General features: G+C 42.9%; 1 protein-coding gene across 1 annotated transcript; it reads right to left on the bottom strand.

The window, feature by feature from the left end:
* Positions 1–38,512: 38,512 nt before the first annotated feature.
* Positions 38,513–97,178, bottom strand: FAR2 (fatty acyl-CoA reductase 2; the record flags this gene model as incomplete). Its single annotated transcript, XM_082280959.1, has 11 exons — positions 38,513–38,756; positions 39,741–39,868; positions 40,725–40,854; positions 44,688–44,859; positions 48,149–48,216; positions 49,278–49,396; positions 54,119–54,163; positions 55,287–55,464; positions 60,080–60,259; positions 63,116–63,291; positions 96,990–97,178. 11 exons carry the CDS (start codon positions 97,176–97,178, stop codon positions 38,594–38,596), a joined length of 1,548 nt encoding a protein of 515 aa, XP_082137085.1. The 3' UTR covers positions 38,513–38,593.
* Positions 97,179–115,454: the final 18,276 nt, after the last annotated feature.

Genomic DNA, 115,454 nt, shown 5'->3' with positions numbered 1-115,454 from the left:
GGTAAAAAACATGAGCTTGAATTAAAAGGGCTTTTTTTCCAAAATATATAGTGCAGGAAAAGGATGGTTTATGACCAAGAACATTAAGGAGGGTATTTTTTGGTACTTTACACTGAATGTCAGCAGTGTCTTTTACTGAATAAAATTATTGCAGTAATTTCTGGCCTGGAGTCCACACACATCAGGAGGTCCATGGGCTACCTGAGGAAGATCCACAAGAGATACCAGGGAAATACAAGGCAATATCTGTGAACAAGGATCCAGAAATAAAAGCAGGTTGAAAACCCTCAGTGTTTCATACTATTAAGATGCCTCCAAAAGGACAGAAAGAAATTATGGAGAGAAAAAGCGTCTACTGGGGGAATGAGTAGTCAGATAAAAGAGGAAGATAGGAAAGTTTTTAGTGGGTTTTGCCTCTTCTCCATCATCCATAATTTTAATTTTCGGTAATCCAGGATCACAACATTGATATATCCAAAAATACCACACACAAATTTTGGAAAATATTAATGAGAACTGGTTATGCAAACGTTTCCAGACAGCTGTTCTTTTACAGCAGTCCATATAGGCAATTCCAAGCTCAGGTACAATTTTAAGGAAGTCTTTGGGCTTATCCTTTTTCCATTCTGAGATGCTCCATGCAAAAGATACCCCAAGTTGTTTGTTCCTGGCAGGTGCCTCTCCCAGACTGAAATCCCCAGTTGCAGCTGGGAGGCAGCTCTTGGTTTCCTGTGGCGTTTTCCATTTCCATGTTGTGTAATTCTGAACTCTGCAAAAAGCTGGATTTTTCCCCAAATCCTTCTGTGATCCTTCTCTTGCAGCTAAATCCTTTTGCAAATCTGAAGCAGAGCCCTCATACTGCAGGAAATTGTTTCCCAGCCCACGCCACCTTTCACATCCACGTGCAGGTAATTGCTGGATTGGAGTCTCAGCCTTGCCCTTTACCTGCACCTCACACACTGATGTTTCCCCTCCTTCCTTAGGTGTGAGAAAAAGCCTAAAGGGAGAGGATCCAGGATAATGAGCATTTTCTCCTTTTCCCCTTTGAGAAGTCCAGGAGAAAGTTACTGGGACTCTTAAAATACTTCCACTCCATTTGGAAATACTAAAGCAAGAGCTTCATCAGAGTCTTCCTCTGTACTTTCCTCATATATGTGGGTGTTGGTGGCAATACCTTACGTTGGGGGGGGGGGGGGGGTGACACTAAAGGCTTCTGTAGAAATGATTCTGAACAAACCAATCAGTTCACTACCAGAACATCTAGAACATCTCATTCTGCCTTTCTGTTTCCTTCAGATTCAGGTAGGCCACTTAACCTGTGGTCATTTCTTCAGGCTTTCTGCTCCAGCTGTGAGCTCTAGAAATAAATTACTATAAGGGAAAGGTGGAATATGGACAAAGTCACACCACTGCAGGTACTCTTATTCTAGTTCAGAGCTAGAAATAGTTGAGACCGCTACAAAACTGAGCATGGAGAGCAGAAATGAAAGCAGCATGCTGCCTTCAAGGGGCTTGCCAAATATTCCTCTGGTTCCAGCTGAAAGGGAGGATGTGGCTGTTCAAGAGCTGCACGTGTGCAGGTTTTTCCTCATGCAGGCAGCTGCAGCACCTGAGTGTGTGCAGCCAGGTGGGAGGATGACACTCAGCAGCTTTTCCCCATGCTCAGAACAGCTGCCTCTGCCCCAACCCCATCCTGCCCATCCCTCCACACTCGGAAACCACTGTGCCAGGAAGTTGCTTCTTCCTAGCTGAGATCCTCATATGATAACGTCCATATAAGTGTTGTTGCTTGTGGTGTAGGTCAGTAGTAATGACTCAGACCAGCCCTTCACTTTCCTTCCTCTTGCTGGCTAGACACAAAATCCAGCCCACAAATTAATCTGTCCCATTCACCAATAAAGAGGATCCCCTGTTCGTTAAAAAATTGCTCACAGAAGTCCTTAGTTTGTATTTAGACCCTCTTGAATAGCTGTGAAATCAAGCACTTAGAAGTTCAGAAGTCCCAAATTCTCCCTGCATTCCAGATACAGTGTTTGGGATTTTGTTTTGGTCCTCTTGGTGGACGGAATTACACATAATAGTGTAGCTTTTAACCAGATAAACACATTAATTTTTCATCATCTTAGTTTTTGCAGAGGAGGATAAACAAAGCTGAAATGTGCTGCCCTCTCTGTTCAGTGTCTTTGCACAAGTCCTGAAGGTGGAGATCTACAAGCCTGGATATCTGATAGTGTAGTGCCCCCTCATGGGAAGCTGTTCCTGACTCTGATTCCTGGCTGCATCCAAGTGAGAGAACATGAGCCCAAACACCATTCTGTTTGCTGTACCTGCTCCGTGTTGGTTGTTGTCACACCAGCAGGTTGAAAGAGCAACTTCCCTTTTCCTCCCTCAGGTAGTTTTTGTTAGCACTGGATTACTGTTCAGGCTTTCTGTAAGTGTTCAAGAAACATCCTCCATTTTATTGTAGTTTCAGCTTTTTAAAAAATAAAATCTCTGTGATTTTAGCCACCCATGGTGGCTTTCCTGGAAGCCCTAAACTTACGTTGTTTACAGGACATGAGTCCTGTAATAGATAACCAATCTCATAATAGAAAAATGAGCACATATTCCTGAATCACCTCCATAATGTTGGCCTGTTGTATACTTAGAGAGGATTCCCTGTGCCCCTCACTCCCCTCAGTTCTGGAAAAAGCAACCTTTCCCATAGGATGGACTGTAAAGATGGATGTGAGCTTGCAGAGAAATACAGTCATGCACCCAGGGTGGGGAAGTATTGTTTTTTTGGAGCTCTGATGCTGTTGCTGGAAGGGCAGACTGAAGCAGGATTGTTTCCTATGAGCAAAGGCACATTTTTCATGAATTGAGCTTTTGTCCTTAACACACAAAAAGGGCCTTTTTTGTGATTCACAATGTGTGATATTTTTAGTTTTCTTTGCATTTAGTTAAGAACAGCACAAAAATAATCCTGGAAATAAAACATAAAAGCAGAATGACCCTATAAAAAGAGTGGGGTTTCTGCCTCAGAAAAAACCTTGCTGCATTACTGTAGAGGCTCAGGGTGTAAAGTGGCTGTGGTAGGGGCCACATCCTTGTCCTGTGGTCAACATGAATTTGTCACAGACTCTTCTCTCTCTTCTGACATTTTTACACCTCCTGAGACACATGAGTTGCAGTCCCCAAGGAATCAGAGAATAAAGAAACAAAGACCAGAAGGCTGTTTAGGAGTTGCCGTGTCAGAACTGTAAGTAGATGTTTGATGTTCCATTCCTGGGACCTCCCCCTCCCTTGTTAGTGATTCTCAGAAAACCCACATGGCCTCCCAAGGCCCATCACCTTAGCAGGGTACTCACATCCAACCCCCTGCTACCCCTGTGCCCTGGAGCATTGTCAGATTGTTCTCTGTAATTTTGGGGGTTGTGCCTCATATTCCCTGCAGGACTCCCAGCAGTGGCTTGGATATCTTTGCCTGTATCCCACCTCTGGTGCTGGAATGCCTTCCTGGCAGGACTCACAGTGAGCACATTCCATTCAGGAGCTGATCTCCTGCTGAGGTGCTTTCACTGATACTGCGTAAGGAAGGGGTGAATCCTGGCTCCAGCTCTTCTCACAAGGACCAAACAGATCAGGCTTTTCTTTGGTGTCAACCAGCTGATCCTGAGTCTAGTCAGAACTCCCACCAAAACCCTTTCCACATATATGCCCTATGGGAATATGCCTAGATTGTTTCAGCTTAGATACCCATTCAACAACTCAAAAAGCCCCTAACTCTATGTCCTTTAGGTACTCCATTACAATAAGATGTCCTGGTGGCTTTAATTACTCCTGGTGGACTGGAAAGGTCGGAATGCTTCTCTGTCTTGGGAGCATTCTCTGCAGTGGATCCCAAAAGAACCATATGGCCCAGGGGTTTTTTCCAGTGCCTGAGGTATCTTATCATCAGATGGTGGAGAGATGACTCTACAATCTTGCTATGAGACTGGCCCAGCCCACAAGCATTTCAACTGGAATAAAAGTGCCCCAAAGAATATAAAGTGGCTGCTGCTTCTCTACGTGGGAGCAGGAGATAACGGAGGAGAAAGGTTGGTTGCAGGAAGGAGGTGCCATGTGACAGAAATAGCACTAAAGGCCTTGCCAGCATTTACCTGCTCAACAAGTGCAAGGCAGTTTCTTTGAAAGGAAGGATCAAAGTTTTCTATCCAAATAAAATTTTGAATTTAAATGCCTGCATTGAAATCAGATTTTGTAAATCTATAGTAGCTTTGTTATCCAAATGTAAACTTTTTATTCATCACCCGTATGTTTAATGATCCATGTGACATGCATGGATGGTTTTTAGTTTATATTTGAGAAGAGTAGATGGATTTTTGCTTTCCAAAGGCTGAGGGATAGCTTGGCAGTCCATCCTCTACTGAGAGCACAGTGATGTCTGGTTAACTTCTGGTGCAGGGGGTTTCACAACCTCCCAGATAATCTTCTCCAGCTCTGGCTTACGCAGAGAAAGTTTTTGCAACATCTAGTCTTTTTCTTTTCCCCTGTCTTCTTTTCTTTCCTGGATATTAAGTTGGTTAGATCTTATCTCTTATCCAGCAGTGTAATCACTGCCGCTCTTAATAGCAACCTCTCATGTACTGCAACTGCACTATCGTGTCCTGCCCTATTTCCAGCCTTCTCCTCTAGACTCAATAAACCCAGTTCCCTGGTTTCTTCCCAGAGGTTATTTTGCAAACCTCTTATCGCTGCAGATGTGCTCCCACACCCAGCCTGGACCAGCCTGGCTGTTTGCTGTTCCCTGTCCCGTGCCAGTGATTGCTTCTTGCTTTTCCCCAGCCATGTGCTGCTACACCCCCTTCCCTGTTCCCGGTGGCTTCCCGCAGTGGGGTTGGCCGGGATTCCTGCGTGGGCGTGGGGGGCCCTGCCGGGCCAGGTGCTGGGAGCAGGTGCCAGGCCCCCAGGCCCTGCCGAGCGCAGGAACCGGCATGTGCAGCTCACTCCTCCTGCATCCCAGCCCTGCCAGGAAACCAGAGTCCCAGTGGGACTCCAGGGCTTTGTCCTCAATTCCCAGGTTCAGGAAACCCACCAGCTCTCTCCTCGGGGGGCTCCCAGATCACAGAATCAAAGAATGGTTTGGGTTGGAAGGGACCTTAAAGCTCATCTCATTCTTACCCCCTGCCATGGGCAGGGACGCCTTCCACCAGACCAGGTTGCTCAGAGCCCCATCTAACCTGGCCTTGGACACTTCCAGGGATGGGGCAGCCACAGTTTCTGTGCCAGGGCCTCACCACCCTCACAATAAAGAATTTCTTCCTGATACCTAATCTAAATCTACCCTCTGTCAGTTTGAAGCCACTCCCCCTCATCCTGGCCCTCCAGGCCCTTGTAAATTGTCTCCATGTTTCTTGTAAGACCCCTCTGCATTTTGAAAGGCCACACAAGGTCTCCCCGGAGCCTTCTCCAGGCTGAACAAACCCAACTCTCTAGGCCTGTCCTCATAGGAGAAGTTAATTAATTTCTGACTGATTTCTGGTAATCTGCTTTGGGGATTGTCTTAGGGGGAAGAGGTTCCCATCTTCTAAGGAGTGTGAGCAGTTCAGGAACTCCTAAGGAGGAAGGGCTGCCAAAGAACAGGTGTAAGTCCTCTCCTTCATTTTAGGAGCACCAGCTTCCAGGATCAGTTGGAGTCATGTAACCTCCTTGTATCAGCTACTTCAGTGAAAATCATGGGCGTGTGCAGTGTTACAAACCAAATCCTTCCAGTCTAAAGAGCCCAAACAGTTATCTAGAGACTTCATTATTACCAATATTCTGATGAATACTTTTTTATAAAATTGGCACATTCTGCTGCCATTTATTTCACTCTCTTCCCAATACCCCTCTCCCCCAAAACATCCTTGTATCATTCCCATGTTTCCAACAGACTCAGTGACCCCAAACCAAGTCTTTTATCCTACTGTCTGGACAAGATACTGCATAAAATGCCTAAGAGCATGGACAAGGCAGTCTCCCTGCTGATCCTGCCATGGGGATGCCAGTAAGAGCTCTCTGCTGCACGTGGCCACTGATCCCTGGCTGTAGGAGCATTGACCCCTGGATATAGGAACCTGCTCATCTGATTCCTCTACATGCTTGTATTTGATTGAAGTGAGACAGTTGGTTCCTAATGGGGGCTGACAGTGGGATAAAAAAGCTGTATTTCCTTCAGAAACTAGAAGAAAAAACCTCCCTAAGCCTATCAAAAGTACACCATGAAAATAATCTCCAAATCTGAAAATATGTATTAATAAAATCAAAGAGAGCTTCTGAACTGTCTTTGATTTTGAAACTTCTGGGGAGAAATGGACACTGTTAGGTGGTGATTCATCTGACCAGTTTTAGGTGTCTACCTTAGGAATAGCTGAATCATGCCCTAGAAATGCTGCTTCAATATTTGAAAAAGGGGCTTTTCTTATTTTGTTTGATGACCTGTTCTCAGTCTGTTATTATTTACAATGCTTTAACATTATTTTAAATTTTAATACAGAGTTAATCTTTGCTCAGGACGAGGATGGGCTGATAATACATCTTTCTCTGAGAACTGTGGTTTCAAAAAATCAGCAGTTTCACTCCTGTAATTTTGCAGTTTGTCTTCTGAAGGGATGTGTGGAATAGAAACAGTGAAGTAGTAAGACCAAAGAAGACAGAAGCCCAGAGGGGAAAAAGGTGAGCAAGTCAGAATCTGAAACAACACAGGAAACACAGATGATGTGGTTTCTCTAAAAAGCTTGTTTGCTCAGTTAGAGGGAAAGAGTATTTGTGTATGCATAGCTGTATTACTAACTGTATATAAAAAAGGCAGATTAATTTATTGCACACACTATCCAATATCATTATATTAGCTATTATATAATGCCAGGATATACTGTTATAGATTTTATATGTGTGCGTGTGTACTGTTGTGGACTCCAAATTTATGTGCAGAGCAGCTTGACAGAAAAGGGCATGTGTAGGAAAGTGGTGGAATAAATAATTTTTTCTTATGTCCAGCAATCCAGTTTTTAAAGTTGCATCTCTAACCCTTCAGTATAGCTAAGGAACACTTAGGGATGGTCCCCTAATTCCCCTAATGTACAGATTAACTTAGTGGGACGTAGACCTGAGCTTTAAGTCATGGTCCTGTGGTTGTCTCCCACGCCTAGGCCAAGTTTAGAAGTTCTTCATCACACACATTTTATTCTCTCAGTTGTGTTTGCTTTTCCGTCCCACTGAGCCTTTGTCGAGAGCAACTAATGATCTGCATTCAGTGTCCTTTTCCATGGGTAGGCTCTTATGAAAGCTGTATTTAAAAGTAGAAACGTGTTCATAAACTTTACTTATGAAAAAGGTGATAGACTGAGGTATTAAAGTAATTTAGTTGGGCAGAAGAGAGAACTTCATTTACAGTAGATGAACACACTGTTATGCAAGTAAGCAGCATCCAAGCTATTCATGGAATGGCATTTGTCTTCAATAAATATTTTACATAATACATGCAGGTTATTCATGGAATGGCATTCATTTTTCATAGAAGTTTTATGTAATGCTGACCACTTGGGACTCCCAGGAATTAAAGATTTGATAACAACGTGGTCTCTCATTTTATTTTCTGTGATTTTGGTCTCATAGCTACAAAAGTGGCTTTAATGTGAGAAGGTATTTTTCAGTTCCAGACCCCCTGAACACTTCCAGTCAACTGCTGTACATGCAGGCCTACTAATAAACCTTTGCTTTCCTTTGTGACCTCTCACAGATCACTCAGTACTTGTCTTAATGCCCTCCCCAAAAAAGTCAGCGGCTTGTAAATTGGGAATTTGCATTTTATCTGTGCTGACTTCAGTTTTGGGAGGTATGGGATGCTATTTTAAAGCCTAACATAATTGTGGGGGCTTTCTTTGTTGCAGGTACTGATGACAAATTCCCCTGGAAGCTCAGACATTAATCATTGGGAAAAGTGAGTGTCAGAAGCCTGGTTATGGAGCCATGGGGCCATTTATGGACAGCCTTTCCTGGAGTTGGGTGTGGGGCACAGCAAACTTCAGCCAGGAGGAGCAGAAGATACTTTGCCTACTGAGTCATGGCACTAAATGTGCTTTTTACAATTATTTAAGGTGAAATTCGGTGGAAGAATGAATCAGGTCATTGGTATTTAATCTGAACCAGAGTTGTGAAACTTCAAGTGACTGTGCAGGAGGGAGGTTGCCATGATGATGTGTGTCATCTTGGGAAAACATGTCCTTGTGCTTACCCCTTTCCTTGTGTTTCTTCTTGCTCATGTAGAAAACCTGTAGGTGTAATAACCTGAAAGATTGACAGGCCTTTAAAAATTTCTTAAATGAAACTGCTGCTTGTCATCCTTAGATACAATTCTGAGATTAAAAAAAAAAAAGCCAGTATTTGCACAGCTTTGTAATTTCCTGGGACAACCCCAAAATAAGCCATGTCTTTGTCCATGTTTTCAGAGTGCTGCTGCAGTCACAATTATCATAAAGAAAGGAAAACACACAAATGAACCATGCAAAGTAAGATGGTTTGTGGTTGGACTTGATGACCTTAAAGGTCCTTTCCAACCTAAAAGATTCTGAGTAGTTTTATTTGACCTCATTCTAGCCTTCCAGTCCCTGAAGGGAGCCCACAGGAAAGATGGAGAGAGACTCTTGACAAGGGCCTGGAGTGACAGGACAAGGGGCAATGGCTTCACACTGACAGAGAGGAGGGTTAGATTGGATATTGGGAAGGAATTCTTCCCTGTGAGGGTGCTGAGGCCCTGGCACAGGTTGCCCAGAGAAGCTGTGGCTGCCCCATCCCTGGAAGTGTTCCAGGCCAGGCTGGATGGGGCTCTGGACAACATGGTCGAGTGGAAGGTGTTCCTGTCTACAGTAGGGAGCTTGGAAGCAGATGACCATTAAAGGTTCCTTCCAACCCAAACCATTCTATGATTCTATAAATCTATAAATCCCTTCTGTACTTCTGCCTTTGGATAGAGCAAAGTTTTCATGGAAAATATCCCCACTATTCCCTGCCCACAGTGGCAGTTGGTCAGGCACCCCAGAGAAGGAGCATGTCATATGCCTCAGTAAGTTATTTTAATTGACTAAATAGATTTTTTTTTGCTTCTGAATAAACGTCTACATTTTTAATTATACTTTCAATCTTTAAATTACGTGTCAGAATCACTGTCTTTTGGTAGTGGCCAGTATTTAGCATGTGTCTCAGGAATGGTTTTTGACCACTATAAACACTTTTTGCACACTTTTGGGTAGCTGCTCATGGCTGGTGTCCTGGCAAATTTTGGTCTCTGCATGACTTGACCTTTAAATGTACAGGCTGGCCAAACTACAACAGGTCAGGAAGCTGTGAGGAATCCTGGCTCCTTTCCCTGACAGCAGACTGGTTCAGGCTCCCTGCATTCAGCTTGCCTTGATTCATGCAGAAAGATGCAACTAAACCAGACACAGTGCCAATTCCTTTCTGTGGCACAGACTTGGGAAGTTCCCTAGGCTCTGTTTCTTACGTAAGAAGTAAGACAGGGAGCTGTGGAGAAGTTTAAATAACTGCTGCCAGGCATTTAGAGCAATCATTCATGACTGTGGTTTCCCATTTGGTACCAGTGATGATTAAACTTAGCTAAGCCTCTCCTTTGCTTCCCTCAAACAGTTTCCTCCTGTCACACTGACACAGCTGTTTGTGTGTCTGTACAGTGGATTGGATCAGGAACTGATCCAGCTAAAAATAACCAAGGGTAGAGTGGGAAACTCTTACTTTTCAGCCACTGAAATTTCAATCTGCATCATGCTGCAGCTGCACACAGAGCTGCACTGGCACCACAAGCAGAGCTCAGGAGGAAGTGACCACAAGGACACGCAGAAGAGATGAGGCTTTTGGAAGAAAAGGAGGTGGAACCAGAGCTCCAATGGGATGAGCAGAGTAGTACAAACCTGGCAGCTCCACTCCTCAGAGGTACTTAGCAAGAGATGAGCACCGATTCCAGCTGTGTGACGTCCGCTTGGAAAAGATTCCCAAACTGAACCTCCTCTGCAGATAGTCCTCGTGTGCAAAAAAGGGGCACATTTCTGCTTAATGCCTTTGTTCTGCTTTCTCTTAACTCCCTGCTGCTCCCCCCAGGTTCCACATGGCATGGATGGCATGGTGGCAATACCAACTTAAGGAACCGTGGGAGCCCTAAGGATGTTTGTTACCACTTGCCCCAGACTGCAATTTTCCCTGACTTGTGCCAGGCCTGCTGTTTGTGGAGCTGTGTGGAGCACTGATCAGGGAAGCAATCCAAATTAAAAATAACCCAGCGGGGTGGCTGGGGGTGGCAAGAGCTTTAGCAATCCAGGATAAGCTGCAGTCACAAATCGGCGAGAGCTGTTTGCCATTGCAGGATGTCACGAAAGCCCAGCCTCGGAGATACCTATTTAATACAAGGAATATGAATCTTTCAGCCAGTGAAGGAGCCTTGGGAATGAGGAGGCAGGAATCCTTTGCCTATGTTCATAAGGGACATGAGAGCAAACCTCACTGTGCTCAGGTGGCAGCACAAAACACCTTCACACAGGCTTTGCTTTACCAGTCCTCCACATGATGCTTTTGGAACAAAGGTTAGTGGTAGTGTGTGCTGTTCCACTGATGGATGTTCTTTATTCTGTGGATTAGGGAGAAAGCTACCAGGATTTTTAAAGGCTGGAAGGGTACTGCAGATATGGGGGCAAGAAAGGGAATAAAAGAGCCTTCTTGACAGACATAGCTTCATGGTGCAGAGTGAAGTAATAATTTGTGGATGCATTCCAGAAGAGGATGTATTCCTCTTCTTTGCTCTAGAGAGACAATGCCACTGTGATGCACCAGCACTAACCTACATGATCACAGCAGCAGTGACATCACTTTCACCTTGGAGGAAGCATCTGTAATTAGTCATTCTCTCTTGTATTCCAAGCCCTGTCTGGTTTTCTTCTGGCATCTCTCTTCAGTTCATGGTTCATCCCTCCTGGGCTGAGTATTTTTAAGTACCAGTCATTTCCTTTTTCTCTCCCTCCTGCTTCTGACTTGGCACTTCACTGCTTCTCTCCCCAGGAATGCTGCTGCTGGGAGGTGACTGACTTGAGCACTGATGGCAAAGGTGGTGAATCCAGAGACTCAGAGCCTGAGGAGTTTCAGGATCTTCTCAGGTTACATTTCTAGAGAAAGGAATTTACTTTCTCGCCACATGCATTAGTGGCTCTGGTCACAGCGAGGTAGAAGATGCAGGTGAAAACACTGGCAGCTACATACCAAATTAACCAAAGGTCTAAGTGCCTGAAGCTTAGGGCAGGATGTGGCTGCCCTGAGGTAAACCCTGAGTGCTTTCACACCAACCCCTGTCCTCAGGACAGCCCTGACAAGTAACATGAGTGCTGACTGTGCCAGGGAACATGGATTCAAGGGTCCAGACCAAATACCATCATGTTTTGTCATCTTCTTTCACCTCTCTAAGAATATGAGGAGTTGTGTTCGTTGATCTTAATTCTTCCTTCTCTCAACACAGGAAAAATGTTCTCTTTCATCCCCTTGCTCCCTGCATTCCCATTGCTGCTTCCCTTCTCCCAATAATTGTTAAAATTATTTTTTTTTTCAATAAAGCATCTTGTGGTTCCTGTTTCACCGTACGTTCACATAAAGGCTTGATCATAGGTCCAAAGAATGGGGAAGATGCCTGAAATCCTTCTAATGCATACTGTATGTAAACTCTGTTGTTCCTGTTTTGCTTGGTATTTCTGCCTGAAGGCATCAGGAGAAATCCAAAGGTCATCTGTTAAAGAAATCAGGCAAGAAAAGAAAGCAATTGACCAGCAAAGAGGCACCTTCTTAAGCACAACAGCCAGGTGCAGAGCTGTGGGAAGAAACTTCCCAGTCCCTGTACTTGAAAAGATCTGCTAAGGCTGGAAAAAGGGAAATGGAAGGACACACACAGGCCTGTCAAAAGCTCTGCCATTTGTAAAGGCAGGGGCACATTCTGTGTGCTTGGAGGTGCTCTGGGGTAAGCAAGGCGAGGCTTCCCTTTTGTGAGGGGAAACGCCGACAGAACAGGGCCTGACACAGAGGACTCTCCTCTGTGGTTCCATGCTTGGAGATGGGAAAGCACAAACACCTCAGCCACAGTCAGGCAGAGCTCAGCAGGGTTGTGGGGAAGGTCAGCTGGAGGAAGAGACAGCAGAAAATGGCCCAAGGCAACACATGAGCATCAGGGCAACTGCAAGAGCTCCGGAAAGAAAAAAAAAAAGCAAGTAGCAAGTCTGGGTATGAGGGATCAGTTACTTGGGGGGTCTGAAGAGTGGTGACCCTTCTCCCATGCAGCTGTTATCGCCCCCAAATCACACCTTCCCAGCAGCTTCACAAAGTCCAACGCCCACCCCCCCTTCCCCCCGAGTCTTCCTTCCTAGCCGTTCATCCCATCCCAATCCGTTCCGCTCTCCCTTCCCCTCATGTGGTGGCCTGGTTCAGCCATTCACCTCTGCAATGGCAAAATGCTGTGAGACACCTTGACTTTGGCTCTGTTGCCTCTTCTGGCCTCCCTTTGCTCAATTTCCTGAAATTTCCTCTATTTCCTTTCATTTTCAGAGATGGAGGCTTCTGCTGTTGTGTCTCTGGCTATTCAGACCAGTGTTGTTGAGGTAAAGAAGAAACAGAGCCTGAAAGAGAAGTCTCCTGTGCATGCAGGGACACTTTTGTTTGCTTGATACATCTCAAAAAATGTTTTAGAGATTACACACACACAAAAAAAATTATTAAGCACACTTCTTCAACAAGATAAAAGAGATCTGTTTTTCCAGTCACAATGAAGCAAAGAGTGTAGAAAGCTCTATTTCAGTCATCACTATTACATATATTTTTTTCCCAGCAGGAGTATGGAAAACTGGATCCAATATAACCCAGGTGGCACTGGGAAAACAATCTCCTCAGAACCAGTAGGATGGTGTGTCACTGCAGAGTCAAAAAGACAAACCATTTTATCTCATAAAGGAATGGTGAGCACCAAGTGCCCTCCTCTGGCTTTTCAGATTCTTGCAGAAATGTGAGAAAATTAAGACCAATTTTAAGAATTTCCCTCAACTCCAGATTCTTGGGCTGAGAAACTGATGGGAAACTCACTCTGGGGAGGAAGAAAGAAAGGGAAGGGAGGGAAGGGAAAGAGAAAAAGAAGAGAAGGGAGAGAGAGAGGGAGAGAGTCGGGATAACAACACCAGGGTGACATTTTATTTCAGAGATGTCATTCATCCATTTGTCTCTCTTAGGTATTTCTGAAGTGCCGCAGTGCTGCAGGATCTGAGCACCGTTAGCACAACAGAAATTTACAGTATTCTACATCCCACAGCTGGCAGGAGCATTTGGGCACCAGCTGGTGACCACAGGTCTGGGATGGAGCGTGCTAGGGATGCTCTGCTGGAATTAGAATAACTAATTTGCTTTTTCCAGTAGCCTCCCACTATGACCCTGAGGGAGGAGCTGGCTGGTAGAGAAGGCAGTGAGGAGGCTGCTGTCAAAGTGAACCTCCTGGTTCTTTTGTTTTTGCACATGTCATCTGAATTTGGCTCGTGAGTTCATGCTGCCCACAAAGTGGTTAAATCCCTGGAAGAAGAGGACCATACCCTGCAACTTCTGCAAAGGAAGGGTTGGTATCCAAATTCTCCTCTCCAGCTACATGACCACAAAAAGTAAAGGGCAAAAAGGCCAGGGGAAGTGACACTGAGCAGGCAAAACTAACAGTGGCTGTGGAAAGGAACTTCAGTTATGTGCTTACACTGGTGAGCAATCCCATCCTAGCTGCTAGGGAACAGCTGGGAACCCTAAGGCCACTTCGACTTGGCATAGTTTAAAATAAATTAATAAAGATCTAAGAAATAAATCCATGTCAATCCTTTATCATTTATAGAACATTTCTAAATATACACAGCACTTCACAAAGCACAGGGAAAGGAAAATGAATGCCCTGACGGTTGCTGTGAAGGGGCAGACACCTCTCATGAGGAAGGATGAGAAAACACGTGCACCGTGGCCATGTGGCAAATGGCATCTGATTGTAGTACCAGGGAAAGAGGATAACGGGGCTTTGGGATGCAGAACTACCCACTGGAGTCCTCTGCACAATTCCAATCCACGCTTGGTGTGTGTTGGGAGGAGATGACTGGAAAGGGCAATGTGGGCCAAAGGCATCACTATGTCCAGCTGTCTGTAATCCAGGGGACCTGGTGTAGTCACACCCTTGTCCACCTCCTTGTACCTCAGGCCTGGAACAGGAGCTGCACCTTGGATCATGCCCAGACCACACTGAGGGACGCTGCCTACCACCAGTGCCCCGCTGGTGTGACATAAGGAGCAGTTGTGACTGAAGCTCTGCCCACAGTGGAAGCACTTGAAAGGTTTCTCCCGAGTGGGTGAGGGCAGAGCTGTCACTGAAGCTGGTCCCACCCTGGGCACGGCTGTGGGTGCGCTGGTGGCCGATCAGGTCGGAGCTGTGGCTGCAGCTCTGCCCGCACTCGATGCAGCCATAGGGCTGCTCCCCCACGAAGGCTCACTGCTGCACTGCAGCATCCCTGCTCCTCCAAAGCCTTCTGGGACCGAGTCTCTGGGAGAAGGGACATGTCCCTGTCACAGTTTGGAGAAGCTGCCCTCAGGAGAAAGTCCCTGTAGAGCTCTGCTGCCCCCGGCCCATCCCGCTGGAGACCAGGCTTTCCTTAAACACCTCCAGGGACAGGGACTCCACCTCCTCCCCGGGCAGCCTGTTCCAGTGTCTAATCACTCTTTCTGTGAAGAAATTCCTCCTGATGTCCAGCTTGAACTTCCCCTGGTGCAGCTTGAGGCTGTTTCCTCCTGTCCTGTCCCTTGTTTCCCAGGAGCAGAGCCTCACCCACCCTGGCTGCCCCCTCCTGTAAGGGAGTTGTGCAGAGCCAGAAGGTTCTCCCTGAGCCTCCTTTTCTCCAGGCTGAGCCCCTTACCCAGCTCCCTCAGCCCCTCCTGCTGCTCCAGCCCCTTCCCCAGCTCAGTTCCCTTCTCTGGACATGCTCAATGCCTATCTTGCAGTGACAGGTCCAGAACTGGACACAGGATTTGAAGTCTGGCCTCACCAGTGCCAAGTACAGGGCTGTCCTGCAGCCTTCACAAATTCCCTAGTTTGCACTGCCACATTTTTCTGTTGTTCTCTTCACCTGACACTCCCCACCATCTCTTTGTATCACAATTGTCTCTGATTCCTCCCTCATATTTCTTCATTCCACCTCCAGAAAAAAAGAGAAGGCGCTGGGGAGACCTTATTGTGGTCTTTCAATATAATTTCCTCTCCATCTTTCTTGTAGGCTCCCTTCAGGTACAGCACAGAGTAAATCTTACCTGCTTTTCAGAATTTGCCAATGTTTTAAGAACCCTCTGTCTTTTCAGGTGGGACATTTTGGACTTATCCCATGGCTTCAGTGTGTTTTATTCTGCCAGCCAGCCCTAGCAAGACTGTGAGGAATGTCTGCCTGCATTTGAGTACCTAGGTGGTGGCAGATTTAGAGTATATTAAATCAGTCCTTTCAATCTGTTTTGCAATGGAACTGAACTGTTCCTACATGGGTTAAAGACGAAATTGTTACTCTTTCATACCTCTGAAGCCATTTAAATGGCTTCCATTAAAAATGGAAAATCTCTGCTTTCAAGTATAATTAGTCCCTGAACTCAAGTTATCTGCAATCTGCTGTTCTTATTCAATTTCTGTTAAATCAAACTTTATTGACTAGACTTGTTGGGGAAAGGCTATTTATGATTTTGTCTGCTTATTTAAACTAATTAAGTGCTATTGATTTAAAGCATCTGTGTGTGGGTTTAATTCCTGTGTCTGCTCTACCATGCAAAAACCCCACAGTATTTATTAATATTTCCATAGACTTTAAGGGGGTGCCAGAGGGAGGGTGGGCACAGAGGATGCCTGTGGTAGTTTGGTTTCTTGTTTTCATACATGCCAAGGAACTTCATGGTTTTAGTTCTTTCTTCAAACCCACCAGCTAATCTGTGACTGCTATACAAATTTTCCTGAATGACAAATACAGGGTGAATATTTTGAGTCTCTTTGGGTTTGTGCAGTGTTCCCTGGATTTTGTGCCTGTGGGCATCCCAGCATCACCACTGGAGCTTATGTTGTGCTAATATTCACTAGGGCTTTTAAAGCCTTTTCCCAAGTCTGTGCTTCCCATGATAGATTGTCCATTCCTGCAAGCATGGTCTACCATCACAGAAAATTAAATCCTCTGCCTTTGAAAAATTTACTTCATTATTCTTCCTTGAAAAACAAGAAAATCCTCAAAACCAGGGGGCCTGCCAAAGTGTAGAATGCATCAACAATATACTACTCAAACCAAAATGCATGGAGTAAAAATAAACATGGTAAATCAAGCTTTAATCCTAGTTTTAGACCCCTTTGATGCTTTTCCAATTGTTTGTTCATCACAATTTTTCAAGTGTTTCCAGGAAGCATTCATTCCAACAGCCACACTGTGTGTAGCTATGTTTTGTGCAATTCCTTTGTTTCCTTGGGAATGTGGTGGGCTCTTTTTTTGTCCTGGAGATTTTGGAAAGCTGAAATTTGGGCCGTATTCAATTACAAAAAGGCAAAACCATGCAATAAATCACACTGCAGTTTATTCTCTATGAAAGTGCTTCCCATTTGAGGGAATTGCATTAATGCTGCTCTAGACTGAAAGTAGTTTGTGGCAGGAAACACCATTTCATTTTGTATTTGTACAATATCAAGTACAGTTGTGTCTCTGCCCAGTTCAAGGTTGAAAGAAGCTACTGTTGTAAAAATAAAACACAGTTGTAGATCCCCATCTGCTGGGTTTTTCATATATTGCTGCCAAAATTAGACAACCCCTGATTTTGAGAGGAAAAATTAATTTTGGCTGTAATTCCTGCTTGTTAAGGAAAAAAAGAACTGCATATAATACTCAAGCTGATAAATTTGTTATCCTCTGGTGACCATGCCACTGAGCTCTTGGGCACCTGCATATTCCAAATAGCTCTGCTGAGATGGAAAAGCAACCAGTTTGGCCTGGGTTGGAAGGGACCTCAAATATCATCTGGATCCTGCCATAGGTAGGAATCCTTCATCAGGGAAGATAATGAGTTGCAACACAGCCTTGTCTCTGTTCTCTATCTAAGCTCTGTGTAAGTGAAGGGCAAATGCACAGGCCTCTCCCTTGCTGCAAGTTTTATGATTTGGCTCTATTTTTCTGCATGAAGGAGAAAATAAAGAGCGAAAAAATAAAAGTAGAAAATACCAAGGATAAATAAGCATATTATCAGGCACTTAACAAGGCTAATGTCAACCATTAAAAATACAAATCCACTAACAACTGCAATTCCAACTTGTGCTAACCATTTCCTCCATCCTGTAAGCCCTAAAGGCTTTAGGAGGGTAGTAACCCATGACCCAGGTTCTAATCCATCAAACCAGGCTCGTGGTTGCATAGACTGAAATAATTCTCTAGCTTGATCACTTATTTCTTTCGTCTTAGCTTGTGCCGCCTCAGTGGAGGATGAGGCACTATGGATGGTAAGGCAACACTCAGTTCCAGATAAATTCAGCATATTCCCAGCTAGATTCCCTTTCCCGTTTAGCCAATTCAGTAGCTGTGTATTGGATATTTTTATGGCAATTTGAGGTTGTCTCATCTTCCAAACCCTCACTCCCCTATTCAGTTCTAACAACAGCTTGTTGTGGAACTGGCACTTTATCCAGCTGGTTACACAGGGATTCTAATTCGGAGAGTGGATATGTTGTTGTTTCTTTAGGTAGCCTTGGTCCTAATTCATCATCCCCTTCTCTTGTTAAGCTCTCTGAAACATTAAGTTGAATGATCACTTTGGGTCCCAACATTTAACCTCATTTGTGTTTTCATCTCACTTTTGGGAGTGTTGAAAACCTAATTCCTTTCCACAGCTGTGGATCGAGGCAAAACTTGCCTTTTTTTTTCTGCAGAGTACCAAAAAACCTCAAAAGTTAACTGATGCAGAGTGGAGGTGTCTTCCCCATTCCCACTAATGAATGATCATTTTCAGCCCTAAAAAATCTTGGGCAAGGCCTCCAAGACCTTTGTAACTTTTAGAATATAATGAAGGAATAATGTCTTCTATGCAACCGCATTACAAAACCCACAATGTAACTTAGCTGAAATGATTATCCTTGTTTCACATGATTAAAAAAATCAGGATCCAATCCAGATTAATAAGGCTAAATACCTTTAAAGACTGCTGGGCCAACATCATCCACATCAATCTTTAAATTCATGGATCCACATTAAGACCTCCTAGATGTCGTCCAGGTCCCCAGGACTAATATTCTATATTGGCTGTCTCTCTTTTTGCAGAGTTAACTTGCCATAATAAATTGTGTGATTAAGGTGTGATATGGGGCTATCTGTTAGTTCTTTTTTTATTATTCTAGTTGTTGACTTCCATTCACAACAGAAACACCTCAATTACCTGCCTGAGTGCATAATTTCTTCAGATGCACTTTAATCAGCAAACTTTTTCCAAGTTCTCTCCTGGTGTCAGCTTAGTAACAACTTCCTGAGTTATTTTATTTTCCTCTGAAGAAAATAAAATGCTTCTGAAGACTGACAGGTTAAATGCAAAATTGGGAAAATTAGTGCCAATTTTACAGATCTGCAATTCCAGCTGCTTCTCAAAAAATTGCCCTCAATTTCCTGCATTTTCAGATCATTATTTCTTATACTTGTACCATTCTGCTGTTATTATTATTATTATTATACAGAGAAAAGAAAATGGAGCTGGCTGAGGGATAAAAAGAAAAGTTAATGGCCAAGTCCCCTGGCCTATTTATGCATGAGCAGGTCCAGAGTCAGTGGAGGTCTCCCCAAACATCCACAGCACACGCAGGCTGTGGGTTTCTGCAGAGAGCAGCTCGTGTGCTGTGGGCAGTGAAAGTGGATCAGCCCATCCTCTTTCTAGCCAGGAGACCTCCAGATTTCTGATCAGCAGAGAAAGGGAAAACCCAGACAAAAGCTGCCAGGACCGACAGCTCTGGGTGGCCTTGGCTCCCAGGGGCCACCTCTATGTAACCCTTTTACAAAGGACAAAAGCTCCCCAAAGATTCATTTCTAACAGAAAGGGAACGTTTTAATAAGGAACATCATAAAAGCAACTGAAATACAAACTTTAACCACTGATTTCATTAGGAGATTCTGCTTTAAGAAGAATGACATCAAACATCAAAAAAAAAAGTTATGAACAGTACCCCTGAGTTTCCATGGAATAGTAGCAACTCTTACTGAAGCTTTGAAGCCTGGAGACAAAGGACTCTGAAATGCTCAACTGATGGAAATTACACCTCAAAGATACCAGTACAAGATCACATTTAAGGGATGTCCTTTAAGACCTCTCAATTTGGCTTAAATAATATCCCAACCAGTTAAGACTAATCCAAAATCCCACATAGTAGGAACGAGTGTGTCATTTTCACAGTCTGTAGTCACACAGCAGATGTGTCATACTTGGTCCCACAGTTTTAGCTTTGGGACAGAATGTGACAGTCTGTCAACAAGAAGAAGGCTTGTTAAGAGAAACAGTGTTTCCCATTCTTAAAATCTAGACTTTATTTTATTAATTACTAAGAGTGCATCCTTTTAACAAGGTAACATTAAAATCACAACTACAAACCAAAAAACCAACCATGCACAAACACAGCACCAGTTCAAGAGAAAAACTTTTTGGCACAAGCCCCAAAGTTTCTTTATCCCAGTTGAAAGGTAAATGAGCTTTTTTGCACTTTTGAAGCTTAAAGGCTCTGATGCTGCCCCAAGCCTGACACTGATGGAAACAATGAGGTAGATCAGACCAACATGTCTTAAAACTCTGCACTCTCCAACCCTGACAGGCCCAATGTCAGAGTCCTACTGGGGAAAAAAAAAAAAAGAAAAGAAAAAAAAATTGTTTCCTCTGCTGTTTTCACAAGATGATGCACCTGAGCCTCTCAGTGCTCCTCCTCAAGCAGTAATTATTTACCCCACTCCTACCCCTAATTAATACCTAACAGCCAAAACCATGTAATAATCCAAATAGGATATGACAGAGTATCTAAACCCAGGCTCAGCTGAGCTCATCCTTGAACAAAAGAACAACTGCCCTATAAACCAGTTTGGCTTTTCCTCATGAACTCTTGGTAAGCAAGGTAGAATTGAAAGGTGGTATTTTGTTGAGGGTTTTTTGGTTTGTATTTTCAGTTGGGTTTTTTGGGGGAAGAGGCGGAGTATGTTTGTTTTAAACAAAAAACAGAAAGTATTTTTTTCTAGTTTGAGCAGTGCTGCTGACCTAAGAATCAGCTAAGTCAAGGACACCTGATTTAAAGACTTCCTAAAGGAAAGAAGCTTTTGAAATGGATGCTGGGAATAGGGGCGCTGTAAACTGAACATCTTTACATAAGCATCTTGCTTCCCTCTATATAAATCAGACTTAACAGGAGATGTGTGAAACGTCCCTGAGGACTTTATCATTAGATTCAGGTCGTTAGGAGAGGTACAATTGCCCAAATCCATGCTGAAAGATGTATCAGGTAAAAAATACACTCAAGTTTGATGCATTATATTGTGAATGAATGTTTCAAGTCACTGCACCCCAGCGATAATGATCTCTTGAGCTGCCTCGACAAAGGTCATTCCTGGCAAAAATCCCTGCAGGCTACAGGGCAGGGATTTGATCAGCTGCTGCTTGCTGATGCATCTGAGCGTACAGTCAGCACCTCCACAGCTACAACAATTGCAACACCACAGCCCAGGGGTCACCTGCCCTGAGTGGCAGAACGGTCCAGAACAGTCACACGCGTTTACAGCACAAAGCTGAGCAGGCTGCAGCAGTCACACAGTCTTGAGAGATTGGGAGCTGAGGTGAAGGCAGAGCTCCAGAGGCAGAGCAAAGGGATAAGGCACTGGCACCTTCATAGGAGAGGAGACTGCTGGGATTAAGAAGGGGGCAAGCAATAGATGCTGCAGCAGCCATCTGCTGTCCTAGCAGGAGTCCTAAGCTATAAACGTTGGAATTCAGGAGAGCATTGCCTGGGAGCAGTGTATTTAATTGCTTCTGAATTTCCTGAAGCACCTGCAGTTGACTTTGCTGATTCAGGAGAAGCATATCCATATTTGCCCTCATTTTCTTCACTGTACAAAGAAAAGGGAATGTTAATGCCTGCTATGTGAAATCACAAGGCAGTTTAGAAGCCTTTTTATACTTACACTCTTCAGAAACAAGATTCCAGTGATCCATCTGGCTTTCCTCTGCACCACACCTTTGCTCTTCCTTCTGCCGAAGAGATGTAAATTCAGGTTGGTTTGCATCTAAAAGGAAGACAATGCAAGTCAAGAGTTGCAAGGTCTGCATTCCAAACATGGCAGCTCAGCAACAACCCTTCCTTCCTCTCACCCAGGCCTTAAAATTCAAACTTCGTTCAAGTCACACAGTGGTCCAAACTAAACCAAAACCAAAGATTAGGCTGATACAGGGGTTTTGGGTTTTTTTTTGAGGGGGCACAGGGAAACGAGAAAGCAAAGCTGGGGCAAGGGATCTGTTGAGGAAAAGGGCAGTTGAGATTAAGTAAAAATGGGTTTGTATTTGCACACTTTCTTTATAAGCAGATATAGTGTTAGACTAATCTGATACTACTTAGTGTCCAACAGAGCAAAAAATGAGACTTTTCTTCAGGAATTATAAACTCTTGTATCCTGCAAAAGCCATGAAGAACAAAACAAGGTTTAGGAGTGTAAGGTTCCATGCTTAGGGCTCACTGGCAGAGTTCCTAGGCCACCTCTCTGTATCTGTGGACTAAGAGGCCTCAAACCCTACATTAAGAACTCAGTTTTGCCATTCCATTACCAACTTGATAATAACTACATCATTATTCCCATTGTTAAGGTGAAAGGCTCTTCTTTTTTTTCCCCCAGAAGAAACAAACAAACACAAGTAAAACAACTACAAACAAACAAACCACAAAAACCAAAGAAAAACTTCACATACAAAACACCTGCTGCTCATGCCAACACCCAGAACAATTCTGTGGGTGTCTAGGCAAGATTCAAGATGAAAACTTAAAACATTTTTGACCAAGGATAAAGGGACTGTCCATGTAAAGGTACAAAAACAGGGAAAAAACCCCACAATGCCAGTTTTTACCCCTGAGTTTCTGGTCATTACTAGAACATGAAATATTGCAAAATCCAGAAAACTGCCTACTTGAAACAATCCCTTTGTCTGACAGATTGTTCTGTGCTAAGACTATTCCAGAGACTTCCCACTGCAGACAACAAGCTAAGATTCAATATCCACATATAACAAAAATTAGCTGCTAGAGATTACCAAGGCAGTGTTTACAGTCAAAATTCCTTTCATCTTCCTAAGCTTATCATTTTGATAGCTGAGCACTTCTGAAGAGCTAAGGCTAGACATCAGGCAACACTACGAAGCAGGAATTAGTAAGATCTTTATTATTAGTGAGGAATCAGTGAGATCTGAGAGCTTTGAGGAGTCTAAGGTGCCAAGCAACCTCCATGGTAACACCTACATTTCAACTTCCGTTTTTTCAAGTAACTTCCTCAAATGGCAGAGATAAATTTATTATATCAGAGATGGGGAAAAAAAAAAAAAGTAACAAAACCAAACCAACCAACCAACCCCCAACACTCATATCCAGAGCAAGGAAGGAGAAGTGTTTAGGAATATTTCATATATCCCCCAAGATTCTGCATAACTTGAAATAAACACAAATCAGTTACCTGCTGTGTGTTCACTGGGCCCGTCTCTCAGCTGTTGGTGTCTGATGGTGTTTGAGCTCACACTGAAGCTATTTCCATGCTCTGAACGCCTATGGGGTTTCTCATCTGCGTGGACTCTCTGATGCTGCAGCAGAGCTGTGTTCCTACTGAAGCTCTTTCTGCACGTGGTGCAGGAGAAGGTTTTCTTTTTTAGATGGGTTTTGTGGTGAGCAAGGAGGGTCGAGGCACGGCTGAAGGTTTTCTCACATTCCTTGCACTTGTAGGGCGTCTCCCCTGTATGAACTCTCTGGTGGACCACCAGGTTGGCCTTCCTGCTGAAGCTCTTCCCACATTCTGCACACACAAACACCTTTTCTCTTGAGTGGATTTGCAGGTGGGTGAGGAGCCTGCAATGGCCCTTGAAGGCCTTCCCGCATTCTGGACACTTGAAGGGTTTCTCTTCCCAGCGCAGTTTCTCGCCATCAGTGCTGAGGACGTGTTTCCTGGAGTCTCTTTTTTTGTGAGGGGAATCATCACAGGCTGCCCCCCTCTCTGGGCTCTGGGCTTCACGTACCTGAGGCAGTTCCTCTTGCTTAAGGTCTTCCGGGAAGCCTTTCTTGTCCTCATTGTCCCCCAAAACGCAGTCCCCTGATGGAGTAAGAGACTCATCTTAACACTTCTCTTTTCCCTGAGGCAGATAAGCTGCTCCTTGTAAAATAACTCAATTTCTTAGGCCTACCTTCAGCTTAAACCAGATTCCCCTTTCCCAAAGAGGAAGGGAAATTCTGAAAATTGAGACAAGAAAGGGGAGAAAAGTGCAAAGAGAAGAGACAGGTAAGAAATGTTCCTCTTCTCTTCCTTCCTCTCCCCATTTCCTTGTATTTCTTCCCTTCAGAGAATGGCAAAACGAAGATTGTCAAGATGAAGGAAGGAAAGGAACATGCTGAAGCATCTCACCCATCCCAAATACCTACTTTTAGCTATTTGTTCCCACAGCCTTATTTCAAAAGTTTTCCAGGCTGTAAATTAGCATTAACACGCTGTTTCAAAGCTGGGCATTTGGGTGGGGATCTTTCAGCACAGAAGAGCCCACTTAGCCTTCCTTAGACAAAACCAGCAGGGAGATTTAGGTTGTTTCTCACTTGTGCTAGTTTGTATTTACCGAAAAAAAGTTAAATTATGTCTTTTGCAGGTTGGCACACCAGGCTTTTTTTCTCTATCACAACAACAAATGTAAGTACCATAAGGACACTGTATATTTGTGCATCAGAAGTAAAAAGGCTCTGTATTGATTAAAAAAATTAACTAATTCCCAATTAACTATTAGAATCTCTTTTCATAGCTAGACCTAACACAACATTTACTTTCCTTGCAACGACAAGCTAAATAAATTGCATTCTGAAGAAACTCACCAGAAACATTCAAACATATCCTTGTCTTTCCTAAAGAATGCAACCTGTTTATTTCACAAGTGAATATGCACCATCACACACCCCACAGTAAGCTCTAGGTATGTTATTCTGATGGCTAGATCTTATATTTACAGCACTTCAGCATTAAAAGAATCATGAGGATCACCTAATGAGCACTTAGACAAGGTTGATTTTTGCAAGCAACTTCAGATGTTTACTATTAATTCAAGCAGAGAATTTAGCAATTAGCATCTCTGATCTAGAACTAAAATAGTACTCACACACTTAACAAAAAAAGTTTGTTTAATCCACTAACAAAACCAAACCAAACCAGGCTTTCTACATTCAAGATAAAACTCTGCAGGGCAATTTCAGTCCTACCTCTATGATACCAAGGAATAAAATTCTTGAGTAACATGTCCTTGAAGAGGTAAAATGCAAAACGCTCTCTGTTTACATGGATGTGGCAACCAACACCTAAGTAGTAGCAATAAAATAAGCAAAGTTGCTGAGAGAGGGCATCCTCTCTCTTACATCAAGGAATTAAACCCAAGAGGGAGCTTTCTCCCAGAGGGACGAGGAAGGCTCTCTGTGGCAGGAGCACTCACTCCTCACGGTACAGCCACGAGGCTGATTGTTCCCCGAGAGCCTTGCAGGTCGCTGACAGGGACATGCAGAACCCTCCATTCCCACCCACAGCCAGAGCCGGCACTCACACACTCTGGATGCAGCTCAGCAACTCCCTCAGACCCTCCTGACCTGTCAGAAATCCTGGAAGTGTGCTGGCTGCCCGTCGCTCCCAATGAACTGGACTGGCTGATTTTAAAAGAGGAGGTGGAAAACCGCAGCAGAGAGAAACCCAGAACACCACCGCAACCTTGCCTCGGCCTGGCATGGCATCCGGCCCCATCCTGGCATCCCGGGGATGGAATGCCGGCACTACGCTTCCCCGCGGGATTGAACTACCAAGAGTTTACATCTCACCTGGATATCCTGCAGGATCACTCCTCCCGGGGCTCTGGAAAATGGAAAATATGGACTCCATTGCTGGCTCCATCTAGAAGAGGAGAGGACACGGAGCGTGAAGCCTTTTCCAGCAGACGGGAGTAGAAGGGGAGGGACAGACGCTGGTACAGCGCACTTTGGCTGTGCCTGGCCTAGAGGGGCAAACCCGGGACAGGAAGGGCAGCCCTCCACAAAGAGTTGGGTGACTCGTGAGCTTCATCCAGAGCCCAGCGTGATAAGAAGCGCCTTTTCCTAAGCTCAGTCTCCCTGGGAAGCACCGACCGGCCCTCAGGCAGCGGGCCCCACTCCCCTCTCACCCTCAACACCTCCCTCCTGCTTTGTGGCACGCTTTAATCCCGGCCCGCGGGCGCTGTGCCCTCCCGCGGGGCCGCTCCGCCCTCTCCGAGCCCCGGGCGGGCTCCGGGCCTCGCTCACGTGCCTCGCTCACGTGCCTGCTCTGCCGGGCCTTGGCTTCGCCCCGGGCCTGCTGCTCCCCAGCGCCGCCGGCTCTTCCCGGCACAGCCCAGCGCTCCTGCCTGGGGGCCAAGACCCGGCCGGGTGGGGGAGGGGGTTCAGTGCCGCTCCCCTCAGCCCGTGGGCGGCGGGAGAACCGGGCGCTCTTCGGGTTCGCCTTTCGGCGTCGACACCCCCTGGAAATCCGGCGGGAGCTCTTCCTTCGCTGTCCCGCGCTGTACTATCCCCGTCCTCCGACCACGCTCGCTCGCTGGATTCCCCCGCACGGAGCGTCCGCGGGGCTCCGTGTCCCCGCTGGGCACGGACAGGGCTGAGCTGGCACGGGGTGCAGCTCGGCCTGGTGAGTCACGGAATGGGTCATCGTCCTACCCGCCGTGCTCAAGCAGTGCCATCCCAGAGCACACGGCACAGGACTGAGTCCGAATGGTTCCGGAATAGTTCCAGTGAGGGGGACTCCACATCCTCTCTGGACAGTCTGTTCCCCTGATTGCCATGGGAAGAAGTTCTGCCTCCTGTCCAGGTGGAACTTCCTGGGCATCAGTCCCTGCCCGTTCCTCTGGTGCCATGGCTGGGCCCCACGGAGCAGAGCCTGGGCCCTGCTCGGAGCCCTCCCTGCACACAGGGACACACAGGGCTGAGGGCCCCTCTCAGCTGGGGCTCCTCTCCAGGCTGGACAGCCCCAGCTCCCTCAGCCTTTCCCTGTCAGGGATACTCCAGATCCTTGACTGGTCTCTGCTAGAACTGCTCCACAAGCTCCTCGTCCCTCTTGTACTGTGGAGCTGAGCCAACTACTGCAATGACAGTAATAAAGTCGTAGTTGGGTAGAAATCCACAGATTTATGCTCTGGTTTTTCCTCTATACACCGCCCTTCCTGATAAGCCCCCAGGGAAGCTGCCAGGACCAGTTCTAGTCTCCCGTTCCCTTCCCCCTGTGGTGTGGCACTGGCACCACAGTCACCACAACCCACCTGACCAGGACAGCCTGGAGCTATGGAGGGCCCAGGCTCTGCTCCGTGGGGCCCAGCAATGGCACCAGGGAATGGGCAGGAACTGATGCCCAGAAGTTTCCCCTGGACAGGAGGCAGAACTTCTTCCCTGGGCAGTGACCGAGCACTGAACAGAGACCAGAGAGGGTGTGGAGTCTCCTCACTGGAGATATTCCTGACCCCTCTGGATACAATCCTGTGCCTTGTGATCTGGGATGGGCCTGCAGGAGCAGATGAGCCACTGTGGTCCCTTTAGCCTGACCCATCCTGTGATTCTGTGCCCCCAGTACAAGTATATTAATACTACTTTTTGGAGTAAAAGGGAGGTTTCCTTGAGAGGTGGTAAGACCTGAAATTGTTGAACTGGGAGAAGGGATACCTTTAGGGAAGGCATAGAAGAGCCCTAATCACAGCCTTATGCTACGGACAGTGCATTGAGAAGACGAAGCAAGGGACAGTGATCATCAGTCAATACAGGGGACATTCCTACCATATGCCATGAAAATAGTATCTCCCCAGTGTGATAAAAAAGCACAGGAGTGCAATGTCCAGAGAGGTAATGAAATCTCCATCCTTTGAAGTTTTTAAGACCTCACTTGATAAAGCTCTGCGCAACCTTGTTTGAATTCCATATTGACCCTGCCTTGAGTAGGAGTTTGAACCAGAAACCTCCTGGGGTGTCCTTTCCCACCTGACTGGTTTTGTGAGTCTGTGAAACAGAATGGGAACTCCTCACCTGATAGCTATGGTATATCCATTATCAAAGTATCTTGGGAACCTCTGCAAAATAAACTTGGAGAAGACACTATGCAAACTCTGAATTCTGTGAGTGGAGAGGAGCTACTGCAGTGATCTACTAAACTAGTGCTGACACAACCTTTCCTGGTGCTGGATCCCTATACCAGAGGATCATTGCCCAGACCTGGAAAGGGATGTAATAAATCAGGGGCTATTGCTGGAAATGCTGTGGGCTACAGAAAATCCTGACTGATCTAGCCACCCCAAAGAGGAGCATAAACCTTCTCTCCTGTGCTGGGGGATGGTGCAGTGCTAACCCAAGAGGCTGAACATCATCAGAGAATTAGAGAATGGCTTGAGTTGGAAGGGACCTTAAAGATACATCATTCCAATCCCCCTGCCATGAACAGGGACACCTTCCACCAGACCAGGTTGCTCAGAGCCCCATCCAGCCTGGCCCTGAACATTTCCAGAGATGGGGCAGCCACAGCTTCTCTGGGCAGCCTGTGCCAGGGCCTCCCCACCCTCACAGGGAACAATTTCTTCCTAATATCCAATCTAAACCTGCTCTCTGTCAGTGTGAAGCCATTGCCCCTTGTCCTGTCACTCCAGGCCCTTGTCAAGAGTCGCTCTCCCATTTTTCCTGTGGGCTCCCTTCAGGTACTGAAGGCCACAATGAGGTCACCCTGAAGCTTCTCTCCTCCAGGCTGAACAATCCCAATTCTCTCAGTGGTTTCTCATAGGAGAGGTGCTTTAAATGTGTTTAGGGAACATTAAATGTCTGGGTAATTAACAGATGCTGGGGACTCTTAGAGGTAAGAAACCGCTAAGGTGTACTGAAATACATTTCAACAAGACCCCTGGGCTGGTGCTGGCTTTCCAGCTGTGTCTTGATGGCTCATTGTATTTGTTAATAAAGGATTGTGGAGAGACTCCATATTTCCCAGTTCCAGAAGCCCTCCTTGGCTGTGCCAGACCTTTTCTGCCCTGTGGGATCATGGCTGCTCCTTGCAGACCTTCTCTCTGTTCATGCACAAACCAGGGACACAGTGCAGCACTGTGACAGTGATACCCTGCAGCTGAGGGCACAGGTTTAAGTCCCATCTGCTTTCAGTAGTAGCCACTCCTTGGTGCTGCTCTAAACTAAGGTGATTATTTTGTTTAACTTCTGTTTTTCAGGGTGTTTTCCCATATTTGTCAGGATTAAGTTTGGTTTGGGAAGAGCTGGACTCCATGATCCTTGCAGGTCCCTCCCAACTCGGGATATTCTGTGATAAATGGTGTGACTTGGTTTTATGGCAGTCTCAGGTGCTGCTCACTGGTTGAGCATTTCCCATTCTGCAGTTGCGTGCTTTGAAGGATCACGGTATCCCATCCACAGTAACAGCCAGTGTTTTGCAATAACAGGATTCTTTTCCTTGGACTTCATAGTCCATGATACAGCTGTTAATGAGCTCATTGCATTAGGTGCTGTTGGTTGTCAGTAGACCTTTATGCAGCATCCTTATAAATCCCATTCTAGCAAGGTCTGTTCTTCCCCTGGAAGGGAAGAAAGGGAAGCCTAGATTAACTAACTTCAACATACTGGAAGTTGGTGAAAGGATTAATATTCATAGTATCTAAATGAATCTGGTCTATAGATATTGAAGTGATGAGTGTCCTAGAAAAATGAATAAAGTAATGAATGGTTTTCCTGGCCTAGCAGAACTTGAACTGTGTAGCATAATAGCTTGTAAGACCACCAGGTAATAGAGCTGCAAAAAAGATTTTGAGGAGTTTTTTCACTCATCTCTCAAGTTCACTAAAGAAAGCAGTGACTCTTCATGCAAAAATAGTGTATAAGTAATAAAAGAGCCTGTCATAATACATCAGTGGGTTAGCAAACATTGCTATGGCTTTTTATCATTTTAAATTCTTGAGTCTGGGAAGGTAAGAATGTTCATTTATATAAAATCCCTCAAGACTGTATTTCAAATTAAACAAGTAAGTCCATATTCGATGTCCGTCCAAGTATTTTTAATTTGAAAGACATCATTTTCACTAGCTTAAGTAGGAGCCTTGGGTTTCAATTTAACAGGAATATTCTGAGTTCTAACTAGCCCTGTCCCCCTGCACTGCTTACAGCCTTCCCCCCTTGAGGTCAAGGTTTTAAAGAGCCTTCCCTGCATCCCAGCATTCAGATCCTTAATGAATCTGTTGAATCCTCTCATCTGGGGTAACACATAATTTCCCAGGTTAGCACTGATTTGCAAATAAGTATTGTGATTTTCTGTCACGTTCTGCACTAATTTTGTAGTATTCTTGCCTCAGCTTATTCATGAGAACGATCACGTGAGATAAAAACCTTTTAGAGCACCGACTGTGTGCCATCTTCAACTCCTCTGCTTTTAACAATGCCTCTCACTCTATTGTAAGAGAAAATTTGATGTGACATAAGTTGGCTTTGGAATTCCACACTATCTATTATTCTTTTCCTTTTTAACTGCTGTGTGGCTGCTAAGTACTGTTCTTGTATTGAAGTCAGGCTCATTGAAAATAGCTCCCAGGTTCTTGTCCTCTCGTATTTCCTCTGTCTTCTCCAATCTTGTCCATCGTTCCTGAGCTCTCCAGGATATCTACCAGCCTACCTCAGTTTACTCCGGCCTACAGGTGACATTAAAAAATCTAAATTAAGTAACCTGTAACCTCTGTAACCTCTGTAACCTCTTCTCTGTCTGCTCTGAGTTCTTACCCTGATACTGTGTTTATTATGTAATTTCTGCTAATCTTTCCAGCAAAGATACAGATTTTGGTGGGTTTTTTTCTGCTGTCTTCCAATCACTAATATTAGAGAATGTTTTTTGACTGTTCTATGTTCTGGTTACTTTGTTGCTTGGCTGTGCTTTCTTTTATTTTTATTTTTTAAAAATTACATTATTTTATGTAATCCAACCAATTTGTCACCTCCTGTGCCATTCCTGTTCATGATTTCAGACCAGTAGGGAAATTTGTGGCTTGTCAGATTTATTAACCTTTTTTTTTTCCTTTCTCTAGTTCAAGACAGTACATTCTTTAGCAGTTTCTTAAAATACATTTAAGTGCACATCTTCCCACTAGCTGTTCTCCAGGGATTTACCTGCCTTGGCATCTTATTGCTGGTTCTCTGAGACTGCAGATACCTAATTTCTGGAAATACAGTCCTTTCCTTCTTGGTGGGTATCCAGTTCTCACCATCTCTTCAGCAGAAGTGAGGATCAGGATTTTGACTTGCTTTTTGTGCCCTGGGGCAGTGGACATTGTCTGAGATCTTTTCTCTCAGTATTTTGTCTCACTTCTGATAAGGCAAAATCCTTGTATTTCACAGTTACCACAGGATCACTGATGTTGGAAAAGACCTCCAAGGAAATAAGCAAAACTTTTCAGTGTTTCAAATCCGTATTTATCACAGGCCATAGCACTGCCAAGTAAAATGCCCAATGCTGTAACAGAGCAAGCTGTGAAGAACAACTTAACAGCTGATAAATTCTTGCTTTGCATACCAAAACATATTTACTACTTTGTATTGCTCATTGACTGATTTTATGCTAAGGCTAAACAGTATCTTAATTAGAAGAAATACTACTAGAAACTAGTTGGAATTTACTGCATATTAAATTCTAGCTAATTCTTGTGCTTGCTTTCACGTTTTATATTGTAATTATGCAAATGAAGCCTAGGAAAAAAACTAATTTTTTTTTTTCCCCTGGAAGTATTAATCTCACCCTAACGCCAAAGATTAAAGAATGGATAAAATAATGTAACTCTTGCTTTTATTATCTCATCACTGAGATTGTCATCTATCAGATGCCTAAACTCACATCCTCTCTTCCAGCTTTTTGCTTCCTTTCATTGTTACTCATTAAAGCTTTTCAAAATCTTGACAAAGGAGGAGCTGCTTGGTCACAATGCAGGAAAATACCACAACTTTCTTAGTTTCATCTTATCTCTCACTTTTTTCCTAAATACATCTTAACTTACAGACCTTTAAGAATTCACTTTCTTATGGTTGAAAGCCTCTGAAAGAGAAATTGTGTCAATTACTGAAGTAAAATAATCCTCTAATATTTCACTTTACCAGGTCTTACATGAGATCCTACATGGCTTCTGAGGATTTCTCCCACCTTCATGAGGACCTGACCTCAGGAATGACCCCCCAAAAAACCACAGGAAGGATTCTCTTCACCAGTCAGCCCGTACCTGGGCCAGCTCTGCCCTGCTCCAGCTCTGGCCTCACCTGGCACATCTTCTCCATGCAGAAAACAGGGAGCACAGCTCTCCCTCCAGCGAGCTTCACAGGCAGGGATTGCTGTACCTACCATGCATGGGTCCAGCATTTCTGACTGCAGAGTGGCAAACTGGAGCCTCACTTGCCTTTTCAAGCTAATTTACCTCATTGGTCTGCTTCACTGATGAATTTGCCCTTGCTAAAGCTTAGTTTTTCTGGCATATCCTCTGTGGAGGCCCTTTATTTATCAATAAAGCTTTCCCAGAGGTGTTAAGTGGTAGCGAACTTTCCAGAGACCTCCATGGGCAGCTGACATTTCTCTTTCCCCAGACCAATTGTCACATCAGCCTCATCTGGGAGGGGAGTAACAAAATGTGCTAAAATGATCAATAATCATGGATTGTGAAGAGAGGACACAATTTCCCCTTAAACTCAGTGTTGCATAAACACAGTCATTGTTGAGCAAGTTAATGCTGTTTACACTTTCAAGTAGCCAGTTTTATTTATTACTCTACAATTACAATTGTGTTTTTACTGTATACAGTTGTAAATTTTTCATTGATTCCTCAAGTTCCATGATGCCTCCATTTTTAAAAGCCTGAGGCAAAGAGAAAGACAAATTTTAATTCACCTGCCTTTTGCTGGAAGATTGTGCCATACTATAAACTTTCTGTTACTTTAGGTCAAAACCTAACTGCCAGAGGCACTGGGGTACTTGTCTGAATTTTGGGGGCTCTTCAGTGTCTTGCACAGCACATACTCAGTGACAGTGGCAGAGGACCTGTGGTATCAGCAGCAAAACTGTGTGTGCCTCAAATCTTGCCTGTTTACTGATCCAAATACAGTTCCAACCTCTTTCTACAAACATTTTTGCTGGCGTTTTCACCAGCCCTGATTTCTCTGGTCAGTTTCTATACATTTAATCCAGTGTTTCATTTCTTGCAGCAGCTTTTCCCAGGTTAACCCAGTGGTTCTCAAGGGTTTGTATACTCTGGAGTGGTTATGAGCCCCAGTTGGAGAGGAGGAGCTTGCAGTGAGAACTGAATCAGAAATGCAGAGGTCAGGGCACAAGCTGAGGTGGGAGTTCCTGTTTGAAAGCCCTCTGCTTACCTTGTTCAGGAAAAACTGGGAAAAGGTGGATCACACTGGCAGCTTCAGAGCTATTGCCTTGATCCCCTCTAGCCTAATATTTATAGAAGATGCATTTCTTCACTCTGTACTTTTGCTGTGGCTTTTACATCTGGGGCTGGGTGTTATGTGCTGCTTCCCCAGGAGGAGCAAGTCACCTCTGCGACTACAGTGAAGGCAGCTGCAGGAATTTGTATCATCGAGGCACTTGTGGCAAGAGTTGAGTGTGTGCCCCTCTCCTGGCTCTGGATGGGCTCTGGGTTAATTCAGCCTCCTTTGCTGTGGTATCCATTCCACAGGTAGGGCCTGAGTCCAGAAATCCAATTTATCACTGTTCCACAGCACATTTCACAGCCAAATAATCCTGGGAGTTATGAAGTAGGACCTGTGGGGTCAGTTCTTAATGAACACCAGTTGTCCTTAGATGAGGGAGATGGGGAAAATTGAAAATTGGCTGGGATGCCTTCCCTTGAGAGCTGGTACTTATTCTGTTGTGTGACCTACGGTCTATCAGCTAAGGACTTGTCCTACATTACATCACTCCCCCCCCCCTCCCTTTTTGCTTCCCTTAAAAAATGAAGATTAATGCATTTTCCCTCATTTATTTAATAGATTATTTGCCTTGATAATACCGTGCAATTAAAATGTCAGAAGAAAAACTTTAAATATTGAAGTCTGCAGGTTGCCCTTTATGTCTGTTCTTTGGAAAGAACTCCAACTTTCTTGCTGATGGCTTTAATTCACTGATGCACCTTAATGGAAAATTGATTTTTTTTTCTCCATAAAGATCACACTTACATATAAAAAAGGGAAAATGATATTTTAAGAAAAGATTTGCTAACAAAATGGAAGTTACATCTTTGATGTATGCCCTGGATTTCAGGATTGGAAATAATTTTCATTAAGGAAAGGGTCATGATAATGCTGTGTCTTTTCCTCTCCTTAAAGTCAGCTATATTGCAAGGAAGTGAGAGATAATTACTAGACATTATCTACTCCTGCTTGACAGGAAACTAACAGAATGAGGTGAGGTCTCTATACTTAAAAACTAAAAATTTGGGGTAACATACTCAGGTACAAATGGGATGTTGTTCAGGGAAGTTGGCTGGGTTACTCCCAATTTTCCTTTGCTGCAGACCTGTCCCTGTCAGCTTCCACAGGACACTCACCACAGCAGGACCTTTCCAGTCTTCTGTATCTGGGTTAAAAAGTCTCATTGTCACAACTTTCAAAACTTGGGTTTCCCTCCTGTAGGTGGGGCTGCCGTTCCACCAACAGCGGTGCTGCAGATGTGGGCAGATGTGCTGGAGAGGCAGCCTCTGCTCAGCTGCGATGGCCAGCAAGTAACCACCTCCTCTAGCAAACCAAGCAATGCAAAGTGACCATAGCTTTAAAATATTTTGTTTTATTAAATGTTTCAAATAACATAAACATCATATTAACAATTTTATGGCTGAGGTTCATGTAATTTGTAGTTTGATAATTTTAACTGATTTGAGAGCTCAAAAGATTATGCCTTAACATTAGAAACTCTGTAATTAAGATTTTTAACAGGAAGTTGTCTCATAGCTAACAAGAGGATAGAAATAGCAGATAGAACCATAGAAACTCTGGACAGTGGAAGAGTACATATTTTACTATAAACTGGGGTCTGCCAAGATCATGTAAGGACAAGAAACCTTTTGTAAGTGGCTTCATGTTCATCTGAAAAAACAATTCATAGTTGGCTTTTATGCAATAGAGAAAAGTGGGACAGTACATCTTTAATTATTCCCCAAATATGCTTTACTTTTTGGATTTTACTGCTCTTAAGTAAATCTGTATCACTTTCATACCAGTATTTAGCACCATGTAATGGGGTGTTCACCACTTACCTTCTGGGGAATGTTATTTGCTCTGTGCTAGAATAAGGGGTCCAATTGTACTAGAATTGTACAGAAAGTTCATCCTTGCTTTCAGCGGTAGAACGTCAACGCTGGAAGAGCAACAGCATGCTTTCAACCATGAAGCTGTAGCTTATTTACAAACAAAAGGATGCCCCCCTCCCTCTTTTCCCAGTTGCTTATTCATGATAATGACTCCATTAACAACTACAGGTTAGGTTCCCTTTACACTGGAAATGAGGGTATGTTTTAATTGCTTTGTTGTGAACTGAAGTGGAACAGGGCACGCCAAACAAGCACAGCCTGGCATTTCAGGATGAGCTCCACTGCTTTTACCCCATCTGTTGTCTGGTGCTGGAAGATGCAGCTGTACACACAGGCAGATGTACTCATGTTTCCTTAGAAAATGTAAAAGAACATTTCTGCAGGAGGTGGGTAATGGGCCAACAACTGTGATTTATCAGTGTGTCTGTTACCCCTCCCTCCCTACTGTGGAAGAATTGTTTCTTAACAAGGAACAGAGGAGGGTGGAGGGGTAAGAAATCTTATTTTGTAAGCAACAGACATGCTGGAGATAAACAGCTTTGGTTGTCACTCAAAAGGCAGCTAAAACATGGATTAATTGTAGGGATTTGCTGTGGTTTGTTTGTTATCGCTGTTAATTAAAAAAAGATACTTGTTAATTGCAAGCTTCTGCCCATTGCTGACAGTGAAATGATACTCAGTGTTCTCTTTCAGATGTTTTCCCCAAGGCTTGGGTTTCTTCAGAGCACAAATAAATCCACTGAGGAGCACAAAGTAAACCATCGAACATCAGCCACTGTTTGAGGTGAGAACAAGTTCTTATGCCCAGCTCCCTGTGCTGACAGTCACAACTGGCACTCAAGGGCGACTGCCACACATCAGCCCCCACACGGAGGCTTTCTGAAATATGTCTGTGCTTCAGACAATCACCTGGAAATATCTCAAGCCACAAGAAAATGGATTAAAGATTCAAGTTCCCCTGCATGTTACGTGTGTGTTAAGTTAACAGCTTGATCTGCCCCAGGCGAGGCCAGAGCTCTGGAGCCAGCTGCTGGCAATGCTGTGTGGGCTATGAAAGGTCTCCAGAAGAGCAGACACCATCTGCAACAGCTCTGTTTTTCCAACCCAAGCAGCTCCTGCTGGTTTTTCAGGACTGAGTAGCCGCTTTTCTGTAGCTGTTTCTTTCAGCAAAATGCTGAAGAGCCTTAAAATGCCACACCACCATTGTTCTGAGTGAAGCACCTGTTTGTGTGTTCAGAAGACCACATCTGGATATGCTCACTGGAGCAAAAAGTACACCTCAGACTTGTTGGGACAATACAGCCTGTGCACACAATTGCGAATGCCTACAGGCATATTGTCAGGAAAGCCTGGCACAAGTAGGGAAGGGGAAGGAAAGGTGGGACACTTTATTCTCAGGAGAGCTGACTGATGTAGGCGTAGCAGCTCTGCACCTTTGACTTTTCTGAGACCCGAACTTTTGTCTGTCACGTGCACAGCCCAAAACTTACGATCCCCTTTACTGTTGCTTCCCTTTATCCATAAGGCAGGCACTTAAAAAGACTTTTCAGGATATGAGTTGAAAGTATTTCCTAATGTTTGAGTGGAAGTTAGCTTCCAAGTGATCTACAGTTTTGGTTTGCTTTTTTTTAGCCTTTCCTATGAGAGGACTGCAAGCTGCCTGATGACCTGATTATGTAACTGAGGGAATGCACTCTTCGTGGAAGAATCCCTGCAGCAACCTGCCTCAGCTCCACCAAGGTAGCAAAGTACAATGCCAAAACCTTCACCACTGGACAGGGAGCGTTGGTTCCCAGCCCCTGAACGGACAGCTCCAGGTTTCCCAGACGGTGACACCTTGCAGAGCACGCCCTGAAGCTGAAAAAGAAACACTTAACGACCAGTTTCACTAAGGAAGCACATTTCCAAGGCAAGAGCTTCAGAAATTTGCATCTTTGTAAACTGGGTGCTTGATCCATTTAAGCACAGATCGAAAGTCAGTCATGTGTGACAAACACAGAGGTCTGTGGCAGGCAGTGCCAGAGCCCTACCATCCTGGATGCCATACTTCTGGTCAGGTTCTGCTGCAGGCATCCTTTAGCAATTGCTTGGAACTAGACCTCTGGGGCATACGGGGGAAGATGAATTCCTTGCACGTTTAAAAAGAATTCTGAACCAGCTTGAAGGCCTCAGATATAAATACACTGTCATAATTTGCTCTTGCCTTCACTGCCAAAACCAAGTATAATTTTTGAGGAATGCCAGGTTTGTAAATATTCTGCTTTTCTCAGCTCACAAAAGAGCAACTGTGTCCCTTTGTTGTGTTTTTTGTGTAGCATTACTTTTTCAGACAGCTGGCATGACACAAGACTAGAAAAACTGGGTGCTGCATTGTTTCAAAATCTAGCTGCTTTGAAGACTGATCATCTTAAAAGTGCTTATTCACTGTTATCTGAATAAAAAATATTTCAGGGTTAGATTTGAAAAAATCTAACAAAAATCTGAAAATCTGACAACACAGTAATTTGTTGCTGTTGTTGCACCAGCTACTTTGAAGAAGTCTCTTTCTCTCTGCCCCCACAGGAATTTATAATTCACTACAAGAAACAAGGATCTCCAACAGCCATGAGCATTGGGAAGGTCCCTGGCTTCCTTTCTAAATCGCAATTTAATTCTAAAATTCTGAAAAATTAAATTCTGAAAATTCTAAATTGCAGAAAAAAGTGTGTTACTTTCATAGTGCATGACTGCTCTGACGGAGAAGTCAAAGAATCACAGAGCTGTTTAGGTCAGAAAAGACCTTTAAGATCATCAACTCCAACATTTAACCTATTCTCAACAAAAACAAGTTTCAGACTTTTTAATGCCTCCTGACAGGAGTGGCAGCAGAACAGGCCAAATGATGTCTCTTCCATGCGTGTCTTTACACTTTCTTTGCCAGTGGAAATGATCAACTGCAAAGTGATTTAGCTGTAATGAAAGCTCAGTATCAGTTTTGAGCTACAGGGAGAGAGATTTCCTGCAGGGGAAAAAAAGACCTATGCCTCAAAAATAATGAAGAGTTTCTGTATTCTTCTTCCAATTTTTAAGAAGTCTTCTCTTCATTCTCAGGGTTAATACAGCATTTTTCAAGATCCCAAAAATGTTCCAAGTAAATGTGATAAATGCAAGACCAGGAATTTTTTAATAGACTGAAACATTAACCACAGGGAGAAAAGAAGACCTCTCTGTAAGAAAGCAGCTTGTGAGTGAGCAGAGTTAACACAGGTGCATGAATTCTATGTGTGTCTTCAGGTATGGCTTGAAAGCATCAATCCTCAGCAGCAATACAAGACAAGATCTGAAAACTGTTCCATGTGTTCACTGGCCTCATGTGACTGATCTTTCCCCCTCCTAAGTTTTGAAAAACTGAGAAGGTGCAATTTGTTTTTTCAGTAAGGTACCATTTCACTGAATGAGAATGAAGGAGCAGCTGCTTTAGGAAGACCACTTACAGGTTAATTTCCTTGGCTGGGTCTTCTCTGGTGGCATCCTTTTCTTTCAAGGTCATGCTTTAAATTTGCCTCTTTTGAGGAAGAAGATGGGATTAAGATAGCCTAAGGAGTAGTACGTGGGAAGACAATGACTTTGGTTAATCCTTACTCCTGCACATCAGACTCTAGATGGGGGGTCCCAGCTTGACCTGTTCCTAAAGCTTCAGTTATGGCTTTAAAAATCGGCCTGGTCCTATGGAAGAAAAGACCACCATGTATTAAAGCATTAGTTAAATTAAAAAGGTGAGCATGTAACAGTGCACAATAAATGACAGCTGCTGTTGGAGGGAGTGGATTTTTCTGCTACTTTCAGACCCCAATGCCCACAGTTGCTGATTAGAGGAGATGGAGGTCCTTCTGAAGAGGCTGGTTGCTGACGGATGGCTTCAGTGCCTGAGGGTGCTGGATGCCCTGAAGTAGGACAGGAACTTGTAGCAGAGGCTGACCACAAAGTACCAGATGTTTCGAGCCATCTGAGACCTCGCGATGAAGATGCGCCAGATGATCACGAGGAGGGTGGTGTTGAACGCGTATCGGATGTTCCTCAGCCTGGGAAAGAGGCATCTTATCAAGAAACACACAAACAACAACCAGCCCCCTCCATTTCCTACAGTGAAATTTGGGAACAAATCCTATACACAAGTGGCCCTTGGGCTTTTTGCCATTCCTGTTTCAGCAGAGACGCTGTGCAGGAGTCCTTGGTCTTGCCAAGGACTGTTCTGAAGCTGGTGCACAGGGAATAGTTCATGAGACAGGTGGAATAGCTGTACTGGAATTCTCTCTTTTTCTGTACACGCAATTTCAAACCAGAGCAAAGTCACGTGGAGAGGTTTTTCTTTAGGACAGTCTGTGTCCAATACTTTCTGCTCTGGTTTCCTATATTGGCTATTTCTCACTTTGCAGGATTTGGGGCAGGCTAGAGACAACTTCACAGGAGTTGATGAGCAAGGTTCTCATATTTGGGTGAAACCTTGTCTTTAGAGCTGTGAAATTGCATAACAATCATAAATGGCCTTCACTGTTGCAACACTGCAGCACTGGCATTTTTTATTTTTTTGGGGGGGGAGTGGGTTAGTTTACAGCATCAATTTCAGTGGTACTACTGAGTTTTTCAGATCCTCATGATCTTATCTTCTTTCTGTAAAGCAAAAGTTTCTGCAGTTCTCTAATTCTCATGTTCCCAGTGCTCGACCAAGGGAAAAAAGACACCTAAAGACCTCAAGATTTGTTTCATTTTTATGAGAGCCCTTTTTATCACTGCACCACAGCACACCGTCTGAGGCAGTTAGTAGTCCATTCCTGAGGTCCTTATAAACCTCCTAAAAATGATCCATGAGTGAGGAACTTGTTTAGGATTCCTTGCTATGGCAAACTATTCCCTTAGTCTACATTTGTAAATACTGACAAACCGCTGCAATAAGAAATAAGTTATTTATCTCCATTTTAACCAATACTAATTTTGCAACATAGCTAGAATTATTTTCCGCCAAAGGTAGCCAGGAGCTCCTAACCTTGTCCCTGGGTGTGACTTACTTCCGTAGATGCTGCTTTGCTGCTGGAATGCCAGCCATGTCCTCATTTAGCAAGTACTTCTTAGCACCTATGCAGTAGCTCTCGATGTACTCTGACCAGTGCAGCTGGCGAACATCGAAGTTGTATAACTGGGATTTAAAGACAAAGAGCAAAAGTTGAACACCAGAGTTCAAAACCAGTTCACTTGAAGCATCAATTCTTCATTGATCTCTGTTCCTGACAAGGCCCTCTCTCTGAGATTCTCAAAGCCACCGAGTTCCCAAGCACTGCCAGACTGTGTTTCACAGCTGCTGGTTAATGTCCCACCCAGCTGGGAATCTGGGCAAAGCAAGCAGAAATGTAGTGGTAGTTGGCAGAAAATAAAGGTGTTTATTTTACAGGTAGCAACTTTTCTATAAACACATGTATTTGCACACACACACACACACACACACGTAGAATCATGGAAGAAAAATGGCATTCCACACAGGCAAACAGATTCAAATTAAAACTTCCACAATTTTAACGTGTCACTAGAATTATGTGTAAATAAATTAACTGGACATTGAGTCAACAGGTGCCTCTTCATTAGTGTTACTCTCAGCTGTGCTGCATTTTCTTTTGGCAGCTAGATCAACAGAAGTCCAGGAAATGGGTCACTTTGGTGTTTGACATAAACACAAACTTGTTGCAGAGCCAACTACCCCAGTTCATTTTAGGTGCTCATACTGGACAAATTGTTAACAAGCTCTCAGGCATCTGTCTGCCTCTTACAGCAAAGAAAGGCTTTGTAGAGAGGAAGAAGTTTTCACAGAGTAGGTTGGGTTGGAAGGGACCTGAAAACATTCTCCTGTAATAAACAGAAAGCTACTGAAATAAATTATTTCAGCTTAAAATCAATTCCAATCATCTAGATATCATTTTAAAGCTCAACAATACCCCAAAAACAATTGCTGCAGATGAACAGAATCTGAGATTAGCAACCCATATTCAAGACATATTTACCTTTTTGTCCTCTGTGTTAAGGTGACTCATTAGCATATTCATATTATCTGAAGACCAGTTCCAGGACTGGGTGGAGAAATACTGCAGGAGTGTCATAGACTTGTGCAGCCGATTGATGATCTTCATCATTCTGAAACAAGGGGGAGCAGCAGAGGTGAGCAGAAGTCTGACCTTATGCAGAAGCTGTTCATTTGCATTTTCACCAGTCCAGGTGAATAAGCACTGCAATTCCTCCTGAGCACTGCCCTGCTGCTCACTCGGCTGAGAACTTGCTCAGCAAGTCTGAACTGCTCCAGCTGAGCTCTCCAGCCTACAGCTACCCAGCTTCTATTGTTGGCTCCAACACGGGTGCAAATTTGTTTGCCACTGATGTCCAACTCAATGGTCTGACCTAAACAAGGGCTGGAAGTTGCATCTACCTCATGTACCACTGTGGAGGGAAGAGCCTGTGTGAGCTAGGATGAAGTCTGCACCACAAAGGTGCAGTGCTTCTGTTCCCAAGGTGGATACTTCTCTTTCAGCCACAGGGATTCTCTTCTGCTCCCAAGCTTGAGCTGTGTACCGAAGCAAGGCTCTGATTTTTGGCATTAGCTCCAGTACAGCAGTGACCACATCCGCAGTATGGACACTGAGGTCAGAAGTCATTTGCTCAACTTTGGTTTTCAGACAGAACCAAAGAATCACAGAATGGTTTGGGTTGGAAGGGATGTTAAAGATAATCTTGTTTCAACCCCTGCCACAGGCAGGGACACCTTCCACTAGCCCAGGTTGCTCAGAGCCCCATCCAACCTGTCCTTGGACACTTCCAGGGATGGGGCAGGCACAGCTTCTCTGGGCAACCTGTGCCAGGGCCTCAGCACCCTCAGAGGGAACAATTTCCTCCTACCTAATCTAAATGTACTTTCTTTCAGTTTGAAACCATTACCCCTCATCCTATGATTATGATCCATTATAGAGTCCCTCCCCTTTTTTCCCACTGGTCTGCTTTCTAAGTACTGAAAAACTGTTGTTAGGTTTCCCTGGTGCCTTCTCTTTCCACGCTCAATGGTCCTGGCTCTCTCAACCTGTCCTCAGAGGAGAGGTGCTCCAGCCCTCTTGACCATCTTTATTAAGGCCCTCCTCTGGACCCGCTCCAACAGCTCCAGGTCTTTGGTGGCTTGCTTCAGGGACATAACTGCTTAAGGACTTGGAAATGTAGGTTCAGGTCCTCTCATGTATCTTGGCCTTTTCTTACTAATTTTTTTATATAAAAGTGGATGACAGTAATGCTATCCTACCCTGCAGGATTGTTTTAGTTGTCCTAGTGGTCATGAGTACAAAAGGCCTCTGGCAGTTGTTTTAAAGTGTGATGTACAGGGCTCAGTCAATTTTAAGAGGACACCACATCCTCTCAGACTGGGTAAGGGCAAGAGAAAGCATTAAAAGGCTGATTTTTGTGGAAAACAGAGCTGTTTTCATGCGAAATTTTGAGCTGTCCAGAGGGTAACACAGTTGCTGTGACAAATAAAAGGCAGCAGTTTGGGGGAGAATGGTGCCAGGCTGGCCTCTCCCCACGCAGACGTGCCTGCCATGGCAATAAGCCCTCAGCAGAGCACAGAAAGACACAATGAGTTCATCACCTCAGAGCAGAACTGTGCAACTCACCCAAAGCAACTGGAAAGAGCACTAAAACCTTAGATAGGCACTCCTTCTTAAAGTGGCTTTCATTTTAGAAGCAAAGCAGACCATCAGATTAAAGGAACCTTCATTCTGAATAATTATGTGCACGTTGACTGAATGCAGTTTATCTGAACTGCTTTAAAATTATTTCAGATTAATCTTCCTGTGTAGGGCAAGCACCATGGGGCAAAGCTTTGTGAATATTTTAATACATTTTAGGAACTTGGGAAAAAAAGTATGCAGCTAGATTGCAAAGATCTGAAGCTGCCCCTCAAGCTGATTCCCAAAAATCTTTAAAGTGTTTAGGACTAATGGAAACTGCCAAAAAAAGAAAGGATAAGAGAATCAACTCTTTAATGTATCTGGAAAAAATTCTTCCCTGTGAGGATGTTGAGGCCCTGGCACAGGTTGCCCAGAGAAGCTGTGGCTGCCCCATCCCTGGAAGTGTTGAAGGCCAGGTTGGATGGGGCTCTGAGCAAGCTGGGATAGTGGAAGGTGTCCCTGCCCAGGGCAGGGGTGGAACTGGATGATCTTTTAAGGTTCATTCCCATCTAAAGCAGTCTGTGATTCTATGATATGAAGAGGTGTGTGTAAAAACAGTGTTTCATGTCAACTGCCTGAGCTCAAATGTTGTGACCGCTTTCCAAACACTGACTAATAATTAGTGCGAAGGAAAGGTCTTCTGAAAAACATCAACTGAGTAGAAACATGGCAAAGATTTCTTACAGAAAGCCTCATCCTCTGCTGTGGAGGAACTGAGAGGAATAAATTTATGAGTATTAGCTCTCACTGTAACCACACTTCAGACGTGCGTTTTGTCTTCCAGAAAACTGTTTACAGCAATGATTTCTGTATTTGCTCCCATACAGAGCCTTGCACAAGCAGATCCTCAGGTGAGACAGGACTGCCCCAGGAGACTACAAAGGACATAAACCACATTATGCTCACAGTCATGGATGGATGTGCAGCACTCACAGAAACCATTTAGGGCAGTTTTGCTTGACATCTGGTGATTTATGTGAAACGAGTTTACACCTAAATAAGTCTCTTTTTTTATTATTTGATGTGGTTTACTGCCCTTGGACCATAAAGGTCTGATAATCAGATAGCTGAGAAAAGAAGAAACAATGAGCTACTACTGTGCTTTCTACCACACTGCCGCAATACCTGGATGAGCTGAAGTGGTGTGTAAAAAGAAAAGGAGAACTACATTAAAAAAAAAACAAACCAAAAACTTGGAAAACTCACAACTTCATTGGTGAATCACCTCTGCTGAGGTTGCAAATCTTAAAAGTTCAGAAGATCATGCTGAGGTCTGTTTGACATTTAACTACAGCATTGCAGGCATTGTCCACTGGTTAATTATGCCAATCAACTTCATGAAAAGAAATGTCAATTTTAATGGCAGTGCCAAGACCTTACTGCTGCCCATTTCAACAAAGACTGGATATTCCAGCTTCATTTTCAGTTTACCTCTGTTAGAAACAGAGGTAATTCTTTCCTCCTGGATAACTGGAAGTCTTTTAATGGACCAATCTGCCTCCGTAGCAGAATGTCAGGGATAAATCAGAGCAATGCCAGGGATTTCCTTGCAAACAGCTGAAACCAGCTTTCTAGCTAGCAGAGGAGCACAAGAGCAGCTGACATCCACACAGTGCTGGCATCCTGTTCTCACATTGCACAATAAATCCTGCTCTGTGGTGGCAGGGAGTAAAGGAGGACAATGTCTGGAGTAATGTTACTTACAAGAGGATTCCTTCTACATGGGACATGGATATTGGTATTCCTCCAAGCCATACCACTGCCAGGGCTCAAATACCCCCTGTAACAGTGAACTGCCCTCCTAAATACAATTAGAATTTAATCATACTCAGAAACAACTGCTTCCTAGATTTCAGGGCTGGAAACAGCTACTTAGGCATCTGATTTATGGGGGAAAAAATATTAACTGGTATGTTCTAAACCTTGCCAGTCTTAAGTCCTTATGCAAGCTCATGCCAAATAGGGGTGATTCCATTGGAAAGCTGAAGTGGTAGAGATCTGGATACAGAGAAGACAGAGGACTACCAGTCCTCCTCTGCCTTGGGAAGCTATGAAGTGTGTAAAACTGAGTTCAAAAGATGTTCTGTTCTCCAGGTGGTGGGAAGGGTGCAAGCCCTAGGCTGTGCTTAGCTACAGCTATGCATTTTCCTCATTTTCCTCAAGACAAGGGAACAGGAAGAAGCTCAAGGATTCCAGTTCTCATTGCTGGTTCAAGCTCTGCTCTCCACAGGAGTGCAGGAGGCTGAGGGCACCATTCCTTACCTGGGCTTTCTCCCCGTGAGCCTCATGTACAGGTCGTAGAGGATGGCAGGTGCCTTGTGGCTGACAGTGATCCAGTACTGGTTTATCAAGTAGCTGGAAGTCATGTGAGCGTTGGGTGTTCGGAAGGCCTGCTCCAGAGGGTTTCTTTTGAACGTGGACATGACGTACTGCCCTGCAAGGGAACAGGCATTTCTCACTGGCAATCACTTCCAGCTGGCCACAACCACGGTGCAGCACAGCCCAAGTTATTGCACTTCACACCTCCAGCCCATAGCTCTCTGAACTGTGTCACCAGAGCTTGGACATGCTTTTATCCCTTCTGCCATGACAATTGATGGCTCCATCTATTGTCTATTTGAAACCCAATCCTGCTCCAGATGTAACAGTGGCAGAGAAAAACCTTGCCAAAGCACCAAAACATAAAGGAGGAAAAGCAGGCAGCTCTAGGAGCTTCAAGGAGCTGCAGTTCTTCTTTCACCTGCAGCAGATATTAAAGAAATTGGTAAGCGCTAACATTTCTTTAGATCACTGAAAGCAAACTTTGATCTGCTAGCATAGAATAAAAATGACATTTCTAATTTTCAATCAGATTTTCCAAAGGGCTGATGTCTGAGTTAGTCTGTGGCTTACACACACAGGGTGATACCTTTAAAAAGACTTCATTACATCCTTTCAGACCACATCTGAACCACCACCAAGTCTCCCTGTTTTCAGAAGACCTCTGGATGCTCTAAGGCAGCAAACTGTCTGGCATTCTTAACTTGAAAACAAACGATAGGGTGGGAATCTCCCATTCCCTTTGCATGTTAAGGCACAAAATATGCTGGGTCTGAGCTCTGCCAATGGCAGAGTGCCACAAATTGGCATCTAGACGTGCATATCTGGGGCATTTGCATATTGCAGAGGCTTAATAGAACTGCAGTAGATGAGTATAAGACTGTCATCCTAGGGACTGATAAACAGATGGTGCTCCTATTCCTGAGCACCAGTGAGCTCAAGAAAGAAGAATATGTGGGCTTTTTTCACTTTTTAAAAAATTGATTTGAGAGTTAACGACGTAAGTCTGTGTTCATATTATAGTTTAGTCTCTAAGCTTATGTTACAAATAGAAAATCAGATGAGAATTTGCAAGCCACAAGAAACATCCAGATCATCCTCAGATAAGCAGATTCCAATCATAACATTCAGACAGGACTCTCCAGTGTCTGTGGTCAGCTCATTACTGCACTTCAGGTAGTGACTTCTTCTAAGAAGCCCAAACCAGAACTTTGTCACCTCTAGAAGCTACTGCAACAACTTAGTGGGTGGGTGGTCTTTCCCCTCCAACCTCAACACAAAAATGCAGCAGCAAATCATCCTACAGCTCAAAGGCAGGTTCTGCAGGGGGAGAATCAGACACAGGTCTCACTCAGGTAGACTATCAAGAATAAATTGAACACCATTTTCCAGCCTGTTTTAGGGTTTCGTTTTGAGGAGAAACTGCAAGAAGTACTTCACAAAGTCAGACTAACCAGATTCACACTGCAGCAAAGCAGAATGTGCTTCTTCAAATTAAAATTTAGTTGTTTGACCACATCTTTGTAACAGCAGGGAAAGTAATAAGAAAGTAAGGAAAAAAAAAAGCCCAAGGCATAGCATTATTTGGAAAAGAAATCAGTCAAGGTTCCTTTTAACACTAGAGTTTTTATTTGTGTCTGGAGAGCTTTAGAAGGAACTGCCTTGCAATGAATGTTTAGGTATAAACTCTCTTCTAGGTATCTTTCTCTTCCCTCCCTCCCTCCAAGCTCATCACCTTGGTACTCAAAGCGTCACCATCTCAGTCACTTCTGTTCCCAACCCTCGGTATCCTCAGCCCAATCCAGCCTCAATTTCTCTGTTTGATCCTTCTCCCAGTGAAAAATCCCTACTCTGTTGTGTCCACCTGTGACTCCTACAGCAGGTCCTGGTGTCACCTGGCCTAACCAGGTAGCCCAGGCACTCCCCTCTGCAAACCCCATGTTTGCTTTGCATTAAAATGCTCAGTCCCGTGGCAGCTGACTCCCATTCCCCTCCCTGGTTTCTCAGCAGCTTCCAGACACGCAGGACCCTCCACCCTGGTGACCAGTCACACACCCTGACTCCTTGAACAGAATTATGTCTATTCCCAAAAAGAAGTTGGTAGGAGACTGAATTGAGGATTCAGACTGGATGACTGCAGTTGTAACATTGTGACGCAGTAAATCTTTCCCAAACTCATTTCTTCAGCCATGTGACATCTCTAAAGGCAGAATTTTTCACTTTAATACTCCCTCCTAATTCTCTGCAGCATGCTGCTCTCAGGAAAACCATGGTTACAACATGTGGTAGAAAGAGCTTCATAGTGTCACCCAAGGAGAAAATTTTGCCTTCAGTCCCATCACACAGCTGAGCTGCTCATGGAAGCTGCTGCTGCTGCACCCAGGTGATTTCATGGCTAAATTCACAGTTATAAGCAGAGGAACAGAATAAAATCAAAGACAATGCACTAATACATTGCTGTTTTCATCAGTAAATTTACACTGAAAAAGGGTTAAGAAAGGCAAACCTCAGAGAGTGGTGCTATGGTGGCTTTTGCTGAAGTAGCAGCTGAAGAGCTTTGCACCCACTCCTGTGAAAAAGCCACAGAAGATTTGTGACTAACCACATTTTATCTCTCATTAAAAAAAAAAAAAAGCCAGGAACTGGGTGTGATGTTCTCAGCACTCAGCCAATTGCTGAAACCTCCTCCCTGCTAGGCCACTTGATCAAATATCATGGTTAAGACAATTATTCTGTAAATTCAATTATGGTCTGATTCTCTGCTGACTTAGTTTGCCATGTAAATAATGCAAGGGGAAAAGCAAAGCCAAGGCTGAGAGATGGAGTATTTAAAGCACAAAGATATGAATGCAGGGGCAACAGAAAGTAAACCAGGCCCTGTACATCTGTCCATGAATGTACTGACTGTACACAGTATTTCACAGTATACAGCTGAAACAAATTCTGCTGCTTGGCTTCAGCATGAGTTTTTCTCTGCAAGGGTGTCAGAATCTGTCTCCCTTTCTTTCACCCCTGCCTCCCTTGAAGAAAAGTCAGCCATGAAAATAATTTGATTTTTTTTCCACTGACAAAACTCACAATCAAAATACAAACTGTTCTTGAAGCCCACGTGTTATCTCAGTGTTTTCCTCCTCAAGTGCACATCTGTTATTTCTGTTCAGAATTTTCTGATGGGCAAGAAAGACCACTTCGCCTCCATAATATCACAGAATCCTAGAGTGGTTTGGTTTGTAAGTGCCCTTTTCCTCACAGGACCCTCATCCACGGCAGCTGGGCCCCCCAAAATGCAGTTTGAATGGCAGACACTGAATGCCACCTAAACAGTGGAAACAATTCTTCAAAGCCTGTTTGATACCTGACAGTGCAAGGAACACTGTGGATGTTCTCCATTTAAATGACCTTACCCATTTCTCCCCAGAAGAAAGGGTTGATTCCCCCTGTTGTGCAGTTGTACACCAACAAGTTTTTTGGTCTGGAAAACAGAAAGAAGTATTATTTTGAGAAGTGAAGAAAAAGTCCATTTCTTAGGGAAGGGATTACGAAATCAATCAATTTCAAGAAAATTCCCAGTTTAATACCCAAACAAAGTCTGGGTTTTGTGGTGTGGAACTAAACATGGATCACACTGGTTTTCTTTCTTTCTTCAACATAAGTCAAGAATTAATCAAACAGTTTTCTTGACCTAAGCCTGCCTTGCCAAGGGTGTCAAGTGATGACATCAATACAGCATTTTTCTTACTGTATACTTGAAAACTGCACAGTTTTAATTTGGTGGTTTTCTTAATAATGCTTTGAGGGGAAAGCTGGTGAGCTGCTTTTCAAGGTCCTTTTAGGATCCTTATTTAGCTTACTGGATGTAGCTCTACTCTCAGCTCAGAGGGCGTACTCTGTCTTTCAAAGTAAAACACTTCTGCCTTTTATTTGCCTGGGTTTGATCTCTCAAGAGTTGCATAAACCTCCAGAATAATGAATGTGGTTTATTCTCTGTACTCCTATCTAATGATTAAAGACCAGGCCAGAGGTTCACAGGACAGGAAAAGAGCCTAAATCCTTAATGTCACTTCTGCATACCCTTCTCAACAATGCAAAGAAGGGATATTTTTTTAGATCATATAACCTGTAAGCCCATAATATATTTATACCGTGCAGTGTTTCCAAAGGAAAACACGCAGAGCTTTTTTACCAAGAAAACTCGTGAAGACTCTTGAAAAGCAACTCAGTGAAAAGGAGGCCCAAAAAACTACTGCTGCAAAGCTCTTGGCCTTCAGAAGAGTGACTTCTGAGAGGCAAGAAACAGGTTCTCACCCATAGCTTTAGAGATTTCCTAACTCCAAACCCTGCCTTTATTGCTTCTTCTACACTTTCAGTCCTTGCCCACCCACAGGGAGGAAATGCCAACCAGAAAATTAATCAACCAGCCTCTTGCATGGGTTTTTAATCAGCTCCTGTTTCCCTTTGAAGTGCTGGTGAAGGGACCAAATATTTGAGGTGTGTGGCCAAACAGGAATGCCACGCAGAGGGATGCCCTCCCACCTGTGCACAGCCGTGTACCACCCGGCTGCCAGCGTCAGGTTGATGGCGACGTCGACGGGAATCATGTCTGCCACTGCTTCGTTGTTGGCAATGACGGTCCTCAGGATCCCCTTGCCTGCCTGTGGGACACAGGGAGACAGGGAAACAGTCACTCACTTCAGGCTGGGCTGTGATTCAACTGGCAGGACTCCAGCAGCGTGCACTGGGGACAGGCCAGCATGGTAGCAGTTTTTTCTGCTGCCGATTATTTGGTTTCTGTGACAACAAAGAAGGATCTCCTGTGGATCCCGCTGTCCTGCACTGTCAGAGGAAGCCTGAAAACATGATGATGCCTGTGCTGTGTACAGTAAGAAAAGCTGGGGCTCTTAATTTAACTCACTATGAAAGAAATACCTTATGAAAGAAACGTATCTGAATTTGCTGATGTGAAATTCCCAGTGATGCCTGCAAGTTACAGGCAGAGGTCTGAGTGTCCCTCAGAGACTGCAGTCACTTTGGAAATGACACCAGTGGGCTTTTTGAAAAGTTGATTACCTTTCCTTTGGATGTATTCACATTCTCCTCTTTTCCATAGCTGTCTCTTAAGCACAAAGATACAGTCAAAGGATGGCCCCTGCCTTGAAGAGCACATCACCCACCAAAAGTCAGTAAAAGGAATCAGTGAAAATACTAACAACCAAAAAGAAGAAATAGGCAAGAACAAAAAATGTTCACCTTGGTTTGGTTGGAAGTGCATTTGTCAGGGGATCAGTCTCCCCAAAATAATATACATTTAACCTGAATGCTTATCAAGGGGTTTCCGTGATGACCACTCAGGCTTTGGAGGTTCCACAGGAGAGACATGGCAACAGCATGGCAGACTGGATCAGAGAGGCCAAGGCAAAATATAGAAATATGGGGGTGAAATGGGGTGAAGGAACTTTACTTGGTGTGTCAGGGATGAGGGCTGAACAGAGCACCTAAGAAACCCCACGTGGCAGAGTCAAGGTTGCAATCAAGTTATTTCTCACGTGGGAAACAATGCAGTGAAGCTGAGGAAAAAGTTTTCCTCTCAGGGAAAAAGCTGAGAGGATAAAAGTGCTGGTGCAGCAAGGAAGGAAAAACACTCCTGTAATTTAGATCTGTGCAAAAGCAGAGGGACAGACTGAGTAAAGGAGCAAAAGAACATCTGCTACAGATCCATCAATATTTAAAAGTTAGGGCAAAGGAAATGTTACAGCTTTTCTTAAATTATTTTCATACAATCTGAAACTCCAATTTCATTTTAAAATAGATTAAGTTTTTCTACAGCAACTAAACAGGAAGTACCTAGTTGTGGAAAACCTCTTGCCTGAAGTCTGAGGAGACAGAAAGTGTCATTAAAAAGCATTTAAGACTTGCTATTAACTTGTAAAGCACATGCCATTGGCTAGTGGTCATTGGTGGATTTTAAGGGACACTGTATCTGCTCTTTGGGAGGTGTTTATCTCTTGGGGTCTTTTTGGTTGGCTGTCCTCCTCATCCTTTCCCCTTCTGCAGTAAGATGCGTTTGCTACACTTCACAGATTACAAGTAAGGGAATACCACTTCTGACTGATTGCATTTTCAGGAACTAAGACTTCTGAGCAGTCCCATCTCATCCTTGGTGCATCTGGCAGAGGGATCACAGACTCTGACACAGACAACAGTGCAAGATTCCCACATGGCTCACTCAATCCCCCTCAAACCTGCATCATGCATTAACTTCTGCTGCCATGGTCAGGCTCAGACATTAAAATTGAACTTGCAACATCACTATGATTTTCTGTGGGTTCTCACTACCAGGCTTCTTCCAAGAGGGGAAAAAGAAAATGTCAGAAAGAAACAAAAGAGGCAACCAAGCTCAGCTCTGAATTTTCCACTGCTGTGAACACATGCCCACTAGAGACCACTGTGTGATCAACTATCACATTTTCACAGGTATACTAAAGACCTTTTGGAGGTCTTCAAAATGAGGATGTTTGATGGATCTGCTGCAAAATGTATTCAGAGCAGCATGTGATGGTCATACACACATGGATGATTTCAAGATTTCCTATGTTTTGTATTTAACAAAGGCTTCAGGTTTAATTTTTTTTAGGTTACTTATTACATTGAAAATGGTTCAGTGGTACTTTCATCAGGTATGGCTTGGTTTCTATCTATAGATGCTGACATTTTTCTCTTTAGTGAAATAGAAGCTACAGCAAAGTGAAGCCTCCAAAATAATTTCCTGCTCAGAGTCTGATGTTTCTGGACAGCCTTTCAGCTGAGGTGCTTTGGGGCCAATCACTTGTCCAGACCACAAAGGAAACCAGTTGTGCCCTACAGCTTCACTGCCTTGCAGGGAGGAAGGTCTTTGCTTGTAATAGGGAACAGTGAGACAAAATGCCTTAATTACACTCCAGCAGAAATGTAATTAATTTCATTTTGTTCCTCAATCAACAAACACAGCTCCCCACAGCAGCTGGAGCAACTGTAGGCGAAAGAAACATAATTAGATTATCAAGAACAACTTGGACTCCCATATTTAATGAATATTTAAAAGAAATGTGTCTATTTATGGAATGAAATGATCAAACACTGTGACTGAGGAAAAAGTCTTTGCAAGGTTTGGAGTCCAAATTCTGCCCAAGTGACATCAAAGATCATCTGAACCAAGTCTGAATCTGGGGGATGTTCTCCCTATAGGATGAGCTTGGTTAGAAGTCCAAAGTGAGTATTTTGGTATGGAGGGACACTTCAAATGCCCAAAACCAAACCACCAAAACCACTTCCCTTTTGCTTTTTCAACACTTAATTAAAGCAAGTAAAGCTACTCATCTAATAATCACAGTTTAAAATACATTTGGCCAGGAGAGCTGGTTGTACTGACACGAAATCAAACTAATGCATCACTCAGACGTTCAAGGGTTCCGTTTCAAACAACTCACCACATTCAAGCACATTAATTCATGTACTTATTAATTCCCCCCCTCCAGAAGAAAAAAGTCTCTTGGATCCCTAATAACAAACACCTTCCCCTTCTGGAAAACATCCCAAACAACTTTGTCTCTACACCCTGCATCCATTGTCATTGTTTTTTGTCTTTTTCTTGGCTAACTCTCAATGTAGTTACAGACCACATTTCATCACCCAAGAGCTCAGTGTAGATGACATGAATACTGAAAAACCTCAGAGCTTCAGTCCTGGACCAAAAAATACCATCTCTTTTTCAAATCTCAGTGCAAGTTTCATCTTTTATATAAAAAGAGAAGCTACTTCCCACAGTGACCCTAGAATCTCCTAATCTTTGCTTTCCATGGACCTAACTTGGATCTAAAGATACAGGCTGCATCTGCATACAAAACCTGGCCCAAGGTTTCTTGCAAACCAGTTCTGGATAAATTTTGTGACAGACATCATCAAAAGTTATGATTAAAAAAAATAAACAACAAAACCAAAACCAAACCAAAACCACAAAAAACCAAACAAACAACAAGCAAACAACAACCAAAAAATTGTGTCATTATAAAAGTTAAAACCTGACACATGAAAATGTAAGGAGTGGAAATGCAAAATTAAGGAAATGCAAAACATTCCTTGATCTTGATACCATCATGAAAGGACCCAGAAACCAGCACAAGATGCTGGGACCAGAGCAGAGAGGCAGTACAAGCTTCTTGAGTCATCACCAAGGAATAGAAGGCTTTTTTTTAAGAAACTGTGACATAATTAGAAGTCAATAATTTGTGAACAAATATTGAATGCCTCTGAAATGTACAGGTGGGGTTCAGATGAAAGCATTATCTGGGATATACACACTACTTGTCCTGTGCATTCCATAACTGTAATGGCTTCTATTTATGCTCTACTTCAGATACAAATAAGCTTTTTTAACAAGACGATATTTGGATTTTATTCTGCTCTCCATGATTGCAGACCACTAATCCTTTTATACACTGCACCAGGCTGATTTCAACGTAGTTTTGACAAAATAATGAAGTTGGCCCACTCATACATGAACATAAATATCTGCCCAGAGCTATACAGCATTATGGATCGACAAAGAGACCTAAGGCAGTGATTTTAGTTCAGAAAAAAAAAATACAAGGCAGGAGAAAAGGTATGCAACTTTATTCTTTTCATGTATTAATTGTAATGATTATTTTTACCTTACAGGAAATATTTTATCAAGTTACTATTTATTATTTACACCAGTGTTAGAAAAAAATATAGTGAATTATCCATGTGACTGGCGGGATCTGAATCAGTCACACACATTATTTAGGTGAAGTCTGTACAGGGAGAAATCCTGTACAAAGCAGTGGCAAGTGGAAGCCAGAATCTTTGGTATTGTGGAGGGATAATAAGTTATAGCAGTGGATTTAGAAACAATAAACACAGAGCCAAATGAAAGGATAAATACTGCTGCCTTGTATTGACAGAGTGGTAACCTGGCCTGGAAAATAAAGTTGTGTTAAAAGATTCAAGCTGTGACACCCATGAATTACCCCCATTTCAAGGATACATCTTTTGCCTTTTCTTTGAAAATTTGGCCAAATGTGTCCAAACCTTTAGTTTGTTTTCCGAGTTTTTAGAAACTGCAATTCACATTTAGTGAACCAGCAACAGGAATACTCTCGCAGTGTCCTTTTCTGAGCTCAGCACAAACCGACCATCCTCTGGATCCTACCAGCTGACAGGTGCGTGGCAAGTGTGTGACATTTTTCTCCCAGACTTAGAAAACTCCTGTGGCCCTTTACTGCACACAGTTTCTAAGGGGGGCTGTTGAGTAACATAAGAATTGCTACTCTAGTAACTCACTCTGCTTTAAGGGGAGCTTAAACAGTAACCAGACCTACCGCAATAAATATTCCGCTGGTCCCATTGAAGTTGTCAATCCAACCCTGTAGAAAAGAAGAATCATTAGTGTTCCCTTCAATGATATGTTGCTTACACAGGCTTTGAAATGATGACAGTGGTGTGGTGTACACAAAGAAGGAAGGAGACACCAGTTTAGATGGATGCCAGCCCATCTGGGACAGCTGCCAGGACACCAGCCAGTACCAGGGGATGCACTGCCTGCAATTTACTCGTCAACAACAGAATCTAAGTTTGTTCTTAGAAACCACTTCTTTCCTATTCCCTGGCCTCAGGAATAAAATCTGGCCTTAAACACCACAGTGCCTCAGTGCTGCCACACTTGCTGAAAACAGCTGGAGCGATATTTACCCTTGACAGACAACATGCAGCTGTCACTGAGAGTGATTTGATCACTCCAACTAATTTCTACAGCAAGAAAGAAAAAAAACCCAAAACCAAACCAAACCACACCACTCCTTTTGAATCCCATCCTACTTCAGGTCAGGGAAGCTGCCACTTGTGGGAGCTGGAGTTCAGAGCAGTGATGAGCTGTTTGACCTGGAACAGGTTGTGACACCAAACAGAGCTCTTTGTCTTTCCAAGATGGGGATCTTGGCTCAGAGCCTTGGCTGTATCTCAGCCATCTCTGGCACACTTCAGGCTGCATGAAAGCCAAAGGTGACTTTGTGTTGCCTTTCCAATTTGGCTGCAATATTAGGGCACATTATTCCTACCAGTATATTTAGCTTAATGAATTATCTCATTGCAAAGTACAGCTGCATTTAATTACTGAGTGCCTGACATTTTTACTTTAACCAGAATGCACCAGAGTATGACTGACCCTCACATCCCATGTTTTGAGCACAGAAACTCCACTGGTGTGCCTGAATGGACAATCAGGTGCAAGCCCAGCATTTTGCACCGTAACCATCCCAACTCTTGTTATTATTGCTTAAATGTGGTCTTTACACAGGAGTTCTTCCTGAAGGTGCTGAAGAAGGCTTTCTGTTCTACTCCAGCACAGGTTCTCCACCTCTTCCACACACTTTCCTATGAACTGGACACCTGTTTCTCAAGACACTGCTACAAGGAGGGACAGGTTCCTGACTACCACAGCTCCAACTGCATCCAAAGGCTCTCAGTAGGGAATTGTGTATTCATGCTTACTGGGAAAGGCTCATGCCAGCTAGCTCCCACGATGGATGGCCTGATGATAGCAATGTTCAAGTTTCCTTTCTCTTGCTGAATCAGGTACTCTGACAAGGCTTTGGTGTAGGTGTAAGTGTTGGGCCACTCCCCAAGCAGCTTGGGTGTGATGTCTTGAATGATGGATTCATCCAACCACCTACAAGAAACAAGGAGAACATCATCATCCACCGTGCAGGGAGAGAAAAAGACTTGGACAAAGCAAACCAGTGAGACAGGAATCCTCACCTGAAACAGAGGATAAGCCAGTCAAAGCTATTTAAGGTTTGGATTTATAACAGCTCTGTGGGAGAAGGTTACTTTTGTCTTCGAGGTGCAAAATAAACCCTGGTGAGCTTCATGCTAAAATGCCTGGCTCCAATTCAGGTACCTCTGCAAACTCACTTTAGAGCAATCTCTTGCATGGTTAATGCTTCACTGCAATCTGTTACATAAATATTGCCATGGTCCAGAGCCTGGAATCCCACTAGGCAGTGCTCATCCTCAGCCAACACAGTCCCTGTATACTCCCAAACATGTTCCTGGATATTCTGGGTAACCTTGAGTTAGCAAGTCATGTAACAATACAAAGGTCTCAAAAGCTGGAACAACATCCTACAGGGATATTATTCTAGCAGTGGATTTCCATCATTTACAGTGTTAGATGTTCCTTCTAGCAGGCTTTCTACAAGTTTGTTCACACAGGAAACTGTTGGTGCTTTAAAAAAACCAACCAAAACCAAACCACCAAAAAACCCCCAAAGAACTCTGCCAAGTTGTTTTTTATTTTTAAGGTATTCAAGTACCTAATCCACCAGAAGCAGTTAAGCAGATAGCTTTCAAAAAGAAGCCCTTACCACCATGGAGCTGCAGGAAGGGCCTAAAGCCCAAAGGCTCTTCCCTGGCACAGCAACAGGACCTCACAGGTCCTGCCAGCAGCTCTGTCTAAAGGACAGGAACTGGCTGTGCTTCCAGAGCCCTCGCACACCACTGCCAGTCCCTGACAGGCTCTCAGCAGCCTGGCGTTACACCACGGAACCGAAGATTAGCTCCTATGATCCAATTTGTAATTAAGTCAACAGACTTACAGCTCAGTCTGAAGGTGGGGATTCTTCCTGGGGGCACTGCAAGGATACTGCTTCCTGCAGATCCTCACTTCACCCCTCCCTGTCTTGCATTTCAGAACAAGGCAGAGGTCAAGGGGAGAGAAATATGATGCTGACTCACACCTGAGGAATTGCTTGATCCTGTCAACCCTGCAAAGACCTGGTGGCTCAGGTGGCACAGCACTTTTCAGATGGCTCTCATTGGGCACAGATGGAAAATTGTGTGAGAAAACACTGATGCACAGGAGAGGGCTGGATGCAGCAAATCTCTCAGTTTTAGAATGCATTAAAAATCTGACAATTTGTAGTATGTAGAATTCTTTTCTTTAAATAAAAAAGCCCTATGGAGGCACAAACACCTTCCTTTGCAAGTCTGGTCCAAAGCTGCAGAAACAAGGCAGAAGAAAACATTTAAACATAAAATATGAACTATGCAGAGGTTTCAAGCAGCACATAATATTGACATAATTTGCAAAGCCTGCTTAGGCAGCCACTGAACCTCAGGGTCTCAGCTAAACTGCTGTTGTTTGAATCTGTAGCTAATTACGAGCCTACCAAAAGGAGAGGGCTATTTCTGCAGAGCCTGGAGGAAGACTAAGTTCATTTGGGAACTTGGGTTAAGCTGTGTGCAAGTTTTTTTCCCCTTCTCTTTTGTTTTTTTTTCTTTTCATAATAGGGAACACAGGTTTGCATTCTCACAAAGCAAAGCCAGGTGTAGAAGTACAGAGGCAATTTCCCCACGCTCTCATCCTTCCAGAGAGGTCTCTGTATTACCTAAGGACCTGTCCCAAGGGTACCAGCCTGCCAGGTGATTTGATTGACCAACATTCCCATCAGGGGAGCTGAGCTGACAGTTCAGCAAGGAGAACTGCTCTGTGACCTACTTGGAAGATTCTGGAATGCTAACTCACTGCTGCAGTTGCCCCTTCCTAGCAAATGATGCAAATTAAACAATTAATAACTTCTCCATTATATGCACCAAATTACTCTGCTACAGGAAAACACAACTTTTTGTGTTAATGGCTTTGCATTAGTAAGAACCTTTCTTGTAAGCAATGATGAATCTCTATTTTCTGCAGCAACTAAACTGCAGCTTCAGCTGAGGCTTCGCCGTGTGCTGTGTTCCTTACCTCAGCACACCCTTCAAAGCTGATTTCCTTCAGCTTCAGATTAAGGCAAACCATGCTTGATGCAGCAGATTATATGTTTCCCCTATTGGCCTGGCAGCACTTAGAAGTGTGACTTTTGGTTTACACAGCTTAAGCCTCAGGGTTTACTTGCAGGTTAAATATCAGAATACTGAAACAGGAAGATGTAACAGGAGGATAAGAACAGAAAAAGAAACAGCTGGGAGTCCTCCTTGAGATTTCAGGTGAATAAGTAATCATAAGCATATATCAAGTGCATGGCCAAAAGCACTGTTAAATGTTATTGTGTCCAGTTGTTCGATTATCCCTCTTAAAGCATTTGCAGAGCAGCACTTTAAGACAAGGGTTGGTTGTGAACGGAATCATCCACAGCTGGCTGATGCAAAACATAACCTGTATTTCTCCCCATTTTTGAAGGCAGTTTGTATTTCCTTGTCTGCTTCCCCTCCCTCCCCTTTGAAGGTAAAATTCTGATACCTGTTACCTGTTACTCCCCTCTCTCTGAAACCTTCTGTACCCTGATATCCACACACTATTTCTTTCACTTAGATGGCAAATATTAAAGGTGCATCTCAAGTATCATCCCCTCTGCTGCATTTTCAAGCTATGATACATAAATTCTTAGTGTTTTATATGAAGCAGCTGAAGTAACAACCCCTGAGGTGGCCAGGCCCTTCTCCACACTTCTGATTAGCAATCTGTGACTGTACAGACTGTGCCGCAGTCTTTTTTTCAATTTGAGCCATCAACACTAATTGTTTTCAGAGTTGCAAGTGATGGTAAGCTTTTTGGGACAGTGAAATGGAGTCTTGACAGTGATGAACTCCAAAGGACATTATAAAACTGAGTCAGTGGGCAAAAAGGTGACAGAGCAGCTTCACTTTTAGGGAAAAGCAGTCTATCAGAACTGGTGTTAGAGTTTGCTCAGCTCAGAACTGGCAACTGTAGCTCAGCAAAAGCTCTTGAATCACAGCTGACAGCTCTGAAATCTCCATGTCAGTGAGTAGCAGCAGACAAAAAAAAAAAAAATCAATGAAATGCTGCACATCATCAGGTACTGAGAAGGAGACCAGCAGTGTAATTTGGAAGCTACTTAAATAGAACTTTGACCACACCTTGAGTACTGCATGAAGTTCTGTCTGACCCCCACATCTCAGGGAGGGAGTAGAGTTAAAGAACAGGTAGAGAGGAAGGACAACTAAAATCACCACAAAGACACATCCATCAGCACATGAGGAAACAGTAAAAAGGCTGAGACTCTTCAGGTTTCTGTGAGGGGAACAGAAAAGAGTATCCAGGCTGGTGCAGTTACCTTAAATAGCATCTCCCAGTGACACTCTTGAGGGCAAGATATTGGGCGAGGCAGCCCGTTGCTCTAATGCACTAAGACATTTCTCAAGTTTTTATCATGCTCCACTTACTGAATAAATGATAAATGATTGATGACTACTAGCTGGAAGTAAACATATCCAAGAATATGAGCTACTAGAGAAATTCAAACAGAAAATACCAGTTTGTACTAACTTTTCTGGAGTAGTGTTTAGACAGTTAAATTGTTTCTTGAGACAAACTTTTTTTTTTTTTTAAATAAAAAATCAGCAGTTCTCTAAGTGGGCATTAATTGCTTTCATCTTCCATTACCCTAAATCAAGAAGGTGAAAGATTTTATACCAGCTCTTTGTGTTAATAGTTCACAGATCAGTTGCTTATATTAACCACTAGCAAATGAATAAAAACACATTAACAGTTGTAGGAAAATTCTCCTAACGAGAATGTTACCTGGGGCCTTTATCAGCTGATTTTGTTATTCTTTCTAATTACTCTTTGTTTTAGTAAATTCAGTTAACCAAGCTTTCTTTGTTGTTTCATCAAAGCCCTGTATTCCTGTCTGCGTTGAGAGGACATAGCCTCATTCTGTGCCAGGAGAGGTTCAGGTGGAAATCAGAAAGATTTTCTTCACTGAAAAGGTGGTCAGGCATTGGAAGGGGCTGCCCAGGGACATGGTGGAGTCACCAACCCTGTAAGTGCTCAAAACCCAATAGGACGTGGCACTCAGTGCTCTGGTTTAGTTGACAAGGTGGTGATCAGTCAAAGTTTGGACTTGGTGATCTCAGAGGTCTTTTCCAACCTAAATGATTCACATCCAACTGTCTAAAAAAGCCTGTTTCTTACTCATCCCCATATAACTACAGCTAAATACCACAGGATTTCTGAAAGAAGTGGAAACAACATTGGAAAGCTGAAGAGATGAAAGAAATAAGGCATATGAACAAAATGAGTTCTTCCTAAGGCAGCAGCAGAACTGAGTGTTACAGAAACCAGCAACTCCACTCCTGGCAGAAAATACACTGCTGCAGAACTTAATACTGGACTCTCACGAAATCAGTGTCTTTAAAAGAACACAAACAGCAGTAACAGCAACTCTGAACAGAAATCCCACCCCGTTCTGTGAACAGCTCCCAGGTCTACCACGGGATGAAGGGAAGCCAACACTGGAAGGGGCAATGCAGTTCTTACTTACTCTACTAAATCAAAGAGCTTCTGGGGCTCGGCTGGGGGTGGGTAGATGATCTCCTCGATGCATTTCCGGACGCAGTTTGCATAGGCAGTGGAGATGTGGATGAAGGCCTCGAGGTTCCGCATCTGCCGGGCCAGCTCGAGGAGCCGCTGCGTGCCCATCACGTTCAGCTGCAGGGCATGTCTAAGGAACGCAGGGAAAACAAGCAAAAGGCATTTCACTGGGAAGAATGTATGAAGGCTGAGTCTTAGCCAAACCTCATCACGGAAAGCGAAGTCAGGGAAGGGCAGGGGACATGGTGGAGCAGAAAGTGTCAGTGAAATGCAAGTGTGAAACCAACTTTCAGAGCAATCCTGTTGGATTCACTGTTCTGAACACTGAATGTCTCTCAAATATTTTTACTCATTTTGAAGGGTTACAAGTAACTCTTCAATACCATCTCTAAATGTGACACATTGGCCACCCCTCCCTAGAACATGTATTTCTAACCATTGAGGCACTGTGGTTCCTATGGTACCCATTCAGTGTTCTCTGGAGGGACCACTGCTAAATCAGATGAACACACGGTTTCAGAAAGCAAGAAAGGGTCCTTGGGCCTAGAAAAACAGATTCATAGCCTCAAAGAATGGCCTGGCTTGGAAGGGACCTTAACGATTATCCAGCCATGGACAGGGACACCTTCCACCAGACAAGGTTGCTCAGAACTCCATCCAACCTGGCCTTGGACACTTCCAGGGACGGGGCAGCCACAGCTGCTCTGGACAACCTGTGTGAGGGCCTCAGGACCCTTACAGTAAGGAATTTCCTCCTAGTATCTAATCTGAACCCACTCTCATTCAGTTTGAAGCTATTCATAATCAAAGAAGACACAATTAGAGGTAACAGCTTAAATTCCCAAAGAATGGAGACAAGAACTAATAAGCATAAGAGAAAGAATACCCTGGTTAGCAAGGCTGACCTTCAAGCACCCAGCATAGCTAGAAGTTGTCCTAGAGACAATCTGCAACAGATGTCAGCCAGCAGACTCTGTTGCATGCTTTGTACTGTCAAAAAACCACTTTCCTGCACAGAAGGGAAAAGGCTCAGGAATATGCAATCTGCTCAGCTCAGGAGTAGAAGCTTTCAAAGACATGTACAATGATAGAAATTATGCCACCAAGCACAGTGTACACTAAAAAACCTTAATTATGTTGAAGAGAAATTGTAAATAGTCCAAAGGAATGAAAACATCAGCTAGAGTAGGATCTGTATTTGCATCCCAGTATCTAAACCTAGAGATACTTTTCTCATTACATGCTGCTATTAAAGAATAGCATTTTCTGTAGATTTCTATTTCCTCCTGCCCTTCTAGCAGGATGAATACTTCTACTGAGCTACCCTTCAGACAAGAGTTACCTTTCCATGCACACTTCTGTTTGACTGCATCCCTTCTGAGAAGTGGTGATGAGAACTGTGCTCATAATTTGGGCCTAGCACAGATTTCTGCTGAGTTGCTCAGAGCTCCTTTAGCCTTCAAAGGAAATATCATCTAACCCTGGTGGTTTGTTATTTGTTTTGTCATCCTTTATTTTTTTCCATTTCTATTAAAACAGCATCTATTAATATTTCAGTGTAACACAACTTCTGAGATTTCTGCCCTCCAGAGTTCCATCTGGAGAATTCCCTAAATGTGCTGCATGTTGATGCCAAGAATTCATTTAATGTCTCCACTGCTGCTTTTCCAGTATCTTCACAGCAATGCTTTTGCCCCTTCCTTATCTGTTGGCTTTACATATTCTGTTGTAATCTTTAAGCTTCTGCCATGTTGAAAAAATAATTTTATTTGTGTAATCATCAAGTTGCTGCTCAAAATTCTTAACTAAGCAGCAATATTGTGCTTTTACATTTAACTTGCTAAAACTTTTACCCATCTGATATATTTTATTATTCACTCAGGAATAATTTGATTTGAAGAACTTCTCATATTTTGCCTTCTAATCATCCTTTTCCTTGTTCTGTTAGAGAGATTTTGACTGATCACATACATTCAGTCCTTAAATAGTTTCTACACTGCCTGAAAGCTGATGACCTTTTAAACTTCTTACTAGCTATCCTCCTTATTAAAAATGTGGTTTCCCTTTGATGTTTCATGCCACTGAGACTTATTTTTAAAGTGGGTTCATTTGTGCATTGATTTAAGAACATTTATGGCTACTTATGTATTGGCTCAAGATTACATCAAGAGCTGCTTCCTTTCTGGTGTTTCTCTAATCAGTTGTTCTAAAAAGCAGACATTTATGGTTGACATAGTGGATATCTATTTAGCCTACGAGCAAATAAAGATTGATATCATGAATTGTGTTTTCTACTATCACAGATTTAATGTTTTTCAAAAGAACTGTGAGGATCTGGCAATGCAGATCATCCACCTTGGTTTGTTGAACTGGACAATTTGCACAGAAGCACTCACACATCTAATCTTGTTTCAGGGGCTTATTTCTGCTGGTTTTTCTTAATGGGAAAAGCCTGCCTGGACAGGCACTCCCAAGGGAACTCCTTCAGAAACTGAGCACTTATTGTAAACACTTAATTACAGTGAGAGCTGGGTGTTTTAAAGGTTGTGATGGGCTGTTTTCTCAAACCACAGCTCATTTCCTTCTCCAGCTACCCAGTGACAAAGAAAGGCCATTAACAACACCAACTTTAGAGACAGACACAATTTCACTTCAAGCTGTCTCCAGCTCTGCCAAAACATCTCCCTGTTGACCTAAACCACCCTCTTCCCCACCCCAGTTTTAGGTCATACTTAACTCCCTTACAGTATTACAAGCCAATCCTGCAGTTCTTCCCTCTGTTCCCATGGGAATGTGCCAAGACAGTTTGACGTGCACACGCACACGACATTTTCGGGGCACTCTCCCTGCATGTTCAGTGCAGAACCATGTGGAGCATGAACATGGAAGTGGGGAATTAGCACTGCAGACATGCGAGGGGATGCTCTGAGCAGTGCCATGGTGCATCCTGGATCACGCTCAGCAAACACAGGGAAGCAGGACGTACTTGAGGGGTTCGTCAAAGCGAACTGTGGCTGCACAGTGGAAGACAACATTGACCCGGGTCAGAAGCTCCTCCTCGTCTTCAGCACTGATGGCCAGCTTGGGCTGAGTGAGTTCAGCATTAATAGGCTTAATCTTCTCGTGGAAATTGGGGCAATCTTCTCGGACCCTGTCAAAGACCTTGAAGCACAAACAGAGAGAGATCAGGGACAGAATTAGGCTGCTGAGATCGCTTTGATTAGCAGCCAGTCTGATTACATCAATCAATGCAACTGGCACAAAAGAGAATTCCTGACTGGGAGGACACGGGTGACATGATAAAATAGTCCATTCACTTGCTCCCTCCCAGGAGAAACAGAACAAAAATATAGGAGGTAAATGCATTGCTCTGAAGAGATTAATGAATTTTCTCTGCCACCACTCATTTCCTTGGACAGCCATCAAAATTCCTCTATGTCCATATTTCCTGCAACCACTTGCTACTTGACCTTGAGGACTGCCTGTAGGACCAAAACAGGAGCTAAAGAGCAGGAGGGCAGAGTACAGAGTGGGAAAGCCTGTGCAGCATTACACTCAAGCTACATGGTTCTACAAAGGACTTGCAGAGAGGAGAACTGGACACATTCTTGCTCCTCCTCCTCTTCCTTTGCAGCTCCTTGTCTACTGTCACTCTGCTCCTGTCAGAGGAGTCCAGTGGGGGACCTGCTTTTGGGATGGAAGGATGGGGCATCTCAGTAAGCCCCACTGCTGAAGCTGTTGAGTGCCACCAGCAGTTTTGCTGCACTGAACATGTATGCAGCTGGCTGGCCTCTCAAGCCATCTTTCCAGCCCTTTTTTTCCTACTAATATGAGCCACAGCTCTTTCCAAGACATATTTCTGCACAGCATTATTATATTTGAGCCATTTCAGCTGAATTAATAGAAACTGTTAAGTCCAAAAAAAGATCCTTCCTTTTTTTTGGGGGGGGGCGGGGGGGGGTGGAGCAGAGTGACAACACAAAAGGTAGAAAGAATCAATAGACTAGAAAGGCTGTGGGATCTGAAGAGGTATAATCTAGATTCCAAAGGATAATCACACCTCCAAAGTAACAAGTCTAGTGACAGGAACACCTAATACTGGGAGAGATTACTGAGGGATGCAAAGGACACATCACACCACCTCTGGACACCTTTAAGAGCTGTCTAAGTAAGCAGTGACAGGAAAGGCAGGGAACAGCTGAACCTGCCTTGGGGCAGGAGGATGGACCAGCTGATTTTTCAGTAGCTCTGTGTTTTTGGGGTGTTTCCCCTCTGTAGCCTACTCACCCATAACACCGAGTTTGGAAATATCTTTGCTACCATGGCCTCTTGTTTTCCTAGAGATTCTTCTGCCTCTGATGTGCCCAGTGCTTACATACGAGCAGAAATTGTCTGACATAAACTAAACACACTAAGAGACACATGAAAGATTAAATTGATCCCAATAGCAGGTTTTTTTTTTTTTTTGGACTAAGGGATTACCATCTTTCTGCTTATCTGACAAGCAGCATATCTAGATAAACCTTGAGGTTCTTAGGGATAAGAGGTGACAAGAGAATCATTAGCCTTCCCCATTATGCACCATACTCTGTACTTATTTTAAATTGCCACACAGCTGCACATCCTTCATAAACCTGAAATTTTAGCCCAAGTTAGGACAAGACAAAGCCATTTCACTGTTCTCACCTGAGTGCACACATTTTTCATCAGTGTGGCTAGGCCAGAAAACAGATCTGTAGACAGAGAGTTATTCATGGGCAAAGGTGTTGGTGAGAGCTAGCTGGACTGCAGGAACTGAATTCCCAGGCACCAACAGCCTTAATGTCTGCAAAAAGCTGTTTTTTTAACAAGATACTACACTGGCTCTCCAAATATGCATCATCTCATGACGCATCACATGCCAGCAAACCCTGATGGGACACAAAATGGAAAGGTTTCTCAGAGAACCCACATGAGCTATCTTGTGGGATTCTCAGGAATATTAGTTTGTATTTGTTTGTTCTACTGCAAAGAGAGTGCAAAATGCCACAAAATGGGAGTTATTTTCTACTTGTTTGGTATAAATAATGCAAAGGCAGAGAAAGAATGAATCAGCCCTTTACTTTTCAGTCACGGCTTATAAAGTAAGAGTAGTATTTCTGCAGTGCCAGCCTTGGACAGCTAAATTCTTCCTACATCTCCTCCTGACATTCCCTCTGCAGATAATGTCCCCTTCAGCTTCTGTGCCTGCTGCTACCACGTGCCACTCAGCTGCTGCAGTTTTTCATCCCCTCCAATGATTCACTGCATTCCTCTGAAGGATGAAGGCAATTTCTAAATGCAAGCTCACAAGTCAGCACATTGCTTTGGAAACCTTCTGCACCACAGGAACATTCAGTACATTGTCACCATTAAATCAGATAACGGGAGCAGCTGTTTAATCAAAGTCTGCTGCTTCTTTCATGGAAGCTGAAGGTTTCAGACTTGTCAGTGCTTTACAGGGAAATGAAGGAAGATTTAAAGGCAAAACAAATGCAGCTTATTTTATACTGCTTCCTGCAGTTCAAGGAGTACTTAACATAAAGATGATGCTTAGTCTGAAGGTGAACTGTAATTGCATCTCTAAATTCTGATGAACTCACCAAGAACATAAATAATAAATCCCCAGTAACTGTGTGAGGCCTAAGGATTGTTCTGTCTTTTCTTTTTAGAAGCCATCTGCCAATATAAAATACAGTCAGTGCACTGGCCTGATGTTGGAATTACATGAAAACACTGGCCAGGTCAGCAGGGATACAGGAATTGCCACAAAATTACAGTGAAGAAAAAGGAAAGGGCTTTGACTTCAAGTTGTCCAGTATTAATGAAATGGAGGGAAATCAGTAGTAACATTACTGAGCATCCTAATGCATTGCAGGGACAGCACTGCTGCCTTTCCCAAACCAACAAATGAATCTAGTAGCTGCTATTCTCATTTTTAACCTCAAAATAAGATCCAAGCTCAGCATGGGCTGTGCTGTCCCTCAACAGAGAGGAGAATTTCTTATTTCTCATTTTATAATCAGGCAATTCCCATTTAGAATACTAGTCAAATCTCTGTGTTTTCACTTTACTCTGTCAAAAATGTGAAAACAGGACGTCTGGGATTTCTCCCAACATTCTAGTTGAGTGTGTTTGATGGACACTTTCCCTATTCCTGCCCTCCTAAGCTCTGACATCCCTTTCCAAAGGACATCTGCAGCTCTTGGTGTTCCCTGCTCTTGCCTTAAAGCACATAATAATTCAGAGAGGTTTCTGCCTATCAACCCTTCAATCAGAAATTTTTCCATGCCACAAAGATACAAAAACCTCAAAGAAAGGGTAAATTGCACATCTATGGAACAGCACAGCTGAAAAATAAAGGAAGCACTGAACAGAGCAAAATGCCAGCGGCTTCGCATCTTCCTCAGGCGGCATTTTCAGTGAAGCAAATACAAACTAATGAAAAGCAGAGGGCCTAAGCCATGGTCCACTTTAAAAAAGGAACTTGCACAAGTCTGGTCTTGTAAAAGCCTTTCAAAGGCCTGGGTAGTCCTTTCTTTTTTGGACAGCACTCCTGGATCTCCCCCTACCCCATCAGGCACTGGTGACCGACCCAGAAAGCATCAAGTTTTTAAGTGTGGCCAAGAAAGGCAACCTTTTTTCCTCAGGTATGTTTAATAGGTGCCAGGAAATCAGGCTTCTCTAGGAGGATTGTAACTTAGAATCTAGGAGGATTGATGTAACTTACATTATAACATGAACATTGCAAGGCATTACTGTATGACAACCTTTAAAACAGAGAGAATTCAGAGAATTCCCACAAAATGGAACTCCTATATGACAAACCAATGAGAACATTAAGGTTGAGGGAGCTCAATTAAAAAAAAAAAAAAAGAAAAGAAAAAAAGGTAAAAAGGTAAAAAGGTAAAAAGCTTCCACCTCTCAGATAAAGAAATGGAAGGGACTGCTTAGCATGATTCAGGAGATTATAGGCAAGAATTGCTCCCTGTAAAGGAAATACATAATTTATCCTAAGAGAGACACAGGCCAAGGGGTAAAATATTGTGGCAAGAAAAAGGCATTCACTGGCTGTGTGGAACAATTTTAAACCCAGGTGTTTGAAATCCCTCTTCTGAACAGAGCATTGGTGTACAAATGCAGGGGAACAGCCTATATATAAATACACAAAATAACAACCCCCAGGGTGTGCATCTATCCCTCAGTGATTTCAATGACAGCATCATAAATATACAAGTGATCATCACAAATTTACACTACTGAAGGTACCAAAGTCATGAAAACAACTCTTAAAAAACCACCTGATGTCTGCAGTTTAGTCCTGCTGAAAGGGTTTATCAAGTCTGATAAACTTGTGTTTGCTGTTGATAAAATCCTCCAATACATTTAAGAAAGGAAGGTACACGCCTATTTTAGAATTGCCATTGTAGCAAATTTGAGATAGAACTGGGCAGCTTCTTGACATAAAGTAATTAGCCAGCAATTAATCTTCAGCCTGGTAGATTTCCAGCAATAAACACCAGGATTATTCAGTCAAGAAATGTGTGAAAATGCAGGTCAGGAAGCTTTAATTGGAATAGAGCTTTCCCCCCTCCCCCCTTTTTGCACTCTTTGCCTCATTTCCTCTTCAGAAAATTGCTTTTAAGCACAGTTCTTCTCAAGGCAAATAAAGCGTAATTCATCTCATCAGTTGGAAAGCAGGCAGCAGAGCATTCCTCATTACAGAAAAACAAATGGCTTATGCTTCAATTCAGAGCTATTACCTTCCCCTGAGCAGAGCTAATGTAGTAGAAATACAGGACCCACCACCAACATCTAGTAAACAAAGCAGCTGATTATTTAAAGATGAAGACTACAGAAACAAAAAGAGAGAGACAGACTCAGTACAGGTCAGCTAAGTCTAATATGTATATCCAGCTATTTGGGATGTGGTTTTGAATAGCCAGTTTCCTTGAAAATTGGCTGCTGACCAAGCCTGCTGTTTTCTAGCAAGAATACTCGAATTACACGCCAGTGAATCTGGAACACTTTCCGAGTCAGATGCCATAGACAGGAGTATGAGGGATTTGAGAGACATGGAAAAGCTTTCCATGGTTTCTAGTGCCATCTTACAGGTGGGTGGACAAGTCATGGATAGAAGATAGAGCTTTCTGATGTTTATCACAGATGTTCCTGGTGCCCCTGGGTGGTACTTCGAGATCAGGATCAGTGTTTGATGGGGAAGAATGTAAGTGCAGAGAAGAAGGACGGCAACACTTGGAGCTCTTCCTACAGGAACCACTGAAAATGTTTCTTCCCACACATTTTCCAGGACTGTTTTCCTTCTCATCCTTCTCCACAACTATGCCCCAGCAAGGCCATGGGTCAATAGGAGGCAATTCCCAAAGGATGTCAGCAGTCACAACCGGAGTCAGATCCCTGTCCCCTTCCTCAGTTCCTGCCTTGCAGAATTAATTACCACTGGCTTTGAGAATCACTGAATGGACTTGGAAATGTCAGTAAGTATAAAGTTATCCAGACATGGGATCTTTATCTGCTTTTCCATACCCATTGCCTTAATCACAGATCTTTGACGTTTCACTGCCAGATTCTCTTGGATACCAGGGAACTTCAGGAGTGTTTGCTGACTTCCTGAGGATAACCAGCCAGGATTAAGGGCTGTGTCAAACACAGACTCTTGGAGATGTTGTTAGATATGACCAAGAAAGACTTGAAAAGATATTTAAAGAAATCACCAAAAATTACTTTCCCACTTGAGAGCATATTGGCTGTCACACAGACACAGAAGAGGCAGCACTGTATAAAACACAGTGCTGGGATGGAATTCCAAGTTTTGTTTCAAGGACAAAACATCTGGGCCATACAGCTCCTACAAGTACATCTGGGAAAGTCTTGACATGCACTCCTCTGAACTTGTGTCCCTCCAAAGAGCTCTTCCAAAGGAATGGCAACCTAGGGTGAGTGTCCTGTGCTTCCATACTCACCCTGTCCTCCTTCTGAGGCAGAAAGCAGAGAATGTGATCATGAAGAGGATCACGAGTAATGTGGGCACCAAAGTGCACCTTAATTGAAAGGGTAAAGGGAGGTAAAAATCCTTTGATGTCACACAGAGCAGAAGTTGAACAGATCAAGACAAACACATCAAACATTCGGAGCTACTCAAATAAAAGACAGAGATTCTTCAAACATTGCAGGGAGAGGGCACTCAAGTGTAGAGAGCTGAACATGTGCAAAACGAGTACAATAGAACAATAATTCACTCTTTTAGCATGAACTGTGCTAGAAGATTAACAGAAAGAAGAAAAAGTCACTGGTCACAGGTGAGGAGTTAGCCTGGAACAGGGGCTTTTCCCAATAGAGGCACCACCTGTGGCCATGATGTCTTGGAAGATAAGAAAGCTTTCTGGCATGAGTGCGAGCCATTTCCTGCCAGCTGGTCTCAGGGACTGAAATTCATGCCAAGAATATTCAATTTATGGATGTGTCAAACAGTACAATCAATTAAAGATAGAAGTTTTGCAGGAGGTTCCTGGAATGTGTTGATGAGAACTTCCTACTCCAAATGACAGAGGAGTCAGTGAGGAGAGGTGCTGTGCCGGACCTTATTCTCAGCAACCTGTTGCTCTCATCAACATATCAGATTGACTGTTCTTGGAAATTCCTCCCTGTGAGGGTGCTGAGGCCCTGGCACAGGTTGCCCAGAGAAGCTGTGGCTGCCCCATCCGTGGAAGTGTTCCAGGCCAGGTTGGATGGGGCTTGGAGCAAGCTGGGATAGTGCAAGGTGTCCCTGCCCATGGCAAGGGGTTGGAATGAGATGAGCTTTAAGGTCCCTTCCAACCTCAACCATTTGATGATTTTATCATTGGCCTAGGACAATTTCTCATTTCAGCATTTTTCTTTTGTGCTCACATCTGACACAAATATTTTGACCTTCTGATGTCATCCCACATATATTTTTGTTATCTTCATTATGACAACGTAATTTTTTGAGTGGTGCTTAAAAGCCCTAAGTTGGGGTACCCCAGCCTTTTAAATACCTGCCTTTTTTCCTTGCTTAGGAAAAGCACTTAATTAGGAGCATATTCCCACAGTCAGGCTACAGGCAGCACACACAGTGAGAAAACAAACTGGGAGATTATCAGAAGCTAATGCAATTTAGAAGATCAACAGGAAGAGCAGGGACACTACTAGAAGTGAGAGCCCTTGCAAACAAGAGACCAATCCAGTGAAGAAGAAAACAGTTGATATTCTAAGAAAACATCTAAGAATGGATGTCTTAACCACTGTAAACCGATTTTCTGTAGTGTCACTATTCCAAGCAAGCAAGGAAGCAGCAAGTTACAAGTAATCCTTGATTTCCATCCAAGGAGCCTTCAGCTTAGGGAAATTAAAACTTCTTTAAGAAGATAGAACCATCTGTCCAAATAGTGTCAGCTACTTACAGCACAGTCTGGCTCTCCAGTGCCCCTGCTACTGGAGACAAACTGTAATCAATGCCTCTTATTATGGCCAGTTCTCAGAAGAATCCATAGAAACCTTTTGGATATGGTTGCAAAAGCCCCTCTGGAATCACAGCTCAAACCTTCTCTCTGAATCCAACCTCTTTGCATGTTATTCAAAACATGGACTCCTTTTTAATAATGGTTGGCTCAATTAGTTCTGCCCATAATGAACATTCTTAAAATTCACCAATTCCTGGCTATGGGTAAAAACAACAACAACAAAGTTATAAAAAAAACTAATTCCACTGAACTTTGTCCAATTATGTGGATGTAAAGGAAAGGCAGATTTGTCCCAGGAAGTCTGCAGCAGCCTTTTGGCATGCAGACTCCCTTTTCCAGTCGCTTGGGTCTCATCAAGCAGGAGGTGTTGTCTTATTTCACAACAAAGATACCTGTTGTCAGGAGGGCCATTTCCCGTCAGCCTGCCATAGTAACACGTCTGCCGGGAGCAGATGTCGCTCACTTCCCTGTACAAAGATCAGAGCATTGCCACAGATGGCTCAGCTACACCCTCTGAAATGTTTCTCCCTCTCCTGCCATTGCAGTTGCACCCCAGTAGAATGTTCTGACAGGCCTGATGGTAAAAGACAAGTCAGATGATATTTCACACACCCTGCAAGACTGTTCCTCTTTAAGGCAGGGAAAGATGAGTTTTGTTTGCAGTCAGGTAGGAGTTTATCTGTGTTTTGTTATTTTGAGGTTTGTTTGTTTGTTTGGTGGGTTCTTTTGGGGTTTTGTTTTGGTTTTTTTAAACAACAGAGAAATTCAGGTATTTTAGTATGGAAAGAAACATGCACACATTTTAAACAGGATCAAGAAAGCCATATCAAGTGTCCTTAAGCCAGACTCAGGTTTTAGCTTGCCCTGGCATCTCAGAGAGTGTTGAAGGGTAATCAACAAGCCTCACTTATCGTCTCTGACACTCTACTAATTCTTCTACCTAAAGCCAGAATGTTAGAACTTTCTGAGCACAGGATTTGTGGCTCAAGACATCTTTCACACTGACATGCAGTTTTCAATACAACTATCAAGAGAAAAGTTACTTTTCTCGGCAGGTATACTTTACACTCATGCTGCTTCCAAGGGAGACCAAAGAGGATAATCCACATAAACTGAACTGGAATTCATGTTTGCTGCCTTTTGCAGCTCTAGATTGAACCAATTAATTTTATGTTACCCAGTCCATACAAGGGAGAAAAGTGAGCACTTGGGCTAAGTACGCTTCAGGTGTAACAAATCATTTGCCCATGTGTCACCAGAATAAGCAACATTTCCAACTAGGTTAAACTGTGCAGGGCCAGGAGTTGGATTGGATGACCCTTGCAGGCCCTTTCCAACTCAGGTTATTCTACAATTCTATGATTCTATGAACAACAAGAAGTTGTTCATACACAAAAGCCTCCCCATCTGTCTGAGCAGGGATTACCAGTAATGAGCCTGTGTCCTTTGCCCCGGTCCCATGAAGTTATAAATTCCTTTAATGCTTTAATCTACCAGTGAAAAAACCTTGGCAGAAGGAGTGGAGGAGAAACAAACAGAACATACCCCAACTCACCATCCTGAGGTACAGAAATGCACCTCTCACCCCACACAAATAAGAATACACAGTGTTCTGCAAATACTACTTGCATGAGGCTATACTATACATCCTAACTACATATTTAACTGAGGGAAGTACAACTCATTTCTCCACCTGTCCTGCTACAGTCAGTGGAGACAGCCCATGGGTTTCCCAGATTCCCTGGGGAAAAAAAACAACCCAGTAGTTAAAGATCTGCCCCAAACTACGTGATTGTAAAGTTAGGATCTCTAGGGCAAACAGTACAGCTACCACAGTGTGATAAGGTGTATGCAGGAGGTCCTGATGGAGCACCAAGAAATGCTGCTGCTGGGAATGAGGAAAGCAATTAAAACAGCTCAAGGACAACAACCTGCATGAGCACAAAACCAGAGTGTGAAAAACGGGTTACTCTGGTGCTGTGTTATGCAGGCTATGCACAAGAGGAGAAACTGCTTGTGCTTAATTAGAACTGGGTAGAAGAGTCAAGACTAAAATGAAATTGTCTTAGTGAGTGAATATGGTAAACAATATGATGCCAGTATGATACTGGTAGAGGAGTTTTGTGGTGCAAAGCCTTCCAAAGTCATCTGTACCCAGGCAACCATGTAAATAAAACTATCAAGAATAAAACACATAAAACAAATCAAGACTGCCTGAGTAACAGCACTGAAAAAATCCACCAAATCTGAGAATGAATGCAGCAGAAATGGGACAAACTAGGAAAAAAATGTAACTGGGGACAGACTGTTTACTGGAGAGGAGTTTGGATAGAGAAAATGAGGTGCAAGGCAGTCCAAAAACCAAACATCTGAAAATAGAAAACAGGAAGATATAAAATCAGGTACAGAATAAAAGAGGACAGGGTTTTTTTTGTCAGTGGGAGTGGGGACACCTACAGATGGTGATGAATCCAAGTCCACAGTGATGTTGAAAGGACCCCTATTGGATAACCTGCTGGAGCTCCCATCACGTCTTCATCTGAAAAGACTTGGTGTGAGACAGTGGAGAAAGGGGGGGATTGACTTGAAGTGGGAAAGGAGATAGATTTATAACTCAACAGAAATGTGATTCATAATAATTATAATGATAATTAGCAGCTTTATAGTTGTGTGTGCTTTTAGATTAGCTATCATTTAATTGCTTTATTAGTCCCTTAGCAGTGTATTACTTAATTTAAAATCATCATAATCTCTTAATTCAGGTTTATGTCTCAAGCCTGGACCCTGAAGGGGAGAGTCAGGCTCATAAAGTAACCTATGGCTACCTGCTTTGGCTTACCAGCCTGAAAGACCAGCTCTATCCTTCAATCAACAGGGATAGCCTTCAACCCAAATCCAGATGGATGCTCAGCCTCACACCCAGCCAGTCTCTGTCTCCATCCTCCCACCAAATGACACCTGTAATTCCAAAGCACTTGCAACAGAATGAGAAAACACTGATCTTGGTGTTCTCGGATGTTCTGCGCTCAGCTCATGACACTTCTGCTTCTCACACTTGCACAGGAAAATGACAAGTCCACTGGTGTGTTTTGATCTAAGAGAGATTCTGGAATTGTTTCCTGGTGTCATCCCTGTCAGTCTGAAGGAACCACAACAGCACGAATGGATCTTCACCACTGAAGCCGTAACTGTGATGGGAGGACTCCTGTATCCCACTGGTCCTCCACCTTCCTCTGTGCTTTTCTTTTGCAGAACATTTTTTTGGTATTGCCATATCACTGAATCTCCACCTCTTTGGGACCCTTTGTACCACCCACGAGTCAGGGTCCCCCGAGCAGCTGTATGGGGTGCCCAAGCAGGAAAGGAGAAATATTTCTGTGCAGCAGCTGCAGAAAATGATCTCTAAAGTGGCACGTGCCCACTGGTGAACCTGTGTCTTGTATTCTCCAGTAGTATCCAAGTTAATGGCCAAGTACCTCACACACAGATTCCTCTAACTTCAGAGATAACGCTGCTTTCAGACTCATTTTTACAGCAAAAAGCTTTTAGCTCACCAGGTCAGCAGAACTATGAGGAAAAGACAAGGAAAATCCTAGTCCATGCAATTTTCCTTATGTGGAACATGGCAACTCACCCCTTTCAAATGAAAGGCATTCAGATTTGGCATCTTCTCTCGGGGGGTAATAGCACAGCTATTATCTCCCCATCATTTGCCCAATTCATCACTCACAGCATTTTAATTTTGTCTAATTAAAAGAGTGCAAAAACATACTAAACCAAGAATATCTTCTTCCCTTTTACACTGGAAGAGATGACTCTCCAAAACACCTTCCTCCAAAACTCCTTCCCTCCCACATGCCTAAAAGCATCACCTGAAAAGGTTCAATTTATATAATAATATCTGATCATCCCTCTCTGAACCAAGAGAAATAACAACTAATATACAATGCTAGAGCCATCTGTGTCCTATAGGGTATGAAGATCAGTGATGTGCCAACATACAAACAGCAGCTCAGGAGATCATCTCCAAGATTAAAGCCCAATTTCAAAGGGATGCTAATCTACATTTATAATTGCAGCCATGGAAGTCTGCATTTCCTTGCACGTTGCTCAAAAGCCCTTACCAATTTAGGTATGATTTTACCAGGACAGATTCCATTTCTGAAACATTACTGCAGGATGTTTTGTATTGGATAGCTCATAGCCCTACAGTTTAATATCAGTTATTGTAGCTAAGAATGGTTCAGAGCATGTACAGTCATTTATTTTTAAAATGGACGTTTTTACTGTAATGCCAAAGGGAAGGAGAATTTAAGTCTCAGACTGCTTAGGACTGCTTCTATTAAACCCAAGTGAAACTCTGCCTTGTCTGCTACATTTTTAGTAGCAGTAGCAGAGTGTCCCGGACTACTGGTTACCATAAGAGGTTGGGAATTCCCTACTACATTGCAGTCAGCCCTGAACTGAAAAGTCTGCCATACATATGGACTCTTAAATCATCTCCCTTGAGCTGTGCTGGGTCTGCAGGCCAAACAGACCTAAAATCACATTTCAGTCAATATAGCTATCAAATGAGTCCTGAAAAAATACTGCCACATAAGAAAGGGCCTCTTCATCAAACCACTTTCAGTTGTCATGCTGGTAAAATTGAGATGCTAACTCCCAGCTGGTGGGACTGTTAAACACCCTGAAAATGAAACATCAGCATATCAAATGGCTGACAAGGAGCTCTTAAGAGATTATTCATGACTGAGCAGTAGTCCACAGAGCTGGGTACTTCTTTTGTACAGGAAAACCTGTTTTCATGGGGAGAGACTTTAATCCACCTACCCAGAAACTGTTCTGTATTGGTCATGAAAATCGTTATCAGCACCAATAACTAAACCACGACCTTTTAGGGGTGTGTTTTTATAAACACTAGTGGACTGAAATGAGCTTAAGTGAAGAATTTGTCCCTTCCAACTGTACATATTGGTGGGTCTTCCATCCTTAATGGTTCCTACCTTCAAGCAGAGAGACCGAAAGTTTTACATTTTTATTTCATTCTGAGTTTTGAGTGCCTGGTTTTCTGCCCTTTTGTGCTCAATGATAAATACATTAGCATTTCAAAAAGAACTAGCTTAGAGAATCCCCTCCATAAGAGAGCTATTAAAAAGCAATTTCTTTACCAGGGAGAAATACTGCTGTCAAGCATACAACAGGCAGCCTTGCTTCATCGTTCATTTTTGTGTTTGTATTATGGTTATTTTTCCTATTTCTATTCATCAGCAAATCAGCTTGATAGATTAATTCTTTTCTGAGAGTCGGTCTTAGTCACTGGAGTCTGTTCACCAAGAACCATCTGTTCCCCAAGATTTCCCTCCCACACACCATGGCAGAATCACGCCTACAACCAGTTTCTCCTATTAGGAAAGAAACGCCTGTAACAATCTGGGCGACATGAGTCCCCAGGGAGACAACACAAGAACCTGTAACTTTGTTCATCATTATTATAAAGCAGTACCCATTACTCAAGGTCTGACTCTGGAGGGTAAGTGAACCTGTCTACCCCTTCCCTCCCACTCTCTTGCTGCAGTACCAAAAGGTCACGACCTGTCCAAGAAATGGGAATGGGGAGAGACTGGATGATGTTGTGGCAGCCCTTCTTTCCCTTCCACAGCCTGGGCCCCGATTTCATGGAGTGTGTTTATGTGCAAGTTAGGGGTGATGCTCCTCAAATTCCTTCCTCTGCCTCCAACCCTTTCATGATCATGCAGACGTCTCCTAATCTTTCTGACTCCAACTCAGCCCATCTACCCTACCTAAGTAGGTGTCTGGGAGAGTTTAATCAGGTTAAACTGAACGAGCTAACTGATCACCCCACATCAAATCCATGACATCTGCCAAATAACAGCAATGCAGTGGGAGCCTCATCCCAAGTGCAGGATGCAGACAGGCAGAAGCTGGACTGTAGCCTGTGCCAGGCATTCCAAGACCCGGATCAAGTGCACCCTGGGTAGCTGTCACCTTCACTTCTGTCACTCAAGCAAGCAGCCAAATTGCCAAATTGCAGGAGGAGAGAGCAAGTAAATACACACCTTGCCTTCCACAGAAAAGACTCTCTCCTGGGAAGGACTGAGGAAGGGAATTGCTCGTTTCAGGTTAAAGACAGAACTTCTCTTCCCTCTCACCTATACAACATTTTCCCTCAGTCCCTAAAGTGACCTGCTGAACCAACTCCCTGGAGGCATGCTGCTCATCTCTTTTAACAAAAGGTTCATCTTTTCAGAACAGAAATGGCTTTTCTTGCCACTTCCTCTTTTCAGTGCTACAGCTCAGAAGTCCTGGCACCTTCCCAGTGCACGGGCTCGGCTGTGCCCTTGGAGCTGGAATCCATCTAGCCTTGCTGGCAGAATAAAAACTAATGAAAAGAAGTGAAAAGGACCAGTGAGTTAATTAAATACAGCTCCTGTCAGAGGATGGGAGAACAAAAGCAGGTGTAGGCAAAGAAATTATCCAGGGGCATAAGAACTACTACGCAGGAGCAGAGCAAAGATGTATTTGATTTGAGCCACCATCTGACACGAGCTACAAGAAATGTTGCAAAGAAAGACATAATTCAGCAAATTACATCGCCCCAGTCAGGTCTCATCATGGTTTATAGGAGGAAGGGAGTGGTCTGAGTGTTTCATTTACAACATTATCCTCTATATATATTAAAATACGTATTTTTAGCCATACAAATGTTTAGGACAGCTTAAAGCCTCATTTCATTGACTAAACATCATACGTAATTAATTTTAAAATCTAGCTATTATTTAGTAAAATACTCTTTCCTTCTTCAGTGCTGAATTACTTTCACTGAACGTTCCCTTTCTTGGACACTGAGCTTATCTTACTTTGGGTTTCTTTATTTTTAGCACGGATGTCTCTCACCACTCTGGTTTCATGTTCTGCTGATTCCCCTGATGCCAGGGATTTGAACATCTATTAGTACCCGAACAATCTGCAGACACAAAGCTGACTGCTTTCCTAGAGAGCACCAGCACTCCAAGGAACTCACTGCTTCCATGGCTGTGCATGGGAAGCAAACTGGAAGAGGATGGACTCAAAGTTATAGCACCGACCAGGGAATGATACTGATTAAATGTCCCTCAACCTTCCAGATTAGATATTAGGCAGAAGGGAGAGAAGGGTAACTAAAGGTCTACAGACATGTATTTTGGATTTCGAATCGGGGTTTTTTTATTAAATATTCCATTAATACCTAACTATTGCATAGCCTTCTTCATCAGTAAGTTCTTCAATAAAGAAGAGGCATGTAATTTTTCACATGAGAAAACAGACACATAGATTTGAAGTGACTTACCCAAGGTCACACAAGTGGAAGAAGAACCTAGCTGTTTTAAAGCCCTTTAGAAGGCAATATGCCTTCCTTAACCAAGTGCTTCTTTCCTGAGAGCTGCCTTTTGAGGGCCAAATTAACATCACAATTTTGGCACTGACTCAAAGCCTAATCTATGTTTAAAAAAAAAAAATACAGCACACATTTAGTCTTGGGAATATTATCTCTCTGTAACTGGATCATAAGAAATTGTGTTTAATAAAGGCAAGATTCATTGGGGTGAATAGTAAAAAAACTGGGTAACAGGCTTGTGGGAAAATCTGCTTTTTTTTCCCAGAGGTGGTAGGGTCCATGTGCTCTCCTCTGACATTGTTCATTGCTTTACAGTCCTGTGCTGGGAGAGTACAGGTCCCCAGGGAGAAGGAAGGGAGAAGCACACAGGTGAGGCAGAGGAATGCCAGCCTCAGAGAGTACCCACGCTGGGAAAAGATGAACTGGAGAATGCCTCTTGCCTCCAAGCAGGCTGGGAACATCACTCTTTCCAGCTCCAAACTTACAAAGAAGGAGGATACAAACATAACTGCTTTGCTCTTGATGCCTTTCCTACCCACCATAAACTGCTTTTGACCCATTGTAATCAGGAGCTAACATTCATCTGGAGGAAAGCTGCCCAGAGGTAGCAATCTTGATGTGTCCACAGAGTTAACATGGATAGGAAACAGAAATTGCCATTTGGTGATCCAGGGGTTTCATCTAAACCAAAGGAAAGCAATAAAAACTGTCCTCAGAGGACACATCTGAAGAGTGAGTGATGTGTGACCAAAGCAGACAGTGGTAAATGGGAAAAACTGATGGACAGCAACTAAGGTAGAAAATCAAAAGAATCTTCTCTGCAATGCACTGATGAGCACAGAGGCAGCTGCGTCAACTCTCGTTTGATGCAGCACAGACCCCAAATCAGTGCTGAAATGGTACAGGAAAAACTCTGACAGGAACAGTCCCAGATCTCAAAAGCACCTATTCCAGAGCTTTTCACAGAGTCTATTTTGTGCAGATGGATGGGTAGCGCACAACTGGGTGAGGTTAAATGTATACCACCGCTATGAACAGCAGCAGGGGAGCAACGCCTCGGGATTGCTGCTGCTTGTTTTTCCATGTCCACTTCAGCAGCAGGTTAATTTTTATCACAGACATAAGCAAGGCTTCAGTTTAGCCACACCTCTGAGCCTCTGGCACAAAAAATGTTTGGTCTTACAATAGTTGGTCAGCAATCCCCTGCTCTTACTCCAAATAATGAACCCATCACATTCTCTAAAATCTGGATCCTCCCAGGGAAACAAACATTACATTTTATTTTGACAATTTACATACCAGTGAATTTCTTCTGCAACTGATTCTGTCCAGCACAAAGGGTAATTTCACAGCATGTATTTCTTTGTAAAAGTTGGGACTTCTACCTGAATTATTTGCTTTCTCCCACTGTTACTGGAGAAATGTTCACCTTTGAATCAAACCAATGTACAGATTCACAGAACACAGAAACATATCCCACGTGCACCTAACCTCAGGTTATGCCCCACTATTTAAAATACACAATGGCACACATGGAGAGTTAATATCGCACACAGCTGGCTTCTCAGTCAAATTAAAAATTTAACATGAGAGAATTTGGTTTTCAGCCCGGTTTCCTAGGAAACATTTCCAGCTACTATTGGTGGAGGCTACAGGTTGACTGTCAAGCCCACTATTTCCTTTGTTCCCAGTCCATCAGCTTGATTTCTTTTATCATCTGGTCTTCCCTACTGAAATACATCTAATATAGGGGGAAGGGTTTCTTAACACATGCAAAATAATCAGTATTTCCCAAACAGCCTCCCCAAAAGAGAGACACAAAGCAGCAGCAGTGATTAAAGAAGAATAAATGAAATGAAGTTATTTGAATTAATTTAAAAACGTGATATCCAGATTTGTATATGTTCGAGTCTGCACAGTGTTGATAAATATCTGCTAGAGATAATCTACAATTTTACTATTTATCCCTAACAAACAGATGGGCTTCTGCGTTGCCATTTACAACAGCATAAACACATTCTGAAAACAAAAACAAAACAAGGAAGAATTCAGAAATATGTGCACAGGTTTTTAACTGAATGTCCTGTACTTAGGTGAGATTTTATTACCCTTTAGAACACCTGCATGTTCTACAATTAAAGCATTACAGACAACGAGCACTGTAAAAAATCAATCCCCAGTGTCACTGCTCTTTGAAGACAAGAGGGAAAACACACTGGAGTGTATCTACAGGAGAGAAAACAGGTCCCAGCCCCACAGACAGGCACTGACCTGGGCACGGTGCCTTGGTCTGGAACCTTCCTGGCTTTGTCTCTTACCAAAAAAAGTGATTGCACCAGAGAAAGAGAAGGCAGCTGGATATTTTCATGCACACAGAAATAAACCCTTGCTTGCAGTGCTTAATGCAGTTATGCAGACTCAAAGATATATCACTGCTTCTGTTTCCACTTCTGTTGTCACTCGTGTTTCTGCTCGCTCTTTCTTTGTGCCTTGGCAGGGAAAAATCTGGGCAACTCTGGTGGTTCCCTTCCTCTTCCCTGGTGGGAGGAGATTGGACCCCTCCCTTCTTCCCAGGACATTCACATGAGCTCAGACTGCAGTATTTTTGCAGCTCTTCTACCTGTTCCAAACCCACTTTAGTGGCTGGTTGGTATGGGTCTTTTTAAGGATGCTATTAATAACATCCTTCAGAACTAGAGAAAATTTCTAAGAGCTATTCCCTTTATGCCCACGATACCCGGTCTCCCTCCTCAGCTGTTTCAGTCATAAAAAATGGGCATACAAGCAGGTATTGCTTTTGTGGGGTTTTTTTTTGTTTAACGGACAACATTTCCAGTGTCCTTCCACCGTACTTTACGGGACTCCTTCAGCTCATGCACCCAGTAATGATTAAGGCAATCAGGAGCAGAGATTAAAGACAGTGCTTTATGTTAATAACTGGGTGATGACCCAGGCCTAATAACCTCAGAACTGGAGCAAGACCTGCCCTGCTTGTGTAGAAAGCACAAACACCGCTGCTGCTACGAGCTGAACCTGCCCTTGTGAAACGGCCTCCTTGATTCCCACAGAGCAACACTTGGTCTGTGAATTTTCCCTTTAGACGTCCATGATTTTGGATTATGAGGATAAAGGTGAAACTTTTCCAATCATGCCATTGAAACAGGAATGCCAGAGCACTGAAAGGGCTCGCCCTTCTCTCCTGAGCTAAACTACCTGGAGATATCACACTATTACGAAAAAACTGTGGGTAGCACAAGAGCAGTGTGATCATTTGATACTAATCAACACTGAAATTGTTGGAGAAATAAAAAGCTGTCATTTCACTTAGAGCCTGCAGCAAAACTCGCCTAGTTGATAGGGAACATTACAAAGGTTCATTTATTTTATGCATTTCAGTTCTCAGCACGACACACCTTCTATCCAGGGATGTGAATGTATTTGTAGTGTACCTCAGGAGATGAATGTCCAGCAACAAACTCCACTGTTTATTTATGGTTAATATTTCACAGCAATAAACATTAAATACGTTCCTATTTGATAAGATAACAATCTGAGGCCAACACCTTCCCTTTCGAGGCTCCCAGTACAATGATAACCTTTGAAACATATCAGCTGCCTCATGTAAAAACTGAGAACTGTCTCCACCAAGCAACTCAATAACTGATCTGTATCTTTATGACTACAACTTCTCATTATGGAGATAGAGATACCACCCAAACCACTTCAGTAAGATACAAGCAAACGTGGCATTAGCTCAGCATATCAAGCCACTGATATGAGGAAGTTCTGCTGGCAAGTCCTCCCAGCTGGACAAATCCCAAACCACAGAGCATTTTTCTGGTTGGTATCCATGGGCTGGCATGGCTAATATTCCTGCAGTGCACCTCAGCTATGAACTTGAAGAGAGGCACACAGAAAACACAAGAGAATATATAGTTAATCCCATTTGGGAAAAGGGCAGACACTCAGGAATAAGAGGTTTGTATTATGCTGAGAGGAAGAAAAGATATACAGAGGGATATGGAATAAAGGACTTTGCTTCCTAAAGGGAGATAGCCTTTAAGATCACCTGGTCTAGTGAAGGGTGTCCCTGCATGGCAGAGGGCTGGAATGAGACGAGCTTAAAGGTCCTTTCCAACCCAAACCATGCCATGATGACTCTATGGCTTTCCTTCTGAACATCCTATCAGCTATCAGACTATCAACTGTGCAGCACAGGCCAGCCCAAATCCAAGATACAAGATGTAATCTCATTTTCAGCTTTCTTTGACTACACCTGAAGTCCATATTGCTGGTAGGAAAAGAGTGCAGCTCTACCACCCTGTTTAAAAGGTGACATCTGAAACTGGGAAAGGGGAGCTGTGGAGGTACATGTTGGTGAGGAAAGAGGATCAGGAAGCACTGTTGGCCACCACCCAAATGTGGTGGTGATCCATTTTAACTGGAACACATAGTTATCAGGTCCTGAATCTCAGCAAATTCACCTCTGGTTTTTCCCCTTTCTGCATCTGAGATGATGTGCTAAAACGGCAAAGAATTTACTTACTGTTGACTGTAGTTGCTGAGGAACATGGGAGGGACAGGTGACTGGACAATTCTGGGAGCTGAAGGAGGTATATGAAGATGGGATCAAGCAGGTCATGGCTGTAAGGATCTGCAGATCATGAAACAGAAAGGAGCAGTAGAGCTGCACAATGGATTTGGGTCAGAGCTGACCTGGAAAAGGTGCAGCTGGAATTGCTGATGATTGAGTGATGTTCTGATCAAAACCTTCCCTGGAGGTTTCTGGGGCTAGTGGAAAGTGGGGAAATGGGTTGCTAGGCCCCAGGGCAGCAAATCCTGTCTGTCAGAAAGAAATGGAAGAAATAATAGGGGAAGGGCAGAAAGAATGATAATCTTCCAAGCTTCAAAAGGAAGGGCTGAAGGGTAGAATTCTGGAAGGATGACAAAATGATTTACTGCTTCCATGCCCTATGGAAGCTCAAGGTCTCCATGCTGCTAAGAATGGTTACTGTCCTCTCACTCAATGTACTGGGCACATAACAAATTTGACAGGGAAGAATCTAATTACCATTCCCTAAAGGCTCAGAGATCCTCCATTGATAAAACTCCATCAAAATCATACAGGCACTACATTAACAATTCTGAATTGCAGCAAACTTGATTTATTCTGTGTTCTTTTCCTGTTCAGGCTGCAGTGCAGAGTCCTGATGCCCTTTAGACATCACAACAGAACCCAGCCCATTGCCTTTGATCAGTTTGTATTCCTGCCCACCATGAAACAGAAACAAGCAAAATCAGCACTCAGAATTTGTGGAGACATGAATCTTTTAAGGGATCAGGTTTAATTGGTTAAAAACATTAGAATGAGACTCATATCTACGTGCCACAACATATTTTTAGCACATATAAGCCTTCATGTACAAGAATTTTCCCTCCCTCTGAACTTCTATGCCTCGATCTCTTGTGCATCCTTTCTTAGTGTAAATCCTTTAAACGGATTATATTTAAAGAACCACTTATTTGATGCTAGGAAGAGATGCCAAAGCAGTATTTTGGCAGTTGTTTATGAAGTGATTAAGATCTTCTATTTTTTCTACGCAGATATAATAAAGGATGGCCATTTATTTTGCTAATTGATACGAAATGGTAAGGACTAGAACTTTAAATTGATGGAAAGACAGAAATCAAAACCTGACTGTCCTTTCTTCAGTGGACAAAGAAAGCCCCATGCAGAGAAAATCCCGTCCTTGAGGGATGTGTATGGTGACAACATGCAGGAGATGGATGAATCCAAAAGGATGCAGAAGAACAAAAGAGTCTTGTGTCTCAGTCCTTTGAGCAAGTCTGTATTTTCCCTGCTTATCTTTCTGGATACACCCAGTGATGTTACACATCCCTCTTCAAATTCTTATCTACAATACAGGTTTTCTCTGCAGGCTATTTCTATGTTTCACCACACTCTTTACGACATTAATAGTTACATGTACATGTATTTACTGCTCTCTGCCCTTTCTGGAAAAAAACCAAAACGAAAACACAAACAACCAACCCCCTCGAAACAAAACAAACAAACAAAAAACCCCAAACCTATCTCAGCTTTTCTACTACCTTGAAAACAATAAAATAGCAAACCCTATTTTCACAGAGGAAGCCCTTGGGTATCTCAGAGAAGGCATGTTGTGGGATTAGGCCTTACCTTTCAAAAAGATGCATCACTTTCCTGATACATATATGTGGAGAGAATGTGACATGGGAAGCAGTCCAGTGAAAATGACATTTTACAAGAAGAAGTTACAAGCCCCACCTCCGTGTTCTTAGAAACTTGGGTAACTTGGATAGTGTACCTGGAAAGCTGAGCTGCACCTTGGGCACGAAGTTTGGTAGAGAAACCAGCTGGCAAGAGCATATTTGAACAAGCAGCCACATGAATGAGCTCTCAAACACATTCTGGGTATCTCTGGCAGTGCAACGTGGAATTCTGGGACTGTGTTAGAACTTCTACCCACAGCATGAGAACAGATTTCATAGCTTAAGTATTCTACCTAGGGAAGATGAACCCTGCTCTTACAGGCCTTTGGGTTAAAAAAAACAGAACTCATGAGACACAAGCTCCTTGCTTGCTTTCTGCTGACACAGATCAAATAAACCTTGCTCCAGGAAAATGCCTAAGCAGGTATTTTATTTAAAGCATGTCTGTTGAAATGGGAACTCACTGCAAGTTTCCCATGAGCTTTTGACACACTGCATCTGGAAGCCACACATCTGGTTCATCCCACATTAAAGAGGGAAAACGATTTTCATTTATTTGACAGAAGGGGTAACTGATTAATCTAGATATTTAAACAGTTGTCCTGAAGGAATAATACGAAGCTTTGATGTATCTCACATCTTCTCAAGTCCTTCTTCAGATTCTTCATAGGCCTCCTTTAGGCACTGGAAGGGCTTTGTCCTTCCTAATCTGCTCCCTGGGTGGTTGAAATCCCCCATGAGGACCAGGGATTGTGGACGTGAATATTAAGTGCTGTTAATGGCACTGCCTCTGTTTTAATCCCTTTGCTGCCAGCCACTCACTTGCTTCACTATCACCAAGTGCAGTAATTCCTGGGACTTAGAACACCCTACCAGGACGTGCTGAGACAGCTGAAGAATTTAGCTCACTAAGGTTTGTTTAGGGAGTGACCTCTAGAACACCGAAACTTCTTTGTAATGAACACTGCCCGGCAGAGGCAGGAGAGTAAAAGCCAAAGGATGTATAAAAAGACTAGGAAAGCTACCAGAACTCAGGAGCTCAGAGATCCAGAGCCTGTTTCCCTTCTCCAGCTTCCTAAGTTAGATATTTCTCAGCACTGCCAGGTGTCAGTAGAGACATAGTGGCATAAAGAATGCACTACAACCTGGAGGTTTGGGGTTTTTGCTCCGTTTGGGTTTTTTGTTTTTTTAAGGTGCTAAACAAGGTAAGTTCCCAGATAAACTCTTAGGGAATTCTGCTTATAAGTGACCTCCAGGCAAAGCATGAACCATTAAACTCTTGCAGTCTGAATGTCCAGCCAGATTTCTTTTCCTCACCTTGACCATAACACCTTTATCTGCATGTTGGCAATCTGATGGAGACAATGCTGACAGCTTTGCTTTTGTCAAGGTAAATGATATCCACAGCTTTCCCTCATCCACAGATTCAGTCATTTTATCACAGAACAGGACCAGATTGGTCCAGCTAAACATATCAAGGGTAAATCACAGAATCATGGAAGCGACTTTAAAGATCAGGGGTGGGGCAGCCACAGCTTCTCTGGGCAACCTGTGCCAGGGCCTCAGCACCCTCACAGGGAAGAATTTCTTCTCAATATCCAATCTAAACCTTCTCTGTTTCAGTTTAAAACTGTTCCCCTTGTCCTGTCACCCCAGGCCCTTGTCAATAGTGTCTCTCCATCTTTCTTGCAGGCTCCCTTCAGGTACTGGAAGGCTGCAATTAGGTCACCCTCTCTTTTCCAAATCCATGCTGACCTTCAAGTCACTCCCTTTTCCTTCATGTACCCAGAAACGTGTCAAGAAAATTTACTCCATGACTTTTTTTTTTCAGGGACAGAAGCGCAACTGCCTGAAGCTGCAGCTGCCTGAATTGTCCCTCTTGCCCTTTCTGACAATGGGTGAAGCATTTGCCCTTTTTTCCAGCCATAAGTGTCCTCTAGAATGTAGAAATCCTGGAGGCTTCTGAAAGAAATGGAATACATAGTCCTTCATGCTCTCTTTACAGCCCTGGGAAAGAAATTTGCTGCAAAACATACCTCCACATAGAGTTCTACTAAAGTCAGCTTCCTGGAGATCAAAGCAAGGGCAGCAGCTTGGGAACTGCCCACATCCAACAGGGAGTCAACCATCAGGGAGACAGCGTGCCTCCAGGCATGGATACAGCACAGCAAAGAACACATCAGCTTTTTGAACAGGTTATTGCCTTTCTGCAAGCAACCTCCCCAAGCAGAAATCTACCCATAAAAATGTTTTTCCCTCCTCCACCATTGACAATTTTGTCACACTTTGTATGGAAATGCCCTTCCCAGTGCTGAAATTATTTGTGGGTGGACAGTTCAGGTGGTTAATTCCTTGGGTGTGGGCACACATGCAAGTGGCACAGTTGTATTCACCTAGTCTTCTGAAACATGAGCTTATCAGTTGAAGAATGATAAACCCTTTTCTTACCCTCCTGCATCTCTATTGTTGTGTTCTCACAGCCTGCTTTATACTTGAACACCTTGAATAATGAGTGAGGTACTTCTAAAAAAGGTTTAAAGAGGTCAGACTGAGAGCTGTTACAGAAAGGATCATGAAACATTTGAGTGAAGGTGTAATTACCCATACTTAAAGTGTGTGTGTGTCTTAGCAGATTTTGATATATCTTTAATAAATAAAACATTAATATAAACTTCAGACAAGTACAGAGCCCTCTGGACACCCTAATTTTTAAAGATCATTCACTAACAAAAAGAGAACCTAAATAACTTATTCTGGCTTCATCCAATAGGGAAATTTTCAAGGTAGTGGAAAAAACTGTCAACTTAATAGAAATTTTTGCTGTAATTTAGAGCTCTAGTTCTGCAATTATAAAAAAAAAAAAATGAAATAGTTAAAAATAAGTTGTTACTTTGGAAGAGATCACCTCAAAATATTTTGGGATTTGGGGTTTTTTTAGGGCCCTGGGGCTGGAGCTCTACCAAAGCAATCAAGGTAATTCAAGGATAAAGTCCATTTTGCTTGTCCTTACCCATATTTTCTTTGCCAAAAAACATTTGGGAGGCATTTTTTTTCCACTCCCAACTAGGAAGGTACTGACTGTTCACTGTAAACATTTTATTATACAGATGAAGTACCTGTAGTTTTATACACAACTGTAATCGCAATAACACCCAGCTTGGAGCCAGATCCAGGCTTCTGTTTTGCTGAGCTCACCAGATTGAAGGCTTTAAAACACGTTTTAGTGTTTTGCAGATACAAAACCAAAATAAGAGACCTTTTTCCCTAAACTAAGCTATGAAATCCCACTTTTAAGGTGAGATGGCAACACAAGGAGACAACCGGCAGAGTTGACAAGGAAGATAAGAAGAAGGCACACAATAATGGAGACCAAAAGTACACACACAGTTAGTTAGTATCAAAGGTTTGTTTGGTTTTTAAACAAGCCACAAGTCAGTGCTTGTTTTTGTTATTCATATTTGTTATTTCTACTGCAGCAGTGCCCAGAAGTCCCATCCAGACATCCCATGCTCAGTCCCTCCTTTTAAATCTTGATGCAATCACACTGACTATCCCAAAGCTTCATGTATGAAAAGGAGATCACTCCAAGTTTTCTCTCTCATCTAAATCATGCCCATAAATAATAAGCCACACACTTGGCAAAACCAATTCAGATTGTACCAACACAAGGCAAGTTTCTGGGGCAGCCACTTTGGCACAACCACCTTGAATTTTGGATAAAACAGACCCAAACTGCAGCACAAGACTGATGCACCACTGAAGACACATTAACATTCTCCAATGAAAACAAGTGAAAGCTTATAGTAACTGAACATATATAGGGTCAAAAATCAGTCTAATGATAATTTTTGATAGAATGAATAAAGCATGCCCTGATTTTAAAAATATTTAGCTAAATTAGCAACCCTTTCCCTTTGTCAACTCCAGATCAAACACAAATCAGGCCAGAACAGCAGGCTCTGGACAACCACCTCCACAGACCAGAGTGCAGCAGTGAATCATCCCTGTTGCCAGAATTAATAGGATTTCCCTCTGCAGTCAGACCAGCTCGCTCTGGGAGTCTGGCTGCAGTTAGTTTGTGCTCTTCACAGTCACACCATCATTCACATTTAACTATGAATGGAAGAGCTGTTTCGCTTCAAGAAGCAAAATTAATTTACAACACCAATAATACTCTCACTCCCAGATCCCTTAAAAGAAAACAAAAGGCCTACTACAAGCCCCCAGAAAATTACCAAAGCCCAATTTTCAGGCTTGGGTTCCTTGGCACAATTCAGACATTTCGATTTGTGTACGCAACAACGCGAGTCAGAACTTCACAGTTTTTTAAAGTGATCTCCCTAGTATTTGGCAGCTCTTATGGGTCTGGTAAACGTAATAAAAACAGCAGGTTGGATTTGCCAGAGTAAACTGCAGTCAAAGGTGACCTTCAGACAACTTTAAAGCTGTGCGATCCTCTGGAGGATGGATTTTGGGATCAATTGTAGGACACCCAGAAGATCAAAAGTTCTGGATTGTGAATATCAAGATGCATCACTGTGTCACAAGCGGAAGCTCTCTCAAAGGCCCAAAGGCTCAGAGTATTCCCCTCCCTTCTCCCCACTATTTCCACAAATTTGTTTATCCATGTGCTAGTCAGGGATCAGGTTTTTACAGGGAAGTCAAAACAGAAGGTTAAAGATTCTGCCCCACTATATTTAGGATTTCTTCTTAAACTGCTGTGTTTTGTTCACAACAAACTTTATTTCTTTGCAGGGTCTTGGAAGGCCAGAGATCAATTTAGGAAAACAGAAAAGCTTCCTTTAAGAAAAAAAAAAAAAATTGAAGAAATTGCTGAGGATGGAATGGAATAAAATCAGGCACAAAGAACAAAACATGAGTCAACTTTACACTGTGCTGAATGACCAAATAGCCAATTCTGCTTTTTGGGTGCTGACTGATGGCTCCATTGCCAACCCATTCCAGAAAAAGATGAGCCTGTGTTTTCTTAACTAAGATATGCAGGCCCTCAGAGGTTGTTTGAGGTTAGTTGTCCTCATTCAGACCCAATTCCAAGATGAGAACCCATGCCTGCAGATGAGCTGTGGTACAGGAGCAGCTCCGTCGGTGTCCAGAGCAGTTCTGAAGTGCAACAGCCCAAAAAGGAATTGTGCCAACTCGCACACATCAAGAGCCAAGTCCCAGGCTCCAGCAAAATGACAAACATTGTTTAAAAACATGTTTGCTGAAGGCCTTGTTGGTGAACGGGTCACTTGGCAAAACTGTGAACACACGGCATGCTGTGCAGCTGCCTAAAAGCTCAGCTCTCCCATGTGCCTGAGCAAAACCAGGATCCAGAAGAAATCGGCAGCTTACAAAGGATGCCCAACAGGACTTCTCTAATGATGTTGCTCCATGGCCTTGCTGCCAGAAAAAGCTGCCAGGAAATGGCTCTGACTTCTGTTACTGGTGTAAAACTCTCAAGCCGGCGTAGGAGAGTTTTTCCTCTTCAACGCTCTTTGTTCTTTTCCCATCCTCTTTGAAAATGCCATGCTGGACTCCTCCATCCCTCTAACGCACACTCTCCCACTTCCTCGACTTTTTCCTTTAGGACATGTAGACAGCAGTGGTGGTGATGCTGAAAGTTTTCTCCTGGCAAGGAGACCTGGAAAGGCACAATGTTCTGGATGGAGAGATCTCTGACTGGCACAAAAGTAAATTTTGTGGATTAGAGAATCTAAAGCTTCCGTTTAGTCACTTGAAAAAAAATCTAACATTAGGATACTATTTCCATCTCCAACTTAACACACAAGGTCAAGTTCAGAAGCAATCACATGGGAAAAGAGGTGGATGAGAGTCAGCAGTACCAACAAAGCAATTACTTCTTGGGTTTGTTAGCTTCCAAACCCAGAAACTGTCTAGCTTGCTTATGCTCCAAGGCTGGAATCAGACAGTGTTGGTTTTCCACATTTAGAAGAGTGATTAACTGCATTTTCATCTCTGTACCAAACGCTTTTCCCCGTGTTTAAATCGTTATCATCTGAAGTTGATATACTGGCAGGGAAATCAAACTCATGCTTGTAATTATCCAGAACAAAAAGAAAATCCATCAGAATGCCACAGAATTGAAAGAATTACTTGTTTGGGCTACTTATTTGGGCCCATTACCTCTCTGAAATCTACCCTTGACGAGATACTCAACCAAAGCTAAATGAAGGTACCAAGAGAAATTCTACTGATTCCAGGAACTGGGCCTTGGCTGCAAACCAGAAAGTATGTAGGCATAAATGCAAATTCAAGCAACGTTATGAAGATCCTTTAAAGCTGTGACCCAACTGTAATCTTAGTTTGCTAACTCCCTTATGAGATTCCCTCTTTCTTCTGTATGACATCCTTGCACATTAAAGAAAAAACACTGTGAAGTTACAGGCTGTAAGTGTACCAAAGTATCACTGCTTACGGAGCACTAAAAATGTGTTTCATTTTACAGACGACAGCAAATGCAGCCTAACTGCAACCTCCATGCTGTAACTGGCAAGAGAAAGTCTTATTGTTGATATTTTTTTTTAATTGCATCATTCCCAAGGTACTGCCTGCTCATTTGCTTCAAGGGCTGAACTTTTATTTTGTCATTTATCAGCTGGTAGAATCTTCACTGCAGAATCTTCACTAACACACACACCCCTTGGGATACCTGCCATTAAATAAAACAAAAATGGCTAGCTTGAAAGAGAGTGCCATCATGCATGTGTGCATTTGTGTCTATACAAATGTGTACATGCTAATTGGGCTGCAGAGCAGAGTTTTGTGCTGGCTGCATAAAAAGCTTGTCTGTAACATTCCTTGGACAAAATGAGGTCTCTGACCATCAGAGTTCTCAGAGCACACTACTAGCCATGATATCTTTACAGATTGAGCAGAATAACTGAATATTAATATTTAAACATGTGCATGTCTCTTGTTAGATATCTTATGTGAAACTGAGAAAATTCTCCTTTGTTTTCAGCTTTTTTTTTAACTTTACTGCATGAGCAACACATGCATTAGCATACAATTGGCTAAAGGGATTTTTCTGGAATGCCTCTATTTGAGGCTCTGTATTCTCCCCTGGAGGTGTTGATGTTTACATCATGATCTACTTGACATCACAAAATGATTTTAAGGAGAAAAATCCCAACCAAACAAAAAAATCCTTCTGCAATCTGATGACTTCTTGCGATTCCAGACCAGGCCACAAAAAATTGCAAGAAAAGAAGAAGTGAAGATAAAAGTGAGGGACAGCTTTTACAGATTGTTCTGCAGGTGGTGGGTATGTGTGTAGAATGACATGAAGACAGAAACCATTAACCCCCTTGCTGTTGCAGCTCAGCAGGCAGGCACAGAGAAAGCCGAGCTGCACAAAAAGATCTTGCTCTACCCTTCATACAGGGCAAATTTTCTGTACACACACCTTGCAAGGATCAAGACTCTGCTGAGGTGGCAGCTGCTGCCAGGCCAGTGTCCCCTGGTTGATGTTGGACCACCCTGATTCATGCTGGATTTCTCTTTTCAGTGGAAGATGAGGAAACTGATGTGTCAGGTTTTGACACCAGAACATTTTTATTCACAGAATGACAAACACACTTGAAATCAACTGAGAAGCATTTTTGATTTCAAAGATTTACTAATTTTAGAATAATTTACCTTGTTTCTACAGTTTCATATCGCACTGTGTTCTTGTTTTTCATTTAGAATCTTATGTCATTTAAACATTCTTAATTTCATTGTGATTTACTGCGTACCTTTGTACAACTGGAGGAAATTGAAAACTGCAGTCTATTTTATTTTAAAAGAGTTGACTTCACCCACTGTGAATACCTGCAGGAGCAGAAGGACTGAAGACAGTTTGCAAAGATGGAGTATTACACTGTGACCTCTTCTTGACAGTGATAAAACTGAGGTTTGAATTCTGTACCATCTGGCAGAGCTTGTGACCTGGAGACAAATGGCATCCCCAAGCCTTGTCTGGGTTTCAGCAGCATTGCTTTTTTTAATAAAAGACAACGTATCACACTATTAGCTCATAATCCTTCCTAGAGCTTCCAGTACTGCAAGTTCCGCTTTTAAGGGGCAAGATCCACAGGAACCATGCTGATAACACCACAGAACTGCATCTCTGAGTGATCAGAGACTGATGTTTCAGGTAGAGAGTCATGCAGGAGTACAGGGAGAAGCCATGTAATAAGGGACACAGCTTCTTGCAGTCGGAAATGCCTTCGGGAAGGGTCTAGAGCACAAGTCTTAGGAGGAGTGGCTTAGGGAACTGGGGTTGTTTAGCTGGGAGAAAAGAAGGCTCAGGGGGTACCTCATTGCTCTCTACAACTACTTGAAAGGAGGTTTTAACAAAGTAGGGGTCAGCCTCCTCTCCCAGGTAGCAAGTGATAGAATGAAAAGGAAATGGTCTCAAGATGTATCAGGGAAGGTTTAGATTGGATGCCAGGAAAAACTTCTTCACCAAAAGGATTTTCGAGCATTGGAATAGGCTGCCAAAGGGAGTGGTTGAGTCACCATTCCTGGAGGTATTTAAAAGATGTGAAGATGTGATGCTTAAGGACTTGGTTTAGTGGTGGACTTGGCAGCGCTGGGTTAACAGCTGGACTCCATGATCTTAAGAGTTTTTTTCCAGGATAACTGATTCTATGACTCTATAACTCATTTGTTCTTCAAGCACACAGAGATAGAAAAAATATTATTTCAGTCTTGGCCTTGAACACTTCCACGGATGGGGCACTTACAGAATCAGAGAATCAGTTAGGTTGGAAAAGATCTCTGAGAGCATCGAGTCCAACCTATGACCTAACACCGCCACGTTCCATCAACCTAAAAGCCTCATTAGCCCTGATCCAGGTACACACTGCTCTGCAGTGGTCACAGCAGATTTCAGGAATGCTGTTCCAGATGGAGTGACAGGGCACCAGTTTGGCAAGGAGAACTTTTATTGCTTATGGTGATGAGTGAGGGGGCAAAGACAGGGATAGTCATAGGAGGTGGGGAAAGATAAATCTGGAATGATTTGCTGAAATATACAGGACCTTGCTGGATGTTTGCTGATAAATACAGCACACTTCACAAGGAAATACTGAAGAGGCAAAGCTGTCTGACAGCATTGAGCATCTGCTTTTTGCAGTGGCCAGGCCCATCGCAATGTGCAGCTCCAGACAAAGCTTTGCAGGGAAGAGAAGGCCTGTCTGTAGCATCCACTGTAACTATAAGGGTTAACTGTGGATGGACGACAGGAAAAAGCAGCAGCATTTTACAGTCACACCTAATTCTCCATTTTAGGCAGCCTCCCCATTTTCTCTCTGAATTATCAGAGACATTAATAAGAGCCTTTTCCACTCCCCACTTTGCCCGATCTTTCTAATTAGGAACACTGAACAAATATATCTGAGAAACAGCCTGGCAGCAGCAAGCAGCCTTGGTTCACTGCATGCAGGGCATGGAAAATGCTCTTCTCTCCCACGGACAACGGGAAAGCTACAATCAGTGACTCAGCATTAGCCCAGTAACTGCTCTCCAGGGAATCCAAGGCAACCCCTCCAAGCATTCCTGCCTAGCTCTGTGCACAGAGGGATCAGACAGCAAAAGCGCTCCTTGAGACAATTCCCTACCTCTGATAAACACACACCTGCCATCAACGAACGATGATACATCCCTGTCAAGCTTTGCCTCATGATCCCCATCTCTGGACACATCCAGGCTGCAGCCAATACTGAAATTTAGGGGGTCTTGTGTAACAGCTGTGCTCTGTGCAAGGCAGACGTGGCATTTCATAAAGCACAGGGTAATAGCTTGATTCCCTTAGGGACTTGCTGCTGGAAAATAGAACGTCTCCTTTCATAAATAGGCAAGGTCACAACGCTTGTTTTGGATTTGATGCTGAGATAATTGAGTATCTGTTCATTATACATTGCATATTAATGCACTAACGCATCTGCATGTAAAACTAATTTTACTAGACCTGAGGAAAGCAGCTTCATGTTAACGCCTATTCAGCTACAGAATGCAGTCAAAGAACTCTGATTTATGCACAAACTATTTTCTGTATTTTCCTTTCCATGTTGGATTCAGAAGTTGAAAAATTCCAAGTAACCAACTGTTGAAAAGCACAAACTAAGCTATTTTGCCCGTTCACATGGTATCACCCTTTTGAAACTCACAGCTGCTCTTCTATTTAACAGGAGTCATCTTCCAGTGTATTCACATGTACACACAGTGACCCAGACAGGTTACAAACATGACACCTCAGTGTTTAAACCCTGTAGATATAATGATAAAAGCCACACAAATTTCACAGAGATATATGAAGAAGGATCAAAATTCTAGGCAAGTTCTTTCATAATATTTCTAAGTACTACCAAAAATCAGGAGTCCCCAGAGGACCTTACCTGAAGAACCTAAACATTATGCAACTAATTCTAACCAATCTGCTTCACTTTGATCTTACTTCATCTCAAATAAATTTTATCTCTTTGTTTAGAATATTTAGAAGTCAGCAACCTGTTTCTCTCTGCTCCTTTGCTTCCTAGAATAGTTCCTTTCTGGATGTGCAAACAAGAAAATCCAAAGGACAATACTAGGTCACAGCTAAATACAAAAGAAAAAAGAGTTACTTGCAAAGTGAATGCGTCATGGATCAGTAGAGAAGATTACATAGGGTAAGATATGAAAGAAGAAATAAAGTATTTTCTCCTAAACCCAGATACAAACACTGTTCTACATTAAATCCAGTAGTTTGGGGGTAAAGGAATAATTATGCACTAGAGTTTAGAAATTATAAAGGTACACAGAAACAGCACACATAAATAACAGAAAGAATTTTATTCTGAATTTTCCTGTGCTTACTCCAAAATATCTCGTCAGAGATTATGATCAGAAATTTCAAATGTGAATGCTGTCTGAAGATTTGGAACAAAGTTTTGCTGCATTTTTATTTGTTATATACCTCAGGAATTTCGCAAACTGGAGGATGCAAAGCTCAACTGTAAATGAAGGAGCAGTCTCTAGATTGTGATCAACTGGAAAAGATCTGTAAAAATGTTAAGAATAATGTTTCCTGCCCTCCTCATCTGTCATTAAATTAATAGCTAGTGGAATTAACAGTTTCATTCCTAGGAAAAAAAAAATCTCCAAGGCTGTGAACATTTGTACATGGCAAACACCTTCAAGGAGTAAGGTTTCTGCCTTAGGCAAGGATTTTTCAGTAATTTTAAAATGATCAGCATCAAAAAGACACCTTCTTCCTTGAGAGGACCTGGATGACTTGTGAGAGATTTTTCTTCCCAAGGCTGCAGCAGCCTAACTTAGAGCCCTGCCTGCTCCTTTTGTTCATTTGGAACACGTTGGAGCAGGCTACCAAAGGTTCAAGGAGAGGTTATCAGGTCCTGCTTGCTGTTGGCATGTCTAAAACTGCTGACACATGCTAGGAAGAAAAATGGGTACATCTAATGCTGCTGCAACAATAAAACAGCTACTAGGGAACCCCACCTAGAGCTAACAACACCTCCAAGCTGTGCTGGCCAACTGAAGAGATAAGCCAGTAGTATTTATACATAAAATGCAAACAGAGCTTACACAAGTCTTGGTAAGTACCTAGGTTTATCATTTCCTCAGTGTTTTAAAACACAAGAGGCAAAAACATATGCAAAACACACCACATTTGGGATTTTGTTGGTTGATGATGAAAATCATTATCCACAGTGATGAAAGCTGAGGGTGGACTTGGCAGTGTGAGGTTAAGGGCTGGACTCAAAGACCTTGAGGATCTCTTCCAACCTAAATCATTCTACGACAAACTTGCAAAAGGCAACCAATGGGATTGTTTTCTTTTGTATCACTCACAATTTTTCCTGAATATGAAAACAATCTACTCTCTGTTAAAACCACACCAAAACCAAACAAACTCTGTTCTTGGACATACATCAGATTTTTCTAGCTTAATGCCTCAAAACATTAAAAGGAAAAAAGCACATTTTCTGCCAGACTTACTTCTCTCAAAGTCACCTATTTTACCTCTAACTTCTGTAGAAGGAGGAGGATTCTTCCAGTCAAGTCTTGTTCAAACTTTTATTTTAGACCAATACTCTATAGCTATGTTGACATTTCTCAGATTAATTCCAAGTTATTCCTTGCCTGGTAGGGCCAGATCTGTCCCTTCCTCTCATTTCACATCAGCTATGTACAAATTCACACTAGCATTAAGCATGAGCTTGAACTCTGGCATTTATCATAGCTGGAGCATTCTGAGCGAGTTCACAACCTCACCACTGGCTTAAGAACCTCAAGAGACTCCTGAGGGCCTCAGGCCAAGTCAGTGCCTCCTTACAAATTTTTACATTAAATACAGCAAAGGGCTTTGACATCCTTCTTGCTACTAGAGATGTGGATTTCCTCACTGGGATGGCAAACTAAGCAGGATCAAGCCACATGGGTGGAGGTCATGCAAAAGGGAAGTAAAAGGATTACATTGTTACAGTGTAAAATGCTGTGGCACCTATCAGACAGACACAGGTTCGTTCAATTCTTTTGGCTGTCCTAGACATAGCAAAAATACACAGCTGTTACAGCAGAAGTCAGCCTTTTGTTCTTCATGAATTGAGTAAAACAGAAGCCCTTTGCTTAACTCACCTAAATGGCTTTCAGATTAGATTCCAGAATAAACCATATGAACTTACCTTACATTTCAACATGTTGGCCACTCTCTCTTGCATTGACTGACCAGCCTTTGGCCTGACAAGAATATAAACTGCTTTCACTTCAGGGCTGGAGCGCAGAAGTTTTTCCACCAGTACTTTGCCCATGAAACCTGTAGCTCCTGTGATAAGTACAGTCTTTCCATTGTAATAAGCTGAGACTGAAGACATGGTGCTTTCTTGTTCCTTCCCTTCCTGCAGCAGGTACCTGAGAAGATGCAGAAATAAAGCTTTAAAGGCTTTTGGGATAACCTTTTTAGTCACCTACGTCAACTCAAATCAGTTCAGTCAATGGCAATTTAAAAAATGATTTTTTAAAAAAGTCTTTATTGCAAAAATAAACCACAAAAATCTGAGAAGCTTAAAAAAAAAATCAAGCTCAGTCTTATCCTCCATATGACACCACAGCTGCACACAGAGGTCAAACACAGCTTGTGCTGTCCAAGGCTCCCAGCAGGAGATGCTCACTGCAGTGCTGAACCGTGTTTATCTGCTGCTGTTAAGTGGCAGCCATGAAGATATGCAGCTATCCCTACAAGACAAAGGAGAAAGAGATTTCCTCACAAACACTGCTGTGTTTTCCACTTCAATTCCACTGTGCCTACGGCATTCCTTGTCAGCCATCACTCATCGACGTGCTCAGTCTTTGCTGTTGCCTTGGCTTGGAATGACACCATGAAGAAAGCTTTTCTTCATGAAAGATACAGTGCAATCACCTTGCTCTGCAGAACTGCGATACCACACGCAGGTCACCACCCTTTATGAGCTGTTAGGGCCAGAATTCAACCCACTTCACTCTAAGGAGTGCAGATGTGATAGGCTCCCTCTGGAGAGTTTCAGTTGTCTGAACTCCCCTCTGGAGACCCACTGACATGATGTGTCCCAGTTAAGTATTTTAATTAGATGCAATGGTTTCAGGCCTGAATGTCCCCAGCCATCCTGATTCAAACTCTTTAAGTTGATCAAATGCAAACAAGGCTTGGACTGAATCCTCTTAGAAAAGCCCCTCTTCCCCTACTAACCTAACGGAAGCAAAACAACAATCTTTGAAGTGGGGCAGACCACAGCAAGCACAAAACACACACTGCAAGGGAAAGGCTCATGAAAAATACCAGTAAATGTTTTGAAAAAAGCCTACTGAATTTGAAACAAAAAGAAACAAGAATACTATAATGCTGTCAATCACATATTCAAGAACCAGAACAACGATCCTGAAGTATCCCAGAAAAACTTCTCTTCCTCCAGCAGAAGCTTCAGAGACACAAAACAGGGAGTCAAGCCTGACAAAATATTACTCTTCTTTCCCAGTGCTGCCCGGGACCACAATACTTAGCATCAAACAAATGAAAATCCCCAAATTTCTTTATCCACAACAAATCATCAGGTGTAGAATCCAGTTTAGAAAGTGGGTCAAGCAGAGTAACTTCTCAGGGATGCTATTTTACAAACTAATAGCTGTGGGTATTCTGGCTCAGTGAATTTGGTTATTACCCTACTTTCAGATGTCGTCCAGATTATAACTTAGATGAATGCAGAAGGCTCATCTAGGCCTATTAAAAACCTGTTCTTATTAAAGAGCTGGCCACTTGGGAAGTTAAACCAACAGGTTAAACTACTGGATAATTAACTTATTTATAATAAAATGTCACCTCTCGTTCCGGTTCGGAAAAACTGACTCATATTGCAAGATAGGAACTTGCAGAGCCTGTAAGTGTGTGAAAGGTGTGTAGGGCCAGAAGAAGGCAATAGTTTAGCCAGATGGAAACAAAAGACCTCAGAAATTTGGCATGACATGCCCTGCAACGTAGAAAAATGAAGGAGAGAAGGCCTTAGTCACTAGAAGCCATATAAATCCCACTGAACAACAGGAAACAAGAAGATAAAATATAAGGACCACTTCCAGCCACTGGATACTTGGTTTGAACTTGTATTCAGAAGATCCTATCTGCACAAAGAGTACTTTGCACCATAAACTTGGGAGATTACCAGAGGAGTTACTCTCCTTCCCACACTTCAGGAGTGGAGAGCATTTCCAACCTGCACCACCAAGCACTACAGCTTTGCTTTATAGCTGCAGACTACGGCACAAATAACTGTGAAAGGATCCATGTGTGGACCTCAATTGATTATGTTGTTTCATTTGGGTTCCCTGCTTCAGTTATCTAAAAGGGGCTACATTTGTTTTGGCCAGATGTTCAATGCCTGCTAGAATAGTAAAATAAATAAATCACACTACTTTGAAGTGTCCCTATAATTAACCGTGCAGCCACATTTCATTAAGTATTTCTGACAAGGACTATGTGCACATAACTCACAGTTCTTTGCCGTCTAGTCTGAGACCATTTTGAACGTTTGATTCCAAAAAAATCCAAAAATTTCATCTTCCAAGCCATTCTGGTATGATGAAAATAGAAGTACCAAACACAGCTACTGAAAAAACAAACTTCCAAGGCAATCTGCTGTTACTCTGGATTACTGGCTTAACCTCCTAGGGTTAAAAGGGAAGAAAAATCACATCCTTTCTATTTTCCATAATAAAGCAGTCCAAGTTAGGCAGCCTAGAGTTAGTAGGGCCAATTTCAGGGTTGCATCCAGTTGCTCAGGACCTCATCCACAATAAAAAGCCACAAAGAATGAGATGGTGTTATGGGATCAGATTTGTGTCTTCTTGCAGTACATTTATTTTTCTATTTCCTAAGTGAGTTTCAGAAAAAAATACAAAAATCTTGTACCTATCTGACACCATGCTAATTACCAAGAAAGAAAATCTGTGGATTTGTTTAATGCACACAAACAAATCCATGTTTTGAGATCATGACACAAAAGCTGGAATGCTGCAATTTGGTATGTTCAGACAGACCCCTGAATCTCCACTGTTCAAGCAAATTTAAAGCGGCTTTTATTACATTCCAAGTTCAAAGGCAGATTCCAGTTTATATTCCAGATTGCTAAGATATTTTCCTTTCAACTTAGTCTTGATCTTTTTATTTTGTAAAACTATCTTTGGGTTTTTTAAATATTTTTAAGAGTGTTACTGATTTTTCTCTGTTTTTATTGATTTTGCTTGGCCTTTGTAAAGCGATTACTAAGGAACGTATGGAGACTTTAGGGAACCAGAGGATTTCTGAGGTCAAAGGGTGTGACCCAAGTAATGCCTGCTGACCTGACCCTTTGGAGGCCTACTTCAAATTAGAGAGAAAGATATGCATGCCTTTTGGCTTTTTACACTCAAATTGTTAGCTGCAGAAGGTTTTACTTGGCCTTTCATTTTAAGGAATAAATAGTCAATACTGAGCACTGCCTATTTTCCAGTCAATTTAACTACAAGGGGTTAAGTGCCTGGTAGGACCATTTGAACTATGGCCAGAAGCTGCAGTGAGCTGACCCCTTAGTGAGATAAAGAAGGATAAACACTATTTCATATAGGCTGAGGTTCCTGGCTCTTCAAAATCTGACTGAAGATGAGAAAGCCGCTGAATTGTGGAGAAAAGCCCAATTCAAGTGAGTAATTACAGGCAACTCAGATATTTTAGGCATTAATCGAAGAAGGAAAGCAATCACTGATGCCACGTGAATTTCTGAGTACGGCATCTTTGCAGCAGCACAAATCTCTCTGATGCTGACTCATCTCCAGCCAGAGCATGAAAAAACCATGAACCAGGAACCCCACTGAGCCAGGAGTCCCACTGAGCATCTCTGCAGACACAAGTGCACAAGCTGCTCTGACGGTACTGCTGCCTCTCAGAGTCTCCTCTGGATCAAACAGAAAGGACGAGCGACAGCACTGCGTTACAAACAAAGCCGTGATTTTGTGCCACAGGACAAGCAAAGGGATAGGTGGGAATCCTAATCCTACCAACCTAATACTTTCCTCCTGCAAAAGAAAATCATTGTATCCTCAGCAGAATAGCACAGATGTTCCCCCCCTGCTGAGAGCAGGTACGACTGAGCTGATATTTAACAGAACAACTGCTACACTGTCCTCATCTTTCATATATTTCAGTGATGCCAAATCTGCATCCAGCTTGCAGTGGTGTAATGCAGAGAGTTTGGCTGCTACCAGAGCCAGAATGGTGGGAAGGGAAATGTGGATCTGAACCTCACTGACTGCTGCCACTGCCCACGGCAGCTCCATGGCTGCAGGGGGTCAAGGAGGGACGGCAAAAGGGAGGATGAGCAGTGAAGGTGGACTGGAAGAGGTATTTCAGTATGGTTTGGATCACTGCCCTACTCAACCAGGACAGCAGCCATTTGAGAAGCTTATCTGTTGAGATACTTTTCTTTTCAACTCAACAGCATAAAATGAAAAAAACCCATTGTTCTGTGCAAGAACGAAGGACCATATGCCTGCAAATGTACATCTAGATTCAAAAATGGCCTCTCTGGCAACTCCTTGTACTTAAAACTGGTTTTGATGAGATTTTTCTTACACAGCTTTATGCAGGGATGTAATTTCCATAAACAAGAGAGTTGGCCTGTTCAGGTGAGTCTTTCAGACATCAAACTAAATGTAATAAACCAGCTTCAACCAAAATTACACTTAACAACAAGCAATAGTTTTTGAAACAAAGCTACAGACAACAAGAGTCCTGTAAGACAAAATAATTCTTGGCCACTTTCTGACAATAAATTTTTAATCTTGGGTGAAAATATCCAATCATACATAAGACAGTTTTCTTTCATCAGGATTCTGGAATAGTTATAATTAATCTGGAACATGCAGAGAAAGAAAAATTCCTCTTTTGCTTCAGAGAACTTGTATAGCTGAGGTCAGAAAAAGCAATATAAAGTGGTCACACACTATTTCTGTCTCATCAATTTATTTCTTCAGTCTATTAATTATTTTATGAGTTTTAAATGGACTGAACACTGGGGATGCCTGAACAATACATCTTCATATAATTATTTTCTCTTTTACATTTTGTCCCAGGATGTACTACACAGACTCTCCAAAGAAGGCAAGCAATTATAATACATAAAAGCAATTATTTCTAATACGTGTTTTTTGCCTGAAAGCATTTGTTGCTAGTTTAATCATCAGAAAACAAAGACACACCGTGCATGCCGGAAATAGCTGAGATTGTGACTTGTTTTACATAATACTGACTTAACTTCTGGCTGCTCAATAACACCAGGAGAAGGTCACTCAGCTCCTTTGATATCATTTTCTGGGCCCAAACTCACGACCAGGGAAGCTCCACTGCAATGACCAACATTTCAACTGGGATTAACGTGAATTAGCTTAGATTTGAGCCTTCGGATTTAAAATACTTTCTGCACTTTCAGTAATAAGCAACAGTGAATCAGAGCAGAAAATGGCTGTAGTTCAACACTGCACACCATTTGTGACAACAGTGCTGCTGACACAAACAAGCAGAAAGTACCAGCAAGGAGGCACTGAAGTTACATAATGTATTTCCAAAGGTCTTCAGGCACAGAAAGATTTGTGTAGCCTATGAAGTCAGGGAGATTTTACTGATGACAGAAAATGAAGCAAGGAGGATGATAAAATGGCTGTTCTACAGAAAAATTAGAAGTTCCTTACACTTTGTTGAACTTCCACTGTTGTTTAACATCACCTAACAGCAACAACAGATAAACCTCCTCTCGTTCACTTACAGAATTAAAAGGAAGGTCATAATCCACCCTTTGTACAGGCACTATAGAAGCTAATGCAGCATAAAGAAATAAAATCCTGTGATTCAAAGATGGGCACATTTAGAGCCAGACTGAACTCCTGATGATAATCCTCTTTGAGGAAGAGATTTTGCTCCGAGCAATTTACACCAAATATAAATGTTGTTATTAGAAGCCTGAAGGTTACATCACTTTTCTCCAGCTTATACATTTCAAATCATTTTTTGTTTGCCAACAGTAGCAATTCAAATCCATAACAGCATCCCCAAGTAGCAACACGCAAAGAGAAATTCACTGCTCCCATGCAAGGGTTTCCAGGAAACCCTTCCTGCCTTGAAAATCCACACCAGGTTTGCAATCCATTTTAATTTATAGCAATTAAATCTAAACAGACAGGGAAGTGTGACAGCATAATTAAGAGCTGGAGACAACAAGCAGCGTGCACAGCTGGATCCTGCAAACTGCTGAACACTACAAGACAGGCAGACAGACACAGAAACTCTGGGAATTGTGGCTGCTGGGCCAAAGACCTGCCCCCAGGACAGATGTGGGCAAAAGCTGGAATTTCTACATTGCTTAAGCATTCCCTACACTCTCCTGAGCAGTACAAACTGTTTGACCACCATGAAGGACTAGAGAAGAAAGAAGGAAGCAGAAGGGCCACTAATGCAACACAGCCCAGGAGGAGCCTCTTGATTTTTTAATGAAACCTGATAGTCTCACTCAGTCTCACTCTGTTCTCTCCAAAATTAAGGAAAACAAGCCTGCAAACATTTTAGAGTTGAGACGAGGCAATGGTGCTGAGGACATACCTACGTGTGTCGTGGGATTTCAAAGAACAAATATTTCTCAGTAGCTCAAATATCAATGTATTCTGCCTCAACCCTATTTAATTATTCACTTGGTAAGAACAGCAGCTACCAGAGCCTTCAAAGGTGCAGCTTCTGCAGGCTCCTTTTGCATCACATAGTCCAACATCTGTGCCCACTCTCTTTTTTCGGAGAGCTCTCCCTTTTTTTTAGAGCTAGTTGTTGCAAAGCCATTGAGCAGGTTACAGGATCAAAGCACAGATCAGGACTAGAAGAGAGTTTCTGCTTTGCCCCAGCACAACTAAATGCAGACATCTGATCATCCTTTTAAGACTCTTCTTGGTCTTAAAAGCTCTTCTGCAGGCCATCCTTCCCCTTATTTCCCCAATTCACTCTTCACAGACATTTTCCCCTTGCTCTTTCTCCAGTAATCTGTACAACCAGCAGTCCTCTCCCAAAACCCTAAATGAAAATCCCTGCCATACCCACTGCACACCAATCACTCTGCACCCCAGCACTGCAGAAGGGAGGTCTCAGTGAAGTCAAGAGTTAACTCTGCATGATAACAGGCCTGTCTGGCACATTTATTTTATTTTAGACATCTCAGTTGATAACTTCTTATTAGCATGCAGCAGCTAATGTATTAACAAAGATTTTCTGTCCTTTTTCACTACTCGTCCTTGTTCCCCGTCAAAAATAGTCGCACCAGCTTTTATGACATTGTTTTTCCCCTGAAGCAGTTATCAAGCATTGGAACAGGCTTCCCAGGGAAGTGGTGGAGTCACCAACCCTAAAGTTATTTAAAGATGTGTAGATGTGGGATTTGAGGACATGGTTAAGTGGTGGACTTGACAGAGTTAGAAGCTAGAAGAGTTAGAGTTAGAATCATAGAATGGCTTGGGGTGGGACCTTAAGGATCATCCAGTTCCAACCCCCTGCCATGGGCAGGGACACCTTCCACTAGACCAGGTTGCTCAGAGCCCCATCCAGCCTGACCTTGAACACTTTAAAGGATGGGGCAGCCACAGCTCCTCTGGGAAACCTGTGCCAGGGCCTCAGCACCCTCACAGCACCCTATCTTCCTAATATCCCATCTAAACCTACTCTCTGTCAGCCTAAGGCCATTTCCCCTTGTCCTGTCACTATCTACCCATGTGAAAAGTCCTTCTCCAAGCTTCTTGTAGGCCCCCTTCACTGGAAAGTGGCTTTAAGGTCACTCCAGAGCCTTCCCTTCTCCAGGCTGAGGAATCCCAAGTCTCTCAGCCTTTCCTCACAGCAGAGCTGCTCCATTCCTCTGATCATCTTGGCGTCCCTGCTCTGGACTGGCTCCAGCAGCTCCCTGTCCTTCCTGTGCTGGGATCCCAGGGCTGGATGCAGCCCTGCAAGGGGGTCTCAGCAGAGTGGGGCAGAGGGGTAGAATCCCCCCCTTCCCTCCCCTGCTGCCCATGCTGGGGGCTCGGCCCAGCACAAGGGTGGGGTCACTGCCCACTCACACACTGCAGAGACACATCAAGCTCTGCAGCCACCAACACCCTCCAGGTCTCTCTCCCCAGTGATCTTTAAGGTCTTTTTCAGCCTAAATGATTCTCTGTCTGAGCCAGTTTAAGATACTCACATACAGTTTGAGGGCAACCAGTGGCTGACGTGTTTTGGTGTTTTTTCTCAAGCCTCACTTTTGGAACAGTCCAACTACCTACCACAGCTGCTCCAAAGGACAGCAGATGCAGGATTGCCACCTCCCCAGCAATTTCCACATTCCAGCACTCACAGAAGACTATCCCAACAGTGGCCCCAAAAAGGACTGGGTAACTAAAAACTGCATACATTTCTGTAACAAATGGAAATGAAGTGGTGATTGTTGACAGCAGCAATGCAAATACTTTTGTGATTACAGCAACCACATTCTTCACAAAGGCACTGTCATGACATGAAGAAGAATGGTCTTTACTCAAGATTTAGAGTCAACAGCAATATTGATCCAAGTAAATCAGTATCACTGATCATTATCTAGTAAGTAAATCTATGCCATGGAATGATGGAGAGACTGCCTTCCTGAGATTGCCTTCCTTTTTTCTACTGCCACTCCATCCAGTGCTCCTGGTCAGGTAAATATCTAAGCACAACGCTCCAAAGTCTTAATGAAATCAAATGAAACCGAATTTCTATTTTTTCGTATGAAAACCTTAAAAAAAAAACCCTGCAAAAAACAACAAAAGAAACTGAGGACAATGTGCAGGAACACAAAGTGATGACCCCCTAATGACCATGCTTTTAAAAAACCAAACAATTATCTAAGCCATGCTACCTTTCTATTTTTACTACTTTTTCCCCACAGCTATGTCCAGTGGAATATGTAAATAGAAAACACAATCCTGTGCAGATTTATCACTATAAGTGTGTATTTTTGTTTGTATTAAGCTTCAAAACAAATGCAAAATAATTAACAATTGGCTGAATAGCACAAGCTGAAAGAAAGCAAGACAGCTGTAGGGATTCAAAGATACAACATGTATTTACCATTCCCAGTTTCTAACGACCACAGAGTCCCCGATTCACTCTGTCTGGATTTCCCAGAGCATAAAGGCTTTTTCACTGGAGACTTTTCTTTAGGAATGAATACATGTGTACTTGTGCAGTGCACGCACAGAAAACTGGGTTTATGTTGAAGACAGAAAACTCTGCCAACTGCTTTCTTCCTTGAGTCTCATCCATTTTTGGATCATCAAGACCATGATGGCAGTGGCCACAGAATACCTCACACTGTGAACTTTTATAAGCTCTAACAGGGTAAATATTACTTTTCCTGTATCCTTCCATAACATCTGAATTTGTTTGTACCTTCCTTTTAAGACAGAGGAAACCACTTATCGGCTGAGAAGCTCTTGACGTTGTGAGGGAAATCTCTTGATGAGTTCAGATAATACAGTAGCTGTGATGACTGCACTAAGAAGTTTAGCAGTCCTGTGGCAGCAAGTTGAAATGAAATTTCACACTTTAGATCTCAGATCTAACAGAGTGGACAAAATTACCTTCTGTGTTCAGACATAGATTTAAGGTTAACTAAGTAACAGTAATTATTTTTCTTTCCAATAGGAAGCCAAGCTCAGCAGTCCGAGTAGTTTTATATTGGGGTTTTATTGAGAAGTGCAGTCCAGAACCGTACTCTTGTCTTGGTTGGAGCTGAAAGACAAAAATGCTTGAAATATTTCCCACCAAGAAGAGTCTTAAAAGGATGACCAGATGCATGTGAGAGTCTGTACTATTAATTTAATAGCAAAGCATACATATAGACATTTATTTTCAAACCCAAGGATTTAAGATACCCGCAGGCTGGGTTTTTTTAACTGAAACCTGAAAGAGAACATTATCAATGGAAAAACCACAGCTTTGCCTTTCCCCTCATCAAAGAAAAAGCATTTATTTTTTTCATTTTCCTTGTATTTCTCTATCTTTCAGGCTTAGAGCATTTGATGGCACCTGGCAAAGTTGTTTTGTCCAAAGCAGGATCAAACCCTTCAGAAGTAGGGAAGAAGTGTGACCAAAGCCTATTTGATTCCAGGAAGTCCACAGGGAATTTTACACTGGTTATTGCACACTGCTAGCGGGCTTATTCTGCAGCAAGCCGGGACATCAGCACCTGTGACCAGCTCTCCAGTAATTCCCTGCATCCCATTTTGTTGAAGACAATTCTGGCACTACTGGAATCAGAACCATGACACACTGACAGATTTGCTGTTGGAAGTCCTTGGCACTGAGATAACAAGGCAGCACAAGGTGCAGAGACTAGGGCAGCTCCAGCAGCAGACCTGAGGCAGGTCCAGCCTGGCTGCTGCCATGTCATGACTCTCACTGTGCAGATGTGATGGACTGACAAACAGCTCGTTCCCCCTTCGGAAAAGCAGGAAGCCACAGTGAGGAGAACCTAGGAGGCTGCCTCCTCCTACAAGGATCCATAGGTGGAGTGCTGGGAAGGGGCAATGGAGACACTGGTACGGGGCTTGTGGGCTTCTGGACAGAGGATGAGGAAAAGGCAGCAGCAAAAAATTAGACTTTATATGTACAATGTAGAAAAATTATCAAGTGTAGAAGTTCTTAAGATATGAGCCAGCAAGACAGAAGGCACTTCCCAGATTCCGTGTGTTTCTGCCTCCCATTTCACCTCTCCATTCTGGGTAGACTTTTCCCACTGCTTTGTCTGACTGCCCTTGTCTGGATGCGTTCCCAACCTCTTTAATCCTCAATCTAGTGCTTCTAGCAAGAGAAACATGGAGTTACATCCATAGGTGATCCCTGCTGCTCCTCCTGAGGATGTGGGATAGCTCAGGGACAGGGAATGAAAGCTTAAGAGGTGACATGTGCCCAGAGAGACTACTGGTTTTGCCTTGGCCCCTTCCAACAGCAAATGTTATCCTAAGAGTCTGCAGTTTTCTTTTTCCTTGATATCTCAAGCCCAGCAGGCAGGCCTTCTTCTCTGGAAACTCTGACAGGGAATACAGAAGCAGCCCAGCTAACCCAGAGCCTTCAGTAGCCATATGAAAGCAAGCCAGGTATTAATATGAAGCTCCACGGTAGCTGCTAGGATTTCCAGAGTAAAGACAGAGTAAAGCACTGTTTGATCAAAGTGGAAAACTGAAAAAAACCCACTGAGCATGGACAGGGTGAACGTGTCTTGGATGCTGTGATTGCAAAATGTACCTTTGTAAGAAAAAATAAGAGAGCAAAAAAGTAGAGTTTGTAGGACTCTGTGATTAGTATCTGAATCAGTGTGTTTGTGGAGGACCTTCCATTCAGCTTGTACCAGGATGCACCTCACAGTGAACTGAGAATGCCACTCCAAGAGATCTCCTCACCATGCTACACCCAGAGTTACCCACAGCAGCTTCAAACTTCAAGTAGTTCTGAGATCTCTAAACACACGGAGCCAAATTACTCCTGGCAATCTGCAACACTGATGAAGCGAAAACTGAACTCTTCCAGAAAACAGTTTCCTAAACACCAAGACCGATAGAGGAAAGAAATTAAAAACCCCCTATAAGGGTCTCCTCCCATGCTTTGGAAAATTCATCCTTCTCACGGGATTTGCCCATTGGCGTGCTGTGGATAGCTAGCAACACAGTCTGCTAACACAGGTGCTGACCAAAGCAGGCTTTGGTCAAGCAGGACACAGCTCACCAAGAAATGGGAAATGGACCTAGAGCATCTCACTTCACAGCAGCTGACAGCCGCTGCCGTAATATTTTGTAACAGATTTTAAAGGTGCAGTTTGCACCTTTAGAAGGTATCAAGAAAACACAGAAGTCATGGTGTTACTTGCACTTAGAAATGTATTAAACACTTCTTTTTCTACTCCCATCAGCTCTTCCCCTATTTGAAACTCAGTTACAAGTAAGCAGAACTCATTCTACTGCAAACATTTTCACAAAATCTTTCACCAGTACCACAGCAATGTTTATCCCTCCCTCATGCTGCTCAAAATGTTTTTAATGCAGTACTGTATTTGTTCAATCCTTGTTTTATACACCTTAATTAATGATCGCTGATATAGCCCAGACGTAAACATGTATTTTATTATTCCCATTATCAGAAACAAGGCCATTCAAGGGGCTGGTAATGAATTAGAGTGAATGATGCAGTGCCAACCAAACACCTTCCTGGTCATCTTCTGGAGAGTTGTGTTTAATTCCTTGAGATTGTTTAGGTTGCACTACAACAGGGATCAGAAGCAACTTCCATTTCACAAGCCAAAGAGCACAAGAGCAAGACCATATATGCTGTAAGATACGCTGATGTCATCAAAGTCATTGTTACAGTATTATAATTTCATCATTATCGAGTACATATGCTAATTTTAAAACATATTTTGTTGTTGTTGTTCTGGTTCTTGGTGGGTTGTCATTTGCTGCTTGATTTTTTTTGCCATGCAGTTACTCCTCTCGCTCAAGAGCAAAAAGACAAAACTGTGGATTCAGGAGGGAAACTGATAATTAGATGCGGAAGAAGCCAAACTAGAAGATCAAAATGATATCCTACCAAATTACATTTTTTCACGAACTGCAAGGAAAATCTACCCCTAAAATCTCCTCGGTTTCTGTGGAAGACAGGCAGCACAGCCTGCAGATTCTTCTGCCCTAAGTCCTCCAAGAAACACAAACATTTACTCTTCAGATAAAGGGAAAAGAGCAGGAAGAGAAAACTAAAGAGAATTCCCTGGAGTTAGTGAAAGCTGCATTAAGGAACTTTCCTCTTCACATCAGCAGCTCTGAATAATGAGGCAGCAGAGAGCTTTGCAGCACTGGGAGCCTTTGAAACACACTTCTCCAGAAAGAAGAGACAATAAAATGTCAATAGAAAATGCCTCTTGGCTGGCACACACTGGCACAGTGAAAACTTTTCCTCCTTTTGCACATACAGGGACCAATTTTTTTCTTCCCCTCCTCTCCGATACTTAGAAGACAAGCTGATGAGAGATGACAAGGCACATTTACAGAAGTTCAAAAAAATCCAGCACTGAATAAAATATAAGTGCAGCATCAGAAAAGGATGGTCAGACTGTACCAATGTCATCTAATACATTCTGTGTGCACTGACATTCAAACAGGGAATGGAAAGATGAAATTCCATGATGATTTGGTTCTAAACATCTGAGAAAACTTTGAATTAAGTTTAAAGTACTTGAATAATCCTGTTGTAATCAGTGCCAGATTCAAGCTAGTGTACATGTTTTCCTTAATCACACACTTCCTTCTCACCCTTAAGAAGCTCTGCATTCAGAATTTCCATGTTCCTATAGAGAATAAAGTTTTTAAATTACTTCTTAATTTATTTAACAATATCTTAATTATCTGATAAAGAAAAATACCCACAAAGTTTGCAATGCTGGCTCACCCACCCCTCAATCTCATCTTAGCATGATCTGTAAAATAAAGAATAAATAAAATAAAATGAAATAAAATAAAGAAATCCTTCTTATTTCTAGGGAATCCCACACAGTCCTCTTAAAGTCAACTCAGTTTAAATTCTGAATTAATTTTAAACCTGAAAATGAGGTATGTGTGCTGACTTCACAGACCTCAGGAAGCCCAACTCCATGGAACAATCCAATGCCAATCCCTGCAGCCTGTCTAGTGGTAGTGCCTCTGGATGGACTACATGTGCCCTGAGAACACACAGGACCACAAGAAGTTGGTATATTAGCATAGCTGCATGGAGCACAGAGAGGTACAGAAATAAATATGCCTCCTAATTACTCTCTTTTTTAAGCCTTTTCCATTCTTGTAGGGACACAAAATTGCTATGTACCACAGTGAAGGTATTTAGGACCCATCTAAAAGGCAGGATTTATCTGTACCATTTGAGAAAACATAACTTATTACTCGATTTTTGATAATAATTTTTTATTTTATTTTTCCAAGAAAAGATGCTGTCTTTAACTTTTGTATGACTTCATGACCTTGGAGACAAAGCCCACAGTCTGAAGACAGAATTATCAAGCCAATGTTACTAGCTCTGAAGCACTACCAAGCTGCTTTGGCACTTTTCACTCCATCACACTAAGACATGCAAAGCAGGCACATTCTATCTTAAACCTCTCTGTTTTGTGTATTTTAAACTTTGATATTCAGAACAAGCCACATCTCCCTCTCTTAATAAATTTGGGTCACACAGAAATACGAAAGATCTGCATCTTAAGCCAGGTCTCTTAGCTCCCTGGATCTGTGCAATCACAGGATCAGTCTCAAACCCTGGAGATGCTGTGAAAACAAACACCAAGTGACTTGGTGTAGCAACTAAACTTTTACAAATCCCTGCTTCTCTGAACAGCAGCCAAAAGGCACCAGGTTCTCTTTCTGGTGTCACCACTGAATTATTGTCCACATTCTTCAAGCATGTATTATTCACCTCCAAGCCTTGTGACATCTGTTGGGTATCCCTCCCTTTGGATTTCTTCCTGCTAATCTTAGGTCCAGATAAGAGTCCTATTAGGAAGGGCTGACGTGAGGTACACACGGATTGCCAGGCTGGAAAGTGGCTGCCAAAATACACAACTCAGTTGGGCAGGGACATAATAAGTAGCATGTAGCCCCACTAGGCTTGCCCCAAGAAAGAAAAAACAGCCAAAACATACACTGACCTTGCCAAAGAGCAGTCTTTGAGGCAGGATACTTAGTGCAGTACAGAAATATTTAGTAAAATTAGCACACAGATTAGGGCTCCCACTCAACTACACCTCTTCGGAAAGTAGTAGATGCTAGTACATGGTAGCAGCACCAATATTTTTTCTACAGTTTAATAGCATAAAACAACTTCTCTGTTGTTGTGAAAGCAAAGAAAAACAAAGCAGGAGAGGTGTTTCACTCTGCTCAAAATTTTAGTTTTTGAAATCTCTGTAGCACAAAATGCTATTTTAGGGAAAACATATTTTCCCCCCCACTGGCACTGCAAAACAACCTGAAACTCAGTATATTTGGCTTCCTGAAAATTTTTCCTGGCTGAGTACTCACACCCTACAGAGATTCTCTGTTAAAATGGTTGCCAAGTCTCTTTCTTGACCCCTTTCCAACAGGATGAAAAGAGAAAAAAGGTGGCAGTCATAGAAACAGTAGAACCCAAGGATGCCTGTTTTATCAGAAGGGTTCTTGAAACCACAGTAAACAGTGCACCAAGGTGGCCTTAATTTGCACTGGAAGCCAGTGTAGGTTTTGGGAGATTGCCACCACATCCATCATAGCTTTTGCCACCACATCCCTCCTCTCTGATCTTGTACTGAATGCATGCCAATAAACCTGGATTGTAACAACTGAATGGCAGAGATGTCCTGCAAGAGAGACAGTCTTTAATAACCAGAAGGGAAAGAAATCATGCCCGAGAATGCAGTGTGAGCCTTTTGACAGAAGAAGTTTAAGCATAGATACAGGAGGGAGATGGTAGGTGATTTGTGCTGGGAGAAAAAAGTATCAGATGATACTTACTCGGGAATTACTTCATCTAGTTGAAAACTCCTAGAAACACAGAGGATAAACTAGTTGCTGTCAAGACATACAAGTTGAGGGGCTGAAGAATAAATGCAATACAGTGATCCTGTGCACCCCAACTTCATATATAAAGAGATCAAGTTTAAGAAGATGGGATGATCTGCTTCTTACAAATTCAACTCAGGCATTTTTGTAGATTTTCAAGCCCTTCGGAAAACTTCTGGGTCCAAATTCAGGTTAGAAAGTCACAGTGTTCAGTAGGCCAGAAAGAACATAATGTAAGTCTTTCATAGAACAAGTACATCATCTTAGAAACAGTGACAGAAGATGAAAACTGTTATCTAGTGATCTAGAAGTCAAATGGTGAACTCAAGGGAAAGTAGAAGAATGACACCTTTGCATTGCCAGGCTTCCCAGCTGGCTGTGGGATGTCAGGCTTTCCAGGTGCCAAACACTCCATAAAAGCTACTAGCAGCACTAATCACTGTACAGAACAGCACTGGCCACAGGTGATACTGAAATTCTTAGATCATCTTCACACTACAGTGAAGTTTTCTTATAGCAGGTTGATTCTTCCAGATTTACACCACCTGTAGTTTAACTCCAAGACAGAGGCTGGGCCAATTAATTTACTAAATGGGTACATTCGTAAGCCTTAATTTCACCACTCTTCAAGTCTGACAGCAAGCCTAAGATAATCAATGCAGTGTATTCACAGGATGATGTAAAATCACCCCAATCCTCTGCTGCTCTCTTCTATGAAACTCAAAATGTACTGTGCCTAAACACAGAGGGTTTGGCAGTAGCTTTAAGGTTTTCCAGAAGTTTTTACCTTTAGCAACTCAGGCCATATTTTTCCTGTCCCTTTACACATGCAGGAAGAAATCTTGTGGGATCATGTTGTGAACTGAACAAATACACCAGACTGGTTTATGATGTGGCTTGAGAAAGAGTTGTGTCAGCACTGCTGAGGGTGTTGTGAAGCAGCCGTGGGATTAGAAGCAGGGGCAGGAAAGAGCAAGAATTGGCTGGTCCTGTATCACTGCCAAAGCTTTCCCACAGTGAAACACTAGCCTCTCAGCAGGAACATTTCATCTACCGTTTTTCAGCAAGTACTCCAGTTTTACTATTTAACAATCGTTAGTTACAACAACTTTCCCCAGGACTTGTGTGATGCCTCAAATAATTTCAGACTACCTCTCTATCTCCTTGTGGATGTTCTGCCAATACTCTACTAATTCTCCTTCAAAGACCTTCTTTTCTTTCCCTTTATTTATAGAATCATAACTTTGTTTAGAATGGAAAAGACCTTTAAGTCCAACTTGCACTTTTGTCTTCCAAACAGGGAAACTTATGGTAGGAACAGATCCTCTATGGCCACAAAGCAAGAAGGAATAAAAGAAATCCTTGAGAGCCACCATCAGCCTTAATCAATCACTTCTATGAGAGAGTCACAGCCAGGAGTGGGAAAGTGAGGACCAAGGATCATTTAAAAGAGAACATCCGAGCCCAACATTGAAGAGAAGGTCTAATACCACTTACAGGGCAAGGATTTATGAACATGAGTCACCTGAAAATATCAGCTATTACCAAAGTTGCAAGCACTTAGTTTGGTCCAGAAAATCAGCCAAACTCTCAGAAAACATGGGAACATTTACTGCATAGTGTGGGGATCAGCTAGCCCCTCCTTCCTGTTTGTCATGAGGGAGGTACTGTAAGGTTTGCAGTAGAAGCCATTAGGTATTAGGAAATAAAACAGCTCTAAGGACACATGCAGTCATGGCACACCATGAAGCACACAAAAAGAATTGCAACAGCTACAGACAAGTTGACGCTGCAGCCTAGGTGAGCTTTTTGTTTGACAGCTATTTCTAGAAGACGTACCCTGCTCTTTCCACAATGCGTTTAGCATTTTTCATTTTCAGTTGAATTGAAAGGTAAGTCACTTTATCACAGAACAGCTCCAGCATAGCTCAGGTTTCAGCCTCTAAGAGCAGACCTACTGTGCACAACATAATCTATTAAGACAATTTGACACTGCTTTCCTAATGCCTAGGAAAAACAGCCCCTTTATTCCAGAGTTTATTATATCTTTGTTTTCACTGAAATAGCCTAATATCATGCTTTCATGTTCTTCTCCACATATCAGAGCAAACAGATCTCAGGCTGTAAGTCTTTCCTGTGCCCTATCATAGAGCAAAATCATTCAGTTAGCAAGAAAGCAGAAGAAACACAGGATAAAAGTAAAAATTCCTTTCTCTCCCCATAGGGAATACACTTATCTCAGCAGTATCCAACATATTTTTTCAAAAAGCATTGTAAAGTCCAAGTGAAAATATGTATGTTTTACTCATGCAACTTGCCCTCCCACTTACAAAGGACAATATTGACACAGTCAAGTCATACAAGAAGAGTTTGCTGCTGTTACTGTAAGGACCTTAATCCACAATCCTAAGGAAACAGACTGAGCAGCTTCTAACCTCCTATTGAAACCAGCCTCCCTTGACTACCAGGGCATTGTTGTAGGGAGGAAGGTGGGAGAGAAGGGCATGAAACACCTTGGAAAGAAAGATCAGTGATCTCCGCCCTGTGTCTCCCATCTGTTGCCATCAGCACAGGGAACCTCCTCGCCCCGAGGCCCAGGAAAGGGCCCTTGATTCCAACGAGGCTCCCAAGATCTGCTGGAATGCCGGACCACCCGAACACAGCTGTGGATGGAGGGACCAGCCCCGAGCTCCTGGCACTTCATTATTCCCTTTCCACTGGAACTTCCATTTCCCCTGCAGGAGTCACTTTAGCCCACAAGCTAAAAACTAGTCATGTAACTAATCAAACTAGTCAAGTTTGATTATCTTTGGAGCATGACGCCTCAAATGAGCTAACTGGGGTTTTTTTTCCCCCTGTTATTTTGACTCCTAGGGCAGGTGTTTCATAGACTCTCAATGAAGAGAGAAATTTCTGTGAGCTCCTATGGAGGCCTTTCTCCCTAAAAAATTACATAAAGAGCATCCCAATTAAATCCTATTCCA

The sequence above is a fragment of the Coloeus monedula genome, assembly GCF_965178545.1.
Source record: "Coloeus monedula genome assembly, chromosome: 4".
NCBI classification, from domain to species: domain Eukaryota; kingdom Metazoa; phylum Chordata; class Aves; order Passeriformes; family Corvidae; genus Coloeus; species Coloeus monedula.
Note: the sequence above shows the minus strand (reverse complement) of the source record. Positions and strands in the feature narration are given on the sequence as shown.